The sequence below is a fragment of the Carcharodon carcharias genome, chromosome 18 (genome assembly GCF_017639515.1).
Source record: "Carcharodon carcharias isolate sCarCar2 chromosome 18, sCarCar2.pri, whole genome shotgun sequence".
Lineage (NCBI taxonomy): Eukaryota > Metazoa > Chordata > Chondrichthyes > Lamniformes > Lamnidae > Carcharodon > Carcharodon carcharias.
This window is the reverse complement of record NC_054484.1, coordinates 6,355,900-6,500,078: the sequence shown is the minus strand read 5'-3', so window position 1 is coordinate 6,500,078 and position 144,179 is coordinate 6,355,900.

Here is a 144,179-nt window from a genome sequence, read left to right as displayed (position 1 = left end):
CCCAGATGCACTTTCTTTAGGGCCGCTTTGTAGAACGCTAACTTTGTTAACTCTTTTCTTATTTAAATACCTTTCAAAATTCTTACTATTCATCTTTATATTATTTGCTAGCTTTCTCTCTTCTGTCCTGTACCCAAAAAGCAGGACAAATCCAACCCGGCCAATTACCGCCACATCAATCTACTCTACATCATCCGTAAAGTGATGGAAATGGTCATCAACAGTGCTATCAAGTGGCACTTGCTTAGCAATAACCTGCTCACTGACGCTCAGTTTGGGTTCCATCATTGTCACTCAGCTCCTGACCTCACTACACCTTTTGTTCGAGCATGGACAGAATAGCTGAACTCCAGAGGTGAGGTGAGAGTTACTGCCCTTGACACCAAGGCAGCATTTGACCAAGCATGGCATCAAGGAGCCCGAGCAAAACTGGAGTCAATGGGAATCGGGGGGAAACTCTTCGTTGATTGGAGTCATACCTAGCACAGAGAAAGACGGTTGTGCTTGTTGGAAGCCAACTATCTCAGTTCCAGGACCTCATTCCAGCATTTCTCTGGGTAGCGTCCTATGCCCAATGATCTTCAGCTGCTTCATCAATGACCTTCCTTCCATCATAAGGTCAGAAGTTTTTTTTAATCATTCATGGGATGCGGGCATCGCTAGGCCAGCATTTATTGCCCATCCTCATTAAGATTCAACCACATTGCTGTGGGTCTGGAGTCATATGTAGTCCAGACCAGGTAAGTTCCATAAAGGACATTAGTGGACCACATGGGTTTTTGTAACAATCGGCAATGGTTTTAATTCCAGATTTTTATTGGATTCAAATTTCACCGTCTGTCATGGTGGGTTTTGAACCTAGGTCCCCAGTGCATTACCTAGGTCTCTGGAATACTAGTCCAGTGATAATTCCACTATGCCACCACCCCTAATTAAGTGGGGATGTTTGCTGACGATTGCACATTTGCACAATGTTCAGCACCATTCGCGACTCCTCAAATACTGAAGCAGTCCATGTCCAAATGCAGCAAAACCTACACAATATCCAGGCTTGGGCTTACAAATGGCAAGTAACATTCACATCACACAAGTGTCAGGCAATGACCATCTCCAACAAGAGAGAATCTAACCATCGCCCCATGACGTATAATGGCATTACCATTGCTGAATCCCCCACTATGAATATCCTGGGGGTTAGCATTGACCAGAAACTGAACGGGACTAGCCATATAAATACTGTGGCTACAAAAGCAGGTCAGAGATTAGGAATCCTGTAGTGAGCAACTCACCTCCTGACTCCCCAGAGCCTGTCTGCCATCTACTAGGCACAAGTCAGGAGTATGATGGAATACTCCCATTTGCCTGGATGAGTGCAACTCCAACAACACTCAAGAAGCCTGACATCATCTAGGACAAAGCAGCCGCATGATTGGCACATCTTCCACGAGCATTCACTCCCTCCACCTCTGAGGAACAGTGGCATCAGTGTGTACAAGATGCACCAAAGAAACTCACCAAGGTCCTTAGGTAGCACCTTCCAAACATACAACTGCTACCATCTAGGAGGACAAGTGCAGCAGATACATGGGAACACCACCACTTCCAAGTTCCCCTTCAAGCTGCTCACTATCCTGACTTAGAAATATATCGCCATTGCTGGGTCAAAATCCTGGAACTCCCTCCCTAACAGCACTGTGGGGGTACCTACACCACAGAGACTGCAGCGGTTCAAGATGGCAGCTCACTGCCACCTTCTCAAGGGCAATTAGAGATGGGCAATAAATGCTGGCCTAGGCAACGACGCCCACATTCCATAAATGAATTAATTAAAACTCTAATTTTTCCCTGCTTGTTAACCTTTTTGACATTCTTTGCTGTTCTTTTATTTTCTTTCCAGTCTCCCCAGTGTCATTGACGTCCCAAGATGAAGTTGGCATGCAGAAATTAAGTCAGTTCTGTAAGCGATAGTATAAAATCTTCCCAGCAGAGTCAGGTTAGATGTGGGCCAATTGTCCAACCTGGCCAGAGCATGTTTCTGTATGGCCTGCCAATCAGATGTTAAACAGCAAACTGAAGATGGAACTCTAAAGCTGAAGAATTAAAGCAATTCAAACAGCTCAAGTTTCAGTCATGTGACAGGGTGGTTTCAGAGTGAGCTATTCAGCTAATGAGGCCTCTTGTTAAAACCTATTGTGTTTTGAGCAGGCACCTGTAGAACCATTAGCACAATGATGGAGGTGAGGAGTCACAATAGCTCTGCCTTTGTCCATATCTGGCTGGTGCCGATGTCTTGTCTACTATCTTTTATGTTGGCTTGACTGGAATGTTTATACAATACAAGGAGTGTTACTTTCCAGGGGTTTGATGTGTTAGCCTTTGTCCATGTTTAAACTGCTCAGAAACTTCCAGAACTACCATCATGTGGTCAATGGCAGCCATTTTATCAGTCCAGCTATTTGTCCATTTATTGTCCATCCCTAATTGTCCTTGACAAGGTGCCTTCTTTAACTGCTGCAGTCCATGTGGTGTAGGGACACCCATAATGCTGTTAGGAAGGAAGTTCAAGCTCAAGGCTTCTTTTTGAAAATAATACCTTAAATTTTAGCTGTGCAGAGTTCATTGCTATTCAGTAATATTTGAAATTGCATTCCACTTTTAAAGCAGCATTACATATAGGAGTTAAAAAAAAGTTTACCAGAGGTGTGGCTGAAATATCTTTACATGTGTAAAATAGATCTCCAACAGAACTCTGCTGGGGTTGCTGCAGTGAAGCTATTGTAAAATTGTAGAAGTGATTTTTCTGTTATTTGCACTGATGGCCTTATCGATATTACACTTGCCACAAAGCAGAGGATTTCTCCTAAGGACTTTTACCTTCTTATCTACATGTTGATTGATATTGTATTATATTAGGAATAGTTTATAACAACAAAAATATAGACAAGAGGAGTGGCTTGCTAACAAAATATTCAAAGGCTACTGATTTATCAATGACATTTTATATTACGAATGTACGAATAATGATGCACAGGAAAAGACACATTGCTCTATCCAGCCTATCCTGCATAATTGTGATAGCTGTGTACCACAATATATATACTCTGCGCCCCACCCAAAACTAAGTGATCTGCTGGGAGAGGAGGAAAACCAGGTAAACCCTCGGCCATTTTAGAGCGCAAAAATTCTGCAAAATTCCTCTGCAGCCACAATGTGATCAAAACTAGCCCAGAAGGTCACTATATCCCTGATAATCCTATGCAGTACATACCTTTTGTAAGAGTCGATCACTTCCCCAGTCAAGAATAACTCCAAATTGCTTGAAATAATTCAACAAATCAGTGTCTGCCTCAAGAGTTGGCAGCCTATTCCAGATTTCCACAATTCTCTGAGGAAAACAGCTCCTGATATCTAGTCTATGTCTGCACTTCTACAACTTAAAATTGTGACCCCCCGGTCCTTCTTGACCTACTTACGTAGAACAAAATTTCAGCTCAAATGCAATCTATTCCCTTCGTTATCTTGAAACCGCGATCAGATCGTCTGAAAGTCTATGATTTTCTAAAGTGTAGAGTCACAGCTCTTTGAGCATATCTTGATAACTAAAATGGTTTAAACTGGGAACTAATCAAATGGATCACGTCTACACCCTTTCCAAAGCCTCACCTACCATGTGAAAGAGAAAAAACTGAACACAATTTTAAACTTAATGAACCAGTAGCGTGCGAGGAAACCAGCAATAAGGATTGTGCATCTATTGGTGCTTTTTTTTAACCCAGCCTCTGTATTTACACCTGACTTCCGGATTTCCTGACCAAACATGAGGCTGACCTGCAAGAATTGATTTCAACTCCAATATTTACAGGTACATGTAAAGATGAGAGCTGATTGTGGAGGTGCAGAACAAAAGAGGTTAGCGTCATAATGGAGTTCCATTGTGGTAGGTCTGTGTCATGCTTCACTGATGCTGCCTTGGATTTAATGCTACAGTCTGTAATGACCCTCAGGGAAATACAGTTTCTCACCTGATGTTTGGGTTGTGAAGCCCCTGGGGAAAATCCTGCTCTAAGCTGGTTCTTTTGGGCTAATGGACATGAACAAGAACGATTTACAAGTTTGTCAGGAAACTTATATTTTTTCATAATATTATTGTGGTTTATTGTAAAGTAGGTTTATGAGTGTGAGTGTGTATAGTTCTGTCTGTGTAATTTAATTGAATTGGAGTCAGAGAGACTGCAGGTTTGAAATTTTCAAAAGAAGTTAGGTATAAAAGACATTTGAAATGCTAATGTGTAAAGATGGATGTGGGTAGCATATAGGGTGTGAGGAAATTTGCATTTTTAGACAAGTGAAGAGGTGTTTAGGTTTCAAAGGGATGAATGTATGTTTACAACTAACAAGGTAAGCAAGGCCAAGCAGTATGTTCATTTTTACCAAAAGCAGTGACCATATTGGCAAATGAAAGGTTTTTATATTATAGGAAGAGTAAATTCCAAAGACGTATAGAACAATGGAATTTAAAGATTAAAGAGAGTGGAACATAAATAAAGAAAGATGGAAGGCTATGTTGTGAGGTTTTGTAAGTTCTAAAAGGACCATGTAAAACAGCCTTGGGGGCAAAGCCTTCAGCTGCTTTTGCAAAGTCTTCTGTGTCCAGTAACCAAAGTTAGAGAAATGCCTTTGGAATTCTACTGCCAAGTGGGTGCTGTGGTAAACTTGCTGGATTGCCTATCTAAATTTAAATCTATTTTGGACTGTTGCCTTAAAGAAGGTGTGTAGTTGGGAGTCAGGTTAATTAGGAATTTTGGGATTTGTTAGAGTATTAAGTAACTGTAATCTTATATATGTGCTTGAAATCTTTTCTTTTGTTAATAAATGTTATAATTTAATTTTTTAAATCTTTAAAGGTGTTAGTGGGCTCATTACTTCTGAATTTAGTACACAAATCTTCTCATAATAAATACAAATTGCAAAACCATTGTGATAGCGTGGCCAAGTTTCCCTTGTGGATTTGGTCCACCTGGTACATATCACCTGCCATATCATAACAAGCTTTTGAAAGTATATTTTTCTAATTGTTCTAAGAAGCTGACCACTCTATCCAAATATAATCAACAAATGGTTCTGCATATTTTTAAATCATTATTTTCAATAATTTAACATTTGATGGTGGTGATGGATTGACATTGTGATTAAAATGCAAATAATTCAAATGTTCCAATAAATTCATGATAGCAATTTACGATAAAAAATTGCCTATGTAAAAATTCCCTTGAGAAAATAAATTTACAATATGAACTCAGGCTGGCTACATTTATTGCTACGTCCAAGGGCAGAACTCTCCGGTGGGGGGTGGGGCCCAGTTGCCAACACGTAAAATGACGCAGGGTGACATTGGGCCAGCCTTAAGGTTGGCGGGCAGGTGAAGAGCCCAGGTGGCCTTCGCATTTTTCATGAAATCTCATCCACTGGCTGGATGAGGTTTCATGAAGTGTTTTAAAATCTAATTAAAATTTATACATTTATTCTTTGACATGTCCCAGCTCATGTGATAGTGTTACATGAGGGGACATGTTTTAAAAGTGCTAAAAACCGTTATTTAAAACTTTAGCATTGAAACAAATCTCCCTGAGGCATGGAGAAGCCTCAGGGAGATCTCTGCGTCCTTTCGCACGAAAGAGCGCAGGGAACCTCTCAGGGAATCCACCCACTACCTCCAGCCCGCACAGGGAGCACTCAGTGCTTCCGGGCAAGCTTAATTGGCCCACCCACATAAAATGGTGGCGCATCCCCAATCGGGAGTGTCGGTTGGGTTCGTGCCCGCCCCCGCCCCCACCCACCCTCGCACAATCCCCCTGACGAGGGTAAATGTCTGGCTTTAGGTTACCTTAGAAGATAAAGAAGGTGAATTTTTTTGTAGGAATTGTAGAAACACTGACAACTCCTTTTCGCAGCCATTTTTAAAAATAATTTTTCACAACCTGGCAAGCTATTGTGTACTGAGATATCTGCATTAAGATAAAGTTAAGATGCAAGTGCTTACATTTGCTATGCTATTGATTACCGAGCTTTAATAACATACTACAGCAATAAATTATTAAAAACTCATAGGACCCATGTTAGGTTGTAAATTGAAAACATAACAACCTAATCTAACTGCACAGAAGAATATCAATAATAGTTGTAATAGAAAAATGACAAATTGTTTACCATTCATATTCCAGCAGCAAATGAAGTAAAAAAAAAATACCTTGTTAGGAAGTACAGGGTAAGAGAACAAAATAGATGATTAGGGCCTGAATTTTTCAGGTGGTGGGAGTGGGCGGCGGCAGTTGCGGAGCCTGTAATCAGCTCTGCACTGCCATTTTACGCGGGTGGACCAATTAAGGCCCACCCAGCGTAAGACATGAGCTGTAGCATTCAGCGCTACCTGTGCAGACATGCCTCAGGGAGATTGAATCGACATTGAAATAATAAAAACTTTTATTACACATGCCTCCTTACCTGATTGTGTCACATGAGATGGGACATGTTTTTATATTTCAGAATTTTTTTTATTTATTTAATAAAAGCTTTAGGAAACCTCATCCCGCTCATGGATGAAGTTTCCTAAAAAACGTGAAGGTCGGTTGACCTTTTCGCCTGCCTGCCAACCTTAAGGCTGGATGGGCAGCGTTGACAATTATATTAATTAGTTCCTTGATGGCCTTAATAGGCTGTTTACATATCAGCGGGCGCGCAGCTGACTCTGGCACACACGTGCCGAATGAAACATCTCGATGACGTCGGGACACATGCCTGACGTCATCATGCATCACTTTATGCGTCAGCATGTTAGGTCCACCCCCGCATGCCGACTGAAAGATCCTGCCGTAGGAGTTTTCATGACAAACGTTTTTGCATTTACAAGTCACTAAAGAATACAGCATCATTAAAAGAAAGTCTTGCATTTCTATAGTGTCTTTCACAACAGAACATCCTAAAGCGCTTGATAACTACTTTTGAAGTGTAGCTGCTGTTGTAATGAAGAAAACATGGCAGCCAGTTTTCACACAGTAATCCCCCACAAAAAGCAATCTGATAATGATCAAATCATCTGTTTTGTGACGTTAATTGAGGAATAAATATTGGCCAACACACCAGGGATATCTTTGCTTCTTATCTTCAAAATAGTGCCATGAGATTTATTAAATCGACCATAGAGGCAGACGTGGCGCAGTTTAATACCTTATTGGAAAGACAGCATGAATGACAGTGCAGCTCTCCTTAAGTACTGCACAGAAGATTTTTGTGTTCAAGTCTCGAAGTGGAACTTGAACTCATAGACATTTGACTCGATGAGAAAAACGGGTAGGTGGCGGCATAGTGATATTGTCACTAGACAAGTAATCCTGAGAATCTATCTATGTCCCTTTGTAACCTCGTTATGTCCTCTTCACAACTTACTCTTTGTGTCATTAGCGAATTTAGCAACCATACCTTTGGTCTCTTCATCCAAGTCGTTTAAGTAAATTGTAAAAGGTTGAGGCTCCAGCGCTGATCCCTGTGCCATACTAATTACATAATGCAGACCAGAAAAAGACCTATTTATGCCTACTCTCTGTTCCCAGTTAGCTAGCCAATATTTTATCCATGGCAATATGTTACCCCCTTCACCATGAGCTTTTATTTTCTGCAATATCGTTTGATGTGGCACCTTATGAAATACATTCTGGAACTCTAAGTACAGTACATCCACTGGTTCCCCTTTATCCGCAACACATGTGACTCCTTCAAAGAACTGCAATAAATTGGTGAAACGTGGTTTCCCTTTCATAAAACCATGTTGACTCTGCTTGATTGATGTGAATTTTTCTAATAGCCCTGCCACAACATCTTTAGTAATAACTTCTAACATATCACTATGACAGATGTTAGGCTAACTACTCAGCAGTTTCCTGCTTTCTGACTCCCCCCTTTTTTGAATAAAGGAGTTACATTTGCTATTTTCCAATCTAATGGAACCTTTCCTGAATGTATAGAATTTTGGAAAATTAAAACCAACACATCAACTATCTCACTAGCCACTCCTTTTTTAGAAAGCTATGTGCATTCAGATACAGAGCCTTTAGTTTTGTCCTTTTATTATTTTTGTAATGTCTAGTCTTATCTGCTGATTTACTCTTAGATTTGCACTCTCTGTCCCTTCATGCAATGTTCTGTTTATCATTTCCCTTTTTCTCTTGCCTTGTCTCTGGTCTTCGGTTTACCACAGCTTCACAAATTTAATCCCTTGACCCCACTACTTAGTTTAAAAATCTCTCTACTTCCCTGGTTATGCAGTTCAGTAGAACAACTGCCCCAGCATGGTTCAGGTGTAGACCGTTCCAATGGTACAGCCCCCACTTTCCCCGATGCTAGTGCCAGTGCCCCAGGAACTAGAACCCACATTCCCCCGCACCAGTCTTTGAGCTATGCATTCATTTCTCTAATCTTATTTGCCCTATGCCAATTTGCACATTTTTGTGAATGCATTATACATCTAAGATATGGAGTCCTCTCACCAAAAACAGATGAACCCCCACAATAAATTTAAATGTTATGTTTTACAAATCAACAATGGGGAGGATTTTCATGGTTGAAATCTAAACATTGGGCAGAATTTTGCTGTCGGTGAGCAGGGGACAGGGCCCACTTGCCGACGCAAAAAATGACGCGGGAACCCCCGACGTCATCCCGCCCTATTGAAATTTTCAGGAAGGTGGGTGCGCGGTAAAATCAGCTGCGGGCCCGCCGACCTGTCAATGGCCAATTGCAGCCATTGACAGGATCATTTAAACAATTAAAGGACCTGCCCATTCAAGGTTGGCGGGCAGGCCAGGAGCCCTGGCGGCAAATGGAGAAAACATGAAACCTCATCCACTGGCAGGATGAGGTTTCATGCAGGGTTTTAAAAATTTTAATAAAGTTATTATGTAAATTATGAACATGTCCCAACTCATGTGACATTGTCACATGAGTGGGACATGTTAGGGAGGTTTTTTTTTCTATTTTTAATATTTGTCAAAGTGTAAGTGATCTCCCCGAGGCTGCACTTAGTTTCAGGGAGATGCGTGTTCTTTTGTGTTGGATGTCACGCTGGGCGGGCCTTAATTGGCCCACCCATGTAAAATGGTGGTGCGGCCCGCTTCGCTGGCAGGGATCGGCTCCCCGCCTGCCGGAGATTGGGTCGGGCCCAGCCGCCCGACAGGCAGAAAATTCTGCCCATTGAGTTCAGATGACTGTCATACCATGTTGAGTGAAATGACTGCTTTATCATCCCCCAAGCATACATTATTCCCACTATATTTAAACTGCTCGTTCTTGAAGAACATGCTTACCCTGGTGTGGATTGTTCCAGCTGAGCATTATTGCAAGGGTTATTTGACATATGAGACACATTCTCTGCATTATGTACTCTTTTTACATTGTGCATTTGATTGTACCAGAAATGGATATAAAAACATTTTTTTCGTAGCCTTCATTTCAAACATAGATTGAAAACTAATTGGCAAAACTACAGTAAAAGTTTTTGGTCATGTGAAAAGAGATGCTAGATTACAGCCTCTTAAAATGCTCTTTATGAGTTCATAATAAGTAAAATTTACATAAATAATACCTACAATATTCTAAGAGCTTACCCAACAGAGGAGAGTGATAAACCTGGCAACTACGGGCCATTCAACCTAATTTCAGTTATGGGAAAACTTCTAGAGACAATAACTCAGGAAAAATGTATTAGCATTTAGAAAAGTGTGAGCTAATAAATGAAAGTCAGCACACATTTGCTAAAGGCAAATTCTGTTTGACTGACTTGATTGAGGTTTAGATGAATTAATGGAGGGAGTTGTTGAGGTTAGTGAGGTTAATGTTGTGTATATTTAATTTCAAAGATACTTGACAAAGCACCAGGTGTGACAAAGCACCAGGTTGCAGTCGTTACCAAAATTAAAGCTCGTGGGATTAAAGGGTCAGTGGCAGCATGGATTCAAGATTGGCTAAGAAACAGAAAGCAGAGGCTAGTGGTGATTAGTTGTTTTTTAGAAAGGAATGCAGCATACAGTGATGTTACCTAAGTGCTGGTGTTAGAACCATTGCTCTTTTTGATTTGTTTTGATAACCTGTGCCTGAGTATACAGGGCATAATTTTAATATTTCCAGACTATAAGAAACTCAGAAATGTAGTAAACAATGAGGAAGATATTAATAGACTTCAGAAGGACATAGATGGACTGGTGAAATGGGCAAACAAATTGCAGATGAAGTTTAACTTTGAAGTGTGAAATTATGCATTCTGATAGGAAGAATGATGAGGGGCAATATGAATTCAATGGTACAATTTTAATGTGGTATGGAACCAGAGAGATGTGGGGCTATATGTACACAAATCTTTGAAAGTAGCAGTACGTGTTGGAAAGGCTGATAAAAAGCACACGGGCTCCTTGGTTTTATTAATAAGGGGATAATGTATAAAAGCAAAGAATTTAAGTTAAACCTTTATAAAACATAGGCCTCAACTGAAGTATTGTCTTCAGCTCTGGGCACCATACTTTAGAAAGATTGTCAAGGGCTTGGAAACGGTGCAGAAATGACTTACTAGACCAGGACAAAGGGACTTCATGTCATGTGGAGAAATGAGGGAAGGGATTATCCCCCTTTGGGAAGATGAAATTTGACAGAGGTGCTCAAAATCATGAATGTTTTTGATAGAACAGATAAAGAGAAGCAGGCTGCAAAATTTTGCTCCTGGCATGGTTATCATGGAATCATTACAGCACAGAAGAAGGCCATTTGGCCCTTCGTGTCAGTGTTGGTGCCCCTGAACTCCTAAATTCACATATTGCCACTCCCTGAGTTGCCCTCTCCCCACCTCCCTGCACATTCCCCCTTTTCAGTATTTAGAAAATTTAGAAAGTATAGAAAAATTTACAGAATAGAAGAAGGCCACTCTGCCCATTGTGTCTGCTCCTGCTGAAAAATGAGCCACCCAGCCTAATCCTATTTTCCAGCACTTGACCTGTAGCCCTGGAGGTTATGGGACTTCAGGTGCGTATCCAAACACTTTTTAAATGAGTTGAGGGTTTCTGCCTCAACTACCCTTTCAGGCAAAGTTCCAGACCCCTACCGCACTGGGTGAATACATTTTTTCTTATCTGCCTCTAATCCATGCACCAGTCACTTAAATCCATGCCCTCTGGTCACTGACCTCTCTGCTGAGAGAAATAGGCCCTTTCCATCCACACTATCCAGGTGCCTCACAATCTTGTAGACCTCACCCCAGCCTTCTTTGTTCCGAGGAAAGCAACCCCAACCTATCCAGTCTTTCCTCATAGTTGCAATTTTTCAGTCCAAGCAACATCCTGGTAAATTTCACTATACCCTTCCTAGTGCAGTTACATCCTTTCTGTAATGAGGTGACCAGATCTACATGTGGTACTTAAATTGTGACCTAACCAGCATTTTATATAGCTCCAATATAACATCCTTGCTCTTATATTCTCTGCCTCAGCTAATAAAGGAAATTATTCTATATGCCTTCTTAAACACCTTATCAACCTCTCCTGCTACCTTCTGGGACCTGTGGACATGCACTCCAGGGTCTCTCAATTTCTCAACACCTCTCTGTAAAGGAGATTTCCAGAAGGCATTTGATAAGGTATCATATCAAAGGTTATTGTGCAAAATAAAAGATCACACAGTGTAGTGGTGACATATTGGCAGGGGTAGAAGATTGGCAAGCTAACAGGAAACAGAGGGGAAGCATAAATGGGTCTTTTTCTGGTCAGCAATATGTAATAAGCAGTGTGCCACAGGGATCAGTGCAGGGGCATCAACTTTTACAATTTATGTAAATGACTTGGATGAAGGGTCTGGTTGCTAAATTGGCTGATGACATAAAGATAGGTAAGATAGTAAGATATGAAGAGGACACAAGGAGATTACAAAGGGATATAGATAGTTTCAGTGAGTGGGCAAAGACATGGCAAATGGAGTATAATGTGGGAAAGTGAAATTGACCATTTTGGCAGGAAAAATAAAAAAAGAAGCATATTATCTAAATAGTGAGAGATTGCAGAGCTCTAAGACACAGAGGGATCTAGGTGTACCTAGTGCATGAATCACAAAAGGCCCGTATGCAGGTACATCAAGAAATTAGGAAAGCTAATAGAAGATTATCATTTATTGTAAAGGGAATTGAATACAAAAGTAGGGAAGTTATGCTTCAGTTATACAAGGCATTGGTGAGACCACATCTGGAATACTGCATACAGTATTGTTCTCCTTATTTAAGGACAGATGTAATGCATTGGAAGAAGCTCAGAGAAGGTTTACTAAACAAAACCTGGATTGGGCGGGTTATTGTATGAGGAAAGGTTGGATAGGTTAGGCTTGTATCCGCTGAAGTTTAAAAGAGTAAGAGGTGATTTGATTGAAACATATAAGATCCTGAGGGGGCTTAACAGGGTCAATGTGGAGAGGATGTTTCCTCTTGTGGGAGAATCGAGTACTAGGGACCACTGTTTAAAAAGAAGGGGTCACTCATTTAAGGCAGAGACAAGGAGACATTTTTTTCTCTCAGGGTTGTGAGTCTTTTGAACTCTCTTCCTCAGTAGGCATTGAGAGCAGAGTCTTTGAACATTTTTAAAGCAGAGGTAGATAGATTCTTGATAAGCGAGGGGGAAAAATGTTATTGAGGGTAGGCAGAAATGTGGAGTTGAGGTTACAATTCGATCAGCTGTGATCTTATTGAATGAATGAGCAGGCTTGAAGGGTCGAGTGGCCTACTCCTGCACCTAATTAATATGTCTACATGTACGTTTGTATGCTAATGGAAGATTGAGGTTAGAGTGCGATTTAGGTGGTCTCGAGGTGAAGTATGAGTTGGATGAAAGCACCAAGTGAATGCTCAGGAATTCACTGGACGAGAAGGAAATTTACACATGAAGGCAGAGAACATAGCTGAGGTATGAAATGAATACTTTGCACCTGTCTTTATCGAGGAAAAAGATGCTATATAGGCCATGGTAAAAGACAAGACTAGATGGATTTAAAATTGAAAAGGGGAAAGTATTGACTAGGTTATCTGTACTTAAAGTTGATAAGGCGCAAGGACCAGTTGAGATGCCCCCAAGGACACTACGAGAAGTGAGAGTAGAAATTGTGGAGGCACTGATCATAATTTTTCAGTCTTCCTTAGACTTAGAGATGGTGCCAGAGGACTGGAGAATTGCAAAATCGCTGCATCCTTGTTCAAAAATGGGTGTTGTTATGACTGCAGCCGATGTTATTCACTGAGCAAGCCAAATCCTAGAGGGAAACTTCTCTTACTGATTATAATTTTTTTTGTAATTTGAAAACGAGGGGAAAACTACTAATCCCAGAATTCCATTAACACTTTTATGATTTTAAAATTAAAAGATTTATCAACAAGAAGAAAAAAACTTAAGCACGCAAGATTAAAATTACATAGTTAAACAGTCTGACAAAACTTCCCCCCTCAAAAAAACCCACCTGGTGAAAAAACTCAAATAAACTACTTGGCAATGTCTCCCTTATTAATTTTCAACCATAAAGACCCAGTAATATTACCCAAGGCAAAAACTGCAGCTACTTTAATAAAGTACCAAATGACTTCTCACTCTCTTCCACTCTGCTGTGGAAATTCAAAAGGAAAGGAACAGACTGCTTTCTGAAAACAAAGACTCTTCTGGTTTGAAACTGGATGACTGCTTCAAATTCACAACTTTTCTCAGCACAGAACTGGTCTCAGGACATCTCCCGCACACAGCCAACACAACTCAACTACACATCTTTTCATCTTTCCTTAAATATCCTTTTCCCCTTTGACCTTAGACTCCATTGTTCTAAGCATCTCTTTGAAATCAATGTTTTTCCAAAATATAAAAATCTTTCATGTCTTCCTATCACCTCCACTTTCAGATAAAATAAAATGTAATAATCTCCCCTTGTTTAACTATGAAATATTTGTAAGTTGTGAAAGTCCCTTGTCACTTCTAAACTTCATTTGAAATTTAACAGCTGGAAAGTTAAGTTCCTACTTATCTTATAATGCAAATTTCAGAACCCAATCAATTTACTCATACATTCAACTTCACCACATTATCTCATTACAAATGCATGCATTTAGTACATTTACCTTTTATTTCTTTGCTCCCACAGACAAGCTGTCTTTACTAACCTTCCACCAGTTTAAATACACGCATACACACAGCCTCACTCACAGCCTTCCTTACAGAATACCACCATATTCCCAAAAATATTTTAAAAATATCCATCTTCACAATTTAAAGATAAGCCCAGACCAATCAGTTTAACTCCAGTGGTGGTGAAACTTCTGGAAACAATAATGCGAGACAAAGTCACATGGACAAATGGGGGTTAATGAAGGAAAGCCAGCAGGGAAATCATTTTGGGAGGGAAAATCATTTTCTTTTATATTCATTCATGGGATGTGGGGATCACTGGCTAGGCCAGCATTTATTGCCCTTGTTCGGAGGGCATTTAAGTGTCAACTACATTGCTGTGGGTCTGGAGTCACATATAGGCCAGACCAGGTAAGGACAGTAGATTTCCTTCCCTAAAGGACATTAGTGAACCAGATGGATTTTTACAACAATTGGCAATGAATGATTTCATGGTTGCCATCAGACTTTTAATTCCAGATCTTTATTAAATTCAAATTTCACCATCTGCCATGGTGGGATTCAAACCCAGGACCCCAGAGCATTACCCTGGGTCTCTGGAATACTAGTCAGTGACAATAACACTATGCCACCGCCTCCTCCATTTTTAATTAACTTGCTGGAGATTTTGAAGAGGTAACAGAGAGGGTTGATGTGGTGTACATGGACTTTCAAAAGGTGTTTGATAAAACGCAGCACATCAGACTTGTGAGCAAAGTTACAGCTCATGGATTAAAAGGGACAGTAGCAACATGGATACAGAATTGGCTGAGTGGCAGGAAACAGAGACTAGTGGTCACCGGATATTTTTTGGGCTGGAGGAAGGTTTGTAGTGGAGTTCCCCAGGGGTCAGTGTTGGGATCCTTGCTTTTCCTGATATATATTAATGACCTAGATGGTGTACAGGGAACAATTTTAAAGTTTGCAGATGATACAAAACTTGGAAGCATTGTGGACTGTGAGGAGGATACTGTGGAACTTCAAAAGGACATAGTCAAGTTGGTGAAATGGGCAGACATATGCAGGATGAAGTTTAATGCAGAGAAGTGTGAAGTGATTCATGTTGGTAGAAAAAACATGGAGAGACAATATGAAATTGTGGGTGCTACTCCAAAGGGGTGCAGGAGCAGAGGGATCTGGGTAGGTGCATAAGTCATTGAAGGTGGCAGGACAGGTAGAGAGAGCAGTTAATAAAGTGCACAGTATCTGGGCTTTATTAATAGAGACATAGAGCACAAGAGCAAGGAGGTTATGTTGAACTTGTGTAAGTCACTAGTTCGGCTTCAGCTGGAGTATTGCATCCAGTTCTGCGCGCCGCACTGTAGGAAGGATGTGACTTATTGAAGAGTGCAGGAAAGATTAATGAGAATGGTTCCTGGGATGAGGAACTTCAATTATGAAGATAGATTGGAGAAGTTGAGACTGTTTTCCTTAGAGAAAATAGGCTGAGAGGCTATTTGATAGAGGTGTTCAAAATCATGAGCAGTCTGGCCAGAATGGATAGGGAGAAACTGTTCCCACTCATGAAAGGATCGATTATGAGAGGGCACAGATTTAAAGTGGGTTGTTAAAAAAGCAATAGTGATATGTGGAAAAACTTTTTCACGCAGCAAGTGGTTAGGGCTGGAATGCCCTGCCTGAGAGTGTGGTGAAGGTAGGTTCAGTTGAAGCATCCAGAAGGGAATTAGACTGTTATCTGAAAAGAAAGAATGTGTAGGGTAATGGGAAGAAGTGGGAAGATGGAACTAGGTGAGTTGCTGATTTGGAGAGCCAGTGTAGACACGATAGGCCAAATGGCCTCCTTCTACACCATACCAAATCTGTAATTCTGTGGAAAATTGACCCTTACGTAACAAAAATTGGTTGATCTCAGTCTTAACAGCTCTCGTTTTCCCCCAGCATCCACAGCTGGGAGATCGAATTCCAGGGGCAGAATTTTCTGCCTGCAGGGCGGGCGGGCCTGGCTCAATCTCCGGCAGGCGGGGAGCCAATCCCCACCGGAGAAGGGGGCCCCGCTGGCATTTTATGTGGGTGGGCCAATTAAGGCCCACCCAGTGTGATGTCCGCCAGGAAGCGCTATGCGCTTCCTGTGCGGGTGGGGGAGGGGGGTTCCCCAAAATGAGTGCGCTCTATTTAGCGCATGTGCATGAAAGAGCGCACATCTCCATGAGACTAAGTGCTGCCTCAGGGAGATCGCTGACAGTTTTAAAAACGTTAAAAATAGAAAAAAAAAATCCTTAACATGTCCCCCTCATGTGACAATGTCACATGAGATGGGACATGATCATAAATTACACTAAAACTTTATTAAACTTTTTAAATCTTGACATGAAACCTCATCCCGCTGGTGGATGAAGTTTCATGTTTTTTCTATTGGCCGCCAGGGCTCCTGGCCTGTCCGCCAACCTTAAGGTTGGATGGGCGAGTCCTTTAATTGTTTCAATGATCCTGCCAATGGCCTCAATTGGCCATAACAGGTCAGCGGGCGGACAGCTGATTTCGCTGTCCGCACACCTTCCTGAATATTTAAATGACGCGGGATGATGTTGGGAGTTCCTCCTGACGTCATCCCGTGTTATTTTCGTGTCGGTGAGTGGGCCCCGCCCCCAACTCGCCGACAGAAAAATTCTGGCCCCTAGCTCTCTTTTCAAGCTTATGTATTCTTGTTCTCAATTCTCCCGTGGTGTCTCTTTGTATTTACCCTATCAAATCATTTTAACATTTGAAACACTTTGATGAGATTACACTTAATCTTCTGTACTCAAAAAATGAAGGCCATATTTATACAACCCTTCCTCATAAACACTGCTTTATTATTCTTTAAAAGAAATGCAAAATGACTGGTGGAACGCAAAATCTGATGAGCTGCAACATCTAGCTGAGAGTCTATATATGGGCCACCCACCAAGCTTTGCTCTATTTGACCTGCTGAGTTTTTCCAGGTATTTTTGTTTTTGTTTCGGATTTCTAGCATCCGCAGTTTTTTGCTTTAACCTTTGCTCTTATCCTAAGAGCTGATGGAAATTAACTGATCACTGATAAAGCAGCTGTAAGGGAAAGGTGGCATAACCACATCACTGAGCTCCTCAATAGACTCTCCCACATCTCTGCTGATTCTCTGCATCTAATTGAGCAGTTACCTGAGACAAAAAAACCATCTCTCCATCATTCCACTGAAGAGATATTAACGGTAATCAAATCAACCAAATAAGGCAAAGCCCCTGGCCCAGCCAGTGTTTCAGCAGAGATTTAGAAGTATAATAGTACAGCGATTGTTAACAAACTTTCAGCCATCTTCAAGAGTATTTGGGATCAGGAAAATATTCCACAGAATCTCAAGTATGCCAACATAATCAGTATTTGGAAGTGGAAAGGATCCAAAAATGTATGCACTAACCATCAATGAATAAGTCATCTTTCGGTCGTAGGAAAGATCCTCCAAATGGGTCCTGTTAAACTGTCTATGAGACGGTTTTCAAGAAGGAGTTAGATATAGCTCTTGGGGTGAAAGGATCAAAGGATATGGGGAGAAAGCAGGAGCAGGCTATTGAGTTAGATGATCAGCCATGATCATGATGAATGGTGAAGCAGGCTTCAAGGACCGAATGGCCTACTCCTCCTATTTTCTATGTTTCTACTACCTCATACCTTCTGGAATCACAGTGTTGTTTTAGAGCCAACTGTGAGACAATCAACATCATGTTTGTAGCATGTCCTATAGGAAAAGTGTAGTGAATAACATCTGTATATCCTATTCATAGATCTGAATAAAGCTTTTGGCATGTGTATTGACCTGGTTAATGGCACTTACTCTACAAGTTAGGATGTCTGAACAAATTTGTCAAATTCATTAAAATGCCCAACGTCACCCTGCGTCATTTTATGCGTTGGCGAGCGGGCCATGCCCCCCGCTTGCCAACCGGGAAATCCTGCTCCTTGAAACAATGAAATTTCCATTCAAAGGAGAAAATATGTTTAAAGGAGAGAAGGCTATGTGTGAGAAGAGAGATTCTAAGATCTGACAAGTGTGAAAAACCTCCAGCCTCTATGTACTAAGCTGCTGCCTATAGGAACCGAAGCTTAGAGAATTCACTATGAACATCCCTATCTAGGGTATTGTGTGCTTTGCGTGAGTCTGTTAAAGTCTATTTTGTTTTTACTATTGCCTTAACGGGATTGTAACTGGGAGTCAGATTAATTAGGGGAGCTAGGAGTTATCATAGTAGTAATTTGTATACCTATGTATGTGCTGGAGGGGATTTGAATTGGCCAGGCACGCCCAGAGTCACCTGGGTGGATGGTCCCAGGGTATACACCTGCTGATCCTCCTTCTTATTGGTGGCTGAGGGACGCTGGCTGATTCTTTGAGGAAGAGAAGCTGGGGTGGGATCCAGCTGTTCTCTACCACTGTCGTATTGACATTGTTGGAGGCCATCTATGGCGTCAGTGATGGACTTCAAGCTGCGCAGCAGTGCAGGAGCAATGTCCTGGGCCAAGGTCTCCATGGCAGCTGCCATCTTCCCAGTGTTGACCTCAGTGCATTGGCATGCTGATGCTATCACCACAACTGAAGGCGGACGACTTGCAATCTGAGGAGTGTAGCGGACATCCCTGCCTGATGTTCCCAACTGACCTTAGCAGCTCCAGCAACTGAGGTATGGCCTAGTATAGAGGCTCCTCATCTGACTTGGACTCAGCAGATTTCTGGCCTCCAGTCGTCCTCTTAGTGCCGGAAACCTGGGAATTCTCTGCCGCCGCCTGTTTTGGATCAGACAATACGATGTGCTCACCTGATTATGACCCCGAGGCTACTCGAGAACTAGGTCCCACTGAGTTGTGTGTCTCGGAGCTGGTGGAGGGTGTGAGTGAGTGCTATGATGGTTCTTCAATTAGGGTGTCACCAGATTCTTCTTCTGAGGTGCCTTCCTAGGTTGAGTCGAGGACCTGGGTCGTGGACCCCTCAGATGCTTCCCAGGTGTGCGTGCGAAAGCAAGGAAAGATCATTTTTAAAATCATTTTATGGCATGTGGGCATTTAATGCCCATCCCTAATTGCCCTGAGAAGGTGGTGGTGAGCTGTCTTCTTGAACCGCTGCAGTCCATGTGGTGTAGGTTCACCCACAATGCTGTTAGGGATGGAGTTCCCATGTATCTCCTGCTTGTCCTTCTAGATGGTAGCAGTCGTGGGTTTGGAAGATGCTGCCTAAGGAGCCTTGGTGAGTTTCTGCAGTCACAGGATCACAGAATTTTAACAGCACAGAAGGAGGGCATTCGGTCAATTGTATCTGCACCAGGTCTCCAAATGAGTACCAATTTCTTGCCTTTTCTCTGTACTCTTGCACATTGTTTCAATTCAAATAATCATCTAATAGGCTCTTGAATGCCTTGATTGAACTTGTCTCCACCACATTCCCAGGCAGTGCATTCAAGACCCAGACTAGTCATTGTGTGAAAAAGTTTTTTCTCATGTCATATTTGCTTCTTTTGCAAATCACTTTAAATCTGTGCCCTCTCGTTCTTGATCCTTTTATGAGTGGGAACAGCTTCTCCCTATCTACTTTGTCCAGCCCCCTCATGATTTTGAACATCTCTATCAAATCTCCTCTTAGCCTTCTCTCCAAGGAGAACAGTTCCAACCTCTCCAATCCATCTTCGCTACTGGAGTTTCTCATCCCTGGAACCATTCTTGTAAACCTCTTCTGCACTCTCTCCAATATATTCACATCCTTCCTATAATGTGGCACCCAGAACTGTACACAATACTTCAGCTGAGGTCTAATGAGTGTCTTATATAAATTCAGCATAACCTCCTTGCTCTTGTACTCCATGCCCCTATTAATAAAGCCTAGAATACTATATGCTTTATTAACTTCTCTCTCAACCTGTCCTGCCATCTTCAATGATCTATGCAAATATATACCAGGTCTTTCTGCTCCTGCACCCCCTTCAAAATTTCACCCCTTATTTTATATTATATGTCCAAGTTCTCTTACCAAAATGCATCACCTCACACTTCTCTGCATTGAGCTTCATCTGCCACCGATCTGCCCACTTCACCAACTTGTCTATGTCCTTTTGAAGTTCTACACTATCCTCCTTGCAGTTTACAACACTCCCAAGCTTTGTTTCATCTGCAAACTTTAAAATTGTCCCCTGCACACCAAGGTCTAGATCATTAATATATACCAGGAAAAGCAAGGATCCCAATCCTGACGCCTGGGGAACTTCACTGCAAACCTTCCTCCAGCCCGAAAAGTACCCATTGACTATTGCTCTCTGCTTCCTATTTTTCAGCCAGTTTTGTATCCATGTTGCTGCTGTCCCTTTTATTTCATGGGCAATAACTTTTCTCACAAGTCTGTTGTGTGGCACTGTATCAAATGCCTTTTGAAAGTCCATATATGCATAATGAACAGCATTACCCTCATTGACCTTTACTGTTACCTCTTCAAAAACCTCTAGCAAGTTAGTTAAACACAATTTCCCCTTTAGAAATCCATGCTGACTCTTCCTTATCAACCTATATTTTCCCATGTGACTACTAATTCTAACCTGAATAATTGTTTCTTGAATAAAAACAAAAAAAATGCCGATGCTGGAAATCCAAAACAAAAACAAAAACAGAATTACCTGGAAAAACTCAGCAGGTCTGGCAGCATCGGCGGAGAAGAAAAGAGTTGACGTTTCGAGTCCTCATGACCCTTCGACAGAACTTGAGTTCGAGTCCAAGAAAGAGTTGAAATATAAGCTGGTTTAAGGTGTGTGTGTGGGGGGCGGAGAGAGAGAGAGAGAGAGAGGGAGAGAGAGGTGGGGGGGGCGGTGTGGTTGTAGGGACAAACAAGCAGTGATAAAAGCAGATCATCAAAAGATGTCAACAGCAATATTACAAAAGAACACATAGGTGTTAAAGTTAAAGTTGGTGATATTATCTAAACGAATGTGCTAATTAAGAATGGATGGTAGGGCCCTCAAGGTATAGCTCTAGTGGGGGTGTTTTTTTTTAAATAATGGAAATAGGTGGGAAAAGGAAAATCTTTATAATTTATTGGAAAAAAAAGGAAGGGGGAAACAGAAAGGGAGTGGGGATGGGGGAGGGAGCTCACGACCTAAAGTTGTTGAATTCAATATTCAGTCCGGAAGGCTGTAAAGTGCCTAGTCGGAAGATGAGGTGTTGTTCCTCCAGTTTGCGTTGGGCTTCACTGGAACAATGCAGCAAACCAAGGACAGACATGTGGGCAAGAGAGCAGGGTGGAGTGTTAAAATGGCAAGCGACAGGGAGGTTTGGGTCATTCTTGCGGACAGACCGCAGGTGTTCTGCAAAGCGGTCGCCCAGTTTACGTTTGGTCTCTCCAATGTAGAGGAGACCACATTGGGAGCAACGAATGCAGTAGACTAAGTTGGGGGAAATGCAAGTGAAATGCTGCTTCACTTGAAAGGAGTATTTGGGTCCTTGGACGGTGAGGAAAGAGGAAGTGAAGGGGCAGGTGTTGCATCTTTTGCATGGGCATGGGGTGGTGCCATAGGAGGGGGTTGAGGAGTAGGGGGTGATGGAGGAGTGGACCAGGGTGTCCCGGAGGGAGCGATCCCTACGGAATGCCGATAGGGGGGGGTGAAGGGAAGATGTGTTTTGTGGTGGCATCATGCTGGATTTGGCGGAAATGGCGGAGGATGATCCTTTGAATGCGGAGGCTGGTGGGGTGATAAGTGAGGACAAGGGGGACCCTATCATGTTTCTGGGAGGGAGGAGAAGGCATGAGGGCGGATGCGCGGGAGATGGGCCGGACACGGTTGAGGGCCCTGTCCTCCCTGTCGCTTGCCATTTTAACACTCCACCCTGCTCTCTTGCCCACATGTCTGTCCTTGGCTTGCTGCATTGTTCCAGTGAAGCCCAACGCAAACTGGAGGAACAACACCTCATCTTCTGACTAGGCACTTTACAGCCTTCCGGACTGAATATTGAATTCAACAACTTTAGGTCGTGAGCTCCCACCCCCATCCCCACCCCCTTTCTGTTTCCCCCTTTTTTTTTCTAATAAATTATAAAGATTTTCCTTTTCCCACCTATTTCCATTATTTAAAAAAAAAACACCCCCACTAGAGCTATACCTTGAGTGCCCTACCATCTATTCTTAATTAGCACATTCGTTTAGATAATATCACCAACTTTAACTTTAACACCTATGTGTTCTTTTGTACTATTGTTGTTGACATCTTTTGATGATCTGCTTCTATCACTGCTTGTTTGTCCCTACAACCACACCCCCCCTCCACCTCTCTCTCCCTCTCTCTCTCTCTTTCTCTCCGCCCCCCACACACACACCTTAAACCAGCTTATATTTCAACTCTTTCTTGGACTCGAACTCAAGTTCTGTCGAAGGGTCATGAGGACTCGAAACATCAACAATTGTTTCTTGAATCTTGCCCACCACTGAAGTTAAACTGACTGGCCTCTAATTATTGGGCTTATTCTTACAATCTTTTTTGAACAAGGGTGTAATGTTTGCAATTCTGCAGTCCTCTGGCACCTCCCCCAGGTCTAGGGAAGACTGAAAATTTGTGGCCAGCGCCCCTGAAAATTCTACTCACTTCCTTCAATATCCTTGGATGCACCTTGTCTGGTCCTGGTGCCTTATCAACTTTAAGTACCAACAGTCTATTCAAATCTTCCTCCTTATCAATTTTTAACCCTTCTATTGACAGAGTTTCCTCATCTGTTACCATGGCCTGGGTAGCATCTACCTCCTTGGCAAAGACGGATGCAAAGCATTCATTTAGTACCTCAGCCATGACCCCTTTGTCTGTGTGTAAATTCTCTTTTAGGTCCTTAATCAGCCCTACTCCTCCTTTTACCATCTTTTTACTATTTATATGCCTATAGAATACTTTGTAATTCCCCTTTATGTTGTCTGCCAGTCTTTTCTTATAGTCCCTCTTCGCTTCTCTAATATGCTTTTTCACCTCCCCTCTGAACCATCTGTATTCTTCTTGGTTCTCAATTGTATTTTCTACTTGACACTTATCATAAGCACAATTTTTCTTTTTTATCTTAATTTCTATCTCCTTTTTCATCCAGGGAGCTCTGGGCTGTTTGCCCCACCTTTCCTTTTCAATGGAATATACCTTGACTGTGCCCAAACCAATTCTTTTTTGAAAGTAGTCCATTGTTCAGCTACAGCTTTTCTTGCCAATTTTTCGTTCCAGTCCACCTGGCCCAGCTCCACTCTTGCCCCATCAAAGCTGGTTGTCGTCCAGTTATTCTTACTCTGGATTTCCTATTGACCTACAGTACAATGATCACTGTCTCCTAAATGTTTCCCTACTGACACTTGATCTACTTGGCCAACCTCCTTTCCAAGAACCAGGTCCAACAGTGCATCTTTTTTTGTTGGATTGGACACATAGGTCAGGATATTCCCCTCGGCAATTTGGGGGTGGGGCCCAGTTGCCGAGGGGAAAATGATGCGGGGTGATGTTGGGACAAATCCCCGACATCATCCCAGGCCATTTAAATTTTTAGGAAGGCGGACAGACAGTGAAATCAGCTGTCCGCCTGCCGATCTGTCAATGGCTAATTGAGGCCATTGACATGCTAGTTAAAGTACTTAAAGACCTGTCCAGCCAATCTTAAGGCTGGCGGGCAGGCCAGGAGCCCCAGCGGGCTTCTGATTATTCATGAAACTTAATCCACAGGCGGGATGAAGTTTCATGTCCGTTTTGTACAAAAATTAATAAAGTTTATTTGTTCTTTATTAACATGTCCAATCTCGTGTGACATTGTCACATGAGGGGGGCATGTTAATAATTTTTTAATGTTTCTATTTTTAAAGTTTTTTGCACTGTCAGTATTCTCCCTGAGACAGGACTTTGCCTCAGGGAGAAGTGCGCTCTTTCACGCACATGCATGAAAGAGCACACATTGACAGATGGGGAAATCCCTCCCCTCCCATCCCCTACACAGGAAGCACATAGCGCTTCCCATCGGGATGCCATGGGGCGGGCCTTAATTGGCCCGCCCACTTAAAATGGCAGTGGGCCCCATTTCAGTGGCGGGGGTCGGCTGCCCTTCTGCCACCAAGCCGGTGGGGCCCGCACGCCACATGAGGGCAAAATTCTGCCCATAGTGCTGTAGAAAACTTTCCTGAACAGACCCTAGGAACTTTGTCCCTCTGCATACTTTACACCACCACTGTCCAAGTCTATATTCGGCTAATTAAAGTCACCCATTACAACTACTCTATAATGCTTGTATCTCTCTGTAATTACCCTGCAAATTTGTTCTTCTCACTATTTGGCAGCCTATAGACGACACTGAGTAATATAATTGCACCCTTTTTGTTCGTTAGCTCTAGCCAAATTAGTGCATTGTGTAGATGGTACACACTGCTGCCACTGTTCATCGGTAGTGGAGGGAGTGAATGAAAGGGGTGCCAATAAGCAAGCTGCTTTGTCCTGGATGATGTCAAGCTTCTTGTGTGTTGTTGGAACTGCGCTCATCGAGGCAGGTGGAGTATATTGTTCAGGTCTTCCTGCATTTGGACATGAACTGCTTCACTATCTGAGGAGTTGCGAATCATGCAATCATCAGCGAACATCCCACTTCCGACCTCATAATGGAAGGGAGCTCATTGATGAAGTAGCTGAAGATGGTTGGGCCTCGGACACTACCCTTAGGAACTCCTGCAGTGATGTCCTGGAACTGAGATGATTGACCTCCAACAACCACAACCATCTTCCTTTGTGCTTGGTATGACTCCAACCAGCAGACAGTTTTCTCCCTGATTCCCATTGACTCCAGTTTTGGTAGGGCGCCTTGATGGCACACTCGGTCAAATGCTGCCTTGATGTCAAGGGCAGTCACTCTCACCTCAACTCTGGAGTTCAGCTCTTTTGTCCATGTTTGAACCAAGGCTGTAATGAGGTCCGAAGCTGAGTGACCCTGGTGGAACCCAAATTGGGCATCAGTGAGCAAGTCATTGCTAAGCAAGTGCCGCTAGATAGCACTGTTGATGGCCTCCATCCATCACTTTACTGATGATCGAGAGTAGACTGATGGGGCAGTAATTGTCTGGGTTGGATTTGTCCTGTTTTTTGTGTGCAGGACATACCTGAGCAATTTTCCACATTGCTGGGTAGATGTCAGGGTTGTAGCTGTACTGGAACAGCTTGGCTTGGGGCAAATTCTGAAGCATAAGTCTTCAGTAGCATTGATGGAATATTGTCAGGGCACATAGCCTTTTCAGTATCCAGTGCCATGACCCGTTTCTTGATATCACATGGAGTGAATCGAATTGGCTGAAGACTGGCATTTATGATGCTGGGGACCTTTGGACGAGGCTGAGATGGATCATCCACTCGGCACTTCTGGCTGAAAATTGTTTTGAATGCTTCAGCTTTATCTTTTGCACTGATGTGCTGGGGTCCCCCATCATTAAGAGTTGGGATATTTATGGGGCCTCCTCCACTGAGCTGTTTAATTGTCCACCACAGTTCACAACTGGACGTGGCAGGACTGCAGAGCTTAGGCCTGATCCGTTGGTTGTGGAATCGCTCAGCTCTGTCCATCACTTGCTGCTTATGCTATTTGGCAAGCAATTAGTCCTGCGTTGTAGCTACACCAGGTAGACACTTCATTTTTAGGTACATGAGATGCTGCTCTTGGCATGCTCTCCTGCACTCTTCATTGAACCATGGCTGATCCCCTGGCTTGGTGGATATGCCAGGCCATGAGGTTACAGATTGTGGTTGAGTACAATTCTGCTGCTGTTGATGGCCCACAGTGCCTCATGGATGCCCAGACTTGAGTTGCTTGATCTGTTCGAAATCTATCCCATTTGGCATGGTGGCTGTGCCGCACAACATGATTGAGGGCATCCTCAATGTGAAGACAGGACTTTGCCTCCATAAGGACTGTGTGGTGGTCACTCCTACCGATACGGTAATGGACAGGTGCATCTGTGGCAGCCAGTTAGGTGAGAATGAAGTCAAGTATGTTTTTCCCTCTTGGTTCCCTCACCACCTGCCGCAGACCCAGTCTAACAAGTATGTCCTTTAGGACTCAGCCGTGGTGGTGCATCCGAGCCTCTCTTGGTGATGGACATCAAAGTCCTCCAAAAAGAGTACATTCTGCGCCCTTACCACCTTCAGTGCTTCCTCCAAGTGGAGGAGTACTGAGTTATCAGCAGAGGCGGGGGCGAGGAGTAGGCACAGTGGGAGTCTGAGTGGAGTGGACCTGCTGGAGACAGTCAGGAGCTGAGAACCGCCTATAAACACACAGACCAGTGTTGCAGAATGGCCTACCTTGCTGGGATTCATAGCGGAGCAGACTTGCGGGAGACAATTGGGAGTTGAGGAGCGCCTATAAATACAGACCGGGGATTGCAGAGTGCCCTACCTTGCTGTGATTCGGAGCGGAGGGGACTTGTGAGGGATGTTCGGGAGCTGAGGAGCGCCTATAAATACAGACTGGGGACTGCAGAGCAGCCTACCTTACTGGTAGTTGGAATGGAGCGGACCTGCGGGGGCAGTCAGGAGCTGAGGTGCACGCTGTTTCAGCTGCCGTGAGGCTGCAGTCAAGGATAAAAGAAAAAACAACTGTGATGTCACAGGAATGTTGATTGGCCAATAAGTACTCAGTCTAAGAGACAGTGTGAGAAACCACCATAGGACAGGTGAGTTGAGGTAGATCTATAAATAAAAAGAACTAAAACTTTAAAATAAAAAAACAAAATTTGAAAATTTTAAAATTAAAATCAAACAATAAAGATAAAAAGCAATAAAAATGAAGTAATTTAAACAAACATCTAAAACACATAGTTATGAACACATAGTTACCCTTGTAGTTAAGAAGCACATAACCTTTAGTTGTCTGTGGTCCTAGCATTCCATAGACACAATAAATTGTAGCATACAAAGGAAGAAAGTAACTAAATTAACTAAATAACACAAATTAGAATGGCGGTACAGGTGTTAGGTTGCAGCAGTGAGATTTTAATGTAGGAGCTTTTGGACGCCAAGGTGATCCATGGCAAACACGTCTGCAGGAACTGTAAGCAGCATGAGGAATTCTGAATCAGGATTATTGATCTGGAAGCCAAAATGCAGACACTGCGCAACATAAGAGAGGGAGAGAAATGCCTGGATACTTTGTTCCAGAAGACAGTCATACCTCATAGAAGAGGGACATCTGTTTTGGTCAGCGGTGAGGGACAGGAGGATGTGACTGTCAGTGAGGCAGGTAATGGGACTGAGCAGACAGTAGGGGAGGAGCCTCAGGCTTTGCAATTGTCAAACAGGTTTGAGATGCTCACAACCTGTGTGGATGAAAGCGAAATGTGCAAGGTGGAGGAGCTGGCTGGCCATGGCACTGTGGTATAGGAAGCTGTTCAAGCAGGAGGGGCATAAAGAAATGTAGTGGTAGTAGGGATGGTATAGTGAGGGGGATTGACACTGTTCTCTATAGCAGAGCGAGAGTCCAGATGGCTATGTTGCCTGCCCGGTGCCAGGGTTCGGGATATCTGCTCAGGGTTGGAGAGGAACTTGCAGCGGGAGGCAGAGGATCTAGTTGTCGTGGTCCATGTAGGTACCAATGACATAGGTAGAACTAGGAAAGAGGTTCTGCAGAGTCAGTATGAGGATCTAGGTATCAAATTAAGAAGCAGAGCCTCAAAGGTAATAATCTCTTCATTATTACCTGAGCCATGTGCAAATTGGCATAGGGCAAATAAGATTAGAGAGACAAATGCATGGCTCAAAAACTGGTGTGGGAGAAGTGGGTTCCGGTTTGTGGGGCACAGGCATTAGTACTGGGGAAAGTGGGGGTGTACCATAGGGACACCAGGTTTGCACCTGAACCGTGCTGAGATGAGTGTCCTCGCAATTCGTGTAACTAGGGAAGTAGAGAAGGCTTTAAACAAAACAAGAGGGGTGAAGGATCAAGCTTAGGTAGAGGTAGCAATTAAAGGTGTAGAGTCAAGGCAGGAGAGCAAAATAGTAATATGAGAAATGAGGGTCAGAGAATGGCAGGAAGGGACAGAGAGAAAAAAACTTAATAATACATCAACAGTCAAGACTAGATGTTACAAAGGTAACAAATAAGACACTCTATCTGATTGCACAAAGCATTCATAACAAAATAAATGAATTGATGGCCCACATTGAAGTAAGTAAATATGACCTGATAGCAATTACAGATATGTGGCTGCAGGACGACAAAGACTGGGTCCTTAATATTGAAGGGTACATGACATTCAAGAAGAATAGGAAGCTAGGTAAAGGTGGAGGGGTAGCACTGTTAATCAAAGAGGGCATTGGTGCAATAGTTAGAGATGACCTTGGTTCAGGAGATCAGGATATAGAATCGGTTTGTGCGGATATGAGGAATAGTAGGGGAAATAAGTCATTAGTGGGAGTGGTCTACTGGCCCCCTAACAGTAGCTACAGTATAGTACAAGATATTCAAGACAAAATATTGTGCGCTTGTGTTAAAGGGACGGCAATAATCAGAATAAAGGCGTCCCTAGGTTGCAGTGACCACAATATGATTGAATTTTACATCCAGTTTGAAAGGGAGAAGAGTGAGTCTAAGACTAGTATCTTAAGGTTAAATCAGGACAACTATGTGGGGATGAAAGCTGAGCTAGCTGAAGTGAACTGTGAAACTAGGCTAGAGGATAGATCAATAGAGAAGCATTTAATGGGATATTTCAGAGTATTCAGAATAAGTACATTCTTACTATAAAGAAAAATTCTGAGGGGTGGACCCACCATCCATGGTTAACTAAAGTTGTTAAGGAAAGCATCGAACTTAAGGAAAAAGCATACAGTTCCGCAAAGATGAGTGGCAGGACAGATGATTAGACAGAATCTAAAGAACGGCAGAGAATGACGAAAAGGTTAATCAGGAGAAAGAAATTAGAGTTTCAGAGGAAGCTGGCTAGAAATATGAAAACAGACAGCAAGAGTTTCTATAAGTATTTAAAAAGGATAAGAGTAAGTGTTGGTCCTCTAGAGAGATACAGTGAGGAGTTACTAGTAGATAATAAGGAAATGGCAGAAGAAAGCAACAAATATTTTGTTTCTGCATTCACTAAAGGGGATACAAAAAACATTTCAGTAATAGCTGCAGATCAGGAAGTAAACGGGAGAAAGGAACTTGGTGAAATTGAAATCAGTAGGGAAATGGTACTGAGCTAAGTAATGGAGCTGTAGGCTGGCAAGTCACTGGGTCCTGTTGGACTACACCCTATGTTCTTAAAAGAGGCGATTAATGAGGTAGTAATTGATTTTCCAAAATTCGTGAGATCCTGGAAAGGTTCCATCAGATTGGAAAGTAACAAATATAATCCCTCTGTTCAAGAAGGGAGGGAGGCAGAAAGCAAGAAACTATAGGCCAGCTAGTTTGACATCCGTCGTGGGGAAGTTATTAGAATCGATCATTAAGGAGGTTATAGCTAAGAATGAAACTAGATGGACCATCTGGCATCGAACTAGGCACCAAAAATGGCGATGGCAATCTCAGCCCTGTCGACCCTGCAAAGTCCTCCTTACTAACATCTGGGGGCTAGTGCCAAAATTGGGAGAGCTGTCTCACAGACTAGTCAAGAAACAGCCTGACATAGTCATCCTCACGGAATCATAGCTTATAGATAATGTCCCAGATGTCACCATCACCATTCCTGGGTGTGTCCTGTCCCACCAACAGGTCAGGCCCAGCAGAGGTGTCAGCACAATGGTATACAGTCAGGAAGGAGTTGCCCTGGGAGTCCTCAACATCGACTCTGGACCCCATGAAGTCTCATGGCATTAGGTCAGACATGGGCAAGGAAACCGCCTGTTGATTACCATGTCCTGCCTTCCCTCAGTTGATGAATCAGTGCTCCTCCATGTTGAACATGACTTGGAGGAAGCACTAAGGGTGGCAAGGGTGCAGAATTTACTCTGGGTGGGGGACTTCAATGCCCAGCATCAAGAATGGCTCGCTAGCATCGTTACTGAGACAGAAAGAAACACAAGGAGAGAAAATTCCGAGCCAGCGGCTTGCCCAGAACTCAAACGTGGTAGCAGAACCTCCAGGGCAGATATTGGCCTTAACAATCATTTACCTACCACAGGAACCCTGTCCAACACCCTTGATGATGGACATGGTCATCTTCACCTCAAAGGATGACCATCATGACCTGGTCCGTTCCCTTTTTAAATTACTGAAATTAGCCCTCCAGTTGAATATGTTATGTTTGAATTTTCCTTTGCCCTTTTCCATAACTATTCTCAACCTAATGATGTTATGGTCACTATTTAGACTATTATGGTCACGTAAATATATTGCCATTCCTTCACTGTCGCAGGTCGAAATCCTGGAACTCCCTTCTTAACAGCACTGTGGGTGTACCTACACCACATGGACTGCAGCAGTAGGAGAAGGCAACTCACCACCGCCTTCTCAAGGGCAACTAGGGATGAGCAATAAATGCTGGCCCAATCGGCAAAGCCCACATTCTGTAAACGAATTTTTAAAAAATCCTTCGATGTTCTCCCAAAGCCACATGCTCCACATGCTTCATTTCCTTCTCCAAAACTAGATTAAACTCTGCTTTCTTCCTAGTTGAGTTGGAAACATACTAATCCAGAAAGTTCTCTTGTACTCGTTTCAGGAATTCCTCCCTCTTCTATAGCCTTTACAATGTAATTTTCCCAGTTTACATTTGAAAACCCCATTATCTTTACTCTGTAGTTCTTGCATCTTTCTACAATTTTCTTGTAAATGTCCTCATCTCCTTACTGCTATTTGCTGACCTATAGTTTACACCCAGCAGTGTTACAGCTCCCCAGTTCCTCAGTTCTAATCAAATAGGTTTTGTCCTTGAACCCTCAAATACATCATCCCTTTTCAATGCTGTAACGGTATCTTTGATCACTACTATTAAATTCGTTGTAATCTATTAAATGAGATGAATTAATCTAACAGTATATTTATCTCAGTAGAAGTCCTATAGGGACTAATTTGTCTGTTAATAAAGTTTCCAGTTCTAAATGTGTCTTGACATATCAAAACCATATTTGGTTTGACTTTATTAGCCAAGGATGATTAATAAAGGTGCGGCACTTAGATCTACCTGGTCCCTTGTGATTATTTTAAATTTGTTTTTCATTATGCCATTTTTTGGAAGCTATTAATACAATGTTTGATGTAACTGTTCATATGGAGTTCTTTGACTCTCATCTAAGTTTTGTGATTACATTTCTTCTGCCAAATATTTGATCAGTTCTGGGATAGAAAATAGTAATAACCATTGTTCTCTCTATGTTATGTGGGCGTGTGGCTGTGCAGCAATCAGAACTGTGCTGTGCAAGAGACTAACAGGCCAATTTGTTGTCTGATTTGCCCCTTTAAGATGTGTGCATACGCAGCTATGTCCATGCAATCTTAAAGGCACTGTGCAACAAACAGGCAGTGCATTGCCAAGAGATATTAGAGAGAACATTGGTCATGACTAGGAAAATAATTATGTTATTATTGTCTTTCCTCCAATTAAATATTGAGAAAAGTCATTGTCTACAGATCCCGTTGCAATCTCCGTTCCTTAGCCACTGAGACCACTCCCCTCCCTGGCAACAACCAGAGGTTGAGTCAGACTGTTGGCAACACTGAAGTCATACTTGACCCCGAGTTGAGCTTCCGACCACATATGCACATTATCATTAAGACTGTCTATTTCCATCTCCATAGCATCACCTGACTCCACCACTGCCTCAAGCTCAGCTGCTGCTGAAACCCTAATCCATGCCTTTGTTACTGCAAGTCTTGACTATTTCAATGCACCCCTGACTGGCCTCTCATATTTACCCTCTGTAATCTTGAAATCACTTAGAATACTGCTAGCCATGCCCTCAGGAAGGAAATCTACTGTCCTTACCAGGCCTGGCCTACATGTGACTCCAGACCCACAGCAATGTGGTTGGCCCTTAAATGCCCTTTAACAAGGGAAATTAGGGATGGGCAATAAATGCTGGCCAAGCCAATGATGCCCACATCCCATGAAAGAATAAAAAAAACAGTTGATCAAATGGAAGAATTTACTTGAGATTTATCTGCATGACTACTTTATCTGTAGTAATTCACCTTCCCCAGGAGATAAAACAAATTTGCTCAGTCCTTTTTGTGCTGCAAATTGGTCATCCCTTTTGGAGAAGTCAGTCAAATGTATTCTATATGTATTTTATGAGGCTATGTATTTTAATGAGGCTTTTATGAGGCTTCTTAGTGCACTAAACCAGAATCTAAGTACTTGTTCTAGATGCATACATATAAATTTCTTTGTTCTAGCGCACGTATAAAGAACAGTCTTGGATTGCTACTTTTGCTTGTCAACCCATGATAAACAGGCTGGCTACAGACTGAAAGGCTGAATAACATTACATACGAATTCAGGGTTTGGCTGTATAACTGTGAATTCTTTTGCATCCAAATTTATAACTGGTATTTCTGGCTTCCTCATGTGAAATTCTGGAGAAAAGTGACACATTTGGAGGAGGGGGGAAAGATAAACAAAATGTGTCAGTTATTTTAAGTTAGTCAACTATATGCAGCAAAGGTGACATTCACATCTTTTTCTATATTGCCCAATGTCAGCATATAGGTTGCTCAGCTTATCAATCAGTTAAAAAGTATGTTACTATATATTTTTTTAGTGAAATGCATAGCTATATCCCTCCTCAATATAAATAGCAATTATTACAAGTCAAAACAATTAACCTTTCTGATCAGCTATTTTTAAAAAAACATGGCTTTGTACATTCAACAATTATTCAAAGCAAAGAATCAAAGTATTTAGTGTTCCTCAGTTTTCCATATCTCTTTCAAATTTACCCTTCATGCTCTGATAACCTTCACATGGCCTCAGGCAATAGCTGAAACTGGATTCAACTCAATTTTTTGACTAATTATTTCTCTTGCATAGTGGAAAATGGTCTGTTCTCTAATATAGCAATTTAAACCATCTATTTTAAGATTTAGTTACGTTATCTACAATAACTAATGACCTTTCGATGCAAGTAAATTCCAGTAGCACAGGAAATTCTGCTCAACTACGTGGAGGAGATACGATAATCTTTCACCTACACTGGGGAACAAATAACCTTGTACTTGAACTGCATAAATGTTTTGTGGGAAAAACTATTATCAAAATGTGTGAATAGCATAAGGGTTTTTTCTGTGCAAGCACAGTTGTGTGAAAGGAGTTCTGTCAGCCTCTATCCAGTCTTCCATTTCCCTACAAATCTGATAGTAAGTCAGTACAATGCATGTGAAGGACTCTTTCTCTGGTATTTCTCTATTCAGCAATGGATACAGCAAAGTATAAGGGCCTTGACAAAATCAAAGCTTTGTACTGTCATGATCTCAGTGGAAACCAGTAACTTTAAAACTAAATTCAAACTCCTAGTTATTAACTGAAAGAATTGCACCAAAATATTTAATGTTTTAAACAAAAACCTTTATTGTACAAGAGTTGAACAAAGCACTACTAACTTAACATGATATTTCATACACCCTTACTCTTTAAACCCAAAAATCTCAACAGAACTCCAAGTTCTACTTTTATTTCCAACCAAGAGTTTCCCTATTCTTTATAGGATTTTGAAGGTTCCTTCACTTCTTTTGGGGCTAAATCTAGATGTGCCACAGCTTTCCGGAATTCACTTTGCTTCTCCTCAGTGATCCCATTGTTCTCTGAGGTATGAGATTTCTTGGGGTCCTTCCATTAACATCTGACTAAGCCACTCTGTAACTCTCTATGAGCACCTCATAATTGTGGACACCCAGCTTAAGCATGGGCCTCAGTGCACCTTTGCTTAGTGAGTCGACTCCACATCAGAAAACAGTCTTTGTTTCTGATAGCCCTCTGCTCCTGGTCCACAGTTCCTTTACATCCCCCAGAAGACCCTCTCTTTCTCTTTACCTGTTTCCAAGATGTTATAGGTACAGAGTTAAACTGCCTGTTTTAAAGCTGCTCCCAAAACTATTTCCGTGAGAAATCACAGATACACTGAAAACAAAAGGATACCTCCCTGCAAAACTTAATTTCATAGCAGCATATCATACCTGTGATGTTCCAGATAGAGATCCAAACTAATTAATTTTACCTTCAAAAACATCCCTTTGATTCTGGGATCCACTGAATAATTTAAACCCCTATAGAGACAGCTGTAGACATCTCATCTCCATCAAGTCTTGGAAAGGGGTCACCCATGATTTAGTGTTTCCCCTGTTCCAACTCTGACCTTATTAAGTAAACATAGGCCACCATTTTAATTACAATTACTCCAGGCTTTATTTACCAGCTCCTCAACCCGGGAGTTTTTATTTTACATTTTAAAAAATTCAAACTTCAAACTTAAAGTTATATTCCTAAACATATGAAATTACATATTCATGACAGTACAAGATTTCTGTTCCATAACTAGCCACGCACTTAGCCAAGTTGTTACAGTACAGCTCGAAAACTGGCATCTATTGATAATGTGGAAAATTCCCCAGGCATGTATGCCACAAAAAGCATGAAAATCAAACCCAAAACAGCTTGCTTACAAGAGTAGGTCATAGGCTGGAAATTCAGCGATGAGTAACTCACCTTCCGACTCTCCAAAACTAGTCTGCCATTTACAATAAGGCAGAAGTCAGACGTGTGATGAAATACTTTCCATTTGTCTGCAAGATTCCAGCACCAACAACACTCCAAGCAGCCCACTTGATCCACCTCCTTGCACATTGGCAGTAGCTTGTACCACCTACAAGGTGCACTACAGCAACTTGCCAAAACTCCTTCACCAGCATCTTCCAAACCCTTTGCCTCTACTACCTAGAAGTTCAAGGGAAGCAGACACATGAGAACACAATGTAATAAACTCTGATACTTACCTTAAGTTTAAATTGAAGTCGCAGTTCATGAACTACAGTTCCTGGCGAGCCTCAAGACTTCTGCGCATGGGACGGCTAGGAAATGGCTGCACATGCTCAGTTTGTTCATTTTCATGTCTTTAAGCTGGGAACCGGCCTTGCGCACATGCGCAGAAGAAAAGGGAGCAAAGAAGTGAAATGGGGCAAAACTGGAGGTCAGGTGACCTGAACTGAAGCGTCATTAAAAGGTGTCCAGGGAGCAGGATATGGAGAGGTAGATAGAGAGAAGGTCCTAAACCAAGGACAAAGACAAGGATCAGAAACAGGTCCTGGAAGAAAATCACAGGCAGGAACGAAGACAGGGATTGTAGATAGATCTTATTGAGACAAGGTAACTGATAGGAGCAGAGTTAAAGGGTCTAAGTTAAAGAAAAAGATGCGGAGAGCAGACTTCAAGTAAAGTGGGATGAGAGAAAACCAGAAAACCTGAGAGGCAGCCAGAAGTTGACATCTCCGTGCTGCTGGCTATAAGAGTAAAGGTACCTTTTTGGAGCAGTGGTGTCCTGCTTGGCATGGCCAATGATCTGAAAGTGTGCTTAGAAAGTGAAGCGTGAATGCCCTTGGAGATCCAGGGGAAAGGAATCTTGGAAGACGAGATTGAAACCCTGGAGGTGGATTCATGTTGAAGCTGTCTGAGTGGGAGTGGAGAGAATTCCAAAGTGAGTCCTTTAAGAATGAAGACTGGAAACCCTTGTGAGAAAGACAGAGTTGCAGTAAGGCCAGTTGGCTCATGGTGTGACAAGCATCTGGGTGGGTTGTTGAGAAATCCATGGAATCTGGTTTGATCACATCCTTCACTTATTTTGGAGTATGGTGTGTCTGACCACACCAGTTCACCAGTTGGTTCATATGTACCCTGAATATTAGAGTATAAAATAAATATGGTAAATTGTTTTATGTTTCTGAATTTGTATGTCTGTAAAGATATAGCTGGGGTGAGGAATAATAAATATTTGCATCATTTTCTTGTGTTTGTATTGAGATCTTTCCAACCTTTATCTCTGATGTAATATGGTTTTTAGTGTTTAATAAATGTTTAATTCGTTGTGTTAAAAATTCATCAGCAGACTCCTGTGAATTTGTGTGGTAACTTCCCTCCACAATTTCAAAAAAATGTTAGGACCTATAGAGTCACGTTACCTGCTGGAATCTGACTTGTCCAGGAGTAACATCAGCTGGGATTGTAACAACCACAATCTGCAAGTTCTCTCCAAGTCACTTAGCATCCTCAATTAGAACTGTAATGCTATTCCATCACTTTTGTTGGATCAAAATCCTGGAGCCCCCTTCCTAATAGCACTCTGGGTATAGGGAATTCAGTGATGGCAATGCAGTTGAATGTCAAGGGGAGATGGTTAGATTCTCTGTTTTTGGAGGTGGTCATTGCCTGGCACTTGTGTGGAACAAATGTTACTTGACACTTATTAGCCAAAACCTGAATATATTCCAGGTCTAGCTGCATACGGACATGAACTGCTTTAGTATCTGAGGAGTTGCAATTGGTGCTGAATGCTGTGCAATCATCAGCGAACATCCCCACTTATGACCTTATGATGGGGGGAAGGTAATTGATGAAGAATAGCAACCTGATGAAGTATAGCATTAAAGAGCGCAAGAGGGAGAGAGAAATGAGAGTCCTTTAAGGAGTGTGGAGAGGCGAAAGGCCATTAAAAAGTATGGAGAGAGAGAGAGAGACAAAAGTCCATTAAAGAGCACAAGAGGGAAAAGAGTGCGGAGAGAGAGAGAGAGACAAGACATCATTAAAGAGCACGGAGAGAGAAAGAGATGAAAGACCATTAAAGAGCATGGAGAGAGAGAAGTGAGAGGCCATTTAAGAGCACAGAGAAAGAGAGACAAAAGACCATTAAAGAGGATGGAGAGAGAGACGAGAGACCATTAAAGAGCGCAGAGAGAGGCAAGAAGCTGTTAAAGAGCGCAGCGAGAAAGGCGAGAGGCCATTAAAGAGCACAAGAGGGAAAACATTGCAGAGAGCAGCTGATTGGTGAGTAGGATTGGTGAGTATTTCTAGGCTTTAAAGTAAAAGTAAGGTCTTCAGTTTGTATTTAGGCCTATAGTCTTTTTTCTCTTTTTCTTAAAAATAACTTGTTAAATATAGGATCGATACTGGTATAAAAATAATTACAATAAAATGTAAAAAGCATGTGATTCTTCAAGTGTAAGGAGCAGGGATATTAGACTAATTAATTAATAAATTAAATACAATAGCGATAGCAGGATGGGTAATGTGTTGCTGTTGCAGCATGTGGAAGATGCTGGACACCAAGGTGATCCAGAGCGAACACATCTGGAGTAAGTGTTTGCAACTCGAGGAACTTCAGATCCGAGTTGAGGAATTGGAGTCTGAGGTGCAGACATTGCGCCAGATCAGGGAGGGAGAAGGTTGCTCCAGGAGGTGGTCACACCCCTCAGATTAGGTAATTAAATCTGGTCTGTGATCAGGGTCAGGAGGGTGTGACTGCAGGTGAAGCAGGTATGAGGACCCACATGGGGTAACATTCGAGGCCTCAGCCCCTGCAACTGTCCAATAGTTGTGAGGCTCTTACAAGCTGTATGAACAAGAGCAGGGACTGCAGGGAAGATGAGCAAACTGACCACTTTAGGGAGCCATTCAAATGGGGAGAGGAAATAGGAATGTAGTAGTGATAGAGGACAGTATAATTAGGGGGATAGATACAGTTCTCTGCAACTGTGAGCGTGAGTCCCGAAGGCTGTGTTGCCTGCCCAGTGCCAGGGCTAAGGGCATCTCCTCAGGGCTGGAGAGGAAGTTGGAGTGGGAAGAGAGGGATCCAGTTGTCGTCATCCACGTTCATACCAGCAACCTTGATAGAACTAGAAAGGAAGTTCTGCTGAAAGAATTTGAACAGTTAGAAGCCAAATTAAAAAGCAGAACCTCCAAGATAATAACCTCAGGATTACAACCTGAGCCATGGGCAAACTTATATAGGGTAAATAAAGTCAAAGAATTAGATGCGTGGCTCAAAGATTGGTGTAAGAGGAAAGGGTTTCAGTTCATGGGGCACTGACACCAGTATTGGGGTAGAAGGGAGCTGTTCCGATGGGATGGGTTTCACTTGAACCATGCTGGGAACAGTGTACTGGGGAATCGAATAACTAGAGCTGTAGAGAGGGATTTAAACTAACTAGATGGGAGGAGGATTCTGGAGAGGGGATACGTATGCTTACAAGCAAAAGGATATGACAGAATTGCAGAGCAGCTACTTAGGTAATGATACCCAGAGTGTGACAGAAGGGACAGAGTGTACAAACATAAAAAAAAAAGCAGCAAGTAGAGTCAAAGAGGGAAAAATGGTAAAAAGGCAAAATTAGTGGCTCTTTTCTTAAATGCATGTGGTATATGGAACAAAATAAATGAATTGACGTCACAATTAGAAGTTAACAGATGTGATCTTATAGCTATTATGGAAACATCGTTACAAGGAGATCAAAGCTGGGAATTAAATATTCAGGGGTATGTGACTTTCGAAAGGATAGGCAGGAAGGAAAGGGTAATGGGGTAGCTTTGTTGGTACAAGATGGAATAAGTACAATAGAAAGAAATGAACTTGGATCAGGAGATGTAGAATCCATATGGGTGGAGGTAAGAGATAACAAGGGGAAGAAAACAGGGAGGGAGTAGTCTATAGGCCCCTTAACAGTAGTTATACTGTAGGATAGAGAGTAAATCAGGAGAACATGGGGGCATGTAAAAAAGGCAGTGTACTCGTGCAAAAGTAAACAGGAAAGGTGGACAAACCATGGCTTACAAGGGAAATTAGAGATAGTATTAGATGCAAGGAAGAGGCATACAAATTGGCCAGAAAAAACAACAGACCTGAGGATTGGGAGCAGTTTAGAATTCAGCAAAGAAGGACAAAGGGAAAAAGATTGGTGAAGACAAATATAGGTCCCTTACAGCCAGAAACAGGGGAATTTATAATGGGGAACAAAGAAATGGCTGACCAACTAAATACAGACTTTGGTCCTGTCTTCACAAAGGAGGACACTAATAACATACCAGAAATGTTGGGGAACACAGGGTTTAGTGAGAGGGAGGAACTGAAAGAAATCAGTATTAGTAGGGAAATGGTGTTGGGGAAATTGATGGGATTGAAGGCCAATAAATCCCTGGGGCCTGATAATCTACATCCCAGAGTACTTAAGCAAGTGGCCCTAGAAATAGTAGATGCATTGGTGATCATCTTCCTAGAATCTAGAACAGTTCCTACAGATTGGAGGGTAGCTAATGTAACCCCACTATTTAAAAAGGGAGACAGAGAGAAAACAGGGAATTATAGACCAGTCGGCCTGACGTCGGTAGTGGGGAAAATTCTAGAGTCCATTATAAAAGATTCAATAAGCAGAATCAGACAGAGCCAGCATGGATTTATGAAAGGGAAATCATGCTTGACAAATCTACTGGAATTTTTCAAGGATGTCACTAGTAGAGTTGATGAGGGGGAGCCAGTGGATGTGGTTTATTTGGACTTACAGAAGGCTTTCGACAAAGTCCCACATAAGAGATTGGCATGTAAAATTAAAGCGCATGGGATTGGGGGTAGTGTATTGAGATGGATAGAAAACTGGTTGGCAGACAGGAAACAAAGAGTCGGAATAAACAGGTCTTTTTCCGAATGGAAGGCAATGACTAGTGGGTACCGCAGGGATCGGTGCTGGGACCCCAGTTATTCACAATATATATTAATGATTTCGATGAGGGAATTAAATGTAATATCTTCAAATTTGCAGATGACACAAAGCTGGTTGGGAGGGTGAGCTGTGAGGAGGATGCAGAAATGCTTCAGTGTGATTTGGACAAGCTGAGTGAGTGGGCAAATGCATGGCAGATGCAGTATAATGTGGATAAATGTGAGGTTATCCATTTTGGTAGCAAAAAAGGAAGGCAGATTATTATCTGAATGGCTATAAATTTAGAGAGGGAAATGTGCAACGAGACCCGGGTGTCCTCGTACACCAGACACTGAAGGTAAGCATGCAGGTGCAGCAGGCGGTAAAGAAGGCAAATGGTATGTTAGCCTTCATAGCCAGAGGATTTGAGTACAGGAGCAGGGATGTCTTTGTACAGGGCCTTGGTGAGACTACACCTAGAATATTGTGTGCAGTTTTGGTTTCCTTATCTGAGGAAGGATGTACTTTCTATAGACGGAGTGTAGCGAAGATTTACTCGACTGATTCCTGAGATGGCGGGACTGACATATGATTGAGTCAATTAGGATTATATTCACTGGAGTTCATAGAAATGAGCGGAGATCTCATGGAAACCTATAAAATTCTAACAGGACTAGACAGGGTAGATGCAGGAAGGATGTTCCCCGATGGTGGGGGAGTTCAGAACCAAGGGTCATAATCTGAGGATATGGGGTAGACTATTTAGGACTGAGATGAGGAGAAATTTCTTCGCCCAGAGAGTGGAATTCGTTACCACAGAAAGTAGTTGAGACCAAGACATTGTATGTTTTTAAGAAGGAGTTAGATATAACTCTTGAGGTGAAAGGGATCAAAGGGTATGGGGAGAAAGCGGGAGCAGGCTATTGAGTTGGATGATCAGCCATGATCATAATGAATGGCAGAGCAGGCTTGAAAGGCCGAACGGCTTACTCCTGCTCCTAGTTTCTATGTTTTTATGTTTCAATTAATCACGGGTGACTTTAATCTTCATGTAGACTGGGAAAATCAAATTGGCAGAGGTAGCCATGAGCAAGAATCCATCGAGTGCACTCGGGACAGTTTCCTAGAACAATATGTTTTGGATCCAACCATAAATGAGGCTATTTTGGATCTGATAACATGTCATGAGGTAGGTTTAATAAATGATCTCAGAGTAAAAAATCCCCTAGGACCATAATACGGTGGAATTTAGTATTCAATTTGAGTGAGAAATCTGTGTCAGAAGCAATTAAATAAGGATAATTACAAAGGAATGAGGGCACAGTTGGCTGGAGTGGAGTGGGAAAGGAGTTTAGCAGGAAAGATTGTTGATGAAAGATGACAGATGTTTAAGAAAATAGTTCATGACTCACAACAAAGATATATCCCAGTGAGGAAGAAGGATTCTAGGAAGGGGACAAACCAACCATAGTTAACCAAGGAAGTTAAGGATAGCATCAAATTGAAAAAAAAAAACATGGAATGTGGTAAAGATTAATGGTAAGCCAGAGGATTGGGAAAGTTTTAAAAACCAACAAAAGATGACCAAAAAATAATAAAGAGGGAGAAAATATACTTTGAGGGTAAACTAGCTTCTTTAAATATATAAAAAGGAAGAGAGAAGCAAAAGTGAACATAGGCCCTTTACAAAATGAGGCTGGGCAAATAATAATGGGGAACCAGGAAATGGCAGAGGAGTTGAATATTCTGTTGAATAAATACTTTGCATCAGTCTTCACATTAGAAGACACTAATAGCATTCCAAAAATGTGAAATAATCAAGGGGCAAAAGTGGGGGGAGGAAATAAATACAATAACTATCACTAGAGAAAAAGTACTCGGGGAACTAATGGGGCTAAAGGCCGATATGTCCCCTGATCCTAGGATATTAAAGGAAGTAGCTACAGAGATGGTAGATGCATTGGTAGTAATCTTCCAAGAATCCTGAGATTCTGCTAAAGCTTCAGAGTATTGGAAAATGGCCAATGTAATACCCTTATTCAAAAAGGGAGGGAGACAAAAAAAACGGGGAACTACAGGCCAGTTAGCTTACCATCCGTCGTTGGGAAAATGTTACAGACTATTATGAAGGATATAATAGCAGAATGCATAATATAATCATACAGAGTCAGCATGGCTTCACAAAGGGGAAATCATGCCTGACAAATGTGTTAAAATTCTTTGAGGAGGTAACAAGCAGGATAGATAAAGGGGAGCCAGTAGATGTAGTATACTTGAATTTCCAAAAGGCATTTGATAAGGCACTGCACATAAGGCTACTTAATAAGATAAGAGCCCATGGTGTTGAGGGTAGTATATTTAGCATGGATAGAGGATTGAGAGTTGGGATAAGGGGGGCATTTTCAGGATGGCAACCTGTAATTAGTAGAGTGCCACAGGGATCAATGTTGGGGCCACAATTATTTACAATATATATTTTATGTGTGTATATATATATATATATATATATATAGATATAAATAATTTAGATGAGGGAAGTGAATATACTATCACCAAGTTTGCGAATGACACAAAAATAGGTGAGAAGGCAAGTGCTGAGGATGACACAAAGAGTCTACAGAGGGATATAGACAAGTGAGTGGGCAAAAACTTGCCAGATGGAATATAATGTGAGAAAATGTGAGGTTATGCACTTTGGTAGAAAGAATGGAGGAGCTGAATATTATTTAAATGGAAAAAGACTGCAGAAAGCTGCAGCACAGAGAGCTTTGGGAGTCCTCGTGCATGAATCCCAAAAAGCTAGCATACAAGTTCAGCAGGTAATAGGGAAAGCAAATGGAATGTTGGCCTTTATTTCAAAGATGGTGTATAAAAATAAGTAAGTCTTGCTGAAACTATACAAGGCACTAGTTAGACCACACCTAGAATAATGTGAACAGTTTTGTGCCCTTATCTAAGGAAAGATATCCTGGCATTGGAGGCAGTCCAGAGAAATTTCACTAGGTTGATCCTGGCTATGGAGGGATTTTCTTGTGAGGAGAGTTTGAGTAGGTTGGGCCTGTACTCATTGGAATTTAGAAGAATGAGAGGTGACCTTACTGAAACATACACGATTCTTAGGGAGCTTGACAGGGTAGATGCTGAGAGGTTGTTTCCCCTTGTGGGAAAGCCTAGAACCAGAGGGCATAATCTCAGTGTAAGGGGTCAGCCATTTAAGACAGAAATGAGGAGGAATTTCTTTTTTCAGAGGGAAGTGAATCTGTGGAATTCTTTACTGCAGAGGGCTGTAGAGGCTGGGTCGTTAAGTATATTCAAAGCTGAGATAGGCAGATTTTTAATCAGTAAGAGAATAAAGGTTTATGGAGAAAAGGCAGGAAAGTGGAGTTGAGGATTATCAAATCAGCCGTGATCTCATTGAATGGTGGAGCAGGCTCGATGGGCCGAATGGCCTATTTCTGCTGCTACATCTTATGGCCTATCATACTCGTGGAATGGTACCAGCTCCAACTCATTATGACATGGGAAGCCAGGTTAACTATTTGTCCCAGTCTGACAGGGATGTTTTAACGGGTTTTATCTCTGGAGTTCCATGCCTGATTTACACCACACATGGTTTGTTGCAGAGGGCTGGCTGTCCTGAGTCCAATGCTATAACACTGACCCCAACTGAGTAAGGAAAAAGTGTATAACGGCATTCCAGCTGCCGGGCTTGGCGCACTAGATGATCTCCAGCAAGAACTTCGGCATAGAACTTCAGAATGGAACAGGTATTTTGTGTCTGTCTTTGCTGTAGAAAACTTAGAAAACTTCCCAAAGATGCTTGAAAATCAAGAAGTGAATGGGAGGGAGGAACTTCAAACAATTACCATCACTGTGGAAAAGGTACTGGGGTAACTATTGGACCCAAATGTTGACAAGCTCCCAGGATCAGATGGCCTGCATTCTAGGGTCTTAAAAGAAGTGGCTGCAGCGATAGTAGATGCATTAGTTATAATTTTCCAAAGTTCTTTAGATTCTGGAAGGATCCCAATTGATTGGAAAATAACTAATGTAACACCTATTCAATAAAGGAGAGAGTAGAAAACAGGAAACTACAGGACAGCTAATCTAATTTCCATCATAGGGATATTGCTAGAATCCATTATCAAGGAGGTTATAGCTTAGGATACTTAGAAAATCATAGTTTGATCATAGTTTGATCAGGTAGTCAGCATGGGGTTGAGAAAGGGAAATCATGTTTAACTAATTCAAGTTTCTTGAGGAAGTAACAAGCAAGGTGGATAAAGGGGAACCTGTAGATATAGTGTACTTGGGCTTCCAGAAGGCATTTGATAAGGTGCCCCATCAAAGGTTATGACACACGATAACATTAAACATGGGGGTAACAAATTAGCATAGATAAAGGAATGGTTAGCAAACAGGAAGCAATAAGTATGGAAAATTCGGTCTTTTTCAGATTGGCGAGCTGTAACAAGTGGAGTGCCACAGGGATCAGTGCTGGGACCTCAACTATTTACAGTCTACAACAATGATTTGGATAAAGGGACTGAATATGTGGTAGCTAAATTTGCCAATGACACCAAGATAGGTTGGAAAGTAAGTTGTCAAGAGGAGACCATAAGACATAGGAGCAGAGGATAGGAGGTAGAGAATCTGCAAAGAGATCTAGACATGTTTAATCAGTGGGCAAAAATTTGGCACATGGAGAAAAATGTGGGAAAATGTGAACTTGTCCACTTTGGCAGGAAAAATAGAAAGGCAGTATACTTTTTAAATAGAGAGATTGCACAACTTGGTGGTACCAAGGGATCTGGGTGTCCTGGTGCATTTTTTTTATTCGATCATGGGATGTGGGTTTAACTGGCTAGGCCAGCATTTATTGCCCATCTCTAATTTCCCTTGAGAAGATGGTGGTGAACCATGTGGTCCATGTGGTGTAGGTACACCCACAGTGCTGATAGGAAGGGAGCACCATGGGTACCTACACCACGTAGGCTGCAGTGGTTTCAAGAACGCAGCCCACCAGCACCTTCTTAAGAGCAATTAGGAATGGGCAGAAAATGCTAGCCTTGCAGCGATGCCTACATCCCAATAAAGAATTTAAAAATTATTTTGTTTATCCAGAAGTTGTAACTGAGAAACAAAAAATACCTTGCCAGCTTTACTTGCCACTTTTTAGGTAAATATACTTTCAGTTGTTTGTCCTTGGTTTCTTTTTGCTCAAATTTATGACTTTGGTACTGTACAAGCAAAATGCATCTAACTCATCACCAGAGTTACAAATAGCTTGGTTTAGCCTCAACAAAAACAGAATTACCTGGAAAAACTCAGCAGGTCTGGCAGCATCGGCAGAGAAGAAAAGAGTTGACGTTTCGAGTCCTCATGACCCTTCGACAGAACTTGAGTTCGAGTCCAGGAAAGAGCTGAAATATAAGCTGGTTTAAGGTGTGTGTGTGGGGGGCGGAGAGATAGAGAGACAGAGAGGTGGAGGGGGTTGGTGTGGTTGTAGCGACAAACAAGCAGTGATAGAAGCAGATCATCAAAAGATGTCAACAACAATAGTACAATAGAACACATAGGTGTTAAAGTTAAAGTTGGTGATATTATCTAAACGAATGTGCTAATTAAGAATGGATGGTAGGGCACTCAAGGTATAGCTCTAGTGGGTTTTTTTATATATATAATGGAAATAGGTGGGAAAAGGAAAATCTTTATAATTTATTGGGAAAAAAAAAGAAGGGGGAAACAGAAAGGGGGTGGGGATGGGGGAGGGGACTCACGACCTAAACTTTAGGTCGTGAGTCCCCTCCCCCATCCCCACCCCCTTTCTGTTTCCCCCTTTTTTTTTTTCCCAATAAATTATAAAGATTTTCCTTTTCCCACCTATTTCCATTATATATAAAAAAAACCCACTAGAGCTATACCTTGAGTGCCCTACCATCCATTCTTAATTAGCACATTCGTTTAGATAATATCACCAACTTTAACTTTAACACCTATGTGTTCTATTGTACTATTGTTGTTGACATCTTTTGATGATCTGCTTCTATCACTGCTTGTTTGTCGCTACAACCACACCAACCCCCTCCACCTCTCTGTCTCTCTATCTCTCCGCCCCCCACACACACACCTTAAACCAGCTTATATTTCAGCTCTTTCCTGGACTCGAACTCAAGTTCTGTCGAAGGGTCATGAGGACTCGAAACGTCAACTCTTTTCTTCTCCGCCGATGCTGCCAGACCTGCTGAGTTTTTCCAGGTAATTCTGTTTTTGTTTTGGATTTCCAGCATCCGCAGTTTTTTTGTTTTTATCATTGGTTTAGCCTCAGTTGCCAGGGAGTGGGATGGAGTCACCGGAGAAGAGAATGTGTGTAAGCGCCGAGGACAATGGCTTTAGTTTCTCAATGTGTAGTTGGCAAAAACTTTTGCTTATTCATTGCTGGATGTCATCATGGGTCAGCATATTAATGAGAAGTAGGTCAGGGCCAAGGATAGATCCTTGAGAAACATCAGCGATAACATGCAGGACCGGGACCTAGCAGGTCATTCTCTGGCTATGATTAGACGGTAACAATAGAATCACATATAGTCTCCTCTACTTGGATCATAGTGCAGGATATTTTGGGCAACCATGTCAAAGACTGCAGACAGTTCTAGAAGAATGTGGAGGAATATTTTATCTTTGTCACAGCCACTGAGAATATCTTAAGATAAGAGCTCATGTAGTTGGGGCTAATAGCTTAGCATGGATAGTGGATTGGGTATCTGACAGAAAACCTAGAGCAGGGGTAAAATGGATCATTTTCAGATTGGCAAACTGTAACTAGTAGAGTACTACAGGGATCAGTGCTGGAGCCTCAGCTATTTACAATGTGTACTAATGACTTGGATAAAGGAACAGAGAGTGTAAAGTAAACAAATTTGCTGACAATACAAGATATATAGGAAAACAAGTTTTAAGGAGTACACCAAAGGATGGAACTTAATGCCCTCTCCCTTCCCCTATGGCATGTCTGGATGTGGAAGGGCATATAATTGGGGGGCCAGAAGGGTGAAGAGCCCACTACCTTTCTGCCTTAACCAGATTAAATCATGCTGTGGAATATCAAGGGCAGATACTTGGACTTTAGGAATGTAGGAGCATAGAAATAGGAATAGGCCATTTGGCCCATCGAACCTGCTCCGCCACTCAGCTCATGCCTGATCATCCACCTCAACACCACTTCCCTGTGTTATCCCATATCCTTAATATCACTAGCATCCAGAAATCTATCGATTTCTGTCTTGAAGATACTCAATGATTGAGCTTCCATGGTCTTCTGGGGTAGAGAATTTCAAAGATTCACCACCCTCTGAGTGAAGAAATTCCTTCTCATCTCAATCATAAATGGCCTTCCCCTTATTCTGAGACTGTATTCACTGGTTCTAGACTCATCAGCCGAGGAAACAGCCTATTGATAACTATCCTAATGCGCCCTGTAAGAATTTGATAAGTTTCAATGAGATTGCCACTTATTCCTCAAAACTCTAGAGATTACAACCCTGGTTTTCTCAATTTCTCCTCATCAGACAATCCCACCATTCAGAGATTATTCTGGTGAACCTCCATTGCACTCCCTTTATGGCAAGTATATCCTTCCCCAGATGAGGAGACCAACACCATCCATTATCCTCCTGGTGAGGTGTCACCAATGCTCCATACAATTGCAGAAAGACATCCTCACTCCTGTGTCCAGATGCCCTTGCAATGAAGGCCGACATACCATTTGACTTCCTATTTGCTTGCTGCACCTGCATGATAGCTTTTAGTAACTCATGAACTAGGGCACCCAGGTCTCTTTGGATATCTCACCATTTAACAACTACTCTGCCTTTCTGTTTTTTACACCAGAGTGGATAGCTTCACATTTATTCACATTATATTCCATCTGCCATGTTCTTGCCCATTTACTTAGCCTGTCCAAGTCCCCTTGAAGCCTCCTTGCATCCTCCTCATGTTACATTCCCACCTAGCTTTTGTTTCATCAGCAAATTTTTAAATATCATATTTGGTCCCCACATCCAAATTATTGATATAGTTTGTGAACAGCTGTGGCTCCAGCACTGATCCTTGTGGTAGCCTACTGGTAACAGCCTGCCATCCTGAGAATGACCCACTTATTCCTACTCTCTGGTTTCTGCTTGTTAAAACAGTTCTCGATCCAAACCAGTATATTAGCCCAACCCCATGTCCTCAAATTTTGTTTATTAACCTCCTGTGTGGGACCTCACCAAAAGCCTTCTGAAAATCTAAATACACCACATCTGCTATAGCAGGAAACAGAGTAATGGTTAATGGATGCTTTTCAGGCTGGAGGAACTTTTGTAGTTGAGTTCCCCAGGGGTTGGTATTGGGACCCTTGCCTTTCCTGATATATATTAATGATCTAGACGTTGGTGTACAGAGAACAATTTCAAAATTTGGAGTCAATACAAAACTTGGAAGCATTGTAAACTGTGAGGAGAACAGTGTAGAACTCCAAAAGGGCGTAGACAAGTTAGTGGAATGGGCATATAGGTGGCAGATGAATTTCAGTACAGAAAAATATGAGGTGATACACATTGGTCGGAAGAACATGAAGAGAAGAGCTGGAACCTGCAAGGCTACAGACCAGGTGCTGCAAAGTGTGATTAAAGTGAGTGGCTAGTTTCTTTTTTCTCTTTTTGGCTAGTGCAGACACAATGGGCTGAATGGCATTTTTCGGCACCATTTTTTATGGTTCTATCAAGGGGATGTAAAAGGGATGCAAGAACATAGGGACCTAAGTGTACATGTGCATAAGCTGGCAGGACAGATTGAGAGAGCAGTTAAAAAGGCATACAGTTTCCTAGGCTTTATTAATAGGAGCATAGAGCACAAGAGCAAGGAAGTTCTTTAAATGAAGAAAGATTGTAGAACTCAGTAGTACAGAGGGATCTAGATGTCCTGGTACGTGAATCACAGAGTTATTGTGCAGGTACAGCAAGTGATTATGAAGGCAAATGGAATGTTGGCGTTTATTGCAAGAGGAATGGAATATAAAATTCGGGAAACTTTACTACAACTGTACAGGGCCTTAGTGAGAGCACATCCGGAATACTGTGTGCAGTTTTGGTCTCCTTCATTGCTTTTGAAGCAGTTCAGAGGAGGTTTACTGAACTCATTCCTAGGATGAAAGAGTTGTCTTATGGAAAGGTTGAATAGGTTAAGCCTATACCCATTGGAGTTTAGGAGAATGAGAGATGATCATATTCAAACATTTGAGATCCTGAGGGGACTTGATACTAACTGCTTCTAAAGCAATTATATATTTTTTAAATAAGGAGACCAAAACCGCACACATTACTCCAGATATGGTGTCACCAAGGTCCTGTACAACTGCAGTAAAATTTCCCTAATTTTATATTCCATTCCTCTTGCAATAAACTCCAAGGGCACATGCCAGACCCAAACAGATGTGATATAGCGTGAGATGATGCCAGACGAGTATTCCGACATCATCCCACACGCAAGCAATCTTCAGGTCGGTGTTGGAGCCGCATCCGTCAACAATTAAAAGACCACTTAAGCCCATTATAAAGCCAATTGTACTCAATTTTACATTCCCGGCGCGATTTCAGGCTTGTCGCATGGGCAAAATGGGCAGGCGGGCAGCCCATTTTTAACAAAACCTCATCCAAGTGCAGGATAAAAAAGGTCAGCAGCATTGCCACTGTGAGTAGTGAGGAATTTAGGAGGTAGTTTGCTGCTGGTTGCTTATTTGAACTTGACAGCTTCATCTGTGTTCTGAGCTTCATTCTTAGCATTTCTAAGTTTCACTTCAGGACTCATTGAAATCTCTAAGGTCCCTGGAGAATTTTGACCTTGCAAGTACCTTTCCAGATGTCAGACAGCCTTCTGTTTCCCTGGTATTGGGGATTGTGCTCCCCACAGGTGGCACCTCCGATGAGGAGGAAGAGAGGAGCAGAAGGGAGAGGAGGCCAGGTGTCCCTATGCAGCTTCCAGTGCAGCAACCTGTGGGAGGAGAGGTGCAAGACACAAGGGGCACAGGGCCAGCAGGTGGTCCAAGGTATAAGGGGCTGCAGAAGACACCACTATCCTGCTGCCAGGGTTTACAGGCAGCATGTCCAAGGTGCATTGCCAAAGGAGGCTCCCCCTCTCCAGGGAGACTGTGACCTCTATTTGTCAGATAATTGGGTCTGAGATCACCTCCAATTGTGTGGGTGGACATCCCATGCCAGTGGCTCTGAAGGTCACAGTGGCCCTCAACTTCTATGTTTCCGGCTCTTTCCCGGGATCAGTGGGGGACCTTTGTGGAGTGTCTCAATCAGCTGTCCATAGTTGTGTCAAGCTGGTGGCTGATGCTTTGTTGCGGTGAGTAATGACATTTATTCATTTCCATATGAACAAAGCCAGCCAGGCTGAGTGAGCCAGAAGGTTTGCAGTGATTGCTAGGTTCCCCTGCATCCAGGGTGCAATCAACTGCACGCATGAGGCCATCAAGGTGCCAGCGGGTCAGCCGGGTGCCTTTGTCAACTGGAAGAGCTTCCACTCGACAAATGTCCAGATAGACTGTGACTACAAGAAGCAGATTCTGCAAGCCTGTGCAAAGTACTCTGGCATGCTTACATCCTCAGATATTCACAGATATCAAAGCTATTCAGTGCTCCAGCTCAACTGGATGGGTGGCTGCTTGGTGACAAGGGCTACCTGGTGAAAAGGGAGCTTATGATGCTTCTCTGCCGCCCTAGAACAGAGGCAGAGCAGCGTTATAATAGGAGTCATGCCTCCACAAGGTGATAGAGAGGACCATAGGTGTTCTGAAGAAGCACTTCCAATGCTTGGACTATTCAAGGAGTACACTACAATACCCCCCAGAGCAGGTGTCACTGATGATTGCATATTGCACTCTCCACAGTCTGGCTCTGGCAAGGGGGAAACCCACTGGGGCAAGAGGATCTTGAGGCAGCTCCACAGGCCACAGAGGATGAATTCAGTGATGAGTCAGAGAAGAGCATGGTGAGGAGAATGCTGAGGGTGTGGAGGCAGACCAATGGACCCTTCAGGCAGGCAGGGACACCAGGATCACCTTGGTCCAATGCTCCTTCAGCTAGGCTGCCGAAGATCTGTTTCCACCTCATGCCAGGGCTGCCGCCTCCATCCCGGATGTCTGAAATGACCCCTTCCTTTGAACCCAAAGCCCACCTAGTGCCTGTGCAATAAGGTTTAGAGCCACTCATGTCCAGCATTAGATACTGGCGTGCCCTGCACATACCTCTTGTGCTCGTGGTGCCTTAAACTTACGTTTGCAAGTGCTGCATCTTGTTGCCACCCTCCGCCCTCCCTTCGCTGGCGGCGGCATTGGGGGCAGCCTGCTGACTCTGCTGTCCTGTTGGCCTTGATTACCTTGGCAGTCGTCCTCTAACCAATGGAGCCTGTGCTGACCCTGCCTGGGAAGGAATGGCCAATACCCTGACTGGCATCTTCCCAGTCATTGCAACCTCAGCAGATGCCATGGTCACTGGCAGAGGGGCAGAGGAGCTGCTGCCATCATCCAGCGTGCCCTGAGAGGAGCCCGCAGAAATGGCAACCAGCTCATGTGCCAACGTGAGGTTGCTCTGGAATTCCCTGCTTGCCATTGATGGACAGGCACCTAGCTGGGATACTGGGTGCTTCATCCATCTCTCACACTGGCACTGACTACCTAACATCATTGTCTGTGTGAGGGCTTGCAGGTCCAAGTGCAACCCCAGGAACCCCTGATTCTGTCCCTGGAGTTGCCTCTCCATGAGAGTCACCACTTTCTTAATGCAGGAGGCAGTGTGCTTGGCGATAAGGGTCAATGCAGTGCTCATGCATCGCATGGGCTCCTCCACAACAGAGTCCATGGCACACATACCCTCATGGATCTCTGCCAGATCCTCTTGCACATCATGCTGGACATCCTGCATCTGCCGCCTAATGGATGACTCCAGTGGCTCATCATCTGCCTTCGGTTCAGCATGGTCCTAGTCTCCAGCAATCCTCTGACTGCTGCCGGACTGGGCACTCTCTGCCTCCGCCTGCTCCTCAAGCAAGTGTGAAGTGCCCTCACTGCTGTGCGCCGACATTCTAGCCGATGATCTAATGCTCACCGAGGTACAGGTATCTGTGCTGGTGCCTGGTTCAGAGAGGGGGTATGACGCAGGTGCATCCAAAGCTCCATGGTCCTCTGGAATCAGGGGCGGTTCTTCGGAGTCTTGTGTTCGAGTGAGTGCTGGCGAATGTAAGGGAGAACAATGACATGTCATTAGTTTAAGTCATCGCATTGTTACTGTGCCTGCTGGGCATCCTGGTGACACAATGGAGATTTGCATCATGGTGCCATCGTCTTTCAATGATCAATGGGGACTCCAGGTTTGAGGCTTCCATTGATGATGAGACTACACAAGAATGTTTGCACAATCTGGTACTCTCAACTCTGTGCACTGCACTCTTACATTCGTCAGAGACTCCTGCCTCACTGCGAGTGGCTGACCGAGATGGGTGCTGGCTCTCTAGCTCCAATGCATCCATTTCATACCTCGTCAAGACCAGGAGGTTTGGGGAGTCTCCATCTGTCTGCGACATCTCCGTTGTTATGGCTTCTCTTCTCCTGAAAGGACAGAGGAGCATTGATTAGTCCATTTCCTATCTGCAGCGCCATTATATTCCGGCCAACCCCACCTGAGGAATACCTTGCAGGACAAATCTGAGTCGTGGCCTGCGACACAGAAGGTGCTCAGCCCAAGCAGCCAGGGCTCACCCCCTTGGCCGGCTCCAGTGTCACTGACAGCTGACACTCAGACTCTAACACCCCTGAGCTCCATGGGGGAACGGCCAGCCCTATTCCACTCTGATCCATGCCACCTCAGTACTCACGCTTGCCAAGCCTGCACCATTATTGTGGTTGCTAACCTCGGCTGCCACCTCCTCTCAGGCTTTTTTGGTCTAGTGCGGTGGCCTCCTGCCATCCCTGGGCACGCGAGTGTCCCATCTGACACTGATTTCCTCCATGAGGTACGTGAGGCACTCATCCGAGAAACGGGGGGCACCAAGTGCCCACCTGGCTTGCCCTCCTGCCTAATGTTTCTTGCCACTGGTGAGGCCATTGTTCCAGTCTCTGGACGGACTCTAAAGATTCTCCCCTGGCAGCCTTCAGGGAGCTGGCTTTGCCAATTTTAAAATGCATGCTGGCTCACCATTGGAGCCAGTGCCCGACAGGCCTTCGCCCCCGCCTGGCCGTTCCTGACCATTCGGGAGGCGTGTTTCACGCTGGGCAGACCTCAGTTGGCCATCCAGCATGAAATCGTGTTTGTAGCGCAAACATGCTGGGAGCAGATTCCACATCCGCTTCCACTCCCACCAACTGGCCAAGCATGAAATTCAGGCCCAATATTCCATTTGCCTTCGTAATCACTTGCTGTACCTGCATTCTAACTATGGGACATAGTTTAAAAATAAGAGGTCTCCCTTTTAAGATCGAGATGAGGAGAAACTTTTTCTCCCAAAGTGTCATTGGTGTGCTGAATACTCTTGCCCAGAAATTACAGAAGGCTGGGTCTTTGAATTTATTCAAGGCAGAGATAGACAGATTTTTGTTATTCAAGGGAGTCGAAGGTTATGGAGGACAGACATGAAAGTGGAGCTGAGGCCAGAACCCGATCAGGCATGATGTTATTCAATGGTGGAGCAGGCTTGAAAGGCCAAATGACCTACTCCTGCTCCTATGTTCCTATGGTCAATACCAGGAATTTGTGTGACATGAATATCAATTGCCACATATCAGCCCAAGCCTGAATGTTGTAAAGATCTTGCTGCATGCAAGCATGGGCTCCTTCATTAGCTGAGGAGTTGCGAATAGAATTAAATGCTGTAATTATTAGCAAACATCCCCACCTCTGACCAAAAGATGGAGGGAAGGTCATTGATGAAGCAGCTGAAGATGAATGGGCCCAGGACACTGCCCTGAGGAACTCCCACAGAGATGTCCTGGGGCTGAGATGATTGGTCTCCAGCAATCACAACCATTTTCTTTGTTCTAGTTATAGGACCCCAACCAATGTTGTGTTTCCCCCTGATTCCCATTGACTTCAATTTTGCCAGGGCTCCTGGATGCCAAGATCGGTTTAATGCGGCCTTGGTGTCAAAGGCAGTTCATTCTAGCCTCACCTCTGGACTTCAGCTCTTTTGTCCAGGTATGGACCAAGGTTGTAATGAGACCTGGATATGAATAGCCTGGGCAGAATCTGAACTGAACATTGCACTGGAGGGGGTGCAGAGGAGATTCACCAGGATGTTGCCTGGGATGAAACATTTAAGTTATGAAGAGAGGCTGGATAGACTTGGGTTGTTTTTGTTGGAGCTGAGAAGACTGAGGGGCAACCTGATCGAGGTGTACAGGATTATGAGGGGCATGGACAGGGTGGATAGTGAATAGCTGTTCCCCTTAGTTGAAGGGTCAATCACAAGGGGGCACAAGTTCAAGGTGAGGGGCAGAAGGTTTAAGGGGGATGTGAGGAAAAACCTTTTTACCCAGAGGGTGGTGACAGCCCGGAATGCGCTGCCTGGGAGGGTGGAGGAGGCCGGTTGCCTCACATCCTTTAAAAAGCAATTGGATGAGCACTTGGCACGTCATAACGTTCAAGGCTATGGGCCAAGTGCTGGTAAATGGGATTAGGTAGGTAGGTCAGGTGTTTCTCACGTGTCGGTTCAGACTTGATGGGCCGGAGGGTCTCTTCTGCACTGTGTGATTCTGTGATTGGTGACCAGACTATTGATGAGTAAGTGCTGCTTGCAGCTCTGTTGACAACACCTTCCATCACTTTGTTGGTGATTGAGAGTAGACCGTTGGGATAAGTTGGCCAGATTGGACTTACCTATTTTTGGTGGATAAGACCATACCTGAACAATTTTCTTCATCATGTAGATGCTGGTGCTGTAATTTTACTAGAATAGCTTGGCTAGAGGCATGGCTAGTTCTGGAGCGCAAGTCTTCAGTAGTACAGCCAGTGTGTAGTCGGGTACATTGCCTTTGAACCATCTAGTGTGCTCAGCTGTTTCTTGATATCATGTGGAGTGAATTAAATTGGCTGAAAACTGACATCTGTGATACTGAAGACCTCAGGAGGAGTTTCAGATTAATCATTCATTCCGTACTTCTTGCTGAAGCTGGCAATAAATGCTTCACCCGTGCTTTTGGAATGACGTGGTGGGTTTCACCATCATTGAGGATGGGATGCTCCTTAAGTCCACTGCACTTAGTTGTTTAAATTGTCGACCACCATTCATGTCTGATGTGGCTACACTGAAGAACTTTGTTCTGATCTGTTGGTTTTGGGATTGCTTAACCCTGTGTTTAGCATGCTGCTTCCACTGTTTAGCATGCATGTAGTCTTGTGTTGTTGCTTCACTAGGTTGACAACTCATTTTTAGGTGCACCTAATGCTGGCTCTGGCATCCTCCCCTGCTCACTTCATTGTACTTGGATTTTACAAAAGCAAAATACTGTGAAATCTGGAAATCTGAAATAAAACCAGAAAATGCTGGAAATACTCAGCAGGTCAAGTAGCATCAGTGGAGAGAGAAACAGTGTTAACATTTCAGGACTTTGCCCTTTCATCAAAAATGAGAGCCATTACGAATGTAATAGGTTCTGAAACAGGGACAGTGGAAAAAAAGAACAAAATGGAATGCCTTTGACGGGGTAGGGAGCAGATGAGATTAAATGTAAAGGCTACATGGTGCAAGGGCAAAGGGAGCATTAATGGGACAAGAAAAGATTTGTCCCGAGGACATGTGAATGGCAGGAAGCTGAATACCTGGCGTCCAAAAGCAAAGAAAAGGATATAAGGGAGCAACAAGAGAGGAAAATACTTAAAATATTCATTTTGTAGAAATAAATAATATTAAGAGGCTGCTGTACATCAAGGATTGAGTGTCAATAATGTATTGTGCACATTTTTCCTGAAAAAAGAGAATTATGCCATTTTTTCCATCACTTAGTTGAAGTGTTTTTCATGCATAACATCGTTCAACTTGGCTTTCAAATTGGCCTTGCACTACTGAGGAATATCAAGGGTCAAGCCCTAACTTTCACTTGAGTATTATTGTGGCGATAATTTGATTTTATTTTACCATCATAGCAAAAAGTCATTAAAACAGTTTCAATCAGAGAGACAGATTATTAAGCACTCTAGAATGCTAGAACATGGTAACTCTATATAAACATCTTATTTCTCCCCTCCCAATCTTAGCTGCCAATTTGCCTCACTTAAAGTTGAAGAGAACTGGTTGTCTTTAAAGAGAGAAAATCAGCACAAGTTTTGTTTTCAGTTTTTCCGCTCTGAAGAATAGTCATAAGGACCATAGAACCATAGAAAAGTTACAGCACAGAAAGAGGCCATTCAGCCCATCATGTCTGTGCTGGCCAGAAAAAGATGAAAAAGAAACTAGCCGCTCATTTTAATCCCACTTTCCAACACCTGGTCCGTAGCCTTGCAGGTTACAGATGCAGACTCAAGTACCTTTTAAATTAGCTGAGTGTTTCAGCCTCAACCACTGATTTAGGCACTGAATTCCAGATGCCCTCCATCTTCTTTTCCTCGTGTTCCCTCTACTTCTTTTACAAATCAGTTTAAATCTATGACCCTTGGTAATTGACCTTTCAGCTAGGGGAAACAAGTCTTTACTGTCTACCCTATCTGGGCCCCTCATAATTTTGTATGCCTCAATTAGGTCACCCCTGAGCCTCCTCTGTTCTAAAGAAAACAGCCCTGGCCTATTCAATCATTCCTCATAGCTGCCATATTCAAGCCCTGGCAGCATTCTTGTAAATCTTCTCTGTACTCTCTCCAGAGCAATTATGTCTTTCCTGTAATGTGGTGACCAGAACGGCGCACAAAGTTTCAGCTGTGGCCTAACCAGTGTTTTATACAGTTCCATCATTGCATCCCTGCTTTTGTATTCAATACCTTGTCCAATAAAGGAAAGCATTCCATATGCCTTCTTTACTACTTTATCCACCTGTCCTGCCACCTTCAGTGACCTGTGGACATGCTCTCCAAAGTCTCTCACTTCCTCAACACCTCTCAATATCCTCTCATTTATTGAGTATTCCCTTGCTTTGTTTGTCCTCCCCAAATGCATTACCTCACACTGTTCTGGATTGAATTCCATTTGCCACTTTTCTGCCCGCTCAACCAAACCATTGATGATATTCTGGAGACAACAGCTATCCTCTTCACTATCAACTGCACGGCCAATTTTTGTGTCATCTGCAAATTTCCCAATCATATTTCCCACGTTTATGTCCAGATCATTAATATATATAACAAATAGCAAGGGCACCAACACTGAGCCCTGTGGAACACCACTGGAAACCGTTTTCCATTTGCAAAGACATCCATCGACTATTACCCTTTGCTTCCTGTCGCTGAGCCAATTTTGGACCCAACTTGCCACCTTCCCCTGTATCCCACTGGGATCTCACTTTTCTGACCAGTCTGCTAAGTGGGACCTAGCCAAATGTCTTACTAAAATCCATGTAGACAACAAGGACTTGAAACGTCTGTTTCTCTCTCCACAGTTGCTGCCAGACCTGCTAGGTTTTTCCAGCTTTTTCTGTTTTTATTACAGATTTTGTAAGTCTCTGCTGAAGGCAGTTGAGCTTCGAAGACTATGTTAGACAAAGAGCAGTTGCCTCAGCAGCAAGCAAGTATTGCCTTGTAGATGGGAGCATAAATGACAGAACAATTTGTTAGGTATATTTTGTACTTTTTATGCATTGCAGTAACTTTAAGGGAACAGTATGTCTCAGGCAGGATTTTGTTAACAATATGCAATTGTACTCTGAGCAATCTGTCAAATTATCACAGTTTTAAGCTCCCTAGTTTATTTTTGATTTCCTTAAAAATATTCTCTTGGGTTCATTTTTATGTTTATGTAAAGATTCAGAGCTGAATTACAGAGTTGAGGCGAAAGTGACTGCCCTTGACATCAAGGCAGTATTTAACCAAGTGTGGCTTCAAGGAACTCGAGCAAAATTGAAGTCATTGGTGAAAAACTCTCCACTGGATGGTCATATCTAGCACAAAGGAAGACAGCTGTGGTTGTTAGAGGCCAATCACCTCAGCTGCGTGGCCGCAGAAGTTCATCAGTGCAGTGTCCTAGGCCCAACCATCTTCAGCTGCTTCATCAATAATCTTCCTTCCAATTTAAGGTCAGAAGTGGAGATGTTTGCTGATGATTCCATAATGCTCAGTACCATCTGCAACTCCTCATATATTGAAGCAGTCCGTGCCCACATGTCACAAGGTCTGGACAGCATTCGGACTTGGGCTGATATTTGGCGAATCATATTTATACCGTACCGGTGCCAGGCAAGTGAACAAAAAGAGAGAATCTAACCATCTCCCTTTGATGTTCAATAGCATTACTGTAACTCAATCCCCCAGCATCAAAACCCTTGGGGTTACCATTAACCATAAACTTTATTGACCAGCCATATAATGAGGAAGTGGTGGCATAGTGTATTGTCATTGGACTAGTACTCCAGATACCCAGGGTAAATCTCTGGGCACCCAGGTTCAAATCCCACCATGGCAGATGGTGAAATTTGAATTCAAAAAACCATTGTTAAAAACCCATCTGTTTCACAAAAGAACTGTAAGGAAGGAAATCTACCCTCCTTGCCTGTTCTGGCCTACATGTGACTCCAGACCCACAGCAATGTGGTTGACTCTTAAATGGCCTAGCACGCCACTCAGTTCTCAAAGGCAGTTAGGGATGGGCAATAAAAGCTGGCCATTATCACATGAACAAATAAAATAAATCAAGAGTACAAGAGCAGGTCAGAGGCTGAGAATCCTGTGGTGAGTAACTCAGTCCCTGGTTCCCCAAAGCCAGTCCATGATATTCAAGGTGCAAGTCAGGCATGTGATAAAAATACTATCCACTTGCTTGGGTGAGTACAACTCCAAAAACATTCAAGAAGCTCAATACTATCCAAGTGTAAATGAAGCAGGGGTAGACCATTCAGCCCCTCAAAATTGCTCCACCATTCAAAAGGATCTTGGCTGATCTTCAACCTCAACTCCAGTTTCTGTTATCCCCCCATATCCCATGAAAGACCTTCGAGATAGTCAGGTGAAATCTGGAAATTTCCCAACTCGGCAGACCTGCCTTGGTACTAAGTGCCTCGTCAGACCCAATTTACTCTCTGGGATGGCAGATGCGGGATGCTATCCCTTTGTAAGCAGATCTAAGGTGGCCACAGAGACGGCTGAGTGCTGAGGCAAGCTGTTTAAACGGCCTGCCTTGTTCTCCGGGACTTTGTCGCAGTTGTTTACTTGTATTTTGGCCCTTTACCCCTCACCCCTCAAATCCCATCACACCCCACCCAATCCCAATGCCACCTTATGCCCCTCCACCCACACCCACACTCTTACCCTCCATACTACTTCATGGAAATTGCATGCCCATTCACCAAGTATACACTTTGTACATAACCAGTGAACCCTATAGTAATAATGTCATGTGTGAAACTACTTAAAAGAAAACAATTTAATAATTTTCTTTAAAAACTGCTGTTGCTACAGCCCTATCCTTCTCCTTCAGGTAACATGCTCTAAAGATGCAATGGCAACCATGGACTTTCAATGGATTAGTCCATGATTATGCTTGCTAAAGTACTGCAATGGTTTACCATATTAGAAGAATTTAAAGACTGATAATCAACCTGTTTGGCCAGGTAATGAATGCACCTTCCTTGACCATGAAATCCTGAAGTGGGACTTCACCCCAGATGTAGGGACGCCACCCACTGCACCACAAGCCCTCCCACTACAACCCTATAAAATTGTCAATCAACCATACGTTTAAAGCATCAATAACTGAAGCTATAACAAACTTGAGACCTCTTTACCTTGTCCAAATAAACATTGGTGCATTAACAAAAGATCATAGAAAAAATGGCTTCTTATGATATCATAAGGCTGTCGACCAGGCAAAGTTTCCCTTCTCCCCCGCTGTGTCAACAAAGTAAAACCTTTAACGGGAGTCTGAGCTCTCAGCTAAACATACATAATGCAGGATATGAGGAGTGATTGGGGCTGAGTGAAGGGACATGAGTTGGCATACATACAAACAGACAAATTAGGAGCAGGAGTAGGCCACTCGGCCCATCGAGTCTGCTCCGCCATTCAATAAGATCATGGCTGATCTGATTGTAATCTGAACCCCCATTCGTGCCTACCCCAATAACCTTTCACTCCTTCGTTAATCAATAATCTATCTAGCTCTACCTTAAAAAATGTTAAAAGATTATGCTTCCACTGCCTTTTCAGGAAGAGAGTTCCAAAGACTCATGACCCTCTGATAGAAAAAAAATTCTCCTCATCTCTGTCTTGAATGAGCAACCTCTGGTTTTTATTAGTTATTTTTATTAGCAATCCCTGTTCCTTACCCGTTCCTGGGTCAAAATCCTGGAACCCCCTTTCTAATAGCACTGTGGGCTACCTACACCACATGGACTGCAGCGGTTCAGGAAGCCGGCTCATCAGCTTCTCAATGGAAAATTGGGGACGGGAAAGAAATGCTGTCATTACAAGTGATGCTGAAAGCAAAAAATGTCAGTGCTAGGGAATCCATTTTTGCTTCCTTTATCAGAATGAACCATCCCGGATCAGATTTTAAATGTAAAATGCAGGTTAAAATTCTAAATATTGTGTTCTAAGACAAGCACCTACTAGTATACAATTGTGACACATTTCTATTTTTCTCATTCTTTAAAAACTATGTGAGTGAGACAAGCCAATTTGCTAGTGTAAGGAACATATCTTTTTATTTTCTGTTGGACTGTGGATTGGAATTACCATGGTTGCAGTTTGAGCGGCATGTCCACTGGAATAGGATGAGAGATATATACAGTGTTGCAGCCCTGGAACAGAGTATGCCATGAAAGACAGGATGGTGCTGGAAAGGAGTCCTAGACCAAGGGAGCTGCCTGACAACAGCATTTTAATTGGCTCCTGACCAGGTGACCAGGTTTTGTGTGAGGGCAGTGCAGCTGAATAGCTCCTAGCCTGAAAGAAACAAGACCTAAAACCTCTTTCTCCTGTCTGTGAAAGATTCCAGTAATTCCACAACAATACCTAGTTAGCTTTTCTTCTCATATCTCTATAACCTGTTCTCTCTCTGAAAACCACTGTAACAAGGAAAAGAGGCAAACCACCGTTAGAGACATTGAAAAGCAAGTTCTCAACCAATGAGCTAAATATTGAAAGTGCTAGAAGACCACCTCATGTCATAAACAAGAAATGAAAGGAATTTGTAAGACATCGCTCAAACTCAACCCATTGAACCCTGTACTCCCGAATTGGTGCTTTTGAATTGTTTTATCCACCCTTAAAATCCATTTTGTGTGTCTTATGTGTCTTGTATGTGTGTGTATAGGGATTTAAGAAAGGGATAGAGTTTAAGTTATTAATGTTAGAAGTTAGCAGTTCATATTTCTTTCTTATGCCACTGGTTAACAACACTTTGTTCAATAAACAGTTATTATTTAATAAGTTTACAAACCTGGTGCTTGTATTCTGTTAACCTAAATTAAACAGTTGGGTAGAATTGGGCAATCTGGTGGTTTGATCAAACTTTTTCACAATTGTCGCAGCTCAGGGAACAGTGGGGCTTGATATTACAGCACACTATTCACAGTCAATCGTGACACTAGCCATAAGAGCCATGTTCATTTGTAATTTTTACAATTTTTCCAAATACATTAAAGAGATGTAATTTATGAAAAAAAAAGCATCCTATTAAATCCCAGGTTTAGCTTTCATTTTTTTTAGATAATATGATGAAAAAGTTCTGAAGGTTTAATTTATCTAAAGCAATATATGTATAGAAATATATATCTATCTATAAAATCAAACACATAATCATATCTGCATATTCCAATTTTAAAAGTAGGAACAAAGAATATACAAGTGGGATTGCAGTTGGAAGAGCCTTATAACTCACCAGTGACTCTCATAAATTATTAGGTCATCTTTACTCATGGGAATCTGAAATAGAATTTATTCCACAGTGCATTCTCTATCAAGGCTTCAAGTTATATTTAGAGTGAAGAGGCAATTTTCAATTTTATTTGAAAACTGATTTGTCAAGGTGAGGGATGTCAGTATTAAAAATATTCTTTATTTGTATCCACTGTCAGGAAATGGTACTTTCTGGTTATTGGACATCTACAGGTCAAATATTACCTCAGGGTGCCAAATCCATGAACATTATTCTTATTGGCTCTCTGAGAGAGATTACTCAATTAGTGGAAAATGATGTATAATTTTCTACCATAGACTCATGTCCAATTGAAACTGGATGAGAATTACAAAAGTTTATTCTACTTGGGACCCAATGAGAGCCATCAGAATGAGCAGGCTTCACCTTATGAATTTGGGTTAAGTTTAAGATGTGGTCTTTAGCTTCAAGGTGGATACATACATATGAACATATGAATGAGGTTCAGGAGTAGGCCACTCGGCTCTTCTAGCTTGCTCTGCCATTCAATATGATCATGGCTGATCTGATTGTAACTTCCGCCTACCCCCGATAGCCTTTCACCCCCTTGTTAATCAAGGGTCTATCGAGCTCTACCTTAATAATGTTCAACGACCTTGCTTCCACTGCCTTTTGAGGAAAAATGTTCAAGGACTCATGCCCATTCCTGAAATTAGTTTAGTAAACCTTCTCTGATGTTCTTCTAACACATTTACAGCTTTCCTTAAATAAGGAGACCAATACTGTACACAGTACTCCAGATGTAGTCTCACCAGTGCCCTGTACAACTAAAGGGTAACCTCCCTACTTTTGTATTCAATTCCCCTTGCAATAACAATAACATTCTATTAGCTTTCCTAATTATTTGCTGTACCTACAGACTAGACTTTCGTAATTTATGCACTAGGATACCCAGATCCCTCTGAATTCCAGAGTTCTGCGATCTCTCACCATTTAGATAATATGCTTCTTTCTTTATTCTTCCTGCCAAAATGGACAATTTCACATTTTCCCACATTATACCCCAGGTCTTTGCCCACTCACTTAACCTATCCACATCATTTTGTATCCACCTTCCATCCTCTTCACAACTTACTTTCCCACCTATCTTTGTGTCATCAGCAAATTTAGCAACCATAACATCTTTCCCTTCATCCAAATCATTTATTTAATTGTAAAAAGTTGAGGCCCCGGCACTGTTCCCTGTGGCTCACTACTCATTACGTCCCCCCAACCAGAAGAAGACCCATTTATGCCCACTCTCTGCTTCCTGTTAGCCAACCAATCTTCTATCCATGCCAACATGTTACCCCCTATACCATGAGTTTTTATTTTCTGCAATAACCTTGATGTGGCACCTTATCAAATGCCTTCTGGAAACCTAAGTACAAGGTCCACCAGTTCCCCTTTATCCACAGCACATGGGATTCCTTCAAAGAATTCCAATAACTTGGTTATACATGATTTCCCTTTCACAAGTCCATGTTGACTCTGCCTGATTGCCTTAAACTTTTTTAAGTGCCCTGCTATAATATCTTTAATAATCGTTTCCAATATTTTCCTTATGACAAATGTTAAGCTAACTGGCCTGTAGTTTCCTGCTTTCTGTCTCCCTCACTTTTTGAATAAAGGAGTTACATTTGCTATTGTCACTGGACTAGTAATCCAGAGACCCAGGGTAATGCTCTGGGGATCCAGGTTCAAATCCTACCACGGCAGATGGTAGAATTTGAATGCAATAAAAATCTTGAATTTGAAGTCTAATGATGACCGTGAAACCATTGACGATTGTCGTAAAAACCCATCTGGTTCACTAATGTCCTTTAGGGAAGGAAATCTGCTGCCCTTACCTGGTCTAACCTACATGTGACTCCAAATCCATAATAATGTGGTTGACTCTTAAATGCCCTCTGAAATGGCCTAGCAAGCCATTCAGTTGTATCATACTGCTACAGAAAATTGGACCTACACCACATGGACTGCAGCAGTTCAAGAAGGCAGCTTCTCAAGAGCAATTGGGGATGGGCAATAAATGCTGGCCTAGCCAGTGATGCCCACACCCCATTAATGAATTTTTAAAAATTCCAATCCAATGGAACCTTCCCCGAATCTAGGGCATTTTAGAAAAGTAAATCCAACTGATCAACTATTTACCAACCACTTCTTTCAAGACGCTAGGATGTAGTCCATCAGGGCCTGGGGATTTGTCAGCCAGCTGCTCCAAAAATTTGCTCAATACCGCTTCTCTGGTGATTGTAATTTTCATGAGTTCCTCCTTCCCTTCCATTTCCTAATTTACAGCTATTTCTGGGATGTTACTTCTATCCTGTGTAATGAAAACCGATGTAAAATGCCTGTCCAATTCAACTGTTCTCTCCTTAACTTTCCATTATTAATTCTCCAGTCTCACTTCCTATAAGACCAACACTCACTTTGTTAACTCTTCTTATTTAAATATCTATAGAAGCTCTTACTATCTGTCTTCATATTTCTAGCTAGCTTTCTCTCATCCTCTAAGTTTCCCCCCCCCCCCAACTTATTAATCTTTTTGTTATTCTTTGCTGTTCTTTATATTCTGTCCAATCTTCTGACCTGCCAGCCAGCTTTGCACAATTATATGCTTTTTATGTCATCCAAATGTCTAACTCAAGATTGCCCAACTAAATGCTCCACTCAGAGTTACACCAGGGAGCCCATTTATATGATGGCCAAAGGAAAATTTTCAAACATAATTTCAAAGATCCATAGAGTCTGGTTCATTAACATCAATACATGGTGTTATGAACAAGATGGGAGGAGTACACTGTCTGTCTCTAGTTCCACTACTCCATGGGTCACAACATATATTTAAATGATTTTTCCATCTAGCTATATGGCCAATTATATACATCAGAATTATCACTCAGTGCCCAGGTTACTTTGATAAACATCAAAATTTTTACTTTATTACAATACCAGACTTGTCAAATAGAAAGGCAAAGCTTAATGACATACCATATGAAACATGAAAGTACAATAATTACTGTTTCTAAATACCCTAACTCACACATGCACATACACGCATACACAAAAAACATTAAGATAAAATAGAAGAATTCTGCCAAAAGGTTAAAAGTGTGTGGTTCAAGGGAAAAGGATAGATGGTGGAGTCCTTGAAATGGTGTCCGGGTTATACAGTTCATTTCTTAGCGCTGTTCTGCGAAACAATTGATGACTCTTGCACTACTTTTCAGGCAGACTTTGAGGAAAACTTGCAGTCAGTTGATTTCAGAATGTAGACCGACTTCGGAGCAGCTTCCATTTATATTTTGCTTTGGACTGGGTCGGAAGCTTCAGGAGCTGTTGCCTTATTTACTCAAGCAGTTGATCCTTTTTGTTTCTTTCAAAGTTAAAAAAAAACTTGGACAAACTCAGCAGGTCTGGCAGCATTGGCGGAGAAGGAAAGAGTTGACGTTTTGAGTCCTCATGACCCTTCAACAGAACTATTGTTCAGTTCTGTTGAAGGGTCATGAGGACTCGAAACGTCAACTCTTTTCTTCTCCGCCGATGCTGCCAGACCTGCTGAGTTTGTCCAGGTAATTCTGTTTTTGCTTTGGATTTCCAGCATCCACAGTTTTTTGTTTTTAAAAAAAAACTTACCAGCTTTTAAACACAGTTTTTCAAAGTGTTTTTTTCCCACAGCCATAAACTACCATGTGACCCTTTTGTAAACAGTCCACCTGGGTCAAGAGATTTCCAGCTCCTTTAAAATTGCTCAATTGCCTTTTCTTGTAAAATGCTGAATTTTCCAGGAACAGCAGCAACTAGAACCCTTGCATTAACCCTTTAAGGGACAGTGTCCTTTAAAAACCACAAGTTCCAGAATGTTCTTCGTGCTTGAAGATGATCCATTTTCTGTGATTAAAGTGTTTATGGCAATGGGAAACAGAAGCCCAGTCATTACCGAAATGGCGATGCATTATCAAAAATGATGTCAAAGATCTTTCAATCAACAATAGTCGCCACTGAGAGAAAACGGGGAGAGATACTAAAGAAAGGGCAGCTGCTTGAGCCAAGAATCCACCACCACCTCTATTAGCTGACAACCGCTGTTCTCACTGTTGGAGAGCCTATAAGGCTAAGATAGGGTTCATAAGCCATCTGAGAACCCACAGACAAAGCTGACATCTCACTTCTACTCAGCCATTCGCAAGGAGGAATCATTCTTGACATGGTGAATTGCTGATGATGGTATTACTGAATTGTCTTCCACCAGTCTTTCAGGTAGCAAATTCTAGATCACAATAACTCACTGCATAAAATTCACCCTCCTCGTGTTATCTCTGGTTCTTTTGACAATTAGCCCTTTTTTTGTTCTTTTCATGGGATGTGGGCTTTGTTGTCTGGGCCAGCAATCATTGCCCATCCCGAATTGCCCGTAGAGAATGTAGTGTTGAGCGTGCAATCCAGGTGGTATAGGTACACTCACAGTGCTATTAGGAAGGGAGTTTCAGGATTTTGACTGAGTAACAGAGAAGGAACAGCGAAATAGTTGCTAGTCAGGATGGTGTGTGTCTTAGAGGGGAACTTGCAGGTGGTGATATTCCCATGCATCTACTACTCTTCTCCTTCTAAGTGGTGGAGTTCATGGGTTTGGTAGGTGCTATTGAAGAAGCTTTGGTGAATTGCAGCAGTACACACTGCTGTTATTGTGCATTGTTGGTGGATGGGGTGAATGTTTAAGGTGGTGAATGGGGTGACAATCAAGCGGCTGGTTTATCTTGGATGGTGTCAAGCTTCTTGAATGCTATTGGGGCTGCACTCATTCAGGCTTTGGAAAGTATTCCATCACATTCCAGACTTGTGCCTTGTAAGCTTTGGGGAGTCAGGAGGTGAGTTAATTGGTGCATAATTCCCAGCCTCTGACCTGCTTTTGTAGCCACAGGATTTATATGCTGGTCCAGTTCAATTTCTGGTCTGGTCAATGGTACCCCCAGGATGCTGACCTTGGTGGGATTGAGCAATGGTAATTGCATTAATGCTGAGGGAAGATGGTTGGATTCTCTTTTGGTGGAGATGGTCATCGCCTGGCACTTGTGTGCTGTCTGGAGGAAGGGTGGAAATAAATTACTTTACAAAGGCAACTGGACATTTACCTGAAGAGGGCTAATTTACAGTCTTATTGGATAAATATGAGGTGTGCGACTAAATTGCATAACTCGTTCCAAAGAGTTGGCACAGGTACTATGGGTCACAGGGCCTCACACTGCGCTGTAAGATTCTATGGCCATGATCTTACAGCCCCGCCACAGTGTGTCTCCCATACAGCAGATGCGGTGAGCTATTTAAATCTCCATTCAGTTCGGCAGGAAGTAACATCATGCTTGGCCTATGATTCTGGGTGCTTCGGTGCTTTTCTCCATCTAACACAGTTTAATCTTATGTTTCTGCTGATGTTCCTTTAATAGTCTTTTTTTTTTCAAGTGACTATTGAATTACCTTATTAGAGAACTAAGGGACTCCAATTCAACAAATTTTTCTGGCCAATACAAATTGGTCAGAAAAAACAACAGACCTGAGAATTGGGAGCAGTTTAGAATTCAGCAAAGGAGGGCCAAGGGATCGATTAAGAAGAGGAAACTAGAGTACAAGAGTAAGCCTGCAGGGAACACAAAAGCTTCTATGGGTATGTGAAAAGAAAAAAGATTGGTGAAGACAAATGTAGGTCCCTTACAGCCAGAAACAGGGGAATTTATAATGGGGAACAAAGAAATGGCTGACCAACTAAATACATACTTTGGTTCTGTCTTCACAAAGGAGGACACTAATAACATACCTGAAATGTTGGGGAACACAGGGTTTATTGAGAGGGAGGAACTGAAAGAAATCAGTATTATTATGGAAATGGTGTTGGGGAAATTGATGGGATTGAAGGCCGATAAATCACCGGGGCCTGATAATCTACATCCTAGAGTACTTAAGGAAGTGGCCCTAGAAATAGTGGACGCATTGGTGATCATCTTCTGGGATTCTGTTGACTCTAGAACAGTTCCTACAGATTGGAGGGTAACTAATGTAACTCCACTATTTAAAAAGGGTGGCAGAGAGAAAACAGGGAATTATAGACCAGTCAGCCTGACGTCAGTAGTGGGGAAAATTCTAGAGTCCATTATAAACGATCCAATAGCTGAGCACTTGGAAAACAGTGGCAAAATTGGACAGAGTCAGCATGGATTTATGAAAGGGAAATCATGCTTGACAAATCTACTGGAATTTTTCGAGAATGTAACTAGTAGAGTTGTTGAGGGGGAGCCAATGGATGTGATTTATCTGGACTTTCAGAAGACTTTCGACAAAGTCCCACATAAGAGATTAGCGTGTAAAATTAAAGTGCATGGGATTGGGGGTAGTGTATTGAGATGGATAGAAAACTGGTTGGCAGACAAGAAACAAAGAATAGGAATAAACAGGTCTTTTTCCGAATGGAAGGCAATGACTGGTGGGGTACCGCAGGGATTGGTGCTGGGATCCCAGCTATTCACAATATATATTAATGATTTAGATGAGGGAATTAAATATAATATCTCCAAATTTGCAGATGACACAAAGCTGGGTGGGAGGGTGAGCTGTGAGGAGGATGCAGAGATGCTTCAGTGTGATTTGGACAAGTTGAGTGAGTGTGCAAATGCATGTTAGATGCAGTATAATGTGGATAAATGTGAGGTTATCCATTTTGGTAGCAAAAACAGGAAGGCAGATTATTATCTGAATGGCTATAAATTGAGAGAGGGGAATGTGCAACGAGACCTGGATGTCCTTGTACACCAGTCACTGAAGGTAAGCATGTAGGTGCAGCAGGTGGTAAAGAAGGCAAATGGTATGTTGAGGATTTGAGTACAGGAACAGGGATGTCTTGCTGCAATTGTACAGGGCCTTGATGAGACTACACCTGGAATATTGTGTGCAATTTTGGTCTCCTTATCTGAGGAAGGATGTTCTTGCTATAGAGGGAGTGCAACGAAGGCTTACCAGACTGATCCCTGGGATGGTGGGTCTGACATATGAGCAGAGATTGAGTCAATTAGGATTATATTCGCTGGAGTTCATAAGAATGAGGGGGGATCTCATAGAAACCTATAAAATTCTAACAGGACTAGACAGGGTAGATGCAGAAAGGATGTTCCCGATGGTGGAGGAGTCCAGAACCAGGGGTCACAGTCTGAGGATATGGGGTAGACCATTTAGGACTGAGATAAGGAGAAATTTCTTCACCCAGAGAGTGGTGAGCCTGTGGAATTCGTTACCACAGAAAGTAGTTGAGACCAAAACATTGTATGTTTTCAAGGAGTTAGATATAGTTCTTGGGGCGAAAGGGATCAAAGGGTATGGGGAGAAAGTGGGAGCAGGCTATTGAGTTGGATGATCAGCCATGATCATAATGAATGGCAGAACAGGCTCGAAGGGCTGAATGGCCTGCTCCTGCTCCTAGTTTCTATGTTTCTATGTTTCTAACAGTAGGTTATGGGGGAGATTTTGAAATGATCATCAACTTCTATATATATATATATATATATATATATTATATATATAAATATATATATGATATATCTCCTTTCATTCTTGTTGTCCTGATCTTTAATGTGACATTTAGAAGAATATTTTTCATGTAAACAATTTTAGAATATGAAATGCAATCCTACAAGTGGCTTTTGGAACAGAAACAATCAAAGTATTTAAGATCGAGCTAAACATATATTTGAAGAAAGCAAATTTTAAAGAGCAAGGATTAAAACAATAAGAATTATTGAAATGAACCAATTTCTATAATGCTATGAAACTGTGGGTGCAATTGTCACAGATTAGCACTAAGTGCAGTCGCGGGTGGGTATCTGGTTTTCACGCCGTATTGTCCCAAACCTGTCACACTATTTATGCATTCTGGGAAGCATGCCGTTTTCATGGCAGGCAGGTTCTCATTCACCCTCCTGCCAACACCTCACCGATTCATCACTCTGGGCACCATATTTAAAGTCCAGCCACGCACACAGATCTCAGTGTTTCCAACCCATGACTGCTGCAGGGGTGATGTCTACAAAATGCAAAAAGACTGCAGCCCTCAGGTTCAGCGAAGTGTCACTGGAACGTCTTTTGGATGCTGTGGAGCCCCGGCAGTATGTCTTCCAGCTCTGCAGTGGCCGCAGGATGGGCAGCGGTGTGACCAACCAGGCTTGGAGGTCAGTGTCAATGCCCTTGAAAAGAGGACAACCACCCAGTGCCGAAAGAGGATGAATAATCTCCTCTGTTCCGCCAGGGTAAGTCACTCTTCTCATCACTCTCAACTCACACACTCACAAACCCATCACACATCCACAGGGCCTCATTCACAGCTGGTTCAAGGGACATCACCATTCACGGTCTCACACTCACCATCATTGTCCTCATCCCATCCATGGGACCACTCACCACCCACACATGCAACGCATAGTTATCATCTGGCTTGGCAGGCATCCTGCTTACACTTTCTCCATTTCTATTCATGCAGAACAAGCTGGCACACAACAACAGGGAGAGGCCACAGACCGGTGGAGGAATGCCTGAAATCAAGGACCTCACGGACTTTGAAAACAGAGCTATCCAGATGGCTAGTGAGGATCTGGATCATGCTGACGATGAGGTCGGCGGTATTCTACCAAGTGAGGGTCCAGCAGTGCAACATCCATCAGATAACCATGCTGTGAGTGATGTGGCCTGTTCCACAGTCCACTGCCATACACTAATTATCTCCCTTTGCTTCTGCAGGCACATCTGGGAAACAGCCGATGGAGTCCATGACCCAAGGCTTCCAATCAAGCCCTGAAGAAACCTCTGAATAGGAATCTGGAGGCACCCTCATTGAAGTCCCATCAAAGCACTTACCTGCTCCCTCCACCAGTGCAGAGACATACACCTTGATGGGACCCAGCTTTAGAATAGCCTTGGGATCACAATCTGGTGAGCACATCGCACTGTATGATCCACAGCAGGTGGCAGCAGGGACTTTCCTGGTGTCCGACACTCGGAGGGCAGTCGGAGGCCAGAAATTTTCTTCTGAATCCGAGTCAGATGATGAGCCTCTGGACTCAGTCATGTCACAGTTACTGGAGCTGCAAAGGCAAGCTCGGGAACATCAGGAAGGGATGGCCGCTGCACTCCTCAGATTGCAAGGAATGAGGGAGGAGTCTGTCCACCCTCACTCTGAGGTTATGGCGCCGGTGTGTCAATGCACCTTAGGTCAACACTGGTTGGATGTCGGCCACCATGAACACCTTGGTCCAGGACATTGGTCCTGCACTGCTGCGTAGGCTCATCTCCATTGCTGATGCCATTGTTGGCCTCCGAAGTGTGTACGCAGGATGGGTGCTGGGCAGCTCCATCTCACTCCAGCTTCCCCTTCTCCTCAAGCAGTCAGCCCAGGGGCCCTCGGACACCCAGAGGGAGGAGGGCATAGCAAGTGCACACCCTGGGGCCATCCATCCAGGTGACTCCAAGAGTGTCCAGCCCATCTGAATCCCCTCTTCTGTATGACCTCAGCAGCTCCAGCTCCACTGGCCGAGGAGGGTGCCACTGCCACACAGCAGGACCCTGAAAGCGAGCCGGGGCCCTCCAAGTCTCGGCTCTCTAAAGGACACCCGCCAAGGTCATCACAGACAGGACATCGCAGTCAGCAGGCTGCCTCCACCTTCGCTGTGGATGTCTGGGGAGCACCAAGACGTAGCAGCAGGGTTAGGAAAGTTAAGAAAAGTTACTTGCACAACCTTGGCACATGTGTTAATCACTTGTACACAGCGTTCACTATTGTCAATAAACTCCCAAGAATGCCTCCCTGCCTATGGCTTCTTGTTCTGATGAACAGTGTTCTTGTCATTCAGACGTGAAACCTTGCTACACAAGGTAAAGGCAGGTGTTTCGGTCCAGGATCTCTTCCATGTGCTCTGTGCTACCTTCAGACCAAAGTGATGGTCCAGCCGCACACTCCCTAGACATATTACTGATGCCTGCACTTTGATGGTGCTTGTCGTTCCTGCCAGAGTGTAATGGGCAAGCACCACACAGTTCTGTCATTCAGGTGCTGAAGGTAGTCAAAGGATTGGATGCTTCTAGAGTTCCTTGTCTGTGTCTCTATGATATGACCCTTCAAGTAACTTACCATCCTGACTTGGAAATATATCGTCGTTCCTTCACTGTCACTGGGTCAAAATCCTGGAACTCCCTCCCTAACAGCTCTGTTGGTGTACCTACACGACATGGACTGTAGCGGTTCAAGAAGGCAGCTCACCACCGCCTTTTCAAGGCGGACTGGCCTAAGAAAGATATGCAGATGTATTACAATGAGGTTCCCGGCATCCGATGACAGGAAGAGATGGTCTTAGCAGACGATTGCAAACTGGTTTCAAGCCGTCATGGATCTGATCGCGTCATAGTGTCTGCTCATGCCACCAAACATGCCCGGCACCAGGTGCGCAGAGAAAAACCCGACCTGTGTTTACAGCATTCTAAAAGGAACTGATCTACTCGGTATTTTGGCTGCATGTATGATACTTCCCCTTTGTTAATACATCACCTTTTTTCAGATAATACCAAAATCTGTTTTGTACTGATTCTGACAACATCAGGTATCTCACAAATATCAATCTCTCAGTAGCCATAAAACACCCTTCGTACACTGAACTTCACAAAAATAACCACCACCCAAACGTAAGCCGTCACATTCCATTCCTTGGTCATAAAAAACAGCTGGTGCACCCAACTGGTTTCAATGTATCATCAGTGAGATACAGAACGATAGAAGTTTAGAAGATTAAATGCCCACTTTTATCTTTTGCTTAGCGTTTAGGGAGTTACAGTATCAAATATTATAAATAACAGATAATTTTTGATGCATATACACACCAACAGCAGGAGGAGCGAGAAAGGAAGTGCTATGGCAGATTATTTAACATATGCAATTTTGTTCCAGATATTTGGAAGTCTTAACTTACTGTACTTTCCACATATTTAGGAATGAATTTGATTTACCACCTGCTTGCAAAACTCAACTACCGGGAGGCATCGTACTTACTTTTGCAAGATGTGTTGTACTGCACTCATACACCATAAAGTGAAATACAGGATAAAGTTAATATTCACCCACAAAGATCACGAATTAACCATGATCTAATTGAATAGCGGCAGAACAGGCTCGAGGGGCTGACTGGCCTACTCCTATTCCTAAAGGCATGGGTTAATTAAAAATTTCCAACATGTTTTAATAAAAGGTAAGTTGTATTTTTGTTTGAGGAATTATGTGCACTGATAAAGGATAATCAGTGGATTTTGTGTAAATGGTACTAAAAAGACACTTTACATGATATATCATTGGAGACTTGTTAAAATTAAGGTAAATGGTATTAAATAGAGTAGTGATTGGAACACAGGAACAGAGGAGTAGGCCATTTAGCCCCTCAAGCCTTTGCGCCTTTCAGTGCGGTCATGGCTGATCTGCAACCTTACATTATACACATGCCTTTCCTCATATTACTTAACACAGTTAGTCAACAAACATTAATATCAGATTTAAAATTAACAATTAATCTAGCATCAGTGGTCATTTGTGGAGTGAGTTCCAAAGTGTTTCCTAATTTTACTGCTGAAAGGTCTGGTTCTAATTTTTAAGGCAAGATTTTTGTCTTCCAATGGAGGAGGGATTTTTAAAAATTCATTCATGAGGTTTGGGCATTGCTGGCTACACCGTCATTTATTGCCCATCCGTGATTTCCCTTGAGAAGGTGATAACATGGCTTCTTGATTTGGTGTAGTTATACCCACAGTGTGTCAAGGAGAGAGTTCCAAGATATTGACCTAGCGACAGTGAAACAACAGCGATATATTTCTACGTCAGGATAGTGTGTGGCTTGGAGGGGAACTTCCAACAGGTGGTGTTCCCATGTGTCTGCTGCCCTTGTCCTTCTAGATGGTAGCAATCATGGGTTTGGAAGGTGCTGCCTAAGGAGCCTTGAAAAGTCAGGATGGTGAGCAGCTTGGAGGGGAACCTCCATGTGGTTGGGAAAGTAAAAAAATTTAGGATTCTTGGCTGCAAATTTCCTGACACCACACTATTTTTGTGGGCCTCGCCGCAGGTTGGGAACACGTTGAGTACGAATCCTGCACTATCTCTTCGAAGGTTAAGTTTGCCATTCTTCACAGAAAATTTGAATTTCCTTCCCCATGTTATTTTCATGTACTGGTTTGGATTTTGGAAACCCGAAATAAACCTTGCAGGTTTGAGAGCTTGCACTTTGGCCTGTAGGGGAAAGGGGGCAGGTCATGACTCACACATGTAGGAAACCTGAACTCATCGGGACATTTGAACTCAGTGGCCAGAATTTTTCGGTTGACAAGTTGGGGACAGGGCCTACTTGTCGACGCGAAAATGACGCGGGATGATGTCGGGAGGAACCCCTGACGTCATCCCGCCCCATTTAAATATTCAGGAAGGTGGGCGGACAGTGAAATCAGCTGTCCGCCCGCCAATATGTCAATGGCCAATTGAGGCCATTGACAGGGTAGTTAACCCAATTAAAGGCCCTGCCCATCCAACCTTAAGGCTGGGGGGCAGGTCAGGAGCCCCAGCAGGCTTTTGAAAAAACATGAAACCTCATCCACCGGCGGGATGAGGTTTCATGTCTGTTTTTAAAAAGTTTAATAAAGTTTTAGCCATATTTATTAATATGTCCCATCTCGTGTGACATTGTCACATGAGGGGGTCATGTTAATAATTTTTTAATTTTTCTATTTTTGATGTTTATAAAGCTGTCACTGATCTCCCTGAGACAGCACTTAGGGAGATGTGTGCTCTTTCGCGAGCGCACTTTGACAGTTGGGGAATTCCTCCCCCCCACACAGGAAGCGCATAGCGCTTCCCGTCGGGCAGCCTGCTGGGCACGCCTTAATTGGCCTGCCCACTCAAAATGGCGGCAGGGCCCGCTTCAGCGGCGGCGATCGGCTGCCCGCCGGCCGCCGAGATGGTCAGGCCCACTCGCCCATCAAGGGCAAAATTCTGCCCAGTATTAAGTTCAAACAGACCCCATTTTTACTGTAGTAATGGCCTTAACCTTAACCTGGGAGTTGCAAATTTTTAGAGTAGCCATAAAAGCTCTTGAAGGGTGAATAATGTCTGTAGAACTGCTAAGACGTCAAGTTTTGAAAATACCCAGCCCTTTAAAAACAAAAAAAAGCCTGCCTTTGTCACTGAAAGGTAAAAAAAAACTTTCAAACTCATTTTGTTTTAATCCCCAACCCTTTAAAAATTAAAAAAAAATAGGCTGTCAATAAGAGTTGAAAAAATGCAGTCTAGCAGCCACAATAGCTGTTTGTTGACATGACCCCAAGGACTTTCATTATGTCATCATCATTGCTTGGCTGCTTTGTGCAACCAATCATTACCTCAACAGGGATGGCTTTTTTCACCACAGTAAAGGCTGTAATAGATATTTAAACCTTTACTTTATTTCATCTCAACATGGTTTCTGAGGTCTGCCCATGGCGGATGCTGGTTGTTGGAATGGGGTTGTGTAATGGCAAAAGAGGAGTGGCTGGGGGACATGGGTTGGCATGAGTTGGCATTAAAATTGCATGGGTCAATAAGGGTACATGGGGTGAGCGGGGCCATGGGTTGGCATTAGGTTGGGATGGGTAATAAGGAACCAATGCTGTGAATGGGGAATGTATGGGTTAGCAGGTTGGAATGGGAGCTTTAAAGGGTTATGGGCTTGACTAGGGGGCATGGGCTGGCAATAAGTTGGCATTGGGAATGGGTGTGAGGTCTAGAGGGCTTAATATTTAACAAAACAACTGGGAGTAAGTCCCAGAGAACCAAGGCAGGCCTTTTAAATTTTTTATTAATTCATGGGATGTGGATGTCGCTGGCTAGGACAGCATTTATTGCCCATCCCTAATTGCCCTTGAGATGGTGCTGGGAAGCTGCCTTCTTGAACCACTGCAGAGCACATGGTGTAGGTACACCCACAGTACTGTTAGGGAGGGAGTTCCAGGATTTTGTCCCAGCGACAGTGAAGGAACGGTGATAATCTATTTACACGTCATGAAGATGAGTGGAGGGGAACTCCTAGATGATGGTGTTCTTATGTGCCTGCTGCCCTCATCCTTCAAAATGGTAGAGGTTGTGGGTTTGGAAGGTGCTGTTGAAAGAGCCTTGGTGAATTCCTGCAGTGCATTTTGTAGATGGTACACACTGCTGCCACTGTGTCAGTGGTGGACAGAGTGAATGTTTGTGGATGGGGTGCCAATCAAGAGGACTGCTTTGTCTTGAACGGCATCAAGCTTCTTGAGTGTTGTTGGAGCTGCACTCATCCGGGCAAGTGGTGAGTATTCCATCACACTCCTGTAGATGGTGGACAGGATTTGGGGTTTCAGGAGTTGAGTTATCACAGGATTCCTAGCCTCTGAGCTGCTCTTGTAGCCACAGTATTTATATGGCTAGTCCAGTTCATTTTCTGGTCAATGGTAACCCCCAGGATGTTGATAGTGGGGGATTCAGTGATGGTAATACCATTGAACGTCAAGGGGTGATGATTTGATTCTCTCTTGTTGCAGATGGTCATTGCCTGGCACTTGTGAGGTGCGAATGTTACTTGCCACTTGTCTGTCCAAGCCTGGATATTGTCCAGGTGTAGCTGCATTTGCACATAGACTGCTTCAGTATCTGAGGAGTTGTGAATGGTGCTGACCATTGTGCAATCATCAGTGAGCATCCCCATTTACAACCTTATGATGGAGGGAAGGTCACTGATGAAGCAGCTGAAGATGGTTGGGCCTCGGGCACTACCCTGAGGAACTCCTGCAGTTTAGTCCTGGAACTGAGGTGACTGTCGTCCAACAACAAGAACCATCTTCCTTAGCACTAGGTATGACTCCAACCAATGGAGAGTTTTCCCCCTGATTTCCATTGACTCCAGTTTTCCTAGGCCTCCTTGATGCCACACTCAGTCAAATGCGGCTTTGATGTCAAGGGCAGTCACTCTCACCTCATCCCTGGAGTGCAGCTCTTTTGTCCATGTTTGAACTAAAGGCTGTAATGAGGGCAGGAGCTGAGTGGCCCTGGCAGAACCCAGACTGAGCGGCAGTGAGCAGGTTATTTCTAAGCACGTTTCACTCATTAGCACTGTTGATGATTCTTTCCATCACTTTACTGACGATCGAGAGTAGACTGAATGGGTGGTAATTGTCCGGGTTGGATTTATCCTGCTTTTTGTGTACAGGACATACGTTGGTAATTTCCCATATTGCTGGGTAGCTGTACTGGAATAGCTGGGCTAAGGTCGCGGCAAGTTCTGGAGCACAAGTCTTTAGTACCATTGCCAGAATCTTGCTGGAGCCCATAGCCTTTGCAGTATCCAGTGCCTTCTACGTTCCTTTGATATCTCATGGAGTGATTCAAATTGGCTGAAGACTGGCATCTGCAATGATAGAGATCTCTGGAGGAGGCCGATATGGATCATCCACTCGGCATTCCTGGCTGTGTGGTAGCAAATGCTTCAGCCTTATCTTTTGCACCTATGTGCTGAGCTTCCCCATCATTGAAGGTGGGCATATTTGTGGAGCATCCTCCTCCAGTGATTTGTTTAATTTTCCATCACCATTCATGGCTAGATGTGGCAGGACTGAAGAGCTTAGATCTGATCTGTTGGTTGTGGGATCACGTAGTTCTCTCTACCATTTGTTGGCATATGCTGTTTGGCACACAAGTAGCCCTATGTTGTAGCTTCACCAGGTTGACACCTCATTGTTAGCTATGCCTAATGCTGCTCCTGGCATGCCTTCCTGCACTCATCATTGAACCAGGGTTCATCACCTGCTTGGTAATAATGGTGGGGGGATATGCTGAGCCATGAGGTTACAGATTATGGTTGAGTACAATTCTGCTGCTGCTGATGGCCCATGGTGTCTCATGGTGGCCCAGTCTTGAGTTGCTAGATCTGTTCAAAATCTTTAGCATGGTGTTAGTGCCACATAACACAATGGAGGGTATCCTCAATTTGAAGACAGGACTTCGTTTCCACAAGAACTGTATGATGGTCACTCCTACTGATACTGTCATGGACAGATGCATCTGCAGCAGGCAGGTTGGTGAGGATGAGCTCAAGTATGCTTTTCCCCCTTGTTGTTTCCCTCACCATCTGTCGCAGACCCATTCCAGCAGCTATGTCTTTGAGGACTTGGCTAGCTCGATCAATAATGGTGCTACCGAGCCACTCTTGGTGATGGACATTGAAGTTCTGCACCCAGAGTACATTCTGTGGTCTTGCACACTCAGTGCTTCCTCCCAGTGATGTTCAGCATGGAAGAATACTGATTCATCAGCTGATGCGGGGGTTGTATGTGGTAATCATTAGAAGGTTTCCTTGCATGTGTTTGACCTGATTCCATGAGACTTTATAGGTTCCAGAGTCAATTTGGGAACTCCTAGGGCAACTCCCTCCTGAATGTAGGGACAGGACATACCCTGGGGATGGTGATGGTGATGTCTGGGACATTATCCTTAAGATATGATTCTGTGAGGATAACTATGTCAGGTTGTTGCTTGACTAGTCTGTAAGACAGTTCACCCAATTTTGGCACAAGCCCCCAGATGTTAGTAGAGGAGGACTTTGCAGGGTCGACAGGACTGAGTTTGCCGTTGTTGTTTTCGGCACCTAGGTTGATTCTGGATGGTCTGTCCAGTTTCATTCCTTTGAGACTTTTTAGCAGTTTGTTGCAACTGAGTGACTTGCTAGGCCGTTTCAGAGGGCATTTAAGAATCAACCACATTGCTGTGGCTCTGGAGTCACATGTAAAACAGACAAGATAAGGACAACAGATTTCCTTCCCTAATGGACATTAATGAACCAGATGAATTTTTACAACAATCGACAGTGGTTTCATGATCATTATTAGACTTTTAATTCCAGATTTTAATTGAATTCAAATTCCACCATCTGCTGTGGTAGGATTTGAACCCAGGTCCCCAGAGCATTACCCTGGGTCTCTGGATTACTAGCTCAGCAACAAAACTACTATGCCACTGTTAATAAATGGGAAACAAGGAGGTGGCGGATGCATTGAACAGATATTTTGTGTCTGTCTTCACTGCAGTGTCAACATGGTTTTGTGAAAAGGAAATTATGTTTGAGTAATTTATTGGAGTTCTTAGAGGAAATAACAATCGACTTGGACAAAAGGGAACCTGTAGATGTGCTTTACTTAGATTTCCAGAAGGATTTGACAAGCCACATCAAAGGTTACTATGCAAGATAAGAGCTCATGGTGTAGGGGGTAACAAATTACCTTGGTTAGCTAACAGGAAACAGATTAGGCAGAAATGGGTCATTTTTGGTTTGGCAGCTGTGACAAGTGGAGTGCCACAGGGATCAGTGCCAGGGCCTCAACTATTTATTATTGATATCAATGACTGGAATGAAGGGACCAAATGTATGGTTGCTACATTTGATGACGACACAAAGATAGATAGGAAATTATGTTGTGAAGAGGATATAAGGAGTCTGCAAAGGCATATAGATAGGTTAAGTGACTGGGCAAAAATTTGTCAGGTGGAATAATATGGGAAAATGTGAACTTGTCTACTTCAGCAGGAAGAATAGAAAAGCAGCATATTTAAATAGAAAGAGATCGCTGAACTCTGTGGTACAGAGGGACCTGGCTGTCCTGGTGCATGAATCACAGAAACATTAGTATGCAGATACAGAAAGTGATTAGGAAGGCAAATGGCCTGTGGTCTTTTTTGAAAGGGAAATGGAATATAAAAGTAGGGACGATTTGCTACAGTTGTACAGTGCATTGGTCCTGTGTATAGTTTTGGTCTTATTTAAGAAAGGATATAAATTTGCTTGAAGCAGTACAGAGAAGGTTCATTTGACTAATGGGGGGTAGTTATCCTATGAGGAAAGGTTGGACAGGCTGGGCCCGTGTCCACTGGAGTTCAGAAGAATGAGAGGTGAAATTATTGAAACATATAAGATCCTGAGGGGACTTGACAGGGTAGACACTGAGCTGATGTTCCCCTTGTGAGACACTAGAACTGGGGGACAGTGTAAAAACAGTGTCTCCTATTTAAGATGGAGATGAGAATTTTCTTTCTTTCAGAGGGTTGTGAATCTTTAGAACTCTCTTCCCCAGAGAGCGGTGGAGGCAATGTCTTTGAATATTTTTAAGGCAGAGGTAGATAGATTCTTGACTAACAAGAGAATCAAAGTTTTCTGGAGTTGAGGCCACAATCAGAACAGCCAAGATCTTATTGAATGGCAGAGCACGGTAGAGGGGCCAAATGGCCTATTCCTGCTGCTAAATCGTATGTTCTTATGTATGTTCATAGTATAAGAAGGCAGCTCAGTGCCAATTTTCCTGACATCCAAAGTAGATATTAAATCCTGTCCTTGTTGGTCACATTGTTGTCAGCTATCCCTTAGTTTGGGGATGACGCCTGCTCAACATGATGAGTTTGGAGAGCTGGTGCAGACATGATGAGCCAAATAGCCCCCTTTTGTGCTGTAACAATTCTGTGATTCTGAGTTTCTTCTGTGCTTCTTAATGTGAATGAACGAATAGAGTCTCGACTCAGATCTTTGGGCACATGGGGCAGGATATTCCACGAGGTAGTGCGATGGAATGCAGGATTTGCTTATTTTTTTCTTCTCTGCCACTCTGCTTCATCATTAAGACTTTCTCGGATAAAGCGTAATGCACCTTGATGGACAAGTTGGTGTCAATTTGAACAGTTGGCAGCAAGTTCCTTCCAGTCATTAAGGCCAAGGCTGCCACACTTCAGGGAGGGCTTCAGCATGCCTTTGAAGTGTTTTCTTTGTCCTCCACTGGAAAGTTGGCCAACTGAGAGTTGAGAAAAAAGGACCTGGCAGTGGAAACAGTTTTGGCCTTTCAGACACAATATCCATTCCATCGAAGTTGATTTTGCAGGAGTTTTGCCTGAATGTTTGTGGACCTGGCTTCCGAAGAACAGGAGCATTGTTTAACATTCATCCCATTGGATCCGGGGAATGCATTGCTGAAGGAATTTCTTTAGCACTCTTATGTGTCTCTGCTTCATCAATGCCCAACCATCTTCAGCTGCTTCATCAATGACCTTCCTTCCATCATAAGGTCAGAAGTGGGGATGTTCACCGATGACTGCACAATGTTCAGCACCATTCACAACTCCTCAGATGCAGAAGCAGTCCACGTCAAAATGCAGCAAGACATGGACATTTTTTTGCTTTGGCTGAAAAGTGGAAGTAACATTCATGCCACACAAGTGCCAGGCAATGACCATTTGCAACAAGAGAGTATCTAATCATCGCCCCTTGACATTCAATGTCAATTCCATTGCTGAATCCCACTGTCAACATCCTGGGCGTTACCATTCACCAGAAACTGAACTGGAGCAGCCATATAAATACTGTGGCTACAAGAGCAGGTCAGAGGCTGCGAATTTTGTGTTGAGTAACTAACTTCCTCACTCGCCAAAGCCTGTCCGTCATCGACAAGGTACAAGTTAGGAGTGTAATGGAATACTCTCCGCTAGTCTGGATGAGTGCAGCCCCAACAACACTCAAGGAGGTCTACACCATCCAGGACAAAGCAGCCCAATTGATTTGGTTTCACCATCCACCATCTTGAATATTCATTTCAGACACCAGCAATGCACAGTGGCAGCAGTGTCTACTATATAAAAGTTGCACTGCAGCTACTCACAAAGGATCTTTGACAGCACCTTCCAAACCAATGACCCCTACCACCTAGAAGGACAAAGGCAGCAGATGCATGGATAGACCATTACCTGCAAGTTCCCTTCCAAGCAATGCTCTATCCTGACTTGGAACTATTTCTCCTTTCCTTAGTGTCACTGGAACTCTCTAACTAACAGTGCTGTGGGTGTACCCATACCACATGGACTGCAGCAGTTCAAGGAGGCAGCGAACCATCATCTTCTCAAGGGCAGTTCAGGATGGGCAACAAATGTTGGTCTAGTCAGTAACGCCCACATCCTGTGAAAATATAAAAAGAAAATACACAATGAAGGTCTCACTGGCAAAGACAACAGTTCTGTACACTAGGACTTTTGTTAACTCGTAGAAAACCTTGTTGTCAAACACTCGCTGCTGTATTTTGTAGAAGACTGAGCTGGTACAGTTGATTCGATGTTGGATGTCCTCATCATGTAGGGTGGCCTTTTGAAAGAGGTGTCTACCAAGATATGGGAAGCACTCAACATATTGCAGTGGCTGCCCTTCAGCATGTATGGGAGATAGAATATTTGGCTGACAAGGTGTGGATTGATGTATGAGTTTTGTTTTGGCAACATTCAAGGTCAGGCCGGATTTCTTGTGTGCAGAACTGCAAACATTTCCTGCAAATTTGGTGCACAGTGGACAATAGCACTGCAGTCATCCACGAAGTAATTTTTTTTTTACATTATTCATTCACGGGAAATGGGCTTCGTTGGCTGGGCCAGCATTTATTGCCCATCCCGAGTTACCTTTGAGAAGGTGGTGGTGAGCTGCCTTCTTGAACCGCTGCAGTCCATGTGGTGTAGATACATCCACAGTACTGATAGGAAGGGAGTTCCAGAATTTTCACTCAGCAACAGTGAAGGAACAGCGATATATTTCTAAGTCAGTATGGTGAGTGACTTGCAGAAGGAATTCCAGGTGGTGGGGTTCCCATCTATCTGCTGCCCTTGTCCTTCTAGATGATCGTGGTTGTGGGTTTGGAAGGTGCTGTCTAAGGAGCCTTGGTGAATTCCTGCAGTGCATTTTGTAGATGGTACATACTGCTGCTACTGTGCATCAGTGTTGGAGGGAGTGAATGTTTGTGGAAGTGGTGCCAATCAAGTGGGCTGCTTTGTCCTGGATGGTGTCAAGCCTCTTGCGTGTTGTTGGAGCTGCACTTATCCAGCCAAGTGGGGAGTATTCCATCACACTCCTGACTTGTGTCTTGTAGATGATGGATAGGTTTGGGGTGTCAAGAGGTGAGTCACTTGTCGCAGGATTCCTAGCCTCTGACCTGCTCTTGTAGCCAGAGTATGGCTAGTCCAGTTCAGTTTTTGATCAATGGTAACCCCCAGGATGTTGATAGTGGGGGATTCAATGATGGTAATGCCATTGAACATCAAGGGGTGATGGTTAGATTCTCTCGTTGCAGATGGGTCATTGCCTGGCATTTGTGAGGTGCGAATGTTACTTGCCATTTGTCAGCCCAAGCCTGGATATTGTCCAGGTGTGGCTGCATTTGCACATAGACTGCTTCAGTATCTTAGGAGTCGCGAATGATGCTGAACACTGTGCAATCATCAGTGAACATCCCCACTTCTGACCTTTTGATTGAACAAAGGTCATTGATGAAGCAGTTGGAGATGGTTGGGCCGAGGACACTACCCTGAGGAATTCCTGCAGTGATGTCCTGGAGCTGAGATGACTGACCTCCAACAACCACAACCGTCTTACTTTGTGCTAGGTATGACTCCAACCAGTGGAGAGTTTCGCCCTGATTCCCATTGTTTCCAGTTTTCCGAGGGCTCCTTGGTGCCACATTCAGTCAAATGCAGCCTTGATGTCAAGGGCAGTCACTCTCACTTCATCTCTGGAGTTCAGCTCTTTTGTCCAAGTTTGAACCAAGGCTGTAATGAGGTCAGGGACTCAGTGGCCGTAGCAGAACCCAGACTGGGCATCAGTAAGCAGGTTATTGCTAAGGAAGTGCCGTTTGAAAGCACTGTTGATGACCTCTTCCATTTCTTTACTGATAATCGAGAGTAGACTGATGGGTGGTAGTTGGCCAGATTCGATTTCTCCTGCTTTTTGCATTCAGGACATACCTGAGCAATTTTCAACATAGCCAGGTAGATGCCAGCGTTGTAGCTGTACTGGAACAGCTTGCCGAGGGGCGCGGCAAGTTCTGGAGCACAAGTCTTCAGTACTATTGTCAGAATATTATTGTCAGGCCCCATGACCTTTTGCACTATCCAATGCCTTCAGTCATTTTTTGATATCACCTGGAGTGAATCGAATTGGCTGAAGACTGGTATCTATGATGCCGGGAGGAGGCCGAGATGGATCATCCACTCGGCACTCCTGGCTGAAGATTGTAGCAAATGCTTCAGCCTTATCTTTTGCACTGATGTGCTGCGTTCCCTGGTCATTCAGGGTGCAGATATTTGTGGAGCCTCCTCCACCAGACTGGATGTGGCAGGACTGATCTGTTGTCGCTTCACCAGGTTGACACCTCATTGTTAGTTATGCCTGGTACTGCTCTTGGCATGCATTCATGCACTCTTCATTTAACCAGGCTTGATCCCCTGGCTTGTTGGTAATGGTAGAGTGAGGTTACAGATTGTATTTGAGTACAGTTCTGCTGCTGCTGCTGCTTATGGCCCACAGCGCCTCATGGATGCCCAGTCTTGAGCTGCTAGATCTGATCGGAACCTGTCACTTTCAGCACGGTGTTAGTGCCACACAACATGATGGAGGATATAATTCATGTATATCTTTGGGGACCAATTTAGTTTTGCTGCAGAGGCAACTGAGATTAAAGAGTTTTCCATGTAGACAGTATTTAAATAGTGACACCAGAGGGCAGTTGACCTTTTATGAAGTGGATAGCCACTGTCAGGTAGTTTTTAAATAGCATGGAGCTGTCATGCAGTCTTGATTGACGACAGTCCAAATTTTGAAATGTGTTTTAGATCTCCCACTCAAGTTGCAGTCATAAGCAATTGCAGGAGGAAGCAATTGCAGAATTGTGATGAAGTTTCTTGGATATCCAAATCTTTGGAGTGCAATCCACAATGCCTCACAATTTACTGAGTCAAGTGCTTTGATCAGATCGATGAATGTAATAAAGAGTTGCTGTTGTTGTTCTCAATTTTTTTCTTGGATTTGTCTGGCAACAAAGACCATATCAGAGGCTCTTCTGATAGGTCTAAAGCCACACTGTGTCTCTCAGTGTTTCCTCAGCCTCATGAAGTAGGCAATTCAGGAGAATGTGTGTCAGGATTTTCCCAGCTATGGACAAAAGGGAAAAACCTCAATGGTTCCCACAGCATCAGTTATCTATCTTCTTGAAGATCGTTACTATTGTTAGCGGACACATTCTATTCCTCCCAAATCCACAGAATGAGTGCTTGAAGTCTTGACGTGAGCAAAAGTCCGCCAGCTTTGAAGACCTCAGCTGGAATACCACCATGTCAACAAGCTTTGTTGTTTTCTATCCATTTGATTGCTTTTTGCAGCTCTCCCATTGATGGTGGTTCCACGGATTGTACCACAGGGCACTGGGTGATAGCTCATGCTCTCCAGACTATCTCTGTGCTTTCACGGTTGAGTAGTTGCTAATAACATTCTTTCCAGCATTGAGGAATGGCATTGTTATCCTTAAAAAAAGAGACGCCATCCTGTGAGCGAAGGGATTTTGTCCATTTGACCTTGGCCTATAGGTGGCCTTGGTGGCTTCAAAAACACTTTGCATGTCAAGATGGTCAGCATATTGTTGGGTCTATTGGGCTTTCTCTTCCCACCACATGATCTTTATCTTCCTGATTTGCCTTTGGACATCAGCCTTGAGCTGTTGGAATGCTGCCTTCTAGACTTGCAACCTTGAGTTGTTCTGCCAGACAAGGAAGACTGTTTGAATAAAAGCAAAATTCTGGAAATCTGAAATAAAGACAGTGTTGGAAATACTCAGCACCTGTGAAGAGAGAAACAGAGTTAACTTTTCAAGTTGAAAAGAATGCATCTCATCCAGTCCTGGTGACTGAACAATTTTAACCTTGGTGCACAGGACACAATTTCAAAATTTGCAGACATTACAAAACTTGTAAGTATTATTGTGAACTGTGAGGAGAATAGTGTAGAACTTCAAAAGGACATGGCCAGATTGGTGGAATGAGTGGACAAGAAGCAGATGAAATTTAATGCAGAGAAGTGTGAAGTGATTCTTCTTCTAGGAAGAATGGGGAGAGACAATACAAAATCAAGGGTATAATTCTAAAGGGGGTGAAGAAGCAGAGGGACCTGTGCATAAATCATTGAGGGTGGCAGGACAGGTTGAAAGCATGGACTTTATCAATAGGAGCATAGAGTACAAAAGCAAGGATGGTATTTTGTACAAAGCACTCGTTTGGCCTCAACTGGAGTATTATGTCCAATTCATGGTGAATCACTTTAGGAAAAATATAAAGGTATAAAAGAGGGTGCAGAAAAGATTCATGAAAATCGTTCCAGGAATGAGGAACTTTAGTTACCTAGATAGATTGGAGAAGTTTACACTTCTTCTTGGAGCAGAGAAGGTTGAGAAGAGATTTGATGAGGGGTCTAGACAGAGTAGATAGGGAGAAATTGTTTGCATTGGTGGAAGGGTTGAGAACCAGAGTTAATGGTTAAGGTAATTAGCAAAAGAAACAATGGAGACGTGAGGAAAAACTTTTCCAAGCAGTGAGTGGTTAGGATCTGGAATGCACTGCCTGAGAGTGTGGTGGAGGTAGGTTTAATTGAGGCATTCAAGAGGGAATTAGATATTATCTAAAAAGGAAGAATTGTAGTGCTACAGAAAGAAGGCAGGGGACTGAACCTAGGTAAATCGCAGCTACCAAGAGCCAGCGCAGACACGCTGAGCCAAATGGCCTTCTTCTGTGCTGTAACCATTCTATGATTCTATGATTAGTGATAGTTGGCCGATCCAATACCACCTCTTTCTTAATGTTTAGCCCACCCAGTGTCTCAACTACTACCTCTAAGGCAGCACCTTCTTCCTTGGTCAAAGGGTTGTGAGTCTTTGAAACTCTCTTCCTCTAAAGGTGGTGGAAGCAGAGTCTTTGCATATTTTTAAGGCTGAGATAGATAGATTCTTGTTACGCAAGGGGGTGAAATGTTATTGGGGATAGGCGGGAATGTGAGGTTGAGGTTACAATCAGATTAGCCATGATCTTATTGAATGGCGGAGCAGGCTCGAGGGGCCGAGTGGCCAACTCCTGCTTCTATTTTGTTTGTATTTGTATGTATGTATGTTAGATGCAAAGGACTCATTGAGTAGCTCAGCTATGCTGCCTGCCTCCATGCATAAATCCCTTTTTAGGCCCCTAACTGACCCCTCCATTTATCACCATTTTCCAATAATATGCCCATTTCCTCCCACCACCATTTGCAATGTTAGCATCCTATTTGACCAAGAGCTGAGCTTCGTGTCCATCTGCTTCAACCTTCTCCATACTATCCCTGGCCTCTATCCCTACTTTAGCCAACTAAAATTCTGACCTGTGTCTTCAGATATGGCCATTTAAATACTGTCATGCTCCTCATTCTGTACATAACAGTTCATCTAAAATTCTACTGTCGATATTCCGCCCAGCACCAAGTTTCACTCACCCCTAACTCCTGATCTTTCAGACCTTTCTGGCTCCTGGTTCCGCAACACTACCAGTTTAAAATTTCTCATCCTTGTAATTAAATTCCTTCATTGCCATCCCCTCCTTGTCTCTGTAACTTTCTCCTTCACTATACTTTCACTGCGGGTGTAATCATAAGTCAAACTGTTTCTTACTGTTATGGGGACCAAATGACTGCATAGATGAGGCAGGCCTAAGCATGGGGAATCTTAGGGACAGAGCTTTTTAGCCTTGGTCTTAGAAAAAGCATGCAGGTTCATCAGGAGTCTGTAAATAAAGTTTTACTGTTTCTAACAAGAAACTAGCCCTGCATTCTAAGTTTATTGCAATTGGCAATGGGGATAAATAGCGCCATCATATCACCTTGCCTCACGACTGTGGGTATTCCAATATTTTAAGGGAAGAAAGAAAAGAAGTATACTCACCAGCAATACCTCTCTTTGGCAGAGTTGACCTGTATGACTAATCCGTTGAGGACTGGAGTCAGTACATTGAGCGATTAGGTTTCTACTTTATGGCTAACGAAATAACAGTGGAGGAGAAACAGAAGGCAGTTACCCTAAGTGTCTGCGGGAGCAAAACCTATAACCTAATCCGTAACTTGACGGCCCTGAACGCACCAAATTCTAGATCCTTCAACGAGCTAGTAGACCTCAAGAAAGGACATGTTCAACCTAAACCCTCAGTGATCATGCAAAGATACAAGTTTAACTCTTGAGTAAGGGCCCCCAGTGAGTCGATCGCAATGTACATCATGAAGTTAAAGCAGTTAACGGAGCACTGTGACTTCAATGATACTTTAAACAACAAGTTGCGAGATTGTTTGGTTTACAGCATAAACGACGACGCCATTCAGCGCCGTTTGCTTGCAGAAGTTGAGATAGACCTGAAGTGTGCCATGGAAATAATACTAGCAATGGAGAGTGCTGAGAGGAATTCACAGGCTTCGCAGAGTATGCACCAAGGTGTTGTTCTGCAGCTAGGGCAGCAACCTGCCGCCAGACAAAGCGCGAAGATCAGGGAGGCTATCGCGAAACAGGACATGGTCCCTACCGCTAAAAAAATAAAATGAAATGCTGGAAGCAGCTCACCAGCAATCCAGAAGTTAAAGTATTACTGTTTGGGCGGAAATCATGCACCCGAAGTCTGTAGATTTAAAGAGGCAGAATGCCACCACTACCACACAAACGGGCAAGCTGTTAAACAATGCAGGACTAGATCAAGACAGCCATTCAGACATCAGGTCAAGTTAAATGAAGTGCACAATATAGAAGAGCCAGAAGTTACTGAGGCTGATGTTTATTCCCTACACAATCTGAAGGCCAGGAAAACTGAACCAATCACTGTTTCCCTTCAAGTAAAATGGAAAGCCTCTGGTCATGGAGTTTAACACAGGAGCATCAGCCACAGTGGTGGGAGAACACATCTTTAAATAGCTCAGAGAAGGTACCCAGCCATTGAGTCTGGAGAAAACAGCTGCTCAGTTAAAAACGAGAGGCAATACAGGTGAAAGGCATCGCCTCTGTACCTGTATCATACAGGCAACAGACAGCTCAGCTACCAATAATTGTTGTAACAGGATAAGGACCTAGCCTTCTGGGCCATGATTTGTTGACAGAAATCAAACTAAACTGGTCGGAAATTTTTCAGATCAGGGCAGGAGGAATTCCAGAGTTGCTGAAAAAGTATGACAGAGTATTCCGAGATGAGTTAGGGAAAATCTAAAGCTAAAATATACGTGGACTCTGAAGCAGCAGCCCGGTTTTTTAAGGCAAGACCTGTGCCTTATGCTCTAAAAGAAAAGGCTGATGCAGAATTATGTTGTTTGGGAAAGTTAGGAATGATACAGCCAGTCCAATTTTCAGAATGGACAGCACCTATAAACCTTGTGATGGAACCGGACCAAACCATTTGCATCTGAGGAGATTATAAATTAACTGTAAAAAAGGCTGCTAAATTATACAAAAACCCAATCCCAAAGATTGAAGATCTGTATGCTAAACTTGCAGGAGGAAGATTCTACACTAAACTAGACATGAGTTATGCTTATCAACAGCATGAGCTGGATAACACACCAAGAAGTTATGTCACCATAAACATGCACAAGGGCCTGTACCAGCATGCACACCTACCCTTTGGTGTGTCATCTGCTTGTGTGATTTTCCAAAGAACCATGGAAAGCTTCCTACAAAACCTCCCAAGTTATTGTGTACCTGGACAACGTCCTAATCACAGGATCCACAGAAACAGAACATGTGGCAAACTTGGAAGAGGTTCTGAAGATATTTTCAGAGGCTGGCTTTCAGTTAGAAAAGGAAATGTGCACCTTCCAAACAAAGAAAGTTAGGTATCTGTGTCATTGAGCGGATGCCCAAGGGTTGGATCCATAGAGGAGAAAGTCAGGGCAATCAAGGAAGCGCCCTCCTGCCAACGTCACAGGGCATTTGGGCATGTGTTATGACACAGCAGTTGGTAAAGACGGAATTGTTTAAACCCCAGAGGGATACTTGAACAACTGTCATAACCTATATTTTCAATTGGTATGTTTGAGATGCAGCTCTTAATTCAGAAATGAAACCACCAAGCCTCAAGAGGTTTTTTATTTAAACTAAATTAAATTAAACATTTATTAATTTAACAAGAAATTAAACACACGCGCCTACAAATTATGAACTTAATAACTTTTAAACAAATCCCCAAATTAATCACCCCCAGGTAAATCTTCACCAAGGTCTACTTTAAACAGACAACACAAAGCACAGTTGACCTTATGAATTCAAAATGAGGCCCCTTGCAATTTGGTTCCTTTGCAGACACAGTTGTAGGGCTTACAGGCTGCTTAGATCTTACATGCCTCTGACCTGCACATACAAAACTCTTTTCTGTTTATACCTAGCCTTCCCTTTGAATGTAAGTTCTCATTGTATCACCATATCTTTGAACTCCACCTCTCCTAACAATAAAATCCCTTTCATAGCACCAATTTTATTAGTAATATAAACACATTGCTTTGTGTCTCCTAGCTAGGTGCAAGATTTTACTCCCTTCTTTTGAATTTATTCAAACAAATTTATTCAACAAATGCAAATGTACTCTTTACCTTCTAGCCTTCCGTTTATCTAACACCTCAAATGATGATACATCGAAGCACCCAGACTATCTGGCTTTAATCAAATTAAGCCACACACACACACGCGCACACACCCACAGACACAGACCCTACTACAAGTCCAATTTAAAAATAATTTCTAATAACATATATTAATATCTTCATGACATTCCCTTCCCTATAAAAATATGAACTGTCATTTTTTAAAAGATGGCTTAATTTTTTAATAACCCATCTCATGCTATCTCCTATACTCATTACACTATTACATTACCAGATGCATGCATTAACATAACAATATATATACACAAGTCCTTGGTATCAACAGAAATCACTCCAGTTCAGTGTCCAGGTTTTTTAAAATGTCCAACTTTCCCTTAAGCTTCAAACTCTTGATAATACATCTGTGAACAGATTTTCTCTACTAGTAACATGTATAATCCATAGATTAAATGGTTGTAATAATAGACTCCACCTGAAAAGTCTTGCACTTTTGTCTCAAAATTTGTCCAAAAACTTCAAAGGATTGTGGTCTATATAAACAACTGTTTCTGATGAATTGTTTGCAACATAAATTTCAAAATGCTGCAACGCTAACACCAAACCCAAGAGGCAGAATGTTGCCCTTGATGGGCGGGCGGGCCCCACCATCTCGGCGGCGGGTGGGCAGCCAATCGTCGCTGCCGAAATGGGCCCTGCTGCCATTTTAAGTGGGCGGGCCAATTAAGGCCCACCCAGCGTGTCGCCTGACGGGAAGTGCTATGCACTTGCTGTGCAGGCGGGGGGGTTTCCCCAACTGCCAGGGTACGCTTTTTGCGCATGCGCACGAAAGAGCGCATATCTGCCTGAGGCAAAGTGCTGCCTCAGGGAGATCGCTGAAACTCTGAAAATCTAAAAATAGAAAAATTTAAAAATCATGAACATGTCCCCCTCATGTGAAAATGTCACACGAGATGGGACATGTTAGTGAAGAACACAAACACTTTAGTAAAAGTTTTTAAACCCGATATCAAACCTCATCCCGTCACTGGATGAGTTTTTTTTAAAAATCACTTAACCGCCTGCCCGCTGGGCCCGTGCGCCGACCTGAAGGGCCCCTCAAAATCCTGGTCAATTGGAGAGTTAATGGCCTTAACAAGGCCTTTAATTAATGGCGGGCGCACGTCCCGCTGCATAGTGCATCCGCTGACCAAGATATCGCAATGCCGCGCGCTGACGTCGGGACGCTCACGCAACATCAGCACGCGACATTTTAAGCGCTAGCATGTGGACTCCGCCACCCGCACACCAGCCAGAAGATTCTGCCCAAGGTTTCTTTTTTGATCGTTGAATATCTTCTCTGTTGTATATTCAGCTTCCATGAAAAATACCAATTCCAGTATCATCTTGTTCCTGTACCTCCCCAATGCCTATATCACTTGCGTCACGTCAGCTAACTTAAATTGCTTGGCATATTTGGGTAATGCCAAAACTAATGTCGTAGTTAATACAGTTTTCAAACTACCAAATGACTTCTGACAATCCAGCGTCCACTGAAGCTTCTTGTTCTTTTTTAATAGCTCAGTCAGTGGAGCAACCGCACTACGAAAATTTGGTACAAATTTCAAATAAAACCCACTCATGCCCAGAAATATCAAATCTTCTTGTTTTGTTGTAGGCACTGGGAAATCTATCATAGCCTTGACTTTCTTATCCCTCAGAGCCACCTCACCATGTCCAATGGTATCGCCTAGATACGTAACTTGCGCTTTTGAAAATTCACTTTTAGCCAAGTTCATAACTAAATTAGCTTCTTGTAATCAAAAAAATAATTCTTCCAGATGCTGTAAATGCTCCTCCCACTTCTGCCTGAAAATTATCAGATCATCAATATAAACAGCACAATTGCTTAGACCTGAAATTACTTTATTTGTCAGTCTTTGAAATGTCGCAGGTGTATTCTTCATACCAAATAGCATGACTTTAAACTGATATAGCCCACTTGGCGTTACAAAAGCCGATATCTCCTTTGCTTTCTCTGACAATGGTATCTGCCAATATCCTCCCTCCAGCTTTCATTTGCTGAGACATGATCCAGCCTCCATTTTCTCATTAAAATATCTCCTGTAAGATAATAGCACACTGGAATACAATTTGCTTCTGTTTCTGAGTAAGCTTCCTGATATAACTGCTTTAATTGCATATCATTTTTCTGTAACTCCACTAACCTCCTTGAATTAAACACTTCAGCTAATGGTCCTGTAGCCTTTCCTCCTGAACAATGTTATCAAACATGGTGCCAGCTAATTGGATTTCGAGACCTTTTTCTTATGTTTGAACCCTTCTTGTTTTCCTTGTTTCAACCTGTGTGCAAGTGACCTCGATATCACGCAATCTGGACAATCCAGGATGCTCCTTCTATAACATCTCTGTTGAAAACACTCGTACTGGTTGCTCAACTACCATAGGCATCACCAACAATTGTGACCCAGCTAGATCATTACTCAGAATAAATTGAACCCTTGCAATGAGCAATTGTTCCACTACTGCAACAATAACTTCACCTTTCCTCCATTTGCTCTTTAAATTTACCTTCCACATTGGAATAGATTTAGCATCTCCATGAACCCCACTTATTATCACCTGCTCCTGCAATACTCCCTCTAAACAACAAATATAACTATTTCACAACATTAAGGATTGACTAGCCCCTGTGTCTCTTTAAAATTCTAACATCTTTTCCTACTCCACCCAGTACACATGGAAAGATTTTTCCCTTCACACACAAAGGGTGGGATTTTCTGCACCAGCCCACTGCCGGGATCTTCTGGTTCCGCCGTAAGTCAGTTGACTTCTGGCTGGGGCGCCGCCTCACCCATGGCGGGTCCCACCCGCGAAGGGACTGGAAAACCCCGGCCAAATTCTTTAAACATTCCTGCAACCTGCCCCTCAGAATTCTCTTGGGTAAATTGTGAACACATTCCTACTTCTTTACCTTTCGCTGATTCTCCCTGTTTTACTTGTACACAAACCACGGGTTTTTCCTGTGCCTGAACCTCAGAATTCGCAGTACCTTTACTTCCAGAATTTTCCTGTACTCCAATAATTCCAACAGATTTTCCCTGCAGTTTCCAACACACTGACTTCGTGTGCCCCACTTTATTGCAATGAAAACACCTCAATTTTCAAATATCACTCCTACCATAAGCCCTTATCTTTTTATTTTGAGAAAAAACTTCCTGGGAATTTCCAGCTATTCCTTCTCTTCCCTGACTACCTGTTTTCCTTTCACTTTCCCACTTTCTATCCTTATCTGATTTGAAAGTATGATGAAAAAAATCTTTAGCTCTATGAACTAACTCATACTAATCAGCTATCGCTGCTGCTTGTCATACAGTTTGAACCCTCTGTTCCTCCACATGAGTTCTCACTACCGAAGGGATCGAGTTTTTAAATTCTTCCAGAATTACTTCCCTAAGCGCTGCATATGTTGTCTCTATTTTTAACGCCCATATCCAATGGTCCAAATTATTTCTGTTTTACTCTTTCAAACTCAATAGCCAGAATTTTACATTCGGCATGCGGGCGCACACCTGACATACCTGAGCGTAATATGACCCGCAATGACGTAGCATGTGCGTCCCAACATCATCGTGCACTCGTGCGATATTTTGTTTGGCTGGTGCGCGTCAGAGTCAGCTGCACACCCACCGATAACTGAAAGGCCTATTAAGGCCATTAAGAAGCCAATTGAAATCAAATTAACAATGCCCATCCAACCTTATGGTTGGGCAGGCAAAAAGACCAAATGGCCTTTACATTTTTTTAGGAAACCTCATCCATGAGCAGGATGAGGTTTCCTAAAGCAAATAAACATTAACTAAAAACTTCATTTTTGAATTAAAAACATGTCCCAGCTCATGTGACAGAGTCAATTGAGGGGACATGTTTTTAAAAATTTTTACTATCTTTATTATTTTTTTAAAAGCACTTCAATCTTCCTGAGGCAGCTCTGTGCCTCGGAGATTGAAGCACTCTTTCACGTGAACTATATGCCAGGCCCACTCTCCCTCCTCCCCCCGCCTGCACAGGTAGCGCTGAGCACTGCTGCTCACGATCCATGCAGGGTGGACCTTAATTGACCCGCCCACGTGAAATTGCGGAGCAGAGCTGCTCGCAGGCGGGGGTCAGCTACCCAACCACCCCCGCCCAACGAGGGAAAAACTCTGGCCAATATAAGTTTGTCCAAGCTGTTTTCTCATATTCCTAAATTTTTGCTTGTATGCTTCAGGAACCAACTCATATGTACTCAAGATAGCCTTTTTCACCACTTTGTAATTCACCAATACTCCTTCAGACAGCGAAGCATATACCTCATGCGCTCCACCTACCAACTTAGACTGCAGCAATAATGCCCAATACCCTGTAACCATTTTATCTGTTTAGCTAGCCTCTCAAATGAAATAATGAATGCTTCAATAGCTTTCCCCTCAAACTTTGGAAGATCCTGTACAAATTTAAACATCCCCCCCCACTGGGTTTTAGGTTAAAGTTTTTTTCATCATCAGAACTCTCCTCAGAATCTGAGGTCTCTTCTTTAACGCCCAGCCTTTTAAGCCAAATACATTCTCTGTATCTTTCCTTAGTTCTCTATTCCATTGCTAACTTTTCCCTCTGGAGATCAAGTTTTTGCATTTCCATTTATTTCTGAAATGATCTTCCTTTTCTTTCTCTGCTGCCTCTAGTCCCAATTCTTTCATTTCCTTTGTTTGTATAAATTCAAGCATCTTCATTTCAAACTGAAGTCACACTACCTCCTGCAGTGACTCGCTAGTGTCAGGCATCACTCCCAACTTCAAATGCTGTACTATCACTTCAGTTATATCTGCTTTCCTAGCCCTGCAGGTAACCCCAATTTTAGCTTCTCTGCCAACTCTGTTAACATATTCTTGAATATTTTTTGTAATACAATCAGAGTTAAATCTTCCACACCCAGACAAGTCTTAAAAACTGCCAAAGCCATCTCACAGTCTCACCACGTATAAAAATACCTCACCAACTCCTAAATTTGAAGGGCTTCTCATACTCATAACCTTATGACTCAACAATTCCAAACCAATCAAGGAATTACAAATATTATCTTGCCAAGAGCCCCCAATTGTTATGACTCTGCAGTTGGTAAGTTTTTTCCTCCCAGAGGAAGACTTAAACAACTGTCATAACCTACATTTTCAATTGGTAAGTTTGAGATGCAGCTCTGAATTCAGAACTGAAACCCCCCAAGCCTCAAGAGTTCTTTTTATATAAACTAAATTAAACATTTATTAATTTAACAAGAAATTACACACATACACACACACACATCTACAAATTACTACCTTAATAACTTTTAAACAAATCCCCAAATTAATCATTCCCAGGTAAATCTTCACCAATGCAACAATAACCCGTAGACTTTAAACAGATACCAAGCAAAGCACAGTTGACCTTATGAATTCAAAATGAGGCCCTTTGCAATTTGGTTCCTTTGCCGACACAGTTGTAGGGCGTACAGGCTGCTTAGATCTTATATGCCTCTGACCTGCACATACGAAATTCTTTTCTATTTATACCTAGGGCAACATTTTCCCCCCATCAGTGAGGAAGTGCGGGTGTGCCCGCAGGCCAGCGGCCTTCCGATCGACGCCCCCGGTTGACGGGGCGCTGCCATTTTGTGTGGGCGGGCCAATTAAGGCCCACCCGGTGTGATATCTGCCAGGAAGCGCTGTGCGCTCCCTGTGCGGCGGAGGAGATTCCCTTAGCCAGGAGTGCACTCTTTCGCAAATGCGTGCAGAAGAGCGCACAGATCTCCCTGAGACAAAGTGCTGCCTCAGGGAGATCATCTCCAATTTGAAACTTTAAATAAAAGGTATTTTAAAAATTTCTCTGCCATGTCCCCTCATGTGACATTGTCACATGAATTGAGACATGTCCATAACTTTTATTGAAACCTTTAATAAAAATTTAAATATCCTCATGAAACATCATCCCGCTCGTGGATGAGGTTCCATGCTTTTTCCAAGGCCCGCCTGGTCTCCCAGCCTGCCCGCTAACTTTAAGGTTGGACGGGCAGGTCCATCAATCAGGTTAATTACTTTTTTAATGGCCTTAATAGGCCAAACTGAAAATCTAAATGACGCGGGGTGACGTCGGGATGCGCGCCCGACGTATCCCCACGTCATTTTACACGTCAACGAGCTGGCCCCGCCGCTGCTCGCCGAACGGAAGATGTTGCCCCTAGTCTTTCCTTTGAATGTAAGTTCTCATTGTATCACGGAGCCTTTGAACTCCACCTCTTCTAACAATAAAACCTCTTTCATAGTACCAATTTTATTAGTAATATAAACACATTGCTTGGTGTCTCCTAGCTAGGTGCAAGGTTTTACTCCCTTTTTTTGAATGGTCTATTCAACAAATGCAAATGTACTCCTTACCTTCTAGCCTTCTGTTTGTCCAAGTAACATCTCAAAATACTATACACCAAAGCACCCAGCCCATCTGGCAGTAATCCAATTAAACCACATACACACACAAACAGACACAGACCCTACTCCCAGTCCAAATTAAAAATAATTCCCAATAACATTATACATTAATTTTTGCCTAATCTATCTACAGTGTTAGCCCCTTTATACTTATTACTGAAGAAGAACCACAGACGGTTCCAGAAGGGATAGCAAGAGGCTTTTACACTCATCATGTCTACCAATGCACCATGACTGGCTCAGGACTTGATACTCATTTGTGATGCATCTCCCTATGGAATGGGATCAGTATTGTCTTACAAGATGGAGGATGGATCTGAAGACCGATAGGATATGTACCCAGAACCCTGTCTGCAGCCGAGAAAGGTTATTTACAAATTGAAAAAGTGGGCTTATCTATCGTATTTGGAACGAAAAAGTTCAATCAATATTTGCACATTCAACATTGCACCATAATGTCAGATCACAAACCACTGTTAGGATTATTTAGTGAAGATAAGCCAATCCCACCAAAATTCTCTGCTAGAATTCAAAGATGAGTTTTAATATTGTCGGCATATGAGTACACTTTTATGCACCGTCCAGGTGTGCATAAAGCAAATGCAGATGTCCTCAGGTTGTTTCCCTTTGCCAGATAGTATCACACATGTTCCAGTACCTCAAGAGTTAGTACTTGTGTTGAATTTCCTGGACTCCTCACCAGTCTGCATGAGACAGATAAAGAATTGGACAAATTGGGATCCAATTTTAGCAAGAGCCCATGAACAAGTATTACAAGGATAGTCAAATGCACATGTGCCTGAAGAATTAAAACCATTTTTTGTACATAGACCTGAACTGAGTTGTCAAAATGGAATCTTGAGCAAGAATCACTATTGCTTTGCAAGGAAGAGAACCATTACTGGAATAACTTCACAGTATGCACCCTGGTATTTCGAAAATGAAGATGCTCACACAAAGTTATGTCTGATAGCTAGGTATAGACAGTGATATAGAAAAAATGGTAAAACACTGTCTCCAGTGCCAGCAACAGCACGTGGTGCCCATCTCAGCTCCACTGCATCTGTGGGAGTGGCCTGGTCGACCCTGGGTTAGACTACATATCGACTATGTACATCCATTTCTAGGTACCATGTTTCTGGTGATTATTAACACGTATTCCAAGTGGATGGATTGTTTGAGGTGAGATCGCCTATTTTGTCTGCAACCATTGAAAAACTGTGCCAGAATTTTATTGTTCATGGTTTACCTGAAGTTACTGATAGACAAGATACTACTTTTACTAGTGCTGAATTCCAAAGGTTCATGAACCTAAATGGGATTAAAAATGTCAGAACAGCACTGTATCATCCCTTATCCAAAGAGTTAGCAGAAAGAGCAGTACAAACCTTTCAAACAGACATGAAGAAACTATCAGAGGGAATATTGGAAACACGGATTTCAAGTTTTCTGTTCAGCTATCGCACAGCTCCTCATGCGATCACTAGTTCAACACCTTCAGAATTGTTAATGAAGCACCGACTTTGTACAAGATTGAGTCGAGTGTTCCCTAATTTAGAGGGGAAGGTGGAGAGAAACTAGAGTAGTCAGAAAGTGAATCATGACATTCACAGTAAAGGTTGAGAGCTTATTGAGAGAGAGACAGTTTTTGTGTGAAATTTTGCAACTGAACTGAGACGGGTTCCTGGTACAATCGTCTCTGAAACAGAACCTTCATCTTATCAAGTAGAAGCAGAAAACAAGGATTGTTAGGAAACACATGGATCATCTCTGAAGTCGAGAACCCTCCCAAGAATCAGTTAATCCACCTGAAATGGAAGCCAAAGCTTCAACCCCTGAGGTGCCAGATTGACAAAGAATAGACATACCGGATGTGTCTGTTGAAGTTAATAATTCTGAACTGCTATTGTCTAAGGATGGCCCTGATGCTGCAGTTCCTATTCAAGTTGATCCACTGGAAAACCCCCCAGTTGTAGAGTTGCATCGCTCTACCTGAATCCAAAAACCTCTTCAAAGCCTAAATTTATAATGGCATGAACTGTATATAATTGTATATATGGGTTAAGATGTTTTTGTAAATAAGAGGGTAAACCAAAATTAAAGGGGGAGGAATGTAGTAATTTTAAGTTAAACCATTTCCTGCTGTTATGGGGACCATGTGACCATACAGATGACACAGTCCTAAGCATAGGGAACCTTAGGGGCAGAGCTTTTTATCCTTGTCTTGGAACAAACACATAGTCTCATCTGGAGTCCGTAAATACAGTTTTACTGTTTCTCACAAGAAACTAGCCCTGCATTTCAAGTTTATTACATCAGGATTTCTTATTCCTTTGCCTTTTGTCTATTCTTCCTCCCTTCCCTACTATTGGGGGCTATGCCTTTCCATTTGTAATTCATACATAATCTTCTTCACCTGGCTCTTATGTTTTCAAACCCTCTTTAAAACCCACCCTCTTTTTAACCAAGCTTTCGACCACTTCTCGTCATACCTGCGTCTTTGGCTGGCATGCATTTTTGACTGATTTCTCCTCTGTGAAGCATCTTTTTTATCTTAAAGGCTTTACATAAATGCAGTCTGCTACTTGTGTTTGTGTGCATGTAAAAGTACATAGTGTAAATCATGGCAGCATTAATCAGAGCAATGATGCTGGTGCATATAAATCCTGTATTGAGAAAGTTTTACCTGTTGTGTTGAATGTGAAAGTGGAATTCACTACAGTATAAAACTGCTCTATTGTACTTATTATCTGCAATGGGAGAGAACGTGCAGTGGATTTTAATGGTTGTTTACGAGTTCACTTCACAGCTGTCTGATACCATCTGCTGTAACTATGCAATGCTTTTCATTACATAATATTCTGGCAGTTGATGTAATTCTATTTTTATAGTAATGATTATTTTAATGTAAATGTGAATTACAGAGCACAATGCTTTTGATAGTAGAACTTAGTGTCCACCATTTTAATTGTTACAGCATTATTTTATACAATTTTTAGTGAGATCCAAAAGGGAACATTTCACTATACTATGGTTGCCAAGTTCTTTTGTGTGTTTGTGTCTTTAATGGTTTCAAATAATTTGCATATTGAGTAAATAATCAGCTTAAATATACAACAGAGGCCAGATTTTGGGGATGTGCTGGTTGGGGGAAACAGATTAAATGATTTTGTTCCTCTTTGTTTCTTTTGTAAATTTAAGAGAAAGAGTTAAGATAGGCCATTTTTATTTATCATTTCCATATATTGTGGGTTTTTTAAATGCAGAATTCTTTAAAGTGTGGATGTTAGTAGGGTAGAGGACCATGATTAGGATTTTAAATTTACTGGTTTGGTTTGCTATAAATTCACTAAGACATTTGGAAGAGGGGTGGGGGTGCTTTTGGTGTCTCTGCTACCTTGTTTTTCGGTGGGAATGGGCAGTCGTGAAATCCAAAACAGAAAAGATCTTTGTGCCCTCTTCCTGTTTGATTTCTTCTAAGTTACAAGCTGCCAGCTCTTTTTCTGGGTGAACAGTTCAGAATCTCATCCGGCAACACTACGTTTCTCCCAGGAGTGTACAGCATCTGCCCACTGCCCTGAATGGAAACCAAGGGCAAAAAGTGAAAATGAGAGTTTGCCATTGATTTCTTTGGAGTAAAATGAGCGTAGTTACTCTTTTTGATCTATCTTAATCATCCAAATAAACATGAACTGTCATGTACACCTGCCTGCACCCACGTCCTTCCACCATCAGTCTTTATGGAATGGAATTTTATTGTCTTGGCTCTGTTATCTATCCACTGGATTTACTGAAAATTTTCCCCACCTCTTCCCCCAGCTCACAATAATGTCTTAAATGTTTTCTTTTCTTAGTTGCATATTTTCCTGGGTGCACACTGATTCCCTTTTTTGAAAATATTAAACAGGAAAAGAACCATCACGCACCACCCTCCCCACCCCCGCAAATGAATCATGTATAATTTTGCACTATTACAGACTCAAGGTGAAATTGGACTTTGTCAGTAGAGCAAAACAGTTATAATGTAAGATGGGTTATTGCTTTTAATATTATGCTACTTGAGAAGGCCAATTTTAGCTCCTACTTAACTTACAGAAGATAAATGAATACATGCAAACTTCTAAGAGAAAGTTATGGGAATAAAAATGGGATGCCAAGGCAATTGTGCCAAAAATGCAAGCCTAACATTAATTACTCCTCCTTAGCAACAGGTTTTCTCCTCTTATCTTCTCCCTGAAAGCCTACAGCTCATGCTTCGCGTATAATTCCACAAGTAGCAGAAATCCTTCAGTTCATGAAATTAGTGAGCTAGGATGATGAGTGTTTGGCTGTTATTTGATCCTGGAATTATCTGAGCTAACTTTGTTTCTATTTGAGCTAACTTCCACACATGCGGCAGGATTTTCTGGACACCATCCAAAGAGTCAGTGGGGAAGCTGGCAGCCCTGTAGTCATTTAATGCTCTAAGGAGTGAAAATTAGCTGGAGGCAGGACATTCAGCCCTCAACTGGGAGGCAGTCCTGCCTAGGGCCAGGAAAAGAAACCATGGACCCTGGTGCTTCTCCTGATTCCAGGCCCTTTATTCCCCTTCACCCCACTACCCTCCATTTAACCACCCCCATCACATCCTTCAGGTGCCCAGAATTGGAAATCATTGTAACAGTGGAGTCAAACATTTTCATAGGTATAGCAAAACTTCTTGGCTTTTGTATTCTATGCCTTTATTTATAAAGCCCATTGAAAGTTCAGGTCTGTATGATACACTTTACACCCATCGCTTTGTTAGACAATTACACACATTCGTCATTCATATTTTGCAACCAGCTCCACTTCTTTGAACCGGACTGCAACATCCAGAAGACTTGAACCTCTCAAGCACCACAGACAACAATCATATGTATAAATGAGAATATCTTGAACTAACAGTAATGTATTCTATTGGTGCATGATTCCTGCTTTCCCTTCCAAATTTTAAAAGGGCAAAACGTTCCAGTAAATTACCACAAACTAAACTTCACCTTCAATAATGTGAGCTTTGTCAATAGAAAAGTTACACTTGACATTGAGTGATAAATATTTTCTCATTTTAAATCGAACCTAACCACACTTACAAATGGCCAGAATGGAGCAGATAATAGGAGAGAAAAGTACTGTAGATGCTGGAAATCTGAAATATAAACAGAAAATGCTGGAAATACTCAGCAGGCCAGGCAGCATCTGTGGAGAGAGAAAGAGAGTCAATGCTTCAGGTTTACAATCTGTAGTAGTTCTGAAGAAGGGTTCTAACATCTGTTTCTCTCTGCACAGGCCCTGCCAGATGTGCTAAGCATTTCCAATGCTTCCCTTTTTTATTGGAGCAAAATTAACCTTTTTTGCCAGTCCTCTAAAGAGCAATCAGACTTTATAGTGGGACCAGAGGAATAGGTGACCTGTCCACACATAGGTTGAAACAGGCCTGGGCCAGCAGTGACACTGCAGCGAAGCTGCAGGAAGGCAAGCTCTGTGCGATGTCCTCTACCAACTTGGACCAAGACTGTTCCATACTCCTTGACAGTGACAGAAGGTTCTCCTAAGGCAGAGTTTTACCGTTGGCGGGCAGGCTCGGAGGGGGCGGTCGGGAAGCTGACCACCGCCTGTGATTGGGACTGGACCGCGATTTCACACTGGCAGGCCAATTAAGACCTGCCCAGTGTGAAACGCGAGCTGCAGCGCTCAGCGCTGCCTGTGCAGGGGTGGGAAGAAGGCGGGAGAGCAGGCTGAACGTGAACTTCATGCATGAGCGTGAGTGGGCGCTTGAAAATCTCCCTGAGGCACAGAGCTGCCTCAGGGAGGTGAAGTGTTTTTAAAAAAGAAAATAAAGAAAATAAAATTTAATAGAACATGTCCCCTCATGTGACTCTGTCATACCTCATGGCTCATGTCATATGAACAGGGACATGTTATTAATTAAGTTTTAAAACTTCTATTTTGTTTGTATTTGCTTTTGGAAACCGCATCCTGCCCATGGCTGAGGTTCCAAAAAAATGCAAAGGCCGCTTGGGCTTTTTGCCTGCCCGCCAACCGTTACATTGGACGGGCAGTGAAAAATTTAAATTAATTGATTATTTAAAAACCTTAACAAGCCTGTTAATTGTCAGTGGGTGCGCTGCCAACTCTGGTTCGCGCCCGCCGACCGAACTACCTCACAACTGCGCATTGACGTTGGCACACTCAGCCAATGTTAATTCGCATCATTTCACGCTTGAGCGGGTCAGGCGCATGACTGCTCACCGAGCGAATAATTCTGCCCTTACAGGCTAGCCAATGCACCCAGAATCTCAGTGTGTATGCCCATTCAGTGCTCTCCTGTATGCCATTTCATCGAGACTCTCATCCGAGTTCTCTGCAGCAAAGATTGTCTGCCACCTCTCCCTCTGGTGAGCTGGGGCATGAACCATGCTTTACCCCTGGCTTGGCTGTGGGGACTCATGCTTGGATGAATCACCACGGGCTGATCCCAACTAGATACAAGTCCCAAAGGCTCCTGCAGTTCCAATATTTGAGCTGGTATCTATGAGTGTAAGCTCAAGTGATGGGGCCTCTTCATTATTCCTATACTGTTACTTTCTTTCCTCATGGGGCTTTTCTTGCATATCTGAAATCAGGAACTCAGAAGGGGAAGGCCGGGGCAAGGAAAGTGGGGATGAATGGGAAGCAACAGTCAATGGTCACACTATCTGCAGCTTGTTCATCATGCCAGATAGCAGATTGAAGGTGAGCTGAGAGTTGAGAAAGGGCATAAGGGAGGAACAGGCCAACATCCTCAGTGTTCTCAGTGTTGTTGGATGCCACAGTCCTGGATCTGGAGTAACATGTGGGCCAGACTAGGGAAGGACAACAGATTTCCCTTTAGTGAAGCATATGGGTTTTTACCACAGCGCACAATGTTTCATAGTCATAAGGCTAGCTTTTAAATCCAGATTTATTAATTGAATTTAAATTCCACCAGCTACTGTGGTACCAGAGAATTAGCCTGGGCTACTTGATTACTAGTTCAGTGACCTTACCATAATGCCACCATCTTACCCCTTTAATATTCAGTATATTTTATAATATTCTCTAAAATTAAAATACCTGTCTTATAACTGTAATTAATAGAAGTTAAGAAGTGATGAGGAGCTACTGAAGGATTTCTGATAGACCTACCGTCTTGAAATTTCATCAACAGTGTGGAGACTATATGTTCCAGTCCCTGAAATTGTGCTGCCTCTCCATAAGATACATTATATGGAGGCAATAGATTAACCATCATGTGACTGAAGGACAGCACAGATCGAGCGCAATATAGTATATTAATCATTCAAAGATTTGGAAGTACATAGTCAAGGGATGTAGTTAAATAAAATAAAAATACTTCTGAATTTTAAATTTATGTCACACTTTTTCTCAATTCAATACTTTGGTAATTCTATTTGAAAACCTATCAGATTAACTGTATAGGATAACACTCAGTTCCAGAATAAGTTAACAATCCAGACATTAACTGTATTTGGAGTTCATGTTTTGGACCCTAACCAGCATATTTAAAGATCTCTCAGCTTTGTGCTGGAGTGTTATTAACTGAATCTATAAAAATCAGGGCTGATGGGATCTGAGAAACAAGAGAACAGGTAAAGGATCTGGATGATAGACTTGGATATGCTGCAGGGCTGCGGATCAAGAGCTGCAAAATGAGGTGGGCTGGATAGCTCATTTTTGGTTGAAACAGATGACAGACCAAATGGCCTCCTTCTGTGCCATAAATTTTCTGTTTCAATAGGCTGAATTTTCCTGCACCCATGGTGCCACACTAGGAACTGGAGATGGGGCCAGAAAAATAGATGGAAGCCAAATGCACTGTGATGCGTTCCCACCGCCAGGGAACTGATGGAGGTGGGAAGCCAATTAACATTGCTGAGGCCCTAAAAAGCAATGATTTTGTGGCTTCGCTGGTAATGGAACCACATCTTGCTGTGTGTGGAGGCCACAAAGTCAGTGGAGGTGGCAGGTTGGGAGTGGGGGCGTCATTGCAGCCAGAGGCCCCATGCCACAATGCTAGGGTTACAGGCAGGCAATGCCATACCCACGCCACAAAGGATTCATTGGGAGAGGTTTCCCCTCACTCCTGGAGAGTGAATGATTTCAGATTTCAATTTTTAAATTGTTATCCTTACCTGTGAGAATGCCTCCATGCTCCATACACCCTTGCAGTCCCTGACCAGCCTCAGCACCTCCCACCTCCTGGTGCGTTTGCCGAGACTACTAAGTTGTCAGCCCTCTTAAAACTTAAATTTAAATAGGAAGGAAAAAAATATCAAAACTAGGAAGCACCTATTCAGTGATTGTTCCCTTTTAACCAAACTTGTACCACATTTTAAGCACTGTGACAGACTGGAGGCTTCAGTTTGTTTGAAAGTGCGCATAATACCATGTCAAATTGTAAATTGCAGGCTCAGGACCTCCATTTGATCCTGACATTGGTGTTCCAAAGCCAGTGAGAAAATCCAACTCTTCTATTTTAACTGTCACCTACCTGATTTTCCCCAGGTTAAAATTGCTCACAGGGTTTCCGCTACACTTGTTAAAAGTAACACTACCAGATTTCACAGTCTGTTCCCTTCCTTCTAACCAGTTTTTCGTCCAATTTGTCACCAGCCTCTAAGACAATATCCCTTAATCCTCTCCAGTAATCTTCTATGTGGCACCTTGCCAGATTTCTGAAAATCTCATGCACACCACACCACTGCCTTTTCTTCCGTTCACCATATTCTTCACCTTCTCAAAGAACACTATTAGGTTTATCAAGAAGAATCCCCCTTTCTGAAATCTGCTAATTATTTTCTATTCATCTAGATATTTAGTGATTTTATTTTTAATTAAAGATTCCAATTTTTCCCCACCACAGATGTTAAACTAACTGGCTTGTAATTATCCAGATTAGCTGTGTATCTCTGTTTGAAAATAGTTATTACTTGGCCACTCGCCAGTCCTCTAGCACACTTCCACTCTAAATCTCTCAATAAAACCCTGAAAGCGAAGGGGATGATTTTTTGTTTGGATGGGGCAATTGCTCCATGCACTCTATGCTTTTGATGATCAGACCAAAGTTGCGAGCAATCAATGAGTGCCGTGCAAGCCTTAAATATCTGATTGGTTAAATCACCACAATATAGGTGCACCCTTTCACGTAAGAAGTTGTGCAAAATCTTCTTTATTTATAACAAAATAAAAAGGAAGCATAAACCATCCTATTCTTTCCTGCCATTTTTCTTCTGACTTCTTAAACATGCCTTTCTATCACCCAGTATTTCCCACAGCTGCATTCTGAAGGCCAGTGCTCCTATGCTACAAAAAGCACATGGAACTGAAATAGCCTTCTTCTCAAGTGACAATCTGGAATTCACTTCTACCAAAAGGCTATTGAAGCTAGGTCAATTAAAATGCCACAGAATCACAGAATTTTAACGGCACAGAAAGAGGCCATTTAGCCCATCGTGTCTGCACCGGCTCTCCAAATGAGCATTATGAGCTAGTGCCATTGCCCTGCCTTTGCCCCATACCCTTGCACATTGCTTCTATTCAAATAATCATCTAATGCCCCCTTGAATGCCTCGATTGAACCTTCCTCCACCGCAGTTCCACGAAGTGTATTCCACAACCGAACCACTCGTTGTGAGAAAAAAAAATTCTCACGTCACATTTGCTTCTTTTGCAAATCACTTTAAATCTGCTCCCTCTTGTTCTTAACCCTTTTACGAGTGGGAACAGCTTCTCGCTATTTACTCTATGCAGCCTTCTCATGATTTTGAGATCTCTATCAAATCTACTCTTAGCCTTCTTCTCTCCAAGGAGGATAGTCTCAACCTGTCCAATCTATCTATCTATTTCTCATCCCTGGAACCATTCTTGTAAACCTCTTCTGCACTCTCTCCAATGTGCTCATATCCTTCCTATAATGTGGTGCCCAGAACTGTACACAATATTTCAGCTGAGGTCTAATGAGTGTCTTATATAAATTCAGCATAACCTCCCTGCTCTTGTACTCTAAACCCCTATTAATAAAGCCTATGGTACTATATGCTTTATTAACTACTGTCTCCATCTGTCCTGCCACCTTCAATGATCTATGCACATTTAAACCCACGTACTTCTGCTCCTGCACCCACTTCAAAATTCCACCCCTTATTTTATATTATATGTCCATGTTCTTCCTGCCAAAAGGTATCACCTCACACTTCTCCGCATTGAATTTCATCTGCCACCTATCTGCCCACTCCACCAGCTTGTCTATGTCCTCTTGAAGTTCCACACTGTCCTCCTCGCAGTCCCAACATTCCCAAACTTTGTATCATCTGCAAACTTTTAAACTATCCCCTGCACACCAAGGTCTAGATCATGAATATATATCAGGAAAAGCAAGGGTCTCAATACTGACCCCTGAGGAATTCCACAACAAACCTTCCTTCAGCTCGAAAAATATCCATTGACCATTACTCTCTGCTTCCTATTTTTCAGCCAGTTTTGTATCTATGTTGCTACTGTCCCTTTTATTCCATGGACAATAACTTTCCTCAAAAGTCTGTTGTGCGGCACTGTGTCAAATGCCTTTTGAAAGTCCAGGTACATCACATCAACAGTATTACCCTCATTGACCTTTTCTGTTACCTCTTCAAAAACTCCAGCAAGTTAGTTAAATGTGATTTTCCCTTTAGAAATCCATGCTGGCTCTTCCTTTTCAACCCATATTTTTCCATGTGACTACTAATTCTATCCCGAATAATTATTTCTAGAATCTTGCTCACCACTGAATTTAAACTGACTTGTTTGTAGCTGCTGAGCTTATTCCCACAACCTTTTTTGAACAACAGCAATTCTCCAGTCCTTTGGCACCTCCCCTGATTCTAGGGAAGACTGAAAGATTATGATCAATGCCCCTGAAATTTCAACTCTCACTTCCTTCAAAATCCTTAAATGCATCTCATCCAGTCCCGGTGCCTTGTCAACTTTAAGTACCAACAGTCTATTCAATGCTTCCCCCTTGTCAATTTTGAACCCTTCTAGTGACAGAGTTTCCTCGTCTGTCACCATGGCCTGGGTAGCATCTACACCCTTGGTAAAGACGGATGCATTTCATATTCATTTAATACCTCAGCCATGGCACCTTCGTTCATGTGTAAATTCCCTTTTAAGTCCCTAATCGACCCTACTCCTCCTTTTAACACTGTTATGAAGAGGTATTGATATATATAATGTTATTAGAAATTATTTTTAAATTGGATTTGTAGTAGGGTCTGTGTCTGTGGATGTGTATGTGGTTTAATTGGATTAAAGCTAGCTAATCTGGGTGCTAGTAGTTTTGAGATGTTAATTGGGTCAACAGTGAGGTAAAGAGTATATTTGCATTTGTTGAATAAACCATTCAAAAGAAGGGAGTAAAATCTTGCGCCTAGCTGGGAGACACTAAGCAACATTACTAATAAAATTGGTACAATGAAAGGGGTTTCACTGTTAGGAGAGGTGGAGTTCAAAGACCTAGTGATACAATGAAAACATACATTCAAAGGGATAATCCGAGAGGAGCTTGTGTCTGCAGGTCAGAGGCATATAAGATCTAAGCAGCCTGCAAGCCGTACAACTGTCTGTAAGGGACCTAATTTTGAATTTGCAAGATCAAATGTGCTTTGCCTGGTGTCTGTTTAAAGTCTATGGGTTATTGTTGCCTTGGTGAAGCTTTACCTGGGAGTGATTAATTTGGGGATTTCTTTAAAAGTTATTATGGTAGTAATTTGTAGACATGTGTATGTGTTTAATTTCTTATTAAATAAATAAATATTTAATTTAGCTTATATAAAAAAACTCTTGAGGTTGGTGGTTTCATTTCTGAATTCAGAGCTGTATCTCAAACATACCAATTGAAAATATAAGTTATGATAGTTGTTCAAGTCTCCCTCTGGGATTTAAACAACTCAGCCTTTACCAATTGCTGTATCATAACACCACCCTTTTACTATTTATATGTCTATAAGAGACTTTTGGATTCTCCTTTATGTTGGCTGTCAGTCTTTTCTCAATCCCTCTTCGCTTCTCTAATATGCTTTTTCACCTCCCCTCTGAATCTCCTGTATTCCTGTTGGCTCTCAATTGTATTTCCTACCTGACACCTGTCATAAGCTCACTTTTTTCTTTTTTGCCTTAATTTCAATTTCCTTTTTCATCCAGGGAGCCCTGGATTTGTTTTCCCTGCCTTTCCCTTTTGATGGAATATACCTTGACTGTGCCCAAACCAATTATTTTTTGAAGGTAGCCCATTATTCAGCTACAGTTTTCCCTGCCAATCCTTCGCTCCAGTCTCTGACCCAGCTCCGTTCTTGCCCCATTGAAGTTGGCTCTCATCCAGTTAATTATTCTTACTCTGGATTGCCTTTTGTCCTTTTCTATCATCATCCTAAAATGTACAATACAATGATCACTGTCTCCTAAATGTTCCCCCAGTGACACTTGATCTACTTGGCCCACCTCATTTCCAAGAACCAGGTCCAACAGTGCATCTTTTCTTGTTGGATTGGACACATACTGCTGTAGAAAATTCTCCTGAAACAATCTAGGAACTTTTGCCTCTCTCCATCCTCTACATTACCACTGTCCCAGTCTACATTCAGGTAATTAAAATCCCCCATTATAACTACTCTATAAGGCTTGCATCTCTGTAATTTCCCTGCAGATTTGTTCTTTTACATACTTCTCACTATTTGGCAGTCTATAGACTACATCAAGCAATGTAATTGGATCCTTTTTGTTCCTTAGCTCTAGCCAAATTGATTCTGTCCTTGAAACCTCTGGGGCATCCTCTTTCTCCAGCACTGCAATGCTCTCCTTAACCAACACCGCCACCCCTTCTCCTTTCCTTCCTTTCCTATCTCTTTTGAACACTTTGTACCCAGGAATATTTAACACCTGTCCTTCCTTGAGCTAGGTCTCTGTTATTGCCACAACATCATATTTCCACATGGCAATCTGCGCCTATAACTCCCCAATCTTATTTACCCTACTCCATGTATTCACATACATGCATAGTAACCCTGATTTAGATTTTGTTACTTTCTTGCCCCGACTTTACCTATTGACTTACTATTCTCTATACTAGTTCTATCTGTCCCTCCCAGTATTGTATGCACTCTGGTATTCCTCTCTAATATTTTCGCTAGGTTCCCACACCCCTGCCAAGTTATTTTAAAGCCCTCCCAACAGCATTAGCATAACGCCCTGCAAGGAACTCAGTCCCAACTCTGTGCTGATGCAACCTGTCCAGTGTGTACAGGTGCCATCTCCCCCAGAGCCAGTCCCAGTGTCCCAGGAATCTAAAGCTCTCCCTCCTGCATGATCTTTCCAGTCACGCAGCCATCTGCCTTAATATAGATTATTCCCAGTGCCCCATACCAGTGAGTACAGTATTCCTGTACTCACTGGTATGTGGCACTGGGAATAATCTGGGGATTATTACATTTGATGTTCTGCTTGCTAGTTTTCTACCCAGCTCCCTAAATTCTGATTGCAAGTCTACATCACCCTTCTTACCTAAGTCATTGGTAACAACATGGACCACGACCTCTGGCTTTCACCATCCCCCAGAAGAATGCCCTGCAGCCGCTCTGTGGCACCTTTGACTTGGCACAAGGGAGGTAACATACCATCCTGGAGTCACGTCTATGGCCACAGAAATTCCTGTCTGTTCCCCTAACCATTGAATCCCCTATCACTATAGCTCTTCCTTTCTCTTCCTCCCTCCTGTACAGCCAAGCCACTCGTGGTGCCACAAACTTGCCTCTGACTACACTCCTCTGAGGAGCCAGCATTCTCACCAACTTGCAAAACGGAAAACCGAGCTGTGAGCAGGATCCTAGGGATGCCTGCACCACCTGCCTAGTTCTCTTAGACTGCCTGGTGGCTATCCATCCCCTATCTGTCCCCAGGCCCTTAAGCTGCGGTGTGACCACCTCTCTGACCATGCTATCCACGTATCTTTCAGCCTCATGGATGCGCTACAGTGAAACCCGGAGCCCAAGTTTCTGCAGCTGATAGCACTTGCTGCACATGTGATCAGCTAGGACACCGGTAGCGTCCATGACTTCGCACATATTACAGGACACGCATTCTGCTCGACTGAGCTGCCCTGCCATGTCTTAACTCTACTTCCCTTATGTTAACTTTATTCTGCTTTGGATTATTTATGTTACTTTATTATATTAGCCCTAAATTTCCCTTATTCCATTGAATCCGCTATCACTATAACTCTTCCTTTGCTTCTCAGTTAAATCCAAGTATAGCAACTTGTTTAAAAATAATACATTTTTCTAATTTACTCACCAGTTCCTACTTACCAAGGCCGCTGCTCTTCTTTCTGAGGGAAATTACAAAAAGAAAGGAGCACCTCCTCCCTTCTCACCGAACTCCCTCAATCACCAAACTCCAACTGAAGCACTCAACTGCAGCCAAAAAGAGCACTTCAGGGCAAAAAAGCCAGCACTATAAGATAGCCTACTTTTATACTCTCTGAACCTAGCCTCTAAAAACCTGATTATGCCAGTTATCTAATTAACTAGTTGCAGCTGCAAGCAGAGCCTGCATGAGCCCTATTTTAAGGCTGGACTAAAACTCGCCTTCTTCCAGTCCTAACAGCAACTTTTAGCTAATTGCTAAATTAATGAACAACCAGGCTTTAGATAGAATTTAACCCTTAATTTAAGCCTTAAACGCCCTCAGTCACCAAACTCCAACTGAAGCACTCGACTGCAGCCAAAAGCAGCACTCCACTGTAGACTCCAGTCAAAAATGAGATTTATACTTTTTTGTCAGGCAAGCTGCTAAAAATACAGAATTAAGGCAGGGAAATGAATTGCGGAATAGATCAGCCTGTTCAGTTAGATCAGTTTGGTTTCATCTCCTTGCATGGTGCTTTGTGGTGGGGTTGGGGTGGCGGTGAGGGGAGATGCCAGATGCATTAGTCTGTGCTGCAGTTCTGAGAAATGTCAGCCTCACTCCTTGCCTCCAGCTGTTGCCATTCCACTGGGCCCTGAATCTGTTTTTTCCAATGGCCGAACACCTTGAAAGAACAGAGTGCATCCAAGGGTCTGAAAACTGGTGCAAAAGAGTGCTGGCTACTGCCAACTCAGCAGCAGTCTTTCCTGTAAAAATGATCCTGCTTCTTTGTTGAGGGCCTACTGCAGCTTCCAGTAAAGAAGATAAATGATCAGTTAATCTGCTTCTAGAGATGTTGATTGAGAGGTAACTAGTGCCCAGAACAAAATGAGAATTTGCTTGCTCTCTGAATAGTGCCATGGAAATTGTGATTAAAGTAAGAGATTGTTATAGGAATGTTATGGGTTAAAGAAACTTCCATGGAGTGTTTAATATGTAGGTTCACCAAAATGATGTAAATGATAAGAAACTATAGTTATGAGGAGAGATTTGAGATAGAACCACTTTCAGTGGATCAGGGAAGATTTAGAGGAAATTTAGCAAGACTGACATAATTAAAGGATTTTCAGTAAGCAAGGAAATACTATTTTCTTTGGTTGGGATTCAGTGATTATGATCACAATTTGAAATTGGTATTGAGAGTGAGGACTGATTACATAGGGCTGAATTTTTAGCTCGCTGGGTGGACGCACATTCGACCTGATTGAGCGCAGAATGATGCACGATGTCAGGCAAGCATCACAACGTCATTGCATATTTGTGTGATATTTCAGTTGGCAGGCGCGCACTGTGGTTGGAAATGCGCCCCCCCCCCCCCCCGCCCAACAATTAAAAGGCCATTAAAAGGGTAATTAAAATAAATTTTTCACTGCCCGTCCAACCTTACAGTTGGCTGGCAGACGAAAAGGCCAAGTGGTCTTTACATTTTTTTGGAAACCTCATTCATGGGCAGGGTGAAGTTTCCATCAGCAAATAAAAATAAAATAAATTTTTAAAAATTTATTTAATAACATGTCCCTGCTCATGTGATTGCATTTCCAATTGTGAGGCACTTATTCAGTACTGCACTGGCTTGTCAGCCTTGGTTTTTGTGCTCACATCTCTGGAGTGAAACATGAACCCATAACCTATTGACTTCGCGGCACGGATGCTATCAATTGAGTCATGGGTGACATCCATCGAGGGCTGTTGGATTAGGAATTCTTTGTCACATGTGTGGTTGAGACAAAAAACATTGAACCTTTTAAGAGAAAAAATAGATGAATATTTAAAGCAGAAAAAGATAGAGCTATGGGAAGAGTGTAGAGTAGTGGAATTGGTTTTGGTTTGTTCCAGTAAAAAACTAGCACAGGTGCAACAGGTCCCGAAATTCTACAGTGACAACAATTCCACAACAAAGAGAAACCTCCCTTAATACTGCTGCTAGTGAGGTTTATTAGTTGCCACAAGTCCTCAGAGACTGATTTCACCTTTATCGAAGCACCCTCCACTCCCTTCATTCTAGCACTGGTGGCCCTGCCTTCTGCCATCCAGGTCTTATTTTCTAGAATTCCTTCCTTAAACCTCTCTTTGGATATCCTGATGCCCTTCAGAGTTCTTTACATATAATTTTATTTGAATATTGCTGAAAAGAGAGACATGTTGCCGAAGCTTTTCATCTTGTACTGGTCAGGAGAAAAGTGTGCTGATTGTTTGGAAAATCAACTCTGATTGCCACGGAGAAAGCAACTATAGGCTGCCCAAGTTTCCGAGTAATTCAAAAGAGGTGCAAGGCTTGAACATATTTTTGTTTGCAGAGAACTCGACCCTGTGCATTATGTGTGTCTCTACTATCAAGTGTGCATGAGTTTAACTGTTTATCTTAAATTGGCTGTTGGAGTAGCTATTAGTGCACTCAGGATTGCTCAGCAAGTGCTGTCCAAATTGCAGAATCACATCTAACAGTAGAAATTTTGGGTTTTACGTGCAGGGCTTGGTTGAGTACAGCCTGTACACTGTTTATTACAATTATCCAAAGAAACATGCTGTTTGATTCGATCAGCCAATATTTGGCAAGTACAGCCTACATACCTGCCATCATACTGACACTGAAATTCATACACATTGTTCAATTATGTGGTAGGCAGAATGTCTTTTTGGATCGACTGCAGCATCCTGTTAGTGGAAAATACCACTCGCATAGCCATTGCATAGTAGCAGCGTGAAACGGCTTGCTTACTCTAATGTCCTGCCTACCACACAATGAGCAATGTCATGTATGAAACTCAGTGCCGGTGTGATGCCAGTGGGAAATGCATTTTACACTGCATGTTTTAGTATAGAGAACTTCTGATTTATAAAAAAATAACCTAAATGATCAATTTCTGACTTAAAAGAAAATGCCACCAACAGCATTTCTGGATGTGCAGGCAAACATTTTACTATGAGGTTTTATTATTTTCCATTCACTATATAAGGAGCATATATATGAGTACCACAAAGTTGCACTGAGGAAGGCAGTGGAGTGTGCAACTGCTTGCCCTTGTCAGTTTGATAGAGTGAAGATGTTGAAAGAGATAATGGAAACTTTCTGTTCAGTGAGGACCAGAATAAAGAAACCATTTCTCGTCATTCATCAGCATTGATTGCTATGGTGCCTGAGGCTGGGATCAGACTCTCACAGTCTGTGGAAAGGAACGTGTTGAAAATGTATGGGAATCTTCTATGGTAACTCTTATAGCTTGATGTAGTTTATCCTTTTGATTCACTGAATAACCACTGACCTGCTGAATATCACAAAGATAATGATAAGATATTAATGTCAGAAATTCCATTTGAGGCACTCAGTTTTCATGTATGTTCATGTAATACTTGATTTTACAGCTTCATATTGGGGAAATTAAAGAGTATTTCTTTTTCACCATATATTTCCAAGTTATCTCCTCCATTTTCTGCTTACACTTCCCTGACCTGCCCTGAATGAAAAAGTAAACAAACTTAACTCTTTAAGGCTTTTGCTACTGCTACTGTTGAAAACTATGTTAGGAGAGCATGAGAATATCGTGGGTTAACTTGTTGTCTCATTTTTCCCCTCACTGATTTCACTAGAATCTCCATCCTAACAGCCTACTAACTGCCAATAACAAACATGATTTTAGCATATTTACACTGCATCATGGTTGCTGAGCAAGAGGTGGCCTAACTGGATATAAGTAACCAGCATCTGAAATGTATTCCTCATTGGACAATGTTAAGTAGATATGTTATATAAAGTATTAATTTATAATATTATCAGCTGGACATACATATGTATTGAACTTTTTTGAAAGTAACACTTTTCCTAAGCAAAAGCTAATAGCAGCTACCATATACCATTTGCAAAGGACATATGCTTCTTTTGTGGTGACAAGGTATCATTTTTAAAAATCATTTATGGGATGTGGGCATCGCTGGCTGAGCCAGCATTTATTGCCCATCCATAATTGCCCTTGAGAAGGTAGTGGTGAATTGCCTTCATGAACCGCTGCAGTCCATATGGTGTCGGTACACCCACAGTGCTGTTAGGGAGGAGCTCCAGGATTTTGACCTGGCGACAGTGAATGAACAGCGATATATTTCCAAGTCAGGATGGTGAGTGGCTTAGAGGGAAAATTCCAGGTGGTGGTGTTCCCATTTATCTGCTGCCCTTGCCCTTCTAGATGGTAGTTGTCATGGGTTTGGAAGGTGCTGTCTAAGGAGACTTGGTGAGTTCTTGAGTGTTGGTGAAGCTGCACACATCCAGGCAAATGAGGAGTGTTCCATCACACTCCTGACTTGTGCCTTGTAAGTGGTGGACAGGCTTTGGGCACTCAGGATATGAGTAACCTACTGCAGGATTCCTAGCATCTGATCTGCTCTTGTAGCCACAGTATTTATATCACAGAATCACACAGTGCTGAAGAGGCCCTTTGGCCCATCGAGTCTGCACCGACACGTGAGAAACACCTGATGTACCTACCTAATCTCATTTACCAGCACTTAGCCCATAGCCTTGAATGTTATGACGTGCCAAGGCTCATCCAGGTACTTTTTAAAGGATGTGAGGCAACCTGCTTCCACCACCCTCCCAGGCAGCGCATTCCAGACCGTCACCACCCTCTGCGTAAAAAAGTTTTTCCTCACATCCCCCCAAACCCCTACCCCTCATCTTGAACTTATGTCCCCTCGTGACTGACCCTTCAACTAAGGGGAACAGCTGCTCCTTATCCACCCTGTCCATGTCCCTCATAATCTTGTACACATCGATCAGGTCGCCCCTCAGTTTTCTCTGCTCCAACAAAAACAACCCAAGTCTATCCAAACTCTCTTCATAATTTAAATGTTTCATGCCAGGCAATATCCTGGTGAATCTCCTCTGCACCCCCTCCAGCGCAATCACATCCTTCCTATATTGTGGCAACCAGAAGAGCACACAGTCCTCCAGCTGTGGCCTCACCAAGGTTCTATACAACTCCAACATGATCTCCCTCCTTTTGTAATCTATGCCTCCATTGATAAAGGCAAGTGTCCCATATGCCTTTTTCACCACCCCACTAACATGCCCCTCTGCCTTCAGAGATCTATGGACACAAATGCCAAGGTCCCTTTGTTCCTCAGAACATCCTAGTATCATGCCATTTATTGAATACTTCCTTGTCAAATTACCCCTTCCAAAGTGTATCACCTCACACTTTTCAGGGTTAAATTCCATCTGCTACTTATCTGTCCATTTGACCATCCCATCTATGTCTTCCTGTAGCCCGAGACACACAACCTCACTGTTAACCACCCGGCAAATCTTTGTGTCGTCCGCAAACTTACTAATCCTGCCCCCACATATCATCTATGTTGTTTATATAAATGACGAATAATAGTGAACCCAGCACAGATCCCTGTGGTACACCACTGGACACTGGCTTCCAGTTATAAAGCACCATTCTGCCATTATCCTCTGCCTCCTACAACTAAGCCAATTTTGACTCCACCTTATCAAATTACCCTGTATCCCACATGCATTTGCCTTCTTTATAAGTCTCCCATGTGGGACCTTGTCAAAGGCTTTGCTGAAATCCATATAAATTACATCAACTGCACTACCCTCTTATACACACCTGGTCACCTCCTCAAAAAATTCAATCAAATTTATAAGGCATGACCTCGCTCTGACAAAGCCATATTGACTATCACTGATCAAACCTTTCCTCTCCAAGTGGAGGTAGATTCTCTCAGAATTTTCTCCAATAGTTTCCCTACCACTGACGTGAGACTCACTGGCCTGTAGTTCCCTAGCTTATCTCTACAACCCTTCTTAAATATCGGAACCATGTTAGCTGTGCTCTAGTCCTCTGGCACCCACCCCCCACCCCCGGCCAGAGAGGAATTGAAAATTTGGGTCAGAGCCCCTGCGATCTCCTCCCTTGCCTTCCTCAGCAGTCTGGGACACAAATCATCTGGACCTAGCGATTTGCCCACTTTTAAGCCTGCCAACACCTCCAATACTTTGTCACATCTTATATGGTTGATCCAGTTCAATTTCTGGTCAATGGTAACCCCCAAGATATTGATAGTGGAGGATTCAACGATGGTAATGCCATTGAATGTCAAGGGGCAATTATTAGATCCTCTCTTGTTGGAGATGGTCGTTGCCTGGCACTTGTTTGGTGCAAAAGTTACTTGCCACTTGTCAGCCCAAGCCTTATAATTTGAATCGTTATGCACACAAATATCAAAGGCAGTATCTTTAAATGCTAGTTATGAAGAAAGGTGGATAAAAATTGCCCTGATTGGAATTAAATTCTTATTCATGCGCCAAATCCGCCTTATAAAAAGCATCACCTTCACTTGGTCAGCTGAAAATGTCAGCTCTCTGAACATCACCAATACAGGAACTGTCAGATGAAGCACTGTTTCCAGAACCCATCAATATGCAAACTTCAACAAGCAGTAATGTTGACATTCCCAGCTGAATTTTTCCTCTTTTACGATACTCATCTTCCTGATACATCTCCACTTTCTGTCTAATACTCATGTCCATGACCAAGGTTAGGACAGGAAGTCTGGGAATGAAGCTTTGTCTGCCTGGTTATGGAGTCAGCTGGTGTTCACTGTGGACCTGGGGAGCAAGCACGGGATTGCAACCTATTCCCTGAATGTGTCAGAAAAGCCTATTTTCTCATTTGCCTTGAGGAACCATTGCACTCACTGTAGATGAATATTTTCTATACATCCAGCGAAAGTATTAAGGTAGGGGTTTGACTGTGGAGTACCACATTGAATAACTGACATGTGGCCTTATATCAAATGTTATTTGTTTCCACAGACCAGGTTTGAAACATCTGAGTATAAAGATCTTGTCCAATATTTTCTAATCAGCATTGGGGATTCATTTTTTTTTCACCTTGAGCATGGGTGATATCCTTCCTGTTAATTTGTAATAACATGACTATATCTAAGTTAAGGGTGTCTGGGTGCCTGTCTTTGGCACATGGTGCAGGGGTTTCAGTGGGAAGAGAGCTCCGTCATTCAGCCTTTGTAAAACTCGGGAGTGGAATTATTAGTTACAACCAGGTCACTGCTTTCCAAAAACAAAATATTGCAGTTGCTGGAGATCTGAAATAAAAACAAAAATGCAGGAAATACTCGACAGGCCAAAGTATCTATGGAGAGAAAAACAGAGTTAACATGTGCAAGGTTATGGGGATAAGGCAGGGGAGTGGGACTAGATGGAATGTTCTTTCAGGGAGCCAGTGCAGACATGATGGGCCAAATGGCCTCCTTCTGCACTGTAAAGATATTGTGATACTGGATGTTGTCCAGGTCTTGCTGCATTTGGACTTGGACTACTTCAGAATCTGAGGAGTCGCAAATGGTGCTGAACATTGTGCAGTCATCAGCGGACATGCCTATGCTTGACCTTATGATGGAAGGAAGACCATTGATGAGGCAGCTGAAGATGGTTGGTCCTACCTGAGGAACTCCTGCAGTGATGTCCTAGAATTGAGATGATTGACCTGTAACAACCACAACCATCTTTCTTTGTGTTAGGTATGACTTCAACCAGCAGAGAGTTTTCTCCCTGATTCCCATTAACTCTAGTTTTTCTGGGGCTCTTTGATGCCACACTTGGTAAAATGCTACCTTGGTGTCAAGGGCAGTCACTCTCACCTCGCCTTTGGAGTTCAACACTTTTGTCCATGTTTGAACCAAGGCTGTAATGAGGTCAGGAGCTGAATGGCCCTGGCAGGACCCAAACTGAGCATCAGTGAGAGGTTATTGCTAAGCAAGTGTCACTTGATAGCACTGATGGTGACCCCTTACAGCACTTTACTGATGAAGAAGAGCAGACTGATGGGGCAGTAATTGCCTGGGTTGGATTTGTCCTGCTTTTTGTGTACAGGACACACCTGGGCAAGTTTCCACTTCGTTGGGTAGATAATTGCCCAATGGCGCTCTCGGAGAGTGATCACGCAATCCAGCCCTTGGGTATAAAGAAGGAGGGAAAATCAGAGAGACTTCCACAGGGGCAACAGTCTTACCCCATCTCTCATTCTTTTAAAAGCTTTCTCATCAAAGCTGAGCTGTTTGTGATTTGAAAAAAACCAACCAGAAGACCTCAATGTTGCAAGCCAAGAGCTCTTAAAGGAAAATTCCAAATCAATACCACTATCTGCAAAGAGAGACCCCAAGAACCAGCAGCTACTGTGGACCAGGACCCTTCAGCTGTGATCAAGCATTTAGACAATTCTTTTTTGCATGCTTGGGGGGATTGTATTTGTGCTGTTTTTGCTTTAGTGGGTAGTTGGACATATTTGTACATTTTAAACATTCTGTTAATAATTTCTACACCTTCGCCTGAGTGAGTTTTAGCAATAAAACTCTTTACTTGTTAACTTAAGAAACCTGGCTGGCTTATTTCTTTCATCGAGCTATCCACAGATAAATATATATGTTGAATTGGCAAAATCACCCTTTTAAATTCAAATCCAGTTGTAACTAGCTCAGGAGTGGGTCAAAAAAAATCCAGTTCACCCCAATCAACCTGGTCTTAACAATAAATTAGGTGCTCAGACATCTAAGCACACTTATATACCTGTGACACTCAGGCTGAACATGGTGGACAGTGTGATGTTTGAATGAAAATTCATTGCTGATGAAGAAAATAGCTACCAAGATTGCTATTAATTTCAGATGTGCATTTATTGAAGATCACAATTTTTTCGCTAAGGACGTTAAAGGTAGTATCAAATTGAAACAAAAAGAATACAATACCGCAAGGATTAGTGGCAAGTCAGAAGATTAGTCAGAACATAAAAAGCAGCAAAGATTAACTAAAAAAAAATGCAAGATAAATTAGAGTACGGGAGAAAGCTAGCTAGAAAAAGAGGCCAGGACTTTACATTCGGCGTGCGGGGGCAGGCCCTACATGCCGAACATAAAATGACGCGCGGTGACATCGGGCGTGCGTCCCAACATCATCGCGCTGTCTCGTGATACTTTGCTCGGCAGATACACGCTGGGGGAAAAATTCAGGCCATAAAAACAGGCAGTTAGAATTTCTACAGATATTTAAACAGGAAAAGAGTAACTAAATTGAGTGTTGGTCCTCTAGAGGCTGAGTCTGGAGAATTAATAATGGAGGAATAAGGAGATGGCGGACGCATTGAACAGATATTTTGTGTCTGTCTTCACTGTAGAAGACAGAAATAACATTTCAGAAACAATTGTAAGTCAAGAAGTCAAAAGGAAGGAGGAACTTAAAACCTTTACAATTACAAGGGAAAAGGTACTGAGGAAATTATTAGAGCTAAAAGCTGACAAGTCCCCAGGACCTGATGGACTTCATCCTAGGATTTTAAAAGAAGTGGCTGCTGAGATAGCAGATGCATTGGTTTCATTTTTCCAAAATTCCCTAGATTCTGGAAAGGTCCCATAAAATTGGAAATTAGCAAATGCAACACCTCTGTTCAAGAAGGGAGACAGAAAGCAGGAAACTACAGGTCAGTTAACCTAACATCAGTCATAGGGAAAATCCTGGAATTTATTATTGAGGAGGCTATAGCAGGAAACTTAGAAAACCTTACTGCAATCAGACAGAGTTAGCATTGGGCAGAATTTTCTGCCTGCTGGGCAGGCGGGCCCAACCCAATCTCCGGCAGGCAGGGAGCCAATCCCCGCCGGAGAAGCAAGCCTCACTGCCATTTTACGTGGATGGGCCAATTAAGGCCTGCCCAGCGTGACATCCGCCGGGAAGCGCTATGCGCTTCGTGTGCGGGCGGGGGGGATTCCCCAAAAGCGAGAGTGAACTCTTTAGCACATGCGCACGAAAGAGCGCACAGCTCCCTGAGGCTAAGTGCTGCCTCAGGGAGATCGCTGACAGTTTTAAAAACGTTAAAAATGGAGGAAAAAAAATCCTTAACATGTCCCCCTCATGTGACAATGTCACATGAGATGGGACATGTTCATAAATTACACTAAAACCTTATTAAACTTTTTTAATCCCAACATGAAACCTCATCCTGCCGGTGGATGAGGTTTCATGTTTTTTCTATCGCCCACCGGGGCTCCTGGCCTGCCCGCCAACCTTAAGGTTGGACGGGCAGGTCCTTTAATTGCTTCAATGATCCTGTCAATGGCCTCAATTGGCCATTGACAGGTTGGCGGGCCCGTAGCTGATTTTGCTGCGGGCCCGCCTTTCTGAAAATGTAAATGGGGCGGGATGGCGTTGGGGGTTCCCCCCACCCCCCGACGTCAACTCGCGTTATTTTACACGTCGGTGAGTGGGCCCCGCCCCTTGTTCACCAACGGCAAAACTCAGCCCATTATTTTGTGAGGGGGAAATGGTGTTTGACTAATCTATTGGATTTCTTTGAAGAAGCAACAAGCAACGTGGATAGAGGGGAACCGATAGATGTGGTGTACTTGGATTTTCAGAAGGCATTTGACAATGTTCCACATCAAAGATTACTACACATAATAATGGTGTAAGGGGTAAAATATTAGCATGAATAGAGGATTGGTTAGCTAACAGGAAACAGAGAGTAGGCATAAATTGGTCATTTCAGGTTGGCAAGATGTTACAAACTGAGTGCCACATTTCTGGTGCCTCAACTAGTTACAATCTTAAGGAACCTGACTGGAAGGGACCAAATGTATGGTTGCTAAATTTGTTGTTGACACAAAGATAAATAGGAGAGTTAGTTGTGAAGAGGACAAAAGGAATTTGTAAAGGGATTTAGATATGTTAAGTGAGTGGCAAACATTTGGCAGAGTTTAATGTGGACTTTTCACTTTGGCAGGAAGAATAGAAAAACAGCATATTATTTAAATTGAGAAATTGCAGAACGCTATAATCATCTAATTCACTCTTGAATGCTTTGATTGAACCTGCCTCCACCGCACTCTCAGGTAGTGCATTCCAGAACCTAACCACTTGCTGTGTGAATTTTTTTTTTCTTAAATCGCTATTGCTCCTTTTGCCAATCTTATATTCCGTTACCCTTGCAATACACAACAACATTCTACTTGCCTTTCTTGCCATACCTGCAAAGTAACGTTTGTGATGCATGTACCATGTCACTCAGATCCCTCAGTGCTGCAGAATTCTGCACTCTCTCTCCATTTTAACAATATGCTGTTTTTCTGTTCTTCCTGACAAAGTGGACAAGTTCACATTTTTTCACATTATACTCTTTCTGCCAAATTTTTGCCCATTCACTTGACCTATCTATATACCTTTGTAGACTCCTTATGTCCTCTTCACAATGTATTCTGCTACTCATCTTTGTGTCAACAGCAAATTTAACAACCAAACATTTGGTCCCTTTCTCCAAGTCATTGATCTAGATAGTAAATAGCTAAACCACCAGAAATGGCCCCTCTGACACTCCACTCATTACATCTTGCCATCGTAAAAATGGGCCATTCATGCCTATTCTCTGTTTCCTGTTAACTAACCAACCTCTATCCATGGTAATATGTTACCCCCTACACTATGAGCTCTTATTTTGTGTCATAACCTTTGATGTGGCACCTTGTTAAATGCCTTCTGGAAATCCAACTGCAGGTTCCTCTTTATCAACGTCGCTTGTTACTTCCTGAAAGAACTCTAATAAGTTAGTCAAACATGATTTCTCTTTCACAAAACCAAGCTGACTCTCTCTTATTGCATTGAGATTTTCTAAGTGCCCCACTATAATCTCCTTAATAATAGATTTCAGCATTTTCCCTATGACAGGTGTTAAACTAACTGGTCTCTAGTTTCCAGCTTTCCGTCTCCTTCCTTTCTTGAATAGAGGAGTTACATTCCCTAGTTTCCAATCTGATGGTACCTTTCTAGAATCTAGGGAATTTTACAAAATCAAAACCAATTCATCTACTATCTGGACAGCCATGTCTTTTAGGACTCTAGGATGAAGTCCATCAGGACCTGGGGACTTTTCAGCTTTTAGATTGCATAATTTTCTTAGTACTCTCTCCCTGATGATTGCAATTGTTTTAAGTTTTTTTACAGGATGTGGGCGTCACTGGCTAGGCCAGCATTAATTGCTTGTCCCTCTCTGACTTCCACCTCTTGATTTACAATTATTTCTGGGATGGTATTGGTGTTCCCTACAGTGAAGACAAAATATTTGTTCAATTTATCCACCATCTCCTTATTTACCGTTATTAATTCCTTAGACTCACTCTCCAGAGGACCAACACTCACCTTAGTTACTCTTTTCCTTTTTAAATACCTGTAGAAGCTCTTACCATCTGTTTTTATGGGCAGAATTTTGCCCGTGTCGGACGGGTTCGGCGGGGGTGGTTCGGATGCCGACCACCGCCTGCAATTGGGGCCGGACCATAATTTCACCCTGGCAGTCCAATTAAGGTCTGCCCAGCATGAAACGCGAGCGGCAGCGCTCAGCGCTGCCTGTGTGGGGGGAAGGAGGATGGCAAGCAGGGCAAGTGGGAAACTTCACGCCTGTGCGCAAGTGAGTGCTTGAAAATCTCCCAGAGGCACAGAGCTGCCTCAGGGAAATGAAGAGTTTTAAAAATTACAAATAAAGAGTTTAAAAATGTTATAAAACATGTGCCCTTGTGACAGAGTCACATGAGTAGGGACAAGTTATAAATGAAATTTTGGGTAGAATTTTATGGCTGATGTGTGGGTGGCGGAGCCCGCACGTCAGCGCTTAAAATGTCACGCGCTGACCTCATGTGCGCGTCCCGGCGTCAGCGCGCGGCATCGCGATATTTAGGTGGGCGCTATGAAGCACGACACACACCCGCCATTAATTGAAGGCCTTGTTAAGGCCCTTAACTGGGCAATTGAAGCCAATTTTAAGGAGCCCGTGTGATCTTTGCCTTGGCGCATGGGCGCAATGGGCAGGCGGGTAACTGATTTTTTAACAAACCTCATCCACCGGCAGGATATGTGGGCTCAGAGGGGTTGTTAATGTTTTTTCTGAAGTATTTAATGCAGAAAGTGTTTTAAACTTGCCTGTGTGATTGTTAGCATTTCAGATCAATTTCCAATAGCTTTCTCTGTATTTTGAAGCTTCAGCTCAGCACTCTGCAGACAGTAATCTTTATCAGGCCTGCAGCTTTCCGGAGGCTTCCATTTAGCCTGGGTATGAGTTCTGACATCTCCACTTCTCTAAGGAGGAAGGGAGAGATAGAATAAGGAGGAGGCCAAGATTGAACAATCAACATCCAGGGGATCCACCTCTGGCAGGCAGAAAGGGTGCAGGGCCAAGACGGTTGTCCAAGGTGGAAGGGGCCGCAGAAGATGCCACTATCATGCTACCAGGGTATATAGCAGCTACCTCAATATGACTGAGGTGCAGTGCCGAAGGAGGCTCCAACTGTCCAGGCAGACAGTCAACCATATCTGTCAGATGATTGGCCCTGAGATTTCCGCTAACTATGTGGGAGGACACCCATGCCAGTGGCTCTGAAGGTCACAGTTGCCCTCCACTTCTATGCATCTGGCTCCTTCCAAGGCTGGGTGGGTGATCTTTGCAGTGTCTCCCAATCAGCTGTCCACACTTGTGTCAAGCAGGTTACAGACGCTCTGTTCAGATGGGCACTGACCTTCATGCACTTCCGCTGGGACCAGGCAAGTCAGGCACAGCGAGTCAAAGGCTTCGTGGCCATTGCTGGCTTCCCCCATGTCCAGGGTGCAATTGACTGCACACATGTGGCCACCAAGGTGCCAGCGGTTCAGCCTGGTACAATAGTCAACAGGAAGGGCTTCCACTCCACGAACGTGCAGATAGTGTGTGATCACAGGGTGCAGATTCAGCAAAATTTGTGCAAGGTACCCAGGCAGCTCCCACGACGCCTACATCCTCAGACACTCCCAGGTGCCGGCGCTCTTCAGTGCTGCAGCTTGGCTGGATGGTTGGCTGGTGGGTGATAAGGGCTATCCCCTCAGAAGGTGGCTCATGACGCCTCTCTGCCATCCAAGAACAGAAGCTAAGGAGCGCTACAATAGGAGCCACGGCACCACAAGGGCTGTGGTGAAGAGAACCATCAGTCTTCTCAAGATGTGCTTCCATTGCTTGTACCGCTTTGGGGCTGCACCCCAGTACCCCCCAGATCATGTCTCTGTGATAGTGGTAGCATGCTGCGCTCTGCACAAACTTGCGCTGGAAAGGGGGGATGCAGTTGACGATGAAGACCTTGACTCCCTGGATGAGGCTGCACATTATGAATCCAGCAGTGGCTCAGAGGATGAGGAAGCACAGGGCAATGATGAGGGGCAGCACGCCAATCCGGCACTACACCAAGGAGGCAGGGACATCCGGGACACTTTAATCCAACGAACCTTCAGCTAGCTCCACACACACGGATCAGCAGGACCAACATTGCCTGGTGCTTCCACACGTGGCACTTAGGTGCTACATCTTCCACCTCATCAGCTGCAACTAAGGGCTTAGTACAGAAACATTAATGTCTACTCAAACACTCATGATATGTCTGTGAAACGTACAAATGCAGCGCAAAGGAAACACCCTCAGCCATGGTCAGAAAAGTGGACTTTATTACCACCAAAATAAAGCACAAACATCACTCTGACGTACATAATGATATATTCCCTAATCTAGAGCCAACACAAAATCACCAGTGACAAACTCATGGAGTGCCTAACATGCCTTATGCTTATGTTTGCGGGTGCTATGTCTACGTGCCGCCCCATCACTCAGAGTGGCTTGTGAGACAACCTGCTGACTCTGCTGTTCTGTTGGCCTCGATGACTTTGGCAGCCGTCCTCTGGCCCGTGGAGCCTGTGATGGCCCCGCCTGGGAGGGAGTGGCCTGTTCCAGAACTGGCACCTCCCCAGTTGTTGCAGCCTCAACGGATGCAACGTTGACTGGCAGAGGGGCGGAGGAGCTGCTGCCCTCATCCAAAGTGCCCTGAGAGGAGCTCGCAGCAACGACAGGCAGTTGCTGTACCGACATGAGGTCACATTGGACCTCCCTGCTCACCGCAGATGGATGGGCACCGAGAGGTAACACTTGGTGCCCAGAACATCTCCGACATTGCGAATGACCACCTGTGGCCATTAGTGCTGTGAGGGCTTGCAGGTCAGAGCGTAACCCAATCAGAAGATTCTCAATCTGCTGGAAGCCCCTCTCCATGAGAGTCGCCAATCTCTCAATGGAGGAAGCCTGTAGCTCTGTCCTGAGGTTCATGCCATCACTGACACTCTGCCGGGATTCCTCCACCACAGAGACCAAGTGAAGCACACCCTCATGCAACCCTGTCAGATGCTCCTGCGCACCCTGCTGCTTGTTCTGCAGCTGCTGCATGGCTGACATCTCCAGAGGCACATCATCACTGCCAGACTCAGCATGTGCCTGGTCCCCTGCAGTCCTCCGGCTGCTGGCGCCATTGGCACTCTCTGCCAATGCCCATGCCCATGCCATCTCCTTCAACGATTGTGAATTGCCCTCTCCACTGTGCCCCGGGACACTAGCCGTCATCGTAATCCCCACCAAAGTTTTTGTCTCTGCACTGGTGCCTGGCTCGCTAAAAGGATGTGATGCAAGTTGCAAGTGTTGGCCCTCAGGTGTGGAGGGGGTGCTCTGGAGTTGGTGGCGGCCATGCGGTGGTAATGCTGAAATTAACAACAAGGACAGTGCATCAGTTAGCGTTCAGTCAGTAACACCTTTCATCCCTTTCCCCCCAGCCTCATAAGTTGCTCACCCTTCAAGAACCTAAGGAGATGAACATTGGTGGGGCGGTAAATAGTCAAGAGGAGATCCAAACATTACACGCGCATACAGACAGGCTGGTCAGATGGCCTAAGGAATGCCACATGGATAGTTATGTGGGTAAGTGTGCGGTTATGCACTTGAGCAAGACAAGCAAGTTACTGGAATACATGAGTAATGGTAGGACCGTGGGAAGTCACGACGATTACAGGGACCTTGCTGGGCAGACCCGTTAAGTTAGCAGAACAGGAACATAAGGCATTTAACAAGGTCGAAGTCAGACTTGCCTTTATTAGCTGAGGAATAGAATGTAGAAAAAGGGAGGTCATGTTGCAAATGCTGAAAACGCTGTCGAGGCCATATCTACACTTCTGCATTCACTTGTGACCTGCGCTTCCTGGGAGGGATGGCACTGGAGTGGGGAGAGTGCAGAGGCTCCTGACCTGGATGCATGCTGGCCTGGAGAGTTGGAGCTATGAGGAAACATTGCATACACTTGCGACATTTGCCGTGGAGCACAGGAGATTGACAGGTCACATTATTGCCCTTCATACTGTTGTGAGGGGCATAGAATGGGTGGACAGAAGGCAACATTTCCCCTTGGCGCAGGGATGACTAACATGGTGGTGTTTATTTAAGTTGAGTGCCATGAGGTTGACAGGTGAAGTGCTGAGGACCTTTTGGACAGAGTAATGTGGAACGCACTGGCTGAAAGGGTGGTGGAGGTACAAAACTCTCCTAAGATGCAGTAAGTCTTTGGATGTGCAGCAGCTATGCCATGGCATGTTAAGCTATGGGGACAATGGTCACAAATGGGATAAGGCGACTTTGGAAGGTGCTAGAGATGTACATCCTCAAGGGGCCGAGGAACCTCTGGGTATGACCCACATGTCTGACTGTACCAGTCTGTGAATGAGCAGTATTGCTGCATTAACGATTGCAACAAATATCAGTGCTTTGGATAGTGAGGAGACAGAGTGGATGGGACTGTGGCCCTCAAATACCTGGCCGCTGTACCCCAGCCTCGCTGACACCTGCCGACCTGGCTGCCTGTCTCCTCCCCAGCTCCATGGCCTGCTCCTCACAAGTGGTGAGGTGCTGCAGCACAACGTGCCCACCACCAATCCGCTGACGCTCCCGGATATTGCTCTCAGGTTTTGCCTGCAAAACAGAGAAGAGCATTTATTGGGGCTGATCGTCCATGTACTCTGCAATGCACACTGCACCCCAACCACAGTGGCCCATCTGAGCCTCCAGCAGCTCCTGTCCACACTACTGGTGATCTGTCCTCAGAAGATAGTACGGCTGGTCCCAACCCCCTCCCCCAATAGCCGCCTTGGACACATTCGGCATCCATCACTTTAAATAACACATGGGTCTTAGCGCCCATGGCAAGGAGGCGCAGCTAATTGCGGCGCCGAGGCCAGCAGATGGCTCTTGGCCATGACACCTTGAGGCTCTCCTTCCACCATCTCATCACCATCAATAAGACATGTGTTGGACTTCTAAGTATGCGTCTAGCTGCCTCCTCTGCAGGTTGCCCCCAGACTACTCAAATGTGACAAACACCAACATATGCTGTGGGGAGAACTCATCTTCTCCTCAACCACTAAGGCTGCTGTAAGCATAGTCACTATCTGTTTGCCCACCTAGCTTGCACCAAATGCCCAATGCAGTAATGACACTAAGATGTGGTGGCGGGGGTGGGGGTGTGTGAGGGCCTCAAAGGCTAAGGCTATCTGCTGGGTAAAATAGCAAAGGCTGACAAGGTACTCACCCTTCCAGAGTGCAACAAATCATTGAAGCACTTGCGGCACTGTGTTCCTGTGTGCCGCACAGCATCTTGAGAGCTAACAGCCTCCGCCACCTCCTGCCACGCCTGCCTGGTCAAGTGGGGGCCCTCCTCCTCCCATCCTCTGGAAAGAAGACCTCCCGATGGTTGGACAGCAAGGCAGGCATCAGAGAACTGAGGGGCACAGTGGCCCCCCCGCTGGCCTACCCTGCAGCCTGCCCCCCTCCTCCTCCTCTGCCCTCACCTCTTGTGGTGCCCGGTCGCTGGCCATGGTCAACACCCTAAAGGAGGCCGCCTGGCCGTTCTTTATACAGACTGCCGGTTCCCCATTGGAACCGGCGGTCTGAACACGCCCACCGCCGATTTAATTTTCTCACTGAACACGGGAGTCTGAAACGCGCTGAGCGGGCCTTAATTGGCACGCCTGCGCAAAAAATGGACGCGGCCTGTTTTGGCAGCGAGAATCGGCTCCCCGCCCGCTGCCGATTCGGTCGGGACCGCCTGCCCGACAAACGCAAATTTCAGCCCTTTAAAAATGTTACTTTACTTTTATTTGATGTTGGAAACCTCATCCTGCCCATGGATGAGGTTTCCAAAAAATTGCAAAGGCCGCTTGGCCTTTTCACCTCCCTGCCAATCATAAGGTTGGATGCGCAGCAAAAAATTTAGGTTAATTGCAAAAAATTGCAAAGGCCGCTTGGCCTTTTCACCTCCCTGCCAATCATAAGGTTGGATGCGCAGCAAAAAATTTAGGTTAATTATCTTTTTAATGGCCTTAATAGGCCTTTTAATTGTCGACGGGCATGCTGCCAATTCCCATGTGCGCCCACCAACCAAAATATCGCACGACTGTGCATTGATGTCAGGACGCTCGCCTGATTTCAACACGCGTCATTTTAAGCTCAAGAGGGTCGGGCACACGCCCACTTGCCGAAGTAAAAATTCTACCTATGTTTTTTTTATTCTTTCATGCGATGTTGGCATCGCTGGCTAGGCCAGCATTTATTGCCCATCTCTAATTGCCCTTGAGAAGGTGGTGGTGAGCTATCTTCTTGAACCGCTGCAGTCCATATGGTGTAGGCACGCCCACAGTGATGTTAGGGAGGGTGTTCCAGGATTTTAACCCAGCGACAGTGAAAGAACAGTGATAAATTCCAAGTCAGGATGGTGAGTGGCCTGGAGGGGAACTTCCAGATCGTGGTGTTCCCATCTGTCTGCTGAACTTGTCCTTCTAGATGGCAGTGGTCATGGGTTTGGAAGGTGCTGTTTAAGGAGGCTTGGTGAGTTCCTACTTTGGCAGTGAAGGAATTGAATGTTTGTGGATGGGGTGCCAATCAGGCAAGCTGCTTTGTTCTGGATGGTCTCAAGCTTCTTGAGTGTTGTTGGAGCTGCATTCATCCAGGCAGTGGAGAGTATTCCATCACACTCCTGCCTTGTGCCTTGTAGATGGTGGACAGGCTTTGGGGAGTCATGAGTTGAGTTGTTTGCTGCAGCATTCCTAGCGTCTGACCTGCTCTTGTAAGCCACAGTATTTATATGGCTAATCCAGATCAGTTTCTGGTCAATTGTAATCCCCAGGATATTGATAGTTTGGGATTCAGCAATTGTAATCCCAATTCCCATTGACTCCAGTTTTGCTAAGGCTCCTTGATGCCTTACTCAGTCAAATGCCATATTGTTATCAAGGGCAGTCACTCTCACTTCACCTCGGGAGTTCAGCTCTTTTGTCCACGTTTGAACCAAGGCTTTACTGAGATCAGGAGCTTAGTGGCTCTGGTGGAACCCAGACTGAGCATCAGTGAGCAGGTTATTGCTAATTAAGTGTCGCTTGAGGGCATAGTTGATGCCGCCTTCAGTCATTTTACCGATGATGGAGGGTAGACTGATGGGGCAGTAATTGTCCAGGTTGGATTTGTCCTGTTTTTTTGTGTACATGATACTCCTGGGTAATTTTCCACATTGCCAGGTAGATGCCAGTGTTGTACATACAAACACATGAATTTGGAGTAGGCCACTTGGCCTCTTGAGCCTGCTCTGACATTTAATAAATTCAAGCCTAATCTGAATGTAACCTCAAACCCACATTCCTGCCTACCCCCAGTAGCCTTTCATCCTCTTGTTAGGCAAGAATCTATCTAGCTCTGCCTTAAAAATATTCAAAGACTCTGGTTCCACTCACTTTTGAGGAAGAGAGTTCCAAAAACTCAGAACTCTCTGAGAGAAGAAAATTCTCCTCAGCACTGCCTTAAGGAAGTGACCCGTTACCTTTAAACAGTAACCCCAAGTTCTGGATTCTCCCATAGGAGGAAACATCCTCTCTACATCCACCCTGTCAAATCCCTTCAAGATCTTAAAGGTTTCAATTAAGTTGCCTCTTACTCTTCTAAATTCCATGCGGTACAAGCCTAATCTGTCCAGCCTTTCCTCATAGAACAACCCACCCATTCCTGGTATTAGTCTCGTGAGCCTTCTCCAAAATGCTTCTAATGCATTTACACATTTTCTTAAATAAGGAGACCATACTATACACAATACTCCAGATGTGGTCTCACCAATACCTTGTAGAACTGAAGCAAACCTCCCTGCTCTTGTAATCAATTCCCCTCACAATAAATTATAACATTCTATTAGTTTCCCTAATTACCTGCTAAAACATCATTCAAACCTTTGTGATTCTTGCATGAGGACACCCAGACCTTTCTGACTCTCAGAACTCTGCAATCTCTCACCATTTAGATAATAAACTTCTTTTTTATTCTTCCTGCAAAAATGAACAATTTCATATTTTCCCACATTATGCTCCAGTTGCCAGATCTTTGCCCACTCACTTAACCTATCTGTCACTTTGTATCCTCCTTAAGTCCTCGTCACAATTTACTTTCCTACCTATCTTTGTGTCGTCAGCAAACTTAGCAACTACTCTTTCAGTCCTTTCACCCAAGTCATTTATATGAATTATAAAAAGTTGAGGCCCCAGCACTGATCCCTGTGGCACAGTATTCGTCACATCCTGCCAACCAGAAAAACCCATTTATGCCAACTCTCTGCTTCCTGTTAGCTGGCCAATCTTCTGCCCATGCCAATACGTTACCCCCTACACCATGAGCTTTTATTTTATTTCCATAACCTTGATTTGACATTTTATCAAATGCCTTCTGGAAATCTAAGTATAGGACATCCATCAGTTCCTCACACAAAGATTGGCCGGGTGGTTAACAGTGAGGTTGAGTGTCTTTGGCTACAGGAAGATATAGATGGGATGGTCAAATAGGCAGATAAGTGGCAGATAGAATTTAACTCTGAAAAGTGTGAGGTGATACACTTTGGAAGGAGTAATTTGACAAGGAAGTATTCAATGAATGGCATGGAACTAGGAAGTTGTGAGGAACAAAGGGACCTTGGCCTGTGTGTCCATAGATCTCTGAAGGCGGAGGAGCATGTTAGTGGGGTGGTGTAAAAGGCATATGGGACACTTGCCTTTATCAATCGAGGCATAGATTACAAAAGTAGGGAGGACATGTTGGAGTTGTATAGAACCTTGGTGAGGCCACAGCTGGAGTAGTGTGTGCAGTTCTGGTCGCCACATTATAGGAAGGATGTGATTGCAGTGGAGGTGGTGCAGAGGAGATTCACCAGGATGTTGTCTGGGATGAAACATTTAAGTTATGAAGAGAGGTTGGATAGATTTGGTTTATTTTCGTTGGAGCAGAGAAGACTGATGGGTGACCTGATCGAGGTGTACAAGATTATGAGGGGCATGGACAGGGTGGATGGGGAGCAGCTGTTCCCCTTAGTTGAAAAGTCAGACATGAGGAGACATAAGTTCAAGGTGAGGGGCAGGAGGTTTAGGGGGGATGTGAGGAAAAACTTTTTTACCCAGAGGATGGTGATGGTCTGGAATGCACTACCTGGGTGGGTGGTGGAGGCGGGTTGCCTCACATCCTTTAAAAAGTACCTGGATGAGTACTTGGCACGTCATAACTTTCAAGGCTATGGGCCAAGTGCTGGTAAATGGGATTAGGTAGGCAGGTCAGGTGATTCTCACATGTGGGTGTAGACTTGATGGGCTGAAGGGCCTCTTCTGCACTGTGATTCTGTGAATCTGTGAGTGATTCTGTGATTTATCTGTACTGGAACAGCTTGGCTAGGGGCATTACAAGTTCTGGAGCACAAGCCTTCAGTACTATTGCCAGAATGTTGTCAGGACCCATAGCCTTGGCATTTTCTTGATATCACGTGGACTGAATTGAATTGGCTAAAGACTGGCATTGTGATGCTGGGGACCTCCAGAGGAGGCCAAGATGGATCATCCACTGGGCGCTTCTGGCTGAAGATTGTTGCACCTGCCTCACCCTTATCTTTTGCACTGATGTGCCTGGCTCCCCCATCATTAAGGATCAGGATATTTGTGGAACCTCCTCTTCCAGTGAGTTGTTTAATTGTCCACCACCATTCATGGCTGGATGCAGTAGGACTGCAGGGCTTAAATATGATCCATTAGTTGTGGAATCACTTAGCTCTGTCTATCATTTGTTGCTTATGCTATTTGGTGCGCAAGCAGTCCTGAGTTTAGCTTCACCAGGCTGACATTGTTAGGTATACTTTGTGCTGCTCCTGACATGCCCTTCTGCACACTTCATTGAATGAGGGTTGATCCACCAGCTTGGTGGTAATGTTGGAGTGGGGATATGCTGGGTCATGAGATTACAGATTGTGGTTGGGTACAATTCTGCTGCTGATGATGGCCCACAGCGCCTCATGCTTGCCCAGTCTTGAGTTGTTAGACCTGTTTGAAATTTATCCCATTTAGCATGGTGGTAGTGTCACACAATGCGATGGAGGGTTTCCTCAATGTGAAGACGGGACTTCATCTCCGTAAGGACTGTGCGGTGGTCACTCGTACCAATACTGTTATGGACAGATGCACCTGTGGCAGGCAGGTTGGTGAGGATGAGGTCAAGTATGTTTCTCCCTCTTGGTTCCCTCACCACCTGCTGCAGACCCAGACTAACAGCTATGTCCTTTAGGACTCAGCCAGCTTGTTCAGTAGTGGTGCTACCGAGCCACTCTTGATGATGGACATTGAAGTTCCCCACCCAGAGTACATTCTGTGCCCTTGCCACCCTCAGTGCTTCCTCCCAAGTGTTATTCAATATAGAGGAGCACTGATTCATTAGCTGAGGGAGGGTGGCACATGGTTATCAGCAGGAGGTTTCCTTGTCCATGTTTGACTTGATGCCATGAGACTTCATGGGGTCCAGAGCTGATTTTGACAACACCCTCCTGACTGTGGTCCACTGTGCCACCACCTCTGGTGGATCTGTCCTGCCGGTGGGACAGAACATACCCAGGGATGGTGATGGTAGCATCCGGGACATTATCTGCAAGGTATGTTTCCCTGAGTATGCCTATGTCAGGCTACTTCTAGTTAGCTTTTTATGGTACTCTAATATCACCCTCCTTTTTACTCACTTAGTCACTTTTTGCTGCTTTTTAACATTCTGTCCCATCTTCTTATCTCCCAGTAATATTCACAGAATTGTACACTTTTTCTTTCAATTTGATACAATCTTTAACTTCCTTAGCTAGCCATGGATGGTGCGTTCTCACTGGAACGTATCTTCACCGAGTGTTATAAAATATCTCCTTAACTGTCTGTTACAGCATTTCTACTGATGTTTCCCTTAACCTAATCCCCCAATTCACTTTAGCCGCCTCTGTCTTTTTGCCCCCATAATTGCCCCTATTTAAATTTAGAAAACTAGTCTTAGACCCATTATTCTCTCTCTCAATCTGAATACAAAATTCAATCATGTTATGATTGCTGGTACTTAGGGGTGCCTTCACTGTAAGGTTATTAATTAAACCTGTCATATTGAACATTACTAGATCCAGAATAACCTGCTCCCTGGTTAGCTGTAGAATGTGCTGCTCTAAGAAACTGTCTCAAAAACACTATGAACTCATTTTCCAGGCTATCTTTGCCAATATGATTCATCCAATCGATATGTACATTAAAGTCACCCATGAATCTCACCACACCGTTGTCAGAAGTCTCCATTATTTCCTCCTGTATACAGCATCAAACTGTGTGGTTACCTTTAGGGGGCCTATAAACTACTCCCACAAGTGACTTCCTGCCTTTACTATTTCTTAACTCCACCCAAACTGATTCTACAGCTTAATCTTTAGAATTAAAGTCATCCCTCTCTAATGTACTCATGTGATCCTTTATTAACAGAGCTACCGCTCCAACTTTCCTTAACGTCTTGTCCTTTCGAAATGTCATGTACACCTGAATATTCCAGGGAAAGTGGAAGCTGTACCTTTGGAGCAATCTTCACCTGAACCTTGCTGGGACCAGTGTTGTGGTAAGTCATATGACTAGGGTGGTAGAGAGGGCTTTAAAATAAATAGGGATGAGGGATCAACTGTGGGAAGATGTGGTAACTTAAAAAGAGAAAACAAGGTAAGAGAGTAAGGTAGAAGTAAGAGGAATGATAATCAGACCAAGGTCTGATTATCTTGACATCTTGCAGCCATGACTCTGTAATGGCTATCAGGTCATACATATTTACTTCTTTTTGAGCTCTTAATTCATCCATTTTGTTTCGAATGCTACATCGATTTTTATACAGAATATTTAGTTCTGTCCTTTTACTATTTACTATACTTTAGCCTTATCTGCTGGTTCATTCTTAAGTTTCTATGCTCTGTCCTTTCCTGCCATGCAATGATTATCATTCCTCTTACTTCTACCTTACTCCCTTGCCTTGTTTTCTCTTTTTAAGTTATCACATCTTCCCACATTTGATCCCTCATCCCCACTATTTATTTTAAAGCCCACTCTACTGCCTTAGTCATATGACTTACCAGAACATTGATCCCAGCATGGTTCAGCTGAAGATTGTTCCAAAGGTACAGCTCCCACTTTCCTTAGTACTGGTGGCAGTGCCCTATGAAAAACACTTCTCCCACATCAATCTTTGAGCCATGCATTTATTTAACTACAGAGAGAACTACAGAGGAAGCAGGCTTCCCCAAAGAGCAGAAGAAAGAAGGCCCCACGAAGATTTTCTAGTCAAAGGGAATGAACAGGAATCTGAGAAAGGTCCAGCTAAGTGGTTAAGAGTGAGGAGCAGAGAAAGGCTCCAAGCTTAAAGGGAGAAGCTGCAGGATGCACATTTAAAGCAGATAGGCTTGTGAGAAGCCAGAAGATCCAAGGAGACAGCTGAAGGCATGTAACTCTTTACTATGGGCATGTGAAGCAGTGGTGTTCTGTTGCCGTTGTTGAGTCAGTGAGAGAGAGTGTGTGGGAGGAAGCTTGAATGCTCGTGATGATTTAGGAGAGCTCGAAACCCTGGAGGTGGACCCTTGTGGAAGGCATCTGAGAGAAAGAATCAGTTTGGGAGAAGATTCCAAAACAAGGTCTTTGAGAGTGGAGATTGGAAACCCTCGTGTGAAAGACAGAGTTCAGTGAGACCAATTGGCTCACGGTGTGGCAAGTGTGTGGGGGGAGTCAATGAGAGATGCATATCATCTGTTTGGAGTGGCATCTGGCACTTAGTTTCAGACTGACCACAGGTTGTTTATTGGTTTACATTGATTGTGTATTTACTGTGAACATTAGAGTATAAGATAGCTTTTGTAACTTATAATATCCATACGATGTTCTTGCACTTGTAGCAGGTACAAGCATAGAAAGAGCATGCGAATGAGGTGGAACTGTGATTTCCATGCTTCCAATATCATCCACCTGCTCATTTAGTGACAACCTTCCTCAGGTCAACGTTGCTGAGAGGGATAAGCAGAAAGGCCATCATGATCATCATTTGTGCTTTGCATGAAGGCAGGGCCTTGGCTCATGGAAGCAGTCTTTCCATGCCTCGCTATACTGTGCCAGTCTTGTCCATTACTAGTAACTTCTTTCAATTTTCAAGCCACTCAGTATTGATATTCTCTTCCTCCCTCTTCCTGTTTTTCATTGAAATCTTCCCTCCAGAACATCTCTTGCAAGCCTGTTTGCTCTTAAAATCCACCCTAACCAGACTCTGCCTGTTCCTAATTATGTTCAACAAATTTCTTTTTGTTTGTTCATTCTCCATAGCACTTCATCATTTGTTACTTTTTCTGTGCAATTGATCCTTTTCATTCTTCTCCAAACCTGCATTTCAAATCTATTTAGCACGTTGTCTCTTCTTTCCATAAAGTCCAAGTCTCATATTCGTACAAAACAACACTCCAAATCAAGCTCTTTACCAGTCACTTGTTGAGTTGTTTATTCAGCTTCCTGGTTCGCAACCATCTGTTCCTACCAAATATGATCTTTCCCATTGTTATTCTTGTTCTTATTTCTTTGTTGCACCTACCACCCGCAGATATTATGCTTCTTAAATACTTGAGTGCTTGCATCTTTTTTAATTCTCTTTCTTTTATGAATATAAGAGTATATCTTGGTAATTTTGAGATGTGCATCACTTTGGTTTTCCCAATGTTCACTTTCATTCCAAAGTTACTACTCTACCTATTAGTTCTTGTAATCCTTCTTCTGTACTTACTGCAAGTCTAACTGATGTTATCATTCACCCCACCCCAATCATAATGCCAGATTCTATGTCTTCAAATCTTTCTTTGAACATTGCTTCTGCATAGATTTTGAGAAGGACTGGTGATAAATACCACCCTTGTCAAACCTCTCTTCCAATTACGCATAGCTCCAACTCCCCGTTGGCTGCTCTTACTGTTGCTGTTTGTCCCATGTACTCCAATGTCTTTCAGCTTTGTCAAGAGCTTAATCTAGTAAACTCAATTGAATGCGTTTTCAAAATCTACAAAATACACATATAATTCCTGTCCAAATCTGCATTCACTCAATTATCTTATAATGCTGATTGCTTCTCTTGTCCCTCTTCCTCCCCGGAAGCTAAACTGATCATCTCCATTGTAGCTCTGTACCTTCCCAATATAATTCTCAACACAACCTCTGATCCATGGACAAACAGACTAATTGTACAAAAGTCAGAACATCGACGTGCCTTTGGCTTCTTTTTTATCGTCTGCGTGAAATGCTCTGGCCATTTTCCTAATAAATAACTATCTTTGCTGCACAGATTAGCAAAAATTGATATTAAGTTCTTTCCCAGCTCTGTGGGTATTCCATCTATTCCAGCCACTTTTCCAGTTTATATCTCATTTATTGCTGTTCTTATCTCTCTCTAGTATGTCTGGCCCAGTGAAATCAATGTTAACATTATTCACTTCTTCAAGCTCAATCATTCCTGATTTTTCATTTTTGCATGTAGTTCTTCAATATGCTCCTTCCATCATTTTCCTATTTTATCAGAGCTTGTTAATAAAACACCTCTCCAATGCTGTTGTTTTCAGCCCTTTATGCTGAGTGCAACTAATCTCTTTTTTGCATACACAGGGTCTATCCTTCCTCGTCGATCTAATTCTTTGAGTATATCACACTGCTCTTTTAACCATTGTTCTCGTACCTTTTCTGTTTTTCTTTTCTTAACTTGTTATTCAAGTGTCTGTATTTCAGCTTGCCTTCTTCAATATTGATCTTCTTGCATTTTCTCCTTTCTTCTATCTTTTACAACATAGCAGTCATAATTCATGGTTTCTTGGTCCTTTTTGCCCTTAACAACCCCTTTGCTATTTGCCCCTCCTTCCTTGACATATTCTTTAATCTGTTTCCATTGCTCATTCAGGCTGGTGGTATCCTTATCTTTTCAGCTGCTGATTCATTTTCTTCATTTATAAACTTTTCTTTTACCTCTTTCCACCTATCTAGTTTCCACTGTTTTTTTGTATTTTTGGATCTTCTTCACTTGCAGCGCTGTTTCCATTTTCACCATATTATGATCTGAGTTGTCGTTGGCTCCCAGCTGAGCTTTCAAGTTCTTAATACTATTCATGTATCTTGGTCTCACTATTGTATAGTTGAGTTGAAATCTTCCTGTATTGCCAAACATTTTCCATGTATATCATCTTCTTTTAAACCACATGCTTGTTATCACAAATCCTGTTCTCCTGCAAAAATCTACCATTTTTTGACCTCACTCATTTCTTTTTCCCAAGATGATACGTCTTACTTCTTTGTCATCTCTTCTTTCTCCAATAACATTTTTCCAAATCCCCTAACAATCACATAGTTTTTTCCACTCTCCTGTTTGATTGGTTTTTCAATTCTATTGTACATTTCATTAACCTCCTGGACTGGATTTTCACTTGTTGGCATTTATACCTGAAAGATGTCCGCTGGTTGCCCTTTTACTTTCACTAGAATCAGCCTATTTAACTCGGATTTCACTTCATTCACAAATTTGGCAGCTTCCTTGCCTAGCATTACTGCTACACACCATTCTTTTTCATTTCCTCCTGAGTATATCATTCTCACTTCATCATTCATAAACACTCCTTCTCCTATCCACACGTACTTCACATAACCCTAGGATGTTTAATTTCTCCTTTTTTATTTATTGCTTTAGTCTCTCTAGTTTTTCTTTCCTGTTTATTGTTCATACACTTCACTTTTCTACTCTTTTGATACTGCCAAGCTTGTATATATGAGGATTTCACTAGATGGTGATCTGGAAGGCCTCACTACCTTGACAAGTGCGACATCACCTGCCCTTTTACAGGGCTCCCATCTATGCTGTTGGTGTTTTTTTATGCTGGTGCTATCCTGACCTTTTTTCTTGGCCATTTTCAGTGGTGGCTCGCCATTGCCTTCCAATGTGGAGTTCACATTGGATTATTATCTGAAAAGGAAGAATGTGCAAGGTTACAGGGAGAATATGGATGAATGGCGCTAGGTGAATTGCTCATCCAGATAGCTGGTGCAGACATGACGGACTGAATGGCTTCCTTCTTGCTGTAACAATTCTGTGATTGGTGCCAGTTTAGCCACTGACAACTTGGCCATTGTGACAAGTAGTACTGGGCTACAAAGATACCAGGAGCAGACCTGACATATCTGACTGGGAGAAAGGCCATGCAAGCCATACATTCAAGTGTCAATCTTTTCTTTTGAAGCTTTTTGTGGATAGCAACAAGATAGAGCCCAAAGAGATTATTGTTGCTGTACATCATTTCATACCTATAATTGCTGCCTGTAAGACAGGCGTAACAAAATCTAGTTTCTAGGTCTTCATTTTTTGCATATTGAGATGTTTATAACCTATTTTTTTAAGCACAGAATGTGAATAGAGGCAACTCATGCATAGCATATAAATCGTGAGGAACAGGAGAAATTTTGTTTCTGTCAAAAAACTATTTAAAATGTGCACACATGCACACCGTCCCTTCATATATTGATAGTACAGTGCAATTCTGTTTCTTAGTGCCTGAAGCTAAAAATGATTTCCTTAATGTTGTATGCTGTTTGTCTGTGATTTTTACTCCTAATAATCCATGATCCTGGAAGAAAGGAATTGTCATGCGTAAAACTATAAGCTTGCACTAACTGTCATTTCCTTGATGAATTAAACACTGGGAAGGGAACAAAACAAAAAAGCTGAATCTCAAATTTTAATTTAAATATTTTCACACCAGAAAATGAAGAATTTAAAAGTGTTTGAAATCAGATGTTTATTTTCCTATTTTTATTCACAGTTCTTCACCTGAATGCAGGCTGTAATACAGTTACCTTGAGTAATTACTTTGTCATCCGAACTGTCAGTGCTCTTCAAATCTGCAAGTGAGCTGTATATATACTTTTGAAGTTGCTTTCACATTGTTTCTATAATACCATAATTACAGTTTCCGTAAACTTACTGATAATAAATTTGTACCCTTAAAGGAAGTTTTGATTGAAAATTGTCTACTGTACAGCTATAGTTTGGGCAGAATTTTTACAAGAATATATCTACCTTATTGAATCAAATTGAAATCCAATAATTAGAACTTTTTTCTCAAAAGCTTGGTTCAATTCAAATTTTCATATGTATTTTAATCTTTCTAGCAAAGCAGGATAATGTGAATAAATATGAGGAGAGGGCAGCAGAGAATGTGCTTGTGTGCTAAGGAAATGGAATGGATTGACAAGCAGTGGCCATACCAACCGTCACAAGTAAAATGAAAAAGGGGTTAGATTTCTACATGATTTTGCTGACAGTCCAATGACATCAGGAACAGCAATACAAAACAGCTATTCCATGTAGATGGTAGTTCATAGTTTCCAATTTAGCCTTTAAAATAATGGTTTTCCAATGCTATTGGCAAAATGGCAATTAAAATTATTAGTTCTTGGATAGATCCAATTATTTTTATGTAGGTTACAGTATCTTAAATGGCATACGTGTTGGATATGCAGCAAACTCAGAACCATCGTGAACAGACCAAATAACAAGGCATTCCCAGAAGCAGGATAGCAATGCTTTGTTTTATTTCATTTTCAGAGAGTCATTTTAATCAAATTTACAGCACAGAAGGAGGCCATTTAACTCATTGGCTTGGATTTTCACCAAGTCAGCTTGACTCGGGAGCCCTTTTAAAACGGCAGGCAGGTCTGGATTCTGGGATTCCTGTCCCCATTCCTCGGCTGTGCGATTTTTGGGAGTGCCTTGTGGTTCACAACCCCTAATGTACGTAGATTCATAGAATTATAAAATCATAGAAAGTTTACAGCACAGAAAGAAGCCACTTGGCCTTTCGTGTCTATGCTGTCTGAAAAATGAACCATCTAGCATAATCCCATTTTCCTGCAGGTTACAGCACTTGAACTGCATATCCAGACACCTTTTAAATGAGTTGAGGGTTTCTCCCTCTACTATCCCTTCAGGCAGTGAGTTTCATACCCCCACAACCCTATGGGTGAAATAACCTTCCCTCATCTCCTCTCTAAACTTTCTACCAATCATTTTAAATCTATGCCCCATAGCCATTGACCTCTCTGCTATAGTAAATAGGCCCTTCCCATCCACTCTATCCAGGCCACTCACAATTTTGCACATCTCAATCAAATCTCCCTTCAGCCTCCTCTGTTCCAAGGTTCAAACCTGAACAAAAAAGCTGAACCCCCAAGGTGAAGTGAGTGTGACTGCCTTTGACTGAGTGCAGCATCAAGGAGCCCTAACAAAACTGAAGTCAATGGGAATCAGGGGGAAAAGTCCACTGGTTGGATTAATACCGAGCACAAAGGAAGATGATTGTGGTTGTTGGAGGTCAGTCATCTCAGTTGCAGGACATCACTGCAAGAATTCTTCAGGATAGTATCCTCGGCCCAAGCATCTTCAGCTGCTTCATCAATGACCTTCCTTCCATCGTAAGGTCAGAAGTGGGGATGTTCGCTGATGATTGCACAATGTTCAGCATCATTCGCGACTCCTCAGATACTGAAGCAGTCCATGTCCAAGCGCAGCAAGACCTGGACAATATCCAGTGGCAAGGTAAGTGGCAAGTAACATTCACGCCACACAGTGCCAATCAATGACTGTCTCCAACAAGAGAGAATCTAACCATCGGTCCTTGACATTCAATGGCATTACCATCACTAAATCCCCCACTATCAACATCCTGGGGGTTACCATTGACCAGAAACTGAACTGGACTAGCCATATAAATACTGTGGCTACAAGAGCAGGTCAGATGCTAGGAATCATGCAACGAATAACTCACCTCTTGACTTCCCAAAACCTGTCCACCATCTACAAGCCAGGAGTGTGATGGTATACTCTCCACTTGCCTGGATGAGTACAGCTCCTGCAGCACTCAAGAAGCTTGACACCGTCCAGGACAAAGCAACTCGCTTGATTGGCACCACATCCACAAACATTCACTCTCTCCACCACTGACTCACAATAGCAGTAGTGTGTACCATCTATAAGGTGCACTGCAGAAACTCACAAAGGCTCCTTCAACAGCATCTTCCAAAACCATGACTACTACCATCTAGAAGGACAAGGGCAGCAGATAGATGGGAACACCACCACCTGGAAGTGCCCTTCCAAGTCACTCACCACCCTGACTTGGAAATATATCGCTGTTCCTTCACTGTCACTGTGTCAAAATCCTGGAAAGTCCTTCCTGGGTGTATCTACACCACATGGACTGTAGCGGTTCAAGAAGACAACTCACCACCACCTTCTCAAGGGCAACTAGAGATGGGCAATAAATGCTGGCCCAGCCAGCGAAGCCCACGTACCGTGAATGAATTTAAAAAAAGAACAACTCCAGCCTATTCAATCTTTTCTCATAGCTGGAATTTTCCATTCCTGGCAACATCCTCATAAGTCTCCTCTGTTCCTTCCTTAATGCAATTATATCCTTTCTGTAATGAGGTGACCAGTACTGCACACAGTACTCAAATTCTAAATATATTTTAAATATAGTTCCAGCATAAGCTCCCTGCTCTTATGTTCTATGTCTCGGCTAATAAATGAAAGGATTCTATATGCCTTCTTGACCACCTTATCAACCCTGTGTTGCTACCTTCAAAGATCTGTAAAAATTCACTCCAAGACCTGTCGCTTGTTTTACACCTCTCAGTGCCTTCCCATTTATTGTGTAATCCTTTGCCTTGTTCGACCTCCCCAAATACACCATTTCTCTGGGTTGAATTGCTACTTTTCTGCCCACTTGACCAGTCCATTGATATCTCCCTGCAGTCTACAGCAATTGCTTTCGCTATCTTCTGCGCAGCCAAATTTTTTGTCATCTGTAAACTTCCTGATTTCCCCCTACATTGATGTCCAAATCATTAACATATACCACAAAAAAGCATGGGACCTAGTACTGAATCCTGTGGAACTCCACTGGAAACAGCCTTCCAGTCACAAAAAAGCCGTCAACCAATACCCTTTGTTTCCTGCCACTCAGCCAATTTTGTGTCCAGCTTGCTACATTCCCCTGGATCCCATGGGCTTTTATTTATTTAAACCAGTTTGCCTTGTGGAACCTTGTCAAAAACCTTTCTAAAATCCGTGTAAATAACATCTACGGCACCGTCCTCATCAATCCTCCTTGTTACGTCCTCAAAAAGTTCGATAAAATTATCCAGACACGACCTTCCCTTAACAAATCCATGCTGACTATCCTTGATTAATCCATGCCTTTCTAAGTGACAGTTTATCCTGTCCCTCAGAATTGATTCCAATAATTTGTCCCCTACCAAGGTCAGACTGACTGGCCTGTAATTATTTGGTCTATCCCCTCGCTCCTTTTTAAACAAAGGTACAACATTAGCGGATCTCCAATCCTCCAGCACCTAACCTGAATCCATTGAG